At 33.7% G+C, this 128,540-nt stretch overlaps 9 protein-coding genes across 13 annotated transcripts; 5 read left to right on the forward strand and 4 right to left on the reverse strand.

Moving 5' to 3' along the window:
• Positions 1–4,601: 4,601 nt before the first annotated feature.
• On the forward strand, positions 4,602–10,609 carry LOC149490244 (venom serine carboxypeptidase-like). Its single transcript, XM_089701561.1, has 9 exons — positions 4,602–4,786; positions 6,582–6,837; positions 7,092–7,266; positions 7,415–7,527; positions 7,798–7,965; positions 8,314–8,481; positions 8,874–9,133; positions 9,777–9,905; positions 10,261–10,609. The coding sequence occupies exons 1-9, from the start codon at positions 4,752–4,754 to the stop codon at positions 10,454–10,456; spliced, it is 1,500 nt and encodes a 499-aa protein (XP_089557687.1). The 5' UTR covers positions 4,602–4,751; the 3' UTR covers positions 10,457–10,609.
• Positions 10,610–12,754: 2,145 nt separating this feature from the next.
• Positions 12,755–20,510, forward strand: TM9SF2 (transmembrane 9 superfamily protein member 2). Its single transcript, XM_089701985.1, has 9 exons — positions 12,755–13,070; positions 13,521–13,916; positions 15,058–15,213; positions 16,368–16,703; positions 16,905–16,997; positions 17,580–17,785; positions 18,495–18,654; positions 19,046–19,207; positions 20,131–20,510. The coding sequence occupies exons 1-9, from the start codon at positions 12,948–12,950 to the stop codon at positions 20,470–20,472; spliced, it is 1,974 nt and encodes a 657-aa protein (XP_089558111.1). The 5' UTR covers positions 12,755–12,947; the 3' UTR covers positions 20,473–20,510.
• A 2,633-nt stretch (positions 20,511–23,143) lies between these two features.
• On the reverse strand, positions 23,144–28,865 carry mus201 (rad2 superfamily protein mus201). 3 transcript variants are annotated; one of them, XM_089701956.1, is made up of 7 exons: positions 28,457–28,861; positions 28,193–28,368; positions 27,916–28,121; positions 27,614–27,809; positions 25,591–27,358; positions 25,228–25,514; positions 23,144–24,888 (listed from the first exon to the last, which is right to left on the reverse strand). In XM_089701956.1, the coding sequence occupies exons 1-7, from the start codon at positions 28,542–28,544 to the stop codon at positions 24,250–24,252; spliced, it is 3,360 nt and encodes a 1,119-aa protein (XP_089558082.1). In that variant the 5' UTR covers positions 28,545–28,861; the 3' UTR covers positions 23,144–24,249. The 3 variants fall into 3 exon arrangements, with proteins under 3 accessions (XP_089558082.1, XP_089558090.1, XP_089558098.1); XM_089701972.1 differs by lacking the exon at positions 23,144–24,888 and adding an exon at positions 24,905–25,159 and having other exon boundaries at positions 28,457–28,865; XM_089701964.1 differs by lacking the exons at positions 27,916–28,121; positions 28,457–28,861 and having other exon boundaries at positions 28,193–28,319.
• Positions 28,866–28,886: 21 nt separating this feature from the next.
• On the forward strand, positions 28,887–36,689 carry Su(H) (recombining binding protein suppressor of hairless). Its single transcript, XM_089701998.1, has 4 exons — positions 28,887–30,352; positions 30,654–30,898; positions 33,423–33,648; positions 34,072–36,689. The coding sequence occupies exons 1-4, from the start codon at positions 29,501–29,503 to the stop codon at positions 34,249–34,251; spliced, it is 1,503 nt and encodes a 500-aa protein (XP_089558124.1). The 5' UTR covers positions 28,887–29,500; the 3' UTR covers positions 34,252–36,689.
• Positions 36,690–44,462: 7,773 nt separating this feature from the next.
• On the reverse strand, positions 44,463–79,975 carry ck (unconventional myosin-VIIa ck). The gene is made up of 14 exons (XM_089702009.1): positions 79,610–79,975; positions 63,867–63,915; positions 59,265–59,525; positions 58,756–59,034; positions 58,035–58,319; positions 56,357–57,952; positions 55,836–56,063; positions 52,436–52,675; positions 52,016–52,180; positions 51,590–51,874; positions 49,032–51,500; positions 48,068–48,267; positions 46,613–46,880; positions 44,463–45,959 (listed from the first exon to the last, which is right to left on the reverse strand). The coding sequence occupies exons 2-14, from the start codon at positions 63,882–63,884 to the stop codon at positions 45,753–45,755; spliced, it is 6,501 nt and encodes a 2,166-aa protein (XP_089558135.1). The 5' UTR covers positions 63,885–63,915; positions 79,610–79,975; the 3' UTR covers positions 44,463–45,752.
• A 9,248-nt stretch (positions 79,976–89,223) lies between these two features.
• On the forward strand, positions 89,224–92,931 carry LOC149490249 (chitin-binding domain protein cbd-1-like). Its single transcript, XM_089702013.1, has 3 exons — positions 89,224–89,325; positions 89,485–90,790; positions 90,938–92,931. The coding sequence occupies exons 1-3, from the start codon at positions 89,256–89,258 to the stop codon at positions 91,233–91,235; spliced, it is 1,674 nt and encodes a 557-aa protein (XP_089558139.1). The 5' UTR covers positions 89,224–89,255; the 3' UTR covers positions 91,236–92,931.
• On the reverse strand, positions 91,540–100,951 carry Wdfy2 (WD repeat and FYVE domain containing 2). 2 transcript variants are annotated; one of them, XM_089702029.1, is made up of 10 exons: positions 100,706–100,951; positions 100,218–100,398; positions 99,191–99,357; positions 98,806–98,919; positions 98,529–98,654; positions 98,151–98,211; positions 97,915–98,050; positions 97,143–97,284; positions 95,956–96,064; positions 91,540–94,049 (listed from the first exon to the last, which is right to left on the reverse strand). In XM_089702029.1, the coding sequence occupies exons 1-10, from the start codon at positions 100,864–100,866 to the stop codon at positions 93,990–93,992; spliced, it is 1,257 nt and encodes a 418-aa protein (XP_089558155.1). In that variant the 5' UTR covers positions 100,867–100,951; the 3' UTR covers positions 91,540–93,989. The 2 variants fall into 2 exon arrangements, with proteins under 2 accessions (XP_089558155.1, XP_089558149.1); XM_089702023.1 differs by lacking the exon at positions 98,151–98,211 and having other exon boundaries at positions 97,915–98,111; positions 100,706–100,949.
• Positions 100,952–102,382: 1,431 nt separating this feature from the next.
• On the forward strand, positions 102,383–111,780 carry Got2 (glutamate oxaloacetate transaminase 2). The gene is made up of 9 exons (XM_089702156.1): positions 102,383–102,551; positions 102,756–102,912; positions 103,073–103,216; positions 104,561–104,767; positions 106,187–106,282; positions 106,857–107,007; positions 109,531–109,705; positions 110,247–110,397; positions 111,494–111,780. Exons 1-9 carry the CDS (start codon positions 102,460–102,462, stop codon positions 111,614–111,616), a joined length of 1,296 nt encoding a protein of 431 aa, XP_089558282.1. The 5' UTR covers positions 102,383–102,459; the 3' UTR covers positions 111,617–111,780.
• Positions 111,781–116,276: 4,496 nt separating this feature from the next.
• LOC149490252 (uncharacterized) lies at positions 116,277–123,898 on the reverse strand. Of its 2 annotated transcripts, none has more exons than XM_089702046.1 (6): positions 123,715–123,898; positions 123,401–123,575; positions 119,581–119,875; positions 119,340–119,508; positions 117,367–119,250; positions 116,277–117,000 (listed from the first exon to the last, which is right to left on the reverse strand). In XM_089702046.1, exons 1-6 carry the CDS (start codon positions 123,773–123,775, stop codon positions 116,837–116,839), a joined length of 2,748 nt encoding a protein of 915 aa, XP_089558172.1. In that variant the 5' UTR covers positions 123,776–123,898; the 3' UTR covers positions 116,277–116,836. The 2 variants fall into 2 exon arrangements, with proteins under 2 accessions (XP_089558172.1, XP_089558164.1); XM_089702038.1 differs by having other exon boundaries at positions 116,277–117,300.
• Positions 123,899–128,540: the final 4,642 nt, after the last annotated feature.

Genomic DNA, 128,540 nt, shown 5'->3' on the forward strand with positions numbered 1-128,540 from the left:
CCCATATTTTTGTCCTATGCGGACTTGTAGTCTATTATAATAAAATTGAAAAAATTGAAAAATACAATCAAAAAGTGAGGTTAATTTTAAATAACTTAGAAAAATAAATACCATAATTACACCTAAGTATTAGAAAAAGATATGTAATTACTTACTTTTTTTTTAAATTCACTGGAATTAGAATAATTAAAATAAACACTTTGATTGTGCTGATCACTTTAATATAATATTATCACGTCACCATAGAGCGTTGGAAATAAATACGAGTGCAATAGAAAACGGTCAAGTAAAGTGGTAGGACGTACGTTAAAAGTTAAAACGATACGATATCCCTACTCCGCTGGAGAAAGTATACGTCGAATCACGCGTGGTAGGGATAAGAAAAAAAATGTCACGAGTACGGCGTAACGCAAAAATGTAACGCGCGCGGCGTAACGCAAAAAATGTAACGCGCGCGGCGTAACGCAAAAAATGTAACGCGCGCGGCGTAACGCAAAAAATGTCTCACAAAATTTTTGTCCACCCCCGATAAAGAAGTTTCACTTCAAAAATAAGCTTTCCATACAAAATGCATAACTCTATACATTTTTTTCGACCTAAGTTTCTTAGTGAAAGTTGTTCAGTTTAACTAATAAAACGGATAAACAAATTTTGTATTTAATAAAAAAATGTAATGTTTGTGTTAAAAAATTATAAAATAGAAAAATACGCAAATGAAAACAAAACATATTTATTTCTGACTAGCTTCCGCCCGCGACTCCGTCCGCGCGGATGTCAGTCTTCGTGTCTTCTACAGATTTATTATATTATGTATAATATATAGATTTATATTGATAAACCTAATAAATCTTTTGCTAGCATTCTGATGCTTTATCGGTTGCACTGGATTTATCTCTTTTTTTTCAATCGCTTGAATGATATAGGATGGGTCCTTGATGGGCATCGAATGCTGAAGTCTCGAATCAATCAATTCTGACAGTAGGCAATTTATATAAAATCCAATAATGGTCCATCATTTTATTTTGCCTAAACGTTACATACTTTTTTATATATTCTATTTTATATATTCTATTTTTAACGAATGATTCACTCCAGTCCAAACAGCAAATAAGCAGACTTCTGCTTCTGCAACGTTTAGTTGTCCCTGAATTTGGAAAAAATAGTCATGATTCTTATCTATGACAAAAGTGTTATTTTTTGCATTGTATTTCAAATATTAATTTTTTTTTAACCGCATCTTCCGCATTCATGTGTTTTGCCGGAATTAGACATTTAACTTCTACTAGTCCCATTTTCCCTTTTTGATATGGGAGTGTATAAAGTAAATTTTTTAGATATTTCTCGTTATACTTTTAAAAAGTTATTATTGTCATTTTGCTCATTAGGTAAAGTAATTTCGATATCAGTTTTAAGTTTTTTGATACCTGCAATAATAACGTCATAATCGTCTGCACATACTTATCGATTACACCCTGTATACAATCCACCATCCACATTCATAATGTTTTCCTGTCCTCCTCTCCTTTACGCTGTTCACCGATACATTTTAAATGAGTAAATCTGCTACCACTGAAGGATGTTTCATTGTGATCAGCAAATTTTCACCACTGTTGTCGATTATTTGTTTTTCATTTTTAATCAGCAATTGGGAATCATCAGTTTTGTTTTTTGCAGATTGGTGATGTACCCTAACAATACGTCGAAAAGGGAAAGCATCAACGAATTATCGTTTTCGTCCTCTTTTTTTATTCTTCGCGTCTCTGTTACTTCTGTTTGTTTAGTTCTCAACCCCACTGAATTTTGATGATGTGATGATAATCCATTCGTTTTAATATTGGTACTTAGAGTTGGTAGACTAAACTAGAAATGGTGGACTAAATTTGTCAGCGCGTCTGTAAGATCAGAATATAAAACCAACATCCTGTATTTAAGTTACAAAATTAATAATCAAACAACATGCCGCTACGTTGAAAATGACTAGAAGAAAAAATTAAAACACCTCGGATCAATTTTGGAGTAAACAAATCATTTTCCCCGTATGGGGATTTCCCCGGATGAACTTGGGGAGTTCAAGTTCTCAATACAAGTTTATATTATATTTCGTATTTCTCAAACGAAAAATAAACATTTTTGGAACTTCAAAAAAATTATATTATAAGAAAATTTATGAGCTTACTTTAGTTTTAAAGAAATATACATCCCTTTACTGACACCCCGTAAAATAAAGAAATTGTTGCCAATCACCTTTGCAATCTATTTGGTTTCATTAACTTTATGTTCGAAGATAATTTTTTTTCTAGTAGTTACACGCGTATTTTTTTCGTTTATTTTCCATATCGAAATCAAATGTTTAAAAATACGAATATTTGCACAAAACTAAGATAAAAATAATCAATTAATAAAAATATTAAATTTAATGAAGTAGAGCAACTTTCACTTCGGTATGAAGGAAAATCGAGCGTAGAGCACACGTCAGAACGCTCCGGCCCAAGGAGCGCGACTAAAGAAATTCGCTAGGATTTTTCCTTATTATTTTAAATATTTTTTTAATATTTAAAGAATAATCAAAATTCAAAAAAAAAATTTTTTAAAGGATTAATACTCATTGGTCTTCAACCAACTCGAATAAATTAATGGAAAAAATAACTTTTAGCAGTATTTATCAATCGATTTTGTAAGGCAAAAAATGGGAAATTTAATGAATTTATAACGCTCTAATTAAGAAAATCATAAGTTTTTCGGCAATTGTATTCAGCAGTTTTTAATAACGACTATATAAGGATAATAATGCGCTGATCAGATTGTGTAAATTGTAATCGGTTGCAACGTAGTGAGTGCACAAACTTAGCTCGAAATGATTTTGGGGGAAAGAGACTTATCTTGAAGGCCTGATTAAGGTAACATAAAGTAACTTTATAAATGTGAAAAAATTCACGCGCATTGCGTATATAACACTAATTGATAAACAAGAAAAAAGAATTCAGTTTATCATTTCATTAGCCGGGAAAAAATTGTCAAATAACTTGTTGAAAACGCAATTTTGCTAGACTGCAGCTATCACACAATTATTTCTTTCAGTAGTTTAAAGTTGTGATAAATGAATCATAGGATCAAAACCTAAAAAATTCACATTAATTTTCTGTAATTGCGTCTTCGGACGTCGAATCTTAATTAAACATGATAAGAACGCCGAATAAAAAAGGGACCCCATTGTAAGGTGTTTATGAACAAGGTTAGATCAATTATGTAATTCTGAAATTGTAACTGATACATCACATTTTTGATATTTTTTTATTGTCAGCCTGTTTGAATTATTAATCGGGTAAAATAAAATTTCTAATCAAAATTCCGGGGTTGATATTTTACTGTTAAATTAAATTGAAGTTATAAATACCCACCATGTTCGTACCATAAAAAATGTAATTAAATATACTTATATTCTCCGAATGTATCACATAAACCTTCCAATATGCATAACAATAAAGCACTAGCCCATTCTTACTACTCGTATAATTAAATAAAAAACACAACATCCTTGAAACTGATTTATATTCAATACGGAGCCTCGGACCCTTTTCACAGCCTATCTGAGATATCTTAAAAGACGCACCGATAACTCGGAACGTTAATTTAAATGTAAAACACACGGTCAGAAAAAACCGACGACCGTGGGAAATATTATCTAGGAGCTTTTGTACGGTCACTTCATTAGGTTGTAGGAGATGCGTATCACGTAGCAAATGTAACGCATATCGATGTTTGTTTTACTATCAACATCCTAAATATAGAGCAAATCACATTAAAAGCGTGCAAGAATCTATCGTAAGCGCGAATGTCGGGAGCCGGGAGCGTGGGAGCGCGTTCATGCTAAACAGGTCATTGGTACCCTATACCTGTTCGCGCATCACATACAGCGTGTTACACTTTTAACTCATTAGTATTTTTAATTAATAGTTGTCATGTATTAAATTTTTTCTTGTATATGTATGATTAAACTGAAGACTATAAAAAGCTGACACATCCTTATACTTATTCCATTTTGCGAATCATCGATTTTAATTTTAAGAATCTTTACACTTTTCACATTAACGGCATACAATTCATTAATTAAAACAAAATCAAACTCTAGTGCCTAGAAGTAGAGCATCTATAATAAGACAAGAGCATATAAGAGCATCATGCAGCCTAGACTCTAGACGTCTAGAGCATCTTGGTTTCAGTTATGTATAATTTGATGAAGGCTGTAAAAAAATTAACAGTTGGATAGGTAATTGATAATTTTAGATTAAATAATGATTCACCCCATTATATTTTTTTAATATGTTACTTTCTTGTTCTAAATATTTTGTAATACATCAAGCATTTTAATAGAATTTTCATTTAAATATGTGGTAAAAAATTAAGTTTTTAACAAGATGGTTTTAAAAAAATCCATAAAGCATCCGTAAATAAGGTAAATTAAATGTATCTTAAAAAATAAATAAAGCATTAAAAAACTTTATAAACAAAATTATATCTATAAAAAAAAATATCGGAGCACCCTGTACAAACGATCGAGATAAATCCAAGTTCAAGGCGCAAGTACAAACGAGAAACGGCGGGGTATACAAGATTCCTGCCGCTAGTACTACGGCCCATTCCGCGGTGGGCCAGGGACACTAGACCACGGACCCATCAGTGTGAACAGACCACGAGAGCGAGTCACAGATTAGTAAATACTAAAGTTACGGAGTGCCAATCGAAAGTTCAAAATGTTTACCATGTTCAAATGGCTCATCTTTCTCACGTGAGTATCGTGGTTTTGGTTACCATAGTGACGGATCACGGAGTTAAGTGCTTTTGGCGCGAAAATATTTTCAGATAGTTGAAAATCTTTTATTTTTGGATATTGCTATATCAAGTTATAAAGATAAACATCATAATAATGGAATTTTTGTATTATGTGTCTAATTATATTGTAAACAATCATATTTCTATAACTGAAATAGCAGGATAAAAATAGATTGAAATAAATTATATCGAAAATAAATACGTTACATACCTTGAGAGCCTAAGTTAATGTTGTTTACACTTTTCTATGAATGCTTTAATTAGAAAACCAGAAAAAAATTACAAAGGCCATAAATATTACTTATGATTTACGATTGAAATTTTTAGATTTTTCACGTACATTATGTGACTAAAATGTGTATCTAGAAGGTTGTATTTCAAAATTTAATAGAATTTAATTTATAACCATTTGAAGTTATTGTTCCCAGTCGGATTGAAAATGTTTAATAATTTGGCAAAAATATTAAATAAAATAAATAAATAAATATTTCGGGACAATTTTCACACACGGCACGATCTGATCCCATATAAGCTTTCGCTTGTGTTATGGAAGCCAGATGGCTGATAAACATACATATTATATAATTTTAAATATTGGATAATTAACACCCAGACTCAGAGCAAACATCTATGTTCATCACACAAATAATATTAAAACATTAATTAAGAATTTATCTTTTATAGAGCCTCTACATAAAGTCGTTTCGGAATTTATATTACATCTATGTAATTGTTATAGTTTTAAGGTATTACATAATTTAAACAATTTTTTTAACCCCTAATTAATCGAGTTTTAGAAAATATCCTAAAACTAGATAAATACGTTATATTGATTCAAAATGATGAAAATGATGATGTATTTGAAAATGATGATGTATTTTTGTTGTGTACGTACGCTAAAATTGAAATAAATAATACAAAATCTGCTATTTTATAATTTCAAAATTATCTTATAACACAATTTTATTGTTGTAATATAAACAAAGATTTTAGAATCATTTCTACTATCGGAGTATTTGTTTTTACCCTAACATTAACCGGTACATCTAGTTTGAGAGCGTGGGAATATCGTGGTATGGCGCCATCGAGAGCCTATCTTCATTCTAGGACAAAGCCTTTCGATCCTAGACGTTTCATCATATTAGGAAGTCTACGTTTAGTTATAGATATTATATTCCTTACTTTAAGAATCCATGAGCTTTATTATAAATTTTTGATGATATAGGTATTATTTTAAATTCAAATGTTTAAATTAAAGATAAATACGGTAAATTCATTAAAAAATTATCTTGGTCTAATCAGGGCTTGCTTTTCCCAAGTATGTTTTTTTACTATGCGTTCATATGTTTTTAATTTTCGAAAAACTCCTCGTATTTATAGGCTAGGTAGATATATTATTTAAAAACTTAGACGTCGGTTTTCTACATATTCTACTTCCACCATGTCAAATTTCTCATGTATGACCTATTTTAACCAATTTGCATGCAGCAAACTTTAAAAAGCATTCGTGTCTATAATATGAAAAAAAACAGCTATCGTAGCACAAAATAAAATAAACTACCTATTAGGTAAATGCCGTAGTAAATAAAAGCAATGTTGACATAAATTATATTCCGATAATTATTACCTAGGTACATCATGACTCATATGAGCATATTAAACAGGGCAAAAATTATCTACGATTTTCAACACACACACTTGAAATTAGATTTCTCTACTATGTAATCATTAGAATGATAATTTTTTTTCAGATACACACATACAATAATATGTTTAGATCCCTACTCGTTACCCGACTTGCCTCCCGGAGAAGCGCCAGAGCCCATACTGACTTTCATGGAAGAAACATATCGGTCTGGCCGGGGAAAAGCTACCCACGACGCAGGAGAACCCCTCCTCTTAACGCCAATGATTGAGGCAAATAAACTGGAAGAGGCAAGAAATGCCGCTCGGGTAGAGTCTGAATATATTTTACCTGATATGGAAAGCTACGCTGGATATTTAACTGTAAGTACTCACAATATTAATTATTATGTGAGATTTGATCCTGATTATTTATATTTATCCCGTAGTTTTTTTTATATTTCGTATTTTTATTAACGCAGATGTTTCAGGTAACTATAACTACTTATTTATTTTAGAACCTAAAAAATTACATAAAATTCTAAGCCTAACGCTAGCATGTTATTCTGTATTATCCATGCATCTTTTTTGTGCAAAACTTTAAAATTTGTTTTAACTTGATATGAATTTTATTTCAGGTAAATAAGGAATACAATGCAAACTTATTTTTCTGGTACTTCCCCGTAATGGGTCCCCCAGTTGAAGAGACGCCTTGGCTCATTTGGCTTCAAGGAGGGCCTGGAGCATCTTCCTTGTATGGACTATTCACGGAGATCGGACCTCTATCTGTCACTGATGATTTCCGTATAGAAGGTACAATGTTTTTAAATACAGCATGAAATATTAATATAAATAATTTATTTTCTTAGATAAAGTTAACAATCGCACGAACAGATGTAGACCTACAATTTCCTGAACTTTATAATGGTGTATTTCTAAAATTTTTATCGTCAATCTACAGAGGTAAAGTACTCCTGGGGCAAGAACCACTCTCTGCTATTTATCGATAATCCAGTCGGAACTGGTTTCAGTTTCACTGATGACGACAGGGGCTATGCTACAAATCAAACAACGGTAAATATTTTATCCATATTAATTATCTACATTTATAATTGTATAAGATTATGTTCGTATTTGATCTGAAACAGCTGAACTGAGTTTTAATGAACTTAGTATTTTATGTGCCCTAATTCGGTTGGTTGGTCCTGATTGGTATGCTATGTTTTACCGTGTGTAAAAACGTTGTTCTGGCAAAAACATTACATCGTAGGTATCCTGGGTAAAAATTAAAAAAATATACACAAACTCTTGACAATTTCTAAAATCTCTATTTATATTTTTTAGATCGGTGAAAATCTGTACACAGCTGTCCAACAGTTTTTGACGTTATTCCCGGAGCTTCGAAAGGCTCCTCTTACGATAACCGGGGAATCATACGCCGGTAAACACATTCCGTCACTTGCGATCCAAATTTTGTGGCATAGACAGGAGGATCCATCAATTAATTTACAGGTATTAAACAAAATTTATACTAGATAACTACATACTAACTATTTTGATATAAATTGTTTGATCCCAATATGACATAAAATACGACTGATGCAAAGTGATGTTAACTTTGCTAATTTTATTTTAAGTCGGGATCTCCAAAAAAAGCATCTTAAGTATGTAAAGAGTGTCAAACTAAAGGTTTATAGGAATATGTACATAATAATGCCCGTTAAATCCAGATGTATGTAGCTTGAAAAATAATAAAGAATTTTGAAATAAGCTTTATAAACATTAATCGCAATATTGTTTACCTATTCTCAAATATTCTAATTTCCTTATCTCTCTAGTAAATTAGTTATTCTCTTCCAGGGTCTTGCAATAGGAAATGGCTTTATCGACCCACTCACTCTGCAGAGATACAGTCATTTCGTCAGAGAGACAGGTCTAGTCGACGACAAAGTTGCAAACTTCATGAACCAAATAGAAACAGCCGTAACGCAATTTATAAACAACGGCGAAATGTTGAAGGCCTATGCGGTAAGTGATTAAATCCTTCATTTCCCACATCATAATTTGATTGATTCCTTTATTATTTTTGAAGTGAAACTTCTTTATCAGGGTTGGAAAAAAAATTAGTGTAAGTAACATTTTTTCGTTACGCGTGACATTTTTCCGTTACGCGCCATCTTTTTCTTATCCCTACCACGCGTGATTTGACGTATTTCTGTAAAGTTGCTTAGAGTAAATTATTTTTTGAAAAATAAGGTCATAAAAAAGTTTCACTTCGTGTGTACACTTGGACACACACACATTTTTTTCCCTGCATTAAGTAAATATATCCTTACTTGATCCTGTCACAAAACAAACAAAACACTGTTGATTGGTGAAAAGGGGGAATTAGTTATATTTGTTTTAATCAATTGTTTCAGTACTACAACTATTTACTGCAACTCTTCCTCTCGGAATCAAAGCTGAACAACCTATACAATTATCTTCAAGACTCGATCAGTTTAGATGGCTCATATTTGGAATATATAGAAAGAGATGACGTCAGACGTGCGTTACATGTTGGCAACACCAACTTCACTTCAATAGGTGTTGTGTATAGAAAACTGGTGCCAGATTTCATGGGCAGCGCGAAACCTTGGCTAGAAGAATTACTTGAAAACTACAAGGTCATGCTCTATAAGTAAGTATAAGTATGCTGTACGATAGATACACAAATTGATAAGCCGCATAATATAAGATTCCTTTATTTTTATTTAAAATTTGAGGGATCATAGGTGGCTGAGCGGTCAGGCGTAGCCTGCGTAGCCATATAGTATAGGGCGAAAAGATGCGAGTCTTTATCCTGCCTCATGATCGCTTTCATTTCTTTTTATTTTTCCGATATTTATTTGCATTTAATTATATAAAACTAAATATATATAATGATGTTGCTCTCTGATATGATGGTCTAATGGTAGTAGATATAACACGGTGATATAACCACCGATTTAAAAAATTGGTTGTTTGTAAAGTAGGTTTACGATCGAGATGTTTACGTGATAACGTCTTATTGGTGGCAGCGCTTGAGATGAGACGGGAGATCGGTCCGTCTCTCTCTCGTTATACCTGCGATCGCGCTCGTGAGGTTTTGGTGTGACACAAGTTTCTGAACATGTCACCCGACAAACGATTTTAAAAACGTTACTTATCACGTTAAAAAGAACACGTTCTTATTTTTTTTTTATTTAAATTATGACATATTCGGTTCTTATGTCATAATTTTTTAATAATATCTAATAATCTGTTTATTAGTCTCACTCACTTCAAAATAATCTATTTTCCAGCGGCCACTTGGACATCATTGTGGCTTACCATCCATCAGTAAACACGTACGATTCCTTAACATTCAGTGGTACTTCTGAGTTTCGTGTTACGCACCGAAGACCTTGGTTCCACGACGGACAACTAGCTGGGTAATCCGTAATTTGACATATTAATTATTATTAACACAGATTATACTACTATAAATTATATGTAGGTATTGAATTGAGTCATTACTCAATAAGGTGACTAATCGCTGCATCGGAATAGCCTTTTCACTTTTATAAATGCTTGTGTGCGTAAAATACGTTCAATCATCAATGCAAGCGTGATGCGTCATAATATTATCCTTTTTATGTAATTGGTGAAAATTAAATAGGTACGTGCTGCAGAACTGCACAGTCAATATCGATTTTCTATCACAGTTTTCTATAATCAATAGTGACAAAGTAAAATCTATAATAAAATCATAGTTTTTTTTTTCAAAGCATTTTTTTTAATTCACAGATATTATAAAATAGCGGGAAACCTCACTGAGGTGATGATTCGTGGAGCCGGTCACATGGTGCCGGCTGACAAGCCAGCGGCTGCACTCGGCCTTATATCAGCCTTTGCTCGCGGTATATCATTATACGAAGATACAGGCTCATTAGTGGATATAGAAAAAAACTCATCGAGAACTCATCAACTTCCACTCAACTAATGCAATCACTTAAAACTAATTTATTGCAAGTCGCCGTGATCCTGAAAATAATCAAAACATTCCTATTACATAGATTTGATTTAGGATTATGTAAATAAATAATTATTTTTAATTATATATTTATCATTTAAAAAATAAAATAATCTATAAAAATTGACTATTATTAATATAGGTACACCCTCACACCGTGCTCACACCCAACCACACCCCATAAGTTTTTTTTTTAATTTATACGTAGACTACCTACTTCTTTATTGGTCTGAGGTCTGAGTAAAATATGTCTAAAATTAAGTCATAATACCTACACGAATTCCATTAACAATTATCTACACACAATAAAACAATACAATGGAATATTTAAATGGTTTCCTATAACTAGACATAATACCAAAATATACATGACGAAATCGATACCTACATCTGGATGTATAGAAAATATCTACGTTTTCTGAGTCAGCCCGGGCACTCAAAATAAAAGGGAAATAAAATTTAGCCTATCTCATGTACTTCATTATTAAACGTAGATTTGTACTAGCTAAAAAATTAAAATCAGTCATACTTTTGGTCTTTGGAGTATATTCAATTAAAGAAAAAGAAAAATTATTTTCTCTGTAAAAGAATATTAAATGTAGTTACGTACCTATACGCTACGTGTACGCTATACAACTACTTTTTGGCCAGGAAGTTTACCGGGCGCCATACAAATTACTATTTCTAGATTATCCCGAATGAATTTAAGTAGTATTTTATTTTTATTTAATTTTTAAGTAGTAGGTACGACTATTCTATAAACTAGCAAGCCTAGTAATTACATGTAATATAAATTACTAGCGGTCCGCCCCGGCTTCGCTTGTGGTACATATTTAGGTACGTTTTCCGGGATAAAATATAGCCTATACGGATTCGGAAAAATCCCTCTAAGTAAAGGTAAAAGAAATTTTTTAAATCGGTCCAGTACTTTTTGAGCCTATTAAATACAAACATACAAAAATGCAAAGGTTTCCTCTTTAAAATATTAGTATGTAACTAGATTTCCGCCCGCGGCTTCGCCCGCACAGTCAAAGAAAAACCAGCATAGTTCCCGTTCCCGTGGGATTTCCGGGATTGCGTCATTTTCCCGGGATAAAAAGTAGCCTATGTCCTTTCTCGGGTATCAAAATATCTCCATACCATATTTCATGAAAATTGGTTCAGTAGTTTAGGCGTGATCACAGATCTAGCACAAGATAGATCTGTGGGCGTGATTGAGTAACAGACAGAGTTACTTTCGCATTTATAATATTAGCACAGACTAATAATAATATACTACGTATACAAATTAAGATACAAATATTAGTATTAGTATGGATTATAGGTAAACCAGAATCTGATGGCAATTAGGGAAATCAAAATTTAGAGTGTGCAACCCTAGGGAAAATGGACTGAACGATCTTGATACTGCTTATTTTTTATTTTGTCCTCAATATCATTAGTCACATTACATAAGTGGACAATACTATACTTAATAATGAGATATCCACTTAATATTATGCAGGTACATACTTACATGTATAATATACATATTAAGTACCTACTTTTATACAGATAATACATATTATTATACACACATACCTATATTTGTATATTCATTATCAGTATGCCATGTGAAAATATCGATATAATGATAATGTAAATCAAAACTAGACTGCTTATAATCATTTATAAAATAAAATAAAAATAAAATAAAACTATGTTTATTTTCGTAAGTATTAACAGATTCACACATTATAAAATTGACTTGGACAGCTTGGACTTGACGAATAGCCGTATTGGAAACTCCTGTAATAAGTTTTCATAAAATTATATTCTAATCAACAAACACTATTATAGTTACCTAAATATAATATTTTTTAATTTAAAGTATCAAAACGGGTAAGTCCAATTTACCAATAAAATCTTCAAAATTGAAAATTGTGATGTGTTTGACCCTTCTTCATCGAATGTTTTTCTATACACATTATAAACAATACCTCTTGCTTGTGATCGCAGCGGCTTTTTCGACATTTTTGAAGATTTTTTAGACAAAATCCTAAAAATTATTCATCAACTGCAAAAAAGACAAATAAATTGACAACCAATTTGATAGTTGTCAAATAAGTTGCCATATGAAAATCTTTTATTTCATAAATATAAATATGCCATCAGATTCTGGTAGACCTATACTAATTAGTATAGCTTATAATTGCTAGCAATGAAAATAATGACTTGAAAACATTTTTTATAGTCTATATTTTTTATCTGTTGTGTATGTTGATGACGTTTTCCATCATATTGCGACTGAGACAGGAGTTTTTGTAAATTGTATTGAAAAGCAAATACCCGGCTAGGACCCGGGAGTTTCTTTGTGTATGGTGTGATTCAATAACTATATATAGTATTAGTTTTAGTAAAAAAACGTATAGTCTTTTTTACTACTAACAATTTTAAAAGGATCACTAAATAGTGTTTCACCATGGCTATGCCCTATGTGCTATGCGTGTTAGTGTTTCTGATACCTATTCAAGGTTTTTATTTACCCGGTCTAGCTCCTGTGAACTATTGTAAAGCTGGCGAAGATAGTGGAAAATCTTGTAAGGTATGTTGACGACATTTTAGAATATTTTCTATCAGCCACATTTACAATTCTAAAACGTGTAACACGACATCCACCCTATTCTTAAACAAGCAGTTGAATAAACACTTAATTTGTATAGAAATTAACGCTAAAACCTATGATACACTTTACTCACATTATTAGTGGCAAAGGATTTTACCATATTGAAAGTAGCTGAGCAAAAAATTTTACATGAGTTGCAGCGAAGTGAAGAATAATGTACATCATGAAAAATGTATGAGCCGTTAAGGGAATTAATATCAAATAATGTATTTAGATTCAGAAATAATGTAGAATAGTTTTGCTCTACATTTTTCCTTGATAGGTGAATTAAGACTAAAAGAAATGTTTCTTTTTTTTTTATCAAAGTTTGGTATATTCCGCTACTTGGTATCTAATAATAATTTTTATATGTCATGTCCTGTTTTGCAGAATGAAATTCCTCTGTACGTAAATAGACTAAACACAGAAGAATCAGTTATTCCATTTGAATACCACCACTTTGATTTCTGTCTCTCCGATGAAACGCAATCGCCTGTGGAGAACCTTGGTCAAGTGGTGTTTGGAGAAAGGATTCGACCAAGTCCATATAAAATCAACTTTTTAGAAAATGTCTCCTGTAAGGCTGTGTGCACAAGGAGTTACAAAGGTTCTGATCCGGAATCGATTAAAAAGTTGAACCTTTTGAAAATGGGAATGGCCCTATATTACCAACACCATTGGATCATTGATAATATGCCTGTTACTTGGTGCTATCTGGTGAATGAAGGTGGGAAGTCTTATTGCAGTACTGGTTTCCCTATGGGCTGTCAAGTGCGCAGAAACTTTGTGAGTACTCCCATTTTGTTTAACTTTACTTTACATAAGACAAAGATGTTTTTTCATAGGCTATGAATGTAACTACTGTAATGTGTATAGTGCATACTTTTTGCAATGCAAAAATAAGCATATCAGATTTTTTGAAGCACTATCAAACTTTTATTGAACATACTGATATTAAAGTATATTTAAAATCTAACACAAATAAACACATACATAACAAGTGTATTGTGTAATAACTGATATTGTAGATTTTTTAATCATTAGTTCATAATTGATTGATTAGTAAATGGTAATAGGTAATTCTAATTAGATTTTTAACTATTTTCCTGTTTGAATTCTACATAATATGAGATACTATCAAATTCCATTAATGAAATTACTTATCACATTTTTTAAACAACATGAAATAATAAAACACTATGCTGATAACAAGATATTTATATAGATAGTACTTTGCTACTATCTATATACAAATAATTTCAATCAGAAGAGCTTTCTTTGACAAGTATGAAATTTTAATAAAAAATAATATAGAATTATATAAAACAATTTATTTTATGTCACACTATAAATTCATCATATTTAGGGCCGATTTTTCAATGCTTGGATAAAACTTATCTGTCCAATAAAGTATTATAAATTAAAATGTCACGTAAACTGTCAAATTAAAAGAAATTTGAAAAATCAGCCCTTAGTAGGTTAAGTTTAAGTAAGTTCTTTAATAGGTTTCTAAAAAATAAAACATTCCATAATATATCTATAATATAAAAATGAATCGCAAAATGTGTTGGTAAGCGCATAACTCGAGAACGGCTGAACCGATTTCGATAATTCTTTTTTTATTATATCCCTTGAAGTACGAGGATGGTTTTTATGTAGAGAAAACGTAAATATGTACCACGGGCGAAGCCGGGGCGGACCGCTAGTTTTTTATAATTGTTATTCACAATGTTTTACCAGTTGAATTTTTTCCCGTTATCTTTTGATTGAAATTATTTTGTGTAATTCTTCCAGTTTCTTTAATTTCAAATAAATGTAAGCTGAAATTGTAACTTAAAAAAAAAACATTTATAAGAACCATTTTTTATAAAAGTAGCTTAGAACATTTAACCAAAAATCTTCAAATATAAGTAAACTTCTATTCTAGGACACATGCACTCCAATAGTTAATACATCACCAAGCCAAGTTGGTGCCTACTTCCTGTTCAACCATGTGGACATCGAGATCACCTACCACAGTGGGGGGGAGGAAGAGTGGGGGGTCGGTTTTGGTGATAATGGCGGCAGGATTATATCTGTGAAGGTATTGAATTCTTATTATGAATATAAACTTTTTAAATTGTTGATTTATTGATGAAACTTAATTTAATGAAACTATTTCTGATGAAAAATTTATCTTAATACTATTATAAAGGCGAAAGTTTGTATGGATGTATGGATGTATGGATGTTTGTTACTCTTTCACGTAAAAACTACTGAACCGATTACAATGAAATTTAGCACACATATAGAGGGTAACTTGGATTAACACATAGGATAGGTTTTATCCCGGAAATCCCACGGGAACGGGAACTATGCGGGTTTTCCTTTGAAAACGCGGGCGAAGCCGCGGGCGGAAATCTAGTTTATATATAATTCCTAAGAGTTTCAAAAATATATCTCATATTCTATAGTAAAAGCAAAAGTTAATATGTGAAAAAACTAACACCAATCTCTCAAGTTTGTAAATATGATTTTCATATTTTTCGAATTTTTCTTTTCGTACCAGCTAGTTTTTGTTTCTCATTATTATTATTGAAACTTGTTTTAAATACCTCACTGATAAGAACCAACAAAAAATTGTGATGCAATGAATGTATACAAAATTTATAATGAGCCAAAATTGTCATTATCAGTTAATTACCTACCTAAAATGTTGGCAATATTTTAGGAAATTAACAATTTATTGAAGTACCTTAAGATCAATATTATTAGTCCAAAAATGTAGTTTCAACTTTCAAACTAATTGAAATTTATATATTTTGTTGTATTGTAAGAAAAAAAATGCATCATACAACAGCCGTTTTCAATACTATTTTTATTTTTCTTTATTTGGGATAAATAACATTTAATTACACATTAAACGAAACAACAGATGTATACAATAATATACGCAAATGTACAACCAACAACATTATCCACAAATAATGTATTTTATGCTTACATTCAATTCTCTTATTCTGCAAAAAGTGACCCACATCTTCTATTTTTACATAGAAACCTATTCTAATATACCTGTAAAACTAATCAAAATGGCTGTTATCTGTTATCTATAACACGGGAGTCATTACAATTTACATTAGTAAATTTGCCTAAAATATGTTCATGTTGTTTGTATTTACTAACATTCCTAAGCAGAAATCCAATGAACATATTTTTTAATTCAAAATACAAAAGTTATTTTTAAAATCTTTCTAGATAAAACCAGCGAGTATCAACCATCCAGACATACTCAAACCTGACTGTACAGTTCGAAATCCTTTGGAAGTTCCTAACTCGCTCACAGGAGACGAAAGCTTCAACATGGCATACACGTACAGTGTGACTTTTATCAAGAACAATACGATCAAATGGTCCTCACGATGGGATTACATTCTCGAATCGATGCCGCAGACGAACATCCAGTGGTTTTCTATATTGAATTCACTTGTGATAGTACTATTTTTGAGCGGTATGGTTGCGATGATTTTGCTGCGAACATTGCATAAGGATATTGCGAGATACAACCAAATGGAATGTGGCGAAGATGCGCAGGTAAAGTTCTCTGATCACGTATTTACGTTGTTTTTGAATTTCGCAGATAAACACTGTACACTAGGTATATTGAAAATTATTATTAACAAATTGTAATTTTGCCTTCAAACTTGTCCCAAAATATTTCTACATGCTATGTATTTTATTTTTATTTGTAATTAAGTAAAACTTTTTTATCATTGGTTTTTTTTTCCAAATCAGGAGGAATTCGGTTGGAAACTCGTCCACGGTGATGTGTTCAGACCTCCGCGTCGTGGTATGTTGCTTGCTGTGTTCCTTGGATCCGGCTCTCAGGTATATAACCTTTATTGATTTCCAGAATCCCAATTATGATTATTTTTATCAAGCCACTTTCTCCGGATGTGCATGGGTTGATCCGGCATAAAAAGTTACCAAGATGTCTTATAACAGTAATATTTCCAGGGTAAGAAAGGGAGTGCGCTAGACGATCTGTATAGCGCTGTCGTTGTTCCACAGTGGAAATACTGCTTTCAGACATCATGGTACAATAGTACTATATAAAAAATATTATAGAAAGTTTGAAACTATCTATACATAAAATTTTATTTATTTTATTTTTATAATATATAAAATAAATACATAATATAATCATCCATACTATAATATTATAAATGCGAAAGTAACTCTGTCTGTCTATCTGTTACTCAATCACGCCTTAACTACTGAACCAATTTGCATGAAATTTGGTATAGAGATATTTTGATACCCGAGGAAGGACATAGGCTACTTTTTACCCCGGGACATAAGATAGGTTTTATCCCGGAAATGCCACGGGAACGGTTTTTCTTTGAAAACGCGGGTGAAGCCGCGGGTGGAAAGCTAGTATATAATATTTTAATTTCCTTATTATTCCAGGTATTCGGTATGACTCTAGTGACGCTAGCGTTCGCTTGCCTCGGGTTCCTATCACCCGCGAACCGTGGAGCTCTCATGACATGTGCGTTAGTTGTGTGGGTACTGCTCGGTGCAGCTGCTGGTTATGTCAGCGCGAGGATATATAAGAGCTTTGGTGGGAGACGCTGGAAGAGCAATATTCTGCTTACGTCTATGGTGTGTCCTGGGTGAGTTTTGTTAAGTGAAAAATCTGTATAAATCACTACATAAGTATAAAACAAAGTCGCTTTCTCTGTGCCTATGTCTGTATGTATGCTTAAATCTTTAAAACTACGCAAGGGATTATGATGCGGTTTTTTTTTAATAGATAGTGCGATTCAAGAGGAAGGTTTAAGTATATAATTTATTATGTTTTAGACAAAGTGGGTGAAGCCGCGGGCGGAAAGCTAGTATAATATAATAATACTAACTGGACCTCTGCCTTGCATACAGAAATACTGGTACTCATTTTTCCAGCTTTAAATTTTCCAGATTGTTGATCAAACTATTAATTGAATATGTTTCCAAGGTTTTTGAAAACAAAATTTACTTCAGCTTTTACTTACGTATTACCAAGGTAATGCAAAGTTTAACGGAATAGAAGAATTAGAAAATAGTTTTACATACAGGATCTACAAATGTCTTATACTTATTGTTTAAAGTAGACATAATGAGTTGCGTTTTTGAACAACTTCAGGTCAATCCATACTAATATTATAAATGCGAAAGTAACTCTGTCTGTTACTCAATCACGCTTAAACTACTGAACCAATTTGCATGGAATTTGGTATGGAGATATTTTGATACCCGAGAAAGGACATAGGCTACCTTTTATTGCGAAATATGTACCACGGGTGAAGCCGGGGCGGACCACTAGTAATATATATTTTTTTCCAGGGTGGTATTCTCGATATTCTTCATCCTGAATCTGGTGCTGTGGGGCAAGGGCTCCTCAGCCGCGATCCCGTTCTCGACCCTCGTGGCTCTGTTGGCTCTGTGGTTCGGCGTGTCTGTGCCGCTCACGTTTATTGGTGCTTACTTTGGATTCAGGAAACGGGTAAGTCATGTTTATGTGATACTAGTATTTCGCTCTGGCTTCACACGGTTTCTTGTAAGTTTAAAATTGATTAAATTATAAAATTATCGAAACATATCCTGACTTTTGTAATTTATTTAGATAGACTTTATAATGTAATATTGAGATGTAATTTAAATTAAATAAAACAAGATTTTTGATAGGCAAACATGTATTTGATTAAATATTGCTATTAATTAAAATATCCCATACAACAATCAATAACTAAATTAATCTCCCAAAAGGACTTAAGACAATATGATATAATATATGTATACTTACAACTAAAGTTTTTTTAAAAAACTTAAAACAACCATTGAAATCACATTTTTTAACCTTATTCTTCTCATTTTCTATAATTTTTAATTTGCAGATTCTCGACCACCCCGTGCGAACAAACCAAATACCGCGACAAATCCCAGAGCAGTCGCTATACACGCAACCAATTCCTGGCATCATTATGGGCGGAGTCCTGCCGTTTGGATGTATCTTCATACAGCTGTTCTTTATCCTCAACTCTTTGTGGTCTAGTCAGGTATGTTTATTATTGTAGTTGGGGATAGTGTAAATTTGCTTATGATAAATAAATAGTGCGTGTATAATAACACTAAATTGCATATAATCCATAGTGCGTCTATAATTGTAAGTACGAAAGTCAGTTAATAGGATATTGAGGAACAGGACGGGAAAACCTGCGTTCTGGAAATATTATAAATGTACGAAAGCATAATATCGATATGTAAGTAGTGGCACGCAACTTTAGGCGCTGACTCCACGAGCGAGAGAATCGCGGCGATATTATCGTCGTGCCACGCATTTCTATACACTCTCTATGGAACCGTCTCCACACGGCGATATTATCGCCGCGATGCGACGAGTGGCAATGAGCGTGCGAAACGTCATTACATCGTCGCTAGCCCGCCGCGACTAGCAACGGGCCCGCCGCGCGCTCGCGACGATCGCGCAGCGGGCGCGCTATCAAACGCAGCGGCATTTCAGCGTTGCCTCTGGTCTTCTCGTAGTTCTCTTCAAGGAAACGTGGCGATACCGTTACGAGTCGCCGTGGAAACGCTGCGATTCCGTTACGACTCGCGACGATACGCGGCGGAATTATCGCTCGTTCGTGGAGATTATCCGACGATATAAGGGCGGACTCGTCGCGATTCTCTCGCTCGTGGAGTCAGCGCCTTTTTTGCGCTGGGAAAAATGTGGAGGGGATTACGCATGGGTACTTTCGCGCTCGCAATACAATAATTACTTTAAGTCTGTAGTTACTGACTGTTAACTTTTAATTAAATAACATTATTTTTATGTAATGCCACATACCTTATTATTCACTTCATTGTTATAGATATTTGCCGCTATTTATAATTACGTCGATCACGTTATCAATTACATTTTTAAAGTTGGGAATATTAGAGTGTGAACAAGTCATTATTGGATTGACAACTTTTACAGATGTACTACATGTTCGGTTTCCTGTTCCTCGTGTTCGTGATCCTCGTAATCACTTGCTCGGAGACGACCATCCTGCTCTGCTATTTCCACCTGTGCGCGGAGGACTACCACTGGTGGTGGCGAGCCTTCCTCAGCTCGGGCTCCACCGCTGGCTACCTCTTTATCTACTGCTGCCACTACTTTGTCACCAAACTGAATATAGAAGATGCCGTATCCACTTTTCTATACTTCGGATACACTTTCATCATGGTCTTCCTGTTCTTCCTCCTCACCGGCACCATCGGCTTCATGGCCTGCTTCTGGTTCGTCAGGAAGATATACAGTGTAGTTAAGGTCGACTAGATTAAGTGTGCAAATAAATGTGAGCTTTATTCGTTTGACAGTATGGTTTTTATTCGCGTGAGTCGTTTGGCCCACAGAACATATAAAAGAGGTTAGAAAGGCATTGTAGGCGGGGCAGACGCGCCAAGGATATGAGCACTGCTCACATCATCATCATGCGTATGATTCGTTCCATTTTAAATCGCGTGATCGCGCGGCGCTATGATTGGCTAGATTTGAAAATGCAAATATGTGCGTAAGCGGACTTGCGTGGACTTGGCCACACCCACAGGCGACACCGGTTCTTATGGGAACGGCGAATTATTGCCATTCTAACCTCTTTTATATGTTCTGTGGTTTGGCCCAAGACTTACATGTGATTGTGTGCGCACACGGATGAACAAGTGTTGGTTTAAAACTACGCATAATCGTTCATGTTTTAGTGTGCGTCTCTCGTTTTCTAGGACACTAAGCTGCTGATTATTGTAAATCCATATGGAAAGTATTGTATATCAAAGGAGTTGGTCAATTTTATTATCTCTGTGATTATGAAGAATAGAAACCGAAAACTTGAAAAAATTCGTGTAAATTTGTTTCAGTATTTTTTAAATCATAATTTAGTATTTTACATACATTATGTCAAAAATATATGACGTATATGTATTAAATTCGTCTCACACAACGACACACGTCGAAACAACAATTTTTAAAGGAAATTGATGCTGTAATCAGCTGCAAGTGAAGAAAACATTATACCTTCTGACATCTTTACACATACCTGTAAGTAACAGATACAGGTAATATTGTATAGAAATGGATTACCCGCAATAAAAACGAGTTACATCACCACCTTTTGTATGTGAATGTTCGAAATTACGCATTATATAGTATTTATATGTATAACTAATGATTAAATTATTATAATTGTCCATGGGAATGCGACGCTCTGGCGCGCTAGTCTTAAAAAACTTCGTTAGTCGTACATTTTATTATACTTAGGCCCAGTTTCATCAAGCTCTGTTAGTTAGTTTAACACGCTGTTAACTCTTTTAACGGGACATCAATGTAAGGGAGTGTCCCACCATGACCTAATCGAGGATTAGTTTCCTTAACACGGCATTATATTTAACCCGTGGCATAGAGGCTCTTTAAATTTTTAACAAGCGATTAGAAAAAATGATTTGAAGTTTTCTTGCTGTCAAGATGGACTCTGCATACTATTTTATTTTTGTAAATGAAGATGTGTTGGATGATTTGTATAATTTGGATTATATAGTGCGACCGCGACGGCCCAAAATTTATAAAGACGTCGTCATTGTTTCGAAGAATTCATATGATGTTGATTTTAGTACAAGATTTCGTTTATCAAAACAATCGGTTTTGGAAGTATTGCAATTAATTGAAGATAAACTCGAATAACCGTCGGATCTGTAAGTAAAACTATCTCGTGAGGTAATATTTATATTTATGTGCATAAAAGGTTCCTTCCTACATACTGTATTATTTTCAATTAAACCATAATAATCCTGTGAGTCATGTCAAATCTAGTATTGAATACCAATATAGGTACTTAAAATGTAAACTTCACCACTACTCAGGTAAGGCTCAGGCCTCCTTATGATTATGAAATGTACTTATCTTAATTTTAAATTCTGTTTTAGGAATCTATCAGTTTCACCTACAGACCAACTGCTTATTGTAGTGCAGTGCAGTGATGGCTCAGTGGTGAAAAACATTGTGAGGAAACCGACATATCATAAGATAGCGTGGTGGATAATGACCTGATCCCTTACCGTGTTTAAGTTTAAGTTAGCATTACCAATCCCATGTCCCAGCAGTGATAAAGTATATGGGCTGACGATGATGATGATCCTAATTTAATTTAAATGTGACATTGTTATAGAAATATGTAATTTTTCATGTTACCTAAATAAATAAAACTTGTGTTTTTATAAAACATTTTTATTGTACCCTTAGATTGTACCTATCAACATCATTCAATAAATAGGTTATAACAACTAGATACTAGGTTATTACAAACAAGAATTTACTATTAATTTACTTTAAATGTATCTTGCTGCTTTGTCTTTATTTTTCTTGTTTTAATTGCTCTTCTAGTATGAGATCTCTCGCACTTTCCTTCGGACTCCGAATTTTTTTTCGTAATTTCAACCAGATCCAGTTTACCTTCGACCAAGTGAAATTGAACCGCGATTTTTCTTCAACATTATTGTATTTATTCAACTCAAAATAAAATTAAAATAACACAAGAAAAATCACAACAAAACAATCTCCAAATAACATCAAACATTTGTAACCATGGTAACGACCAAATCGTTTGACATATAAACCAGCAAACGTAAAAGTTTCTACATGATTATTAAATTGTATACTGTGTTAGAACATTTCAATTTAGTCGAATTACCAAACATGACAGTTATTATACAACTAGAACAAATATCCCCAACGCGCGAAACTATGGCATTATCAACTATGACATTTTGTTTCGGGCGGTTTAAAATACGAATGAATGATTCGTGAGTCGCTCAGTTAATGGTTGATTTGATAATCGGCTGTTAGATTTCCTTCTTGGGACCTGTAGAGTTGACAACGATGTTAAAATACATGTTTAATTTGAAGCTCGATTAATAAATGTCTGATTTAGAAAATATTGGTGAAATTGGGTCTTAGATCGCCATTGTAAATAAAGTGAATGGGTAGAAAACAATGAATTCGTTAAAATTGAGAATTATTTTAATTTGCACAATTACATATTTTATTTATAAAGTTCTACTAGTTTATAGGTAGTACTTAATTGGGAAACATCGATTCGAAATTTCAAGATTTAGCGTTAATCGGTATTTGATTTTATTATGATTTTTTATTTTTATTATAATTATATAGGATACATTAATGATTAACGACCTGACAAGTGTAATGCATTTAGTTCATTAATTAATATAGTACATTACTTATTCTTGTTATAATTCGTTTATAATATAATTAAATAATTATTAATATGTTTGTTATCTTCGATTTTTCTTTGTTAAATTACTGAGATCCAAAACATATTAAAAAAAAATCGGGGTGGAGGGCCTGTTTATACCCCATTGTTAAGTCTAAGGTAACAAACATAATTATTAGTCAGGTCTCATATTAGATAATTATCAATTATATTTTAAAAATAGCACGGCGAATATCTTGAAACGTTACCTCTGGCATTAGTCTAATCACACGTCTTGTAGGCAAAAAAGCTCCAAATTGTTTGGAGTTTCAGCATGTAGTATAAAGCAATTGTGCACCTATAGATGTTTTTTTTCATGTAAGCAAAAGGGCACTTTCATTGATTGAGGTAAATATCAATGTTCCTATGATTTATGACTAGAAAGTTCTGATTGACCGTGTACATTCTGAGTAGAATTAATATATGTATGTAGAAACGCAATACATATAAAATACGTGTAAAGATTTAACTTTTTAGTATTAAAATCTTGATGTTCGATTGGCTATAGGAAATTCGCCAAGCTATTTATTACATTAATCATTAACTATTTATAGCATTGATTTTTTTATTTATATCTTTAATTTACATTACTGTGTGTATAATTAAGATAATAGTTGGAAATGCTTCATATAATTGAAGAATATGTAAACAATAAATTGACTATTTTAAAATTGCGTTTTATTATTGCTTGTAATACAAGTATTAGTATAGTAAGTACTATTATTAATTAGTATAAATAGTGACGAAAAAACATGCATTCTAATTATTTTCCGAATTATTGTCTGTGTACCTGCCTAATCACTGTCGCTACTTTCGGAAAGCTCAGCTTGATCCTTAGGTAACATAGACTTCTTTTTGGTAAATTTCCGTTTTCGATCAATTTTAGTTTTTCTAAAAACTTCAATAGCTTTCAGTTTGTTTTCTAGCATACACTGTTTTACTTTTTCGCGCTGAGGGATGATTTCCTGGCACTTATCAGTCTTTGGAATAATAATATTAAAATCAGTCTTATTCTCGACAACCGTTGCCACTTTCACAACTTTGCTTATATTCTTTATTTCATCGTTTTTAACCAGCTTTCTTTTGCCCTTATTTTTGTTGGGTTGCTTGTTAGAATCTGGGGGTGGTAGCATTTCTTCATTTAGTGTATCTGAATTTGGATCTAGTTTTTGAATAGCAGCCTTTACTCTTTTGCTCACTTGTGCATCTATACAATCAAATTCTGTTTTGTGTTTAAAATAATCGTGAACAGTTTTTTGTGTCTTTCTCTCGAGTAATCTTTTTAAAACTGGGTTAATGATTTCATCTAGTTTATTTTGTGACCACCCAAATTTCTTTTTTGTGTAATCTCGTAATATAGTTATATCTATTTCGCCCCAGGTAAACTTCTCGTCGCTTTTCTCCACATTGGGTTCAAGATATGCTTGAACAACCTATAAATAAAATACTTTATAAACATGATTGACAGGTTGGCTTATTTGGTAGCAACCCTGCATTCTAAGCCAGAGGTCGTGGATTCGGTTCCCACCCATGGCAATAATTGTGTGATGAAGATCGATGTTTGCTCTGTTTCTGGGTGTTATTTTTTATTGAAAATTATAAATGTATGTTTATCAGCCGTTTGGTTTCCATAGCACAAGAATTTTGCTTGTGTTATGGAATGTTTAGTATGGGATCCAGATTGTGCCATGTGTTAAACATGTCCTGAAATATTTATTTATTATATTTATGTTCTTTTTCAAACATTTGATTAAATAAAATGAATTACTTACCCTCACACTAGGAAAGTCATCATTGAGAGTAACATTCTTTAATTTATTCTTAAGGTTTATATTATCAGTGCGTCTTCCAGCTCTCACCCATTGCTTGAATTCTTGGAGCCCAGTCACTAATTCTTGGTAACGAGCTTCCTTTATAGTTTCGTTTATAACTTTTTTCTTGTTAAATGGAAATGACGCAAGAATTTCGATAGCTGTAACAGGCCCTACACCTGTCACTCCTGTGGTATAATCACTGCCGACTAAAAGCGCAAATAGTATCAGCTGTTCCCTAGTAAGATCTGAAAATATAGTTTCACTAATATAGACTCAGTTTAAACATTTCGCAAGTAAAAAAACAACAAATATAAGACTTACTAAAAGACTTCTCTATTTTTTCACTTAAAAATTGAAGAACATGTTTCTTTTGATTAAAGAAGTTTTTGTATACTGTTTTTCCTCCGAATAACCATATGTCACTATCATCAGTTATGGTACCGTCAGTAAGTTTTGCTGCCTCTAGAAATGCACACTGTGCTTCTGCCTCCATGGGCGCAACAACATAAGGTATACCAAAAATCTGAAGTAGTTCCTGCGCTTCTTGCGTCATTTGTTCCGATATATTCCTTCCGATTCGATCGAGTCGTCCTTTTTCTTGCAATAACATTTCTTCTTCTTTATCTACTTCTGTCTCCATAGTTTGCAATTGTTCTTTCGATATAGGCTCTCTTATTGGTTTTTCTTTTGAAGTTTTTGGTTTTCCTTTTGAGGGTTCAACATTCAGTTTAGGTTCTATTGGAAGGTTTTCAGATTTTGATGAGGAACTAGTAGTTGCATTAATTTTAATATTATCTTCAGTTAATTCCTTATGTTCTTTATTTTCAATACATTCCTGTACTGCACTATCCTGAACTTGTATATTATTATGCACAATCTCACCAAGATCTTGTACAAAATCCTTTTTATCATCAAGGGTTTCCTTATTTTTGTTAATGTTATCCTTTGTATCCTCTGTTAGCAATTCCTTATGTGGTATTTTTGCTATTTCCTTTTTGTTCACTTTTTCACCCATAGATTGGGTTTTTACAATGTCTTCTATATTATTTAATTGACCTTTATCATTTTCAAAAACATCAGCAAATATATCATCCTCTATTTGTTCATTCATGTTTAATGTGAGCTGAACAACAGGTTTGGGAGGCTTAGTTTCAGTTTCAGAAACCTCTTCAAATTCATCATCACTTGACGAGGACAGTTTGGAATCAACATTTATGCTGTCATTTATACTTGGAAATTCTTCTGTTGTTGTATCTAAATTAATTATTTCATCATTAGTTGTTTCAACACAAACAACTGATGTATTAATTTCATTATTGGAAATATTTTTATCAGCTTCACATTTAGATTTTTTCGTGTTTATAATAATTAGAGAATCATTGTTTGCCACATTAGATTGGTTTGAAATATTATTGCCAAAATCTTCCTCATTTGTTAAATCTACTTTGTGTTCAATTATTGAGTTTTCTTGATTCAATTCGTGTATAATGTCGTCCACTTTTTTCTCACTTGTTTTATCCTTCTTTTTATTCTTTGTTGATACAATTTCATCAATTGCCTTATGTGTAAAATCGCTGTATTGCATAATATAAGCTTTAGCAGTTGAGACAGCTGGTGGCGCGAATTCATCATCTGATACATTAGAATGTTCTGAGTCCGTTAAAAATGATGTCCATGATTCATCAGCCTTAGAAGTGGAGGCACTTGTCGAAGTGCCAGGTTCATCCACACATTCTAAAGACATTTTAATGGCTTTTTGCAAGTCATCTTCCAACTCATCATTTTTTTCATTTTCTATGGTACTATTCTCATTGGGTGTTGTATCAGTATTTTGCAAATCCTTAAGTGCTTCTTGCTCTTTTAATTTCTTTGCTTCAGCTAAAGTTTGTTTGACATTATTTATTAGCAAAAATCGTGTTGTTTTATCGGATGCAATACGACGGGTCGGCAGTTCCTCAATTTTAGTATCAATACCTTCTTCATTAAGTAGTGCTTCTAAATCATTGAAAGACATTCCAACATCACCCATTTCTTTTTCAGTTTCTTCAATACACTCTTGAACCTTTCTTCTCTTTAATAACCTTTGCATCTAAAAGGGACATAGAGAAAATACTATTATAAAGGGGAAAGTTTGTATGTATGGATGTTTGTTACTATTTCACGCAAATACTACTGAACCAATTACAATTAAATTAAGCACACATATAGAGGGTAACTTGGATTAACACATAGGATAGGTTTTATCCCGGAAATCCCACGGGAACGGGTTTTTCTTTGAAATATAATAGTTCTATAATGTTCACTGTGTCTCATATAAAAGCTAAAACCATATAAAAGAACTCACTTGAAAATCTGAAAAATTATCGCTTTTCTTTGGTAATGTGTGTAATTTACCCCAGGAATTCATCTTTCTAGTTTCCTTCAATTCTATCAAAAGATCATATTTCTCTTTTACTGGCATATTTTTAAAGTTCTCTGATTCAAGGTCAACTGTGTGTAAATCAACCGTAGATGCACTTGAACTTTCATCTTCATCGGATCTGTTAATAATTATTATCATTGAGTTGAAATTATAAATGCAGGCAAAGCATATAAATTGTGCAAAGTTCTAAATCTACAATATAAGTCGATTAACAAAACACATACTCGGTATCAGTTTCCTCATCTCTTTGAGGCATTGCTGGCAATTTGAATAAATCATCATCATTTTGTGGTGCATTACTTTTCTTTGGTGATATTTGTTTGCCCAATAATGCTCCTATTGCAGTTTTTTTACCTATCAGGAGGGCTAGTTCTCGTTTTAAACGTTCTGATTCCGAGTTGTACTTTGACTTGTTAACTTGTCTTTTGGCCTAAAATTATTTTGTAATAATTATTTTGAAATGTAACAAGCTAAACTAAATAACCCTTAAATAGAACTTACAATTGTTTGTCGTTTTAAATTTGGGATCCCACCATCAAAAACAAATATAGGTTTTATTCTAAAATATAATAATTTACATAAACGCTGAAACAATCCCATAAGATGTGCATTTGGAAGTGGAGCTCCCTTTGCATCTTGATATCCTTTCACCATCTGATGTAACCATATTGAAATATCTGTTGATTAGTAAAAGAAAAAAAAATCATGAAATGTATCAAACTAAATATTGAGTCTGATGACTAATGTTTTGGATATTTTGCATACCGACGGCTAAAACTTTATTTTCTAGTGTTTCAACCGGTACAGGTTTGCCTGTAGGTTCTATAAGTCGCCACAGCCCAGTAACTCCCATTGCGTGTGATTATTGAAAAAGATTTTTTGTTTTAAACTAATGTATATTAGTGTACATAACAAAGGTCGTTTCCCACGAGATCTCCGGTCAATCGTCGATCTCTTCCTCACACACCGCAACCTTTTCGCTTCGTGAACTCAATGTATTTATAACGCACACAACAACAATACGAAATGATGTTGCTTGCTACTGGAGCATTCGTAAGTGTTCGGTTCACTACATACAATATCAAATGTTTTACTATGCCGCGACGCCCACTCTTTCCCACACTTTATTTTCTCACGCCCCATGCGTAACCCCACATCCTATGACCGCCTGTCTGTCAGTCGGCACGCCAAAGCCGACGAATCTCGTATCATTCAACTTTACTCGCGCGCGTGCAATTGACAACACGTTTGCTGTTTGCAGCACATCCCTCCGTGTCTATGCTATCGCTTGACAGTTCGCGTTACCAGCGTTGTCGTATAATTATACTTGAATAAACAGAACGTTTTGCAAACATTTTCTAAATTTTGTTGTTATCATCTAACGAGTTTACATTTTAATAATATTCACAGATGTTAAGAAAATTAATTACAACAACTAGTTCTATACAAAGTTATTCTGAAAATGTTTCATAGGAACAGGTGTTTTTGAAAGAAGTGTGTGTTATAGTTCCCATCGTAATTATTTATTTATAGTGTTGTGAATAGCAAAAAGTGTATCGATCGTGTGATCATTAAGACTCCCCCAACATAATAGAAAGTGGTATCGTTGTTGTAGAATTTAACAAAGGTTGAAAAATTGCATTTGAAGAGACGCTACCGGTCTGTCAGGATTATGTTTACGTTATGAGCTTTAGCTTCAGATCAGTGTTTTCGCGGAGATAGTAGGACGTAGCCTATGCTTTGCGGTCGTCTTTTTGGGTCCAGAACGTAATGAAGTGTAAATTGAGGTGAGAGTGAGCCGTGGCTAGTATGCCACACCAGTACGGCGCGGGCGCGGGTGGCATGGGCGGGGGCCCACCGTCGCCGCCACCGCAGCACGGCGCGCTGTACCCGCGCTATGCCGCCGCCGCAGGCCCCGGCGCCGGCGCCTACCGCCCCGAGGAGAGACGTCTCACGAGGGAGGCCATGGAGCGGTACCTCAGGGATCGCTCCGACATGGTGGTGGTCATCTTACACGCTAAGGTAGCACAAAAATCCTATGGCAACGAGAAGAGGTTTTTCTGCCCGCCCCCATGTATCTATCTTTTTGGAGATGGTTGGAGACTGAGACGTGAAAGAATGCTGCGTGAGGGTGAGACCGAACAAGCCTCACAATTGTGTGCATTCATTGGTATAGGCAATTCGGACCAGGATATGCAACAACTAGATCTTAATAATGGCAAACAATATTGTGCTGCCAAAACATTGTACATATCAGACTCAGATAAGAGAAAACATTTTATGTTATCAGTTAAGATGTTTTACGGCAACGGCCATGACATTGGTATTTTTAATAGTAAGAGAATAAAAGTAATATCTAAGCCTTCTAAGAAGAAACAGTCATTAAAGAATGCTGATTTATGTATAGCAAGTGGAACGAAAGTTGCATTATTTAATAGATTAAGATCACAGACTGTTTCTACGAGGTATCTTCATGTGGAGAATGGTAATTTCCATGCTTCATCAACTCAGTGGGGTGCTTTTACTATTCACCTCTTGGATGACAATGAGAGTGAGTCTGAGGAATTTGCAGTGAGAGATGGCTATGTCCATTACGGATCTACAGTGAAACTTGTTTGCTCAGTGACTGGCATGGCATTACCACGGCTTATTATAAGAAAGGTAAATCAGGTCATTCTACCTCTAATTAAGACTATTCATCTTTCTTTTAAACTATTACAGAAATCTGTTATTACTAAGCTATTTCTTAAATAATTAATTGATTGGGATTACAATATTTGTAATTAATTTTTCTTCTACAAATTATGTTAGTAGCAATAATGGCAATATTGTTAATATTCCATTTATCATAAATGTTAAATTATAAATGTATTAATAAACATTCTCTTCTCTCAATTCTTTCTATACTCACATTCTTATTTAAAAAAAACTTTTATCTATTTCTAAAACAATCATTTTCTAGGTGGATAAACAAATGGCACTATTAGAAGCTGACGACCCTGTCTCGCAGCTGCACAAATGCGCATTTTACATGAAGGACACAGAACGGATGTACCTCTGTCTATCGCAGGAGAGGATCATTCAGTTCCAAGCCACTCCTTGCCCGAAGGAACCTAATAAAGAAATGATCAATGACGGAGCTTGTTGGACTATTATATCAACGGATAAGGCTGAATATCAGTTCTATGAAGGAATGGGGCCAGTGAGGTCAGTGTCTAATTTATACCTATTAATATAGAATCAAATTGTACCAATAATGTGGTCATATATATACGCTTATATGGATAAGTTTGCTGATCTAAGTTAAACTTCCTACCTTGTTCATATCTATAACATATCAATATTGTGTGTAAGGGTACTCATAAAAGTGGATAAGTTTGCTAAACTATGTTAAACTTCCTAGTTTGTACATTTCTAAGAAAGAAAAATTATCAACTTCATAGCCTTGCTAGCTTATTAACTCAAATATAATCTTACTAGAGGTCCGCCCCGGCTTCGCCCGAGGTACATATTTCGCAATAAAAGGTAGCCTATGTCCTTTCTCGGGTATCAAAATATCTCCATACCAAATTTCATGCAAATTGGTTCAGTAGTTTAGGCGTGATTGAGTAACAGACAGACAGACAGAGTTACTTTCGCATTTATAATATTAGTATAGATTAGAACCATCTGCTTTGCATGATCACTCAGACATCTTAACAACAAGCTTTTATTGTATACTATGGGTATGCACAATAATAGATGAAAAATTAAGTAAGTACATATTGACTAAAAATTAAATTGTAATGGAAATTGGAAAATATTACAGATATTGTTATTTTATGTTTTTGGTATAATTTTTTTGTTAATATGATAAGTTCAGATTGCTCAAAGCAAAATCGCTTAGGTAACTAACTATATTCCTCTTAAAATTTCCCTTAAATATTAAATTTATTGAAAGAAATTACATTTTTAAAAACATTCAAATGTACAAAAGGATAGTTAGGCTATTTATGTACCTGTAAGCTAAAACGACTAATAAAGAAATTTGCAAGTAGATCCAGGTACATAGATCTAAAATGATAACTCCATAACAAAGGTATTTTCACGTCAATATGAGTCCATACAGCATCATTACTAACCCTGCGCGTCGCGTCGGTAAATAGTCGTAATGATACCTAGCAGTCAGGGGGAGGGGAGATCGCTACTCAATTGCGATGACTTGCTATCAAAAGTTAAACATTTCTTACTCGCACGTCAATATATCGCCCCTAAATTTGAACTCATTCAATGTGGTTCATATTTGGCTATTGTCCGCTATGAAACTCGTAGTCATTGACACCGTAGTTTAGTTGAATTGCTATATTATAAATTACTAGCAAACCCGGCGAACTCCGTTTCGCCACCAGATGGCTTCGTTTTATGTAACATTTCATTTTTTCCCGCTTTCTTTTTCTGTTGAAATTTTTCCCGAATTTTCTTTCCTATACGTAAACCTCACGGAGCCCGATACCAGCTTTCCAACGAATGCAAAACCGTGAAAATCGGTTCGTGCGTTCTGGAGTTATAGCGTCAGGAAAGAAAACCCGACTTATTTTTATAAAGTAGATTATTAAGATAATACCTATCAGATAATAAAACGGCAAAGAACATAACTAATTCGAACAAAAAAAAAATTATTAATTCCACTGCTTTAATAGCTAAAAAAATAAAAATATGAATAGGTGTAGGTGTAGGTATACTAAATTCATCTTTGCAATAAAACACCTATAGACCGCGGTTTCATCCGAGGACAAAGCCACGGAAAAAATATTTCTTGAATTATTTTGCCCTTTTATTAAATCACAAAAAATACCCCTTCGAAGTTGCGCGTGCGCTACTTTTTGGTCCTATGAAGTTTGAGGAATTACAATAAACACGTATACAAAATACTATAAAATATCATACTAGTAAACTAAACGGAAATTCTCATAAGAAAGGGCTAAATACTATATGACCAGTAACCACTTAATGACATGCTATTTGAGCCTCGAGAAGTTGTGTCAATCATTACGCCATCATAGTAAATTGGAGGTTTAAAGGTTCTCAATAACAGTTAGATCGTTAGCCGACACAAAGATAATGTTTCTGTCCTAAGTAGTAATGAGTACTGGATAAAACACAAATTATGTGTGTATTGTTAAAAATAATAATCCTAGGTATTTGTAGATTGATAGATAAAATTAATATAAGTACGAAGATAAGAAGGAAATAATTACTAAAATAGAAATTCAGAATATGAGAGACCTTGTTGAGTGCTTAAGCATAGGTGCTAGCTCTACAAAATATTACATTATAACTCTGGCACACTAGTGAGCTTCGTTATTTTTAATACTTATTTGTAAACAAATCAATAATAATTGTACTATGTGGTTTATTACCAACCTAAAAAGAATTTGCAACTTTCCGTCACATGACATTGATTAGCTACTTCGTGGCTTCTCCATTTCTTCCATGTGAATAGTTTCTTTTTATTGAATTTAGTTAAATAAATAAGTTATTTTAAATGCCTATTAATAAATACCTACTAATAATAAATAAGTTATTTTATAATCGCCTAAAGCTTACTAAGTTTGAAACTTTTCGTATTTATAAAATATCAGTACCTATTAGTTTAGATTAATCCATAATAGACGTCGCACATCACTTAAATCATGTCTCCCAAAAATTAAAAATAGCACATCATTCATGTAGTAAATCATTCCTGTCATAGGTCACCAGTAACGCCCGTGCCTCTAGTCCACTCTTTGAATCTGAACGGTGGTGGCGACGTGGCTATGTTAGAGCTTGCTGGGGACAACTTTACGCCATCTCTGCAAGTCTGGTTCGGGGACGTGGAAGCGGAGACCATGTACAGGTGCGCGGAGTCGATGCTCTGCGTGGTGCCGGATATATCGCAGTTTAGGGGACAGTGGCTGTGGGTCCGGCAGCCTACTCAGGTGAGTGACCAAAACTATATTTTTCTTTTATTAGCATTATAACTGGACCTATAATGGAAGTTTTTGGTAGTTACTGAATAGGGTGTGCAATTGCATGAATAAAACTCGATTATATGTGCAGGGACTTGAAATACAATATGTTTTCCATAGTGAGCCACTACAGTATTATTGTTTTCAATTAGAAATATCAATCTAGACGTTCTAGAGCTTTTACGTTAGATGCTCAAAATAATGCAAGGGTACAATGCAATGGAAAAAGAAAGATCAAGTCATGTAGAGAAATTACGAATTTTATTTTTCACGGGACTAGCCCAAGTTTTCTGGATTCATATTTTGGATGTTAGCTTTAAGAATTTGATAGCTTATTACATAGTCTAGATCAAACATGTCAACATGTCAGTATGAGAAATGTCCTCTCTCCAGGTGCCCGTATCCCTAGTGCGGAACGACGGTATTATATACGCAACGGGTCTAACATTCACGTACACCCCCGAGCCTGGCCCTCGGCCCATTTGCCCGCCGGTCGATGACGTCATGCGACCAGAACAATGGCATCACGATGCTCACAACAGCCACAGATTACCAGACAACAGCCTCCAATAGCCAACACACTGCAGGTTGGATAGTGACAACCTGCAGTGATCGCCTCTGTGACCTCCAAAGAATACGTACGTTCTAACGGACCGGTGAGTGATCTGCGCGCATTGACGGCGACAACTAGATTCACAATCGCCAATTGAAAAGTCGAAAATGTCCGAGCAGAGTTGGAAAATTCATTCAAATTAACACCTTATTTCTGAGTAGTAAGGTTCAAAGTCTGTGGTACACGTTCATTACAAAACTATGCCTAATAGACGAATAGGCAGATCTTTGCATCGGACAATTTTTGAATGTGATTGTGAGTTTAGTTGTTTATTCTTCGTCAATATCTACGTTAGGATATCCGATTTTTTAAGGATTTTTAAGGGTTCTGTTGAATGTATGTTTATTAATGATGCTCAATTTGTTTTATCATTTGTTGCGCATTGTTGATATTTTCGGATACGATTTCAATAACACTGATTATATTTATAAATAGCTGCTTGCCTCGAAAATATCACTTGTAAATCTCCTATTAGCTGTGACAATATTATTAGCGGCTCCTACGTCCGTGTAAGCGGCTCGATACATGTGAACATCTTGACATTCACGTGGTATCACAACTATTAATCTAAAATATTTGCTTTTAATTCGTTTATCTTTAATATCAAGAGATCGTTTAGATTTCGATTTGCATTTAAAGTAATAATTGTTTTCGGTCAACGCTTGCGTAGTCTCAACATTTTTTATTTATTTACATACACCATGGGAATGGTTTTAAACAATTGAATTGTGATATTTATATGTACACCACTATTAATTAAACGAATTTAATTTTAATATTATCTAGTGGTGTATTCGCAATAAACCGAGATAAGTGAACTGTTACAAATTTATATCGCCTTGTGTTTTTATCAGCCTGGGAAAATGCTTTAGTTTTGTTGTTCGTGTCCGTTTATATGTGGCTCAAAGAACAGATTTGGAACATTATTTGTACGTGTAATGTATTTTTGTTTTTCTAAATAGAGACACAATGCATATTTGGTCTTTACTTTTCCTCATATTTTAACTGATTTTATTCATGAAACAATACTTTTAAAAGATTTAAGAATCTTATCAATTTCAATTTTTGTAAATAAATAATAGTAGTATTAAATAATAAAGGTGAATGAATACTATACGTTAGAAATAATTATTTTAATACTGATGTCCACAAAAAATTTAAGCTTTATAAATTGTAATGTAAACGATGTAGTTGTGAACCTAATAACTAGGTTTGAGATTATAACACCAAAACGCTTCTAAAATAAGTTTCTTATAGTATCGAACCAATGTATTATATTAAGTAAGATTTAATTACATTTGTCAATTTCATTTAGAACTTTATATACGTATTTCGTACCAAGAACACTTTTGTAATCATTATTGTTTTAATCGATCAGGGTATCAATAGGATCAAACGCTATTATTATGTAATTGTTACCGCCTTGGTATACAAAAGTCAATTTTATTACAGTACCATTTATATGTTCAACAACTGAAAAAAGACCATACATTCCTATTTGTCAAATTTTCAGATACGCACACGGATTATTCAAATTTATTGTAATATAAAGTTAAGAACCAAAGTAGCATAAAATTATCTATTTGAATGTGATAATTTTCTTATCAATGACATTTAAAAACTACGAGTACTTTTAGAGCGAGTCCCAAACAAGTTTCTTGTAAGATTTTTAAAGTCAATAATTTTTACTGTTATGTATTAGTCTATGGGGCAATTGACACAAGATTAAACGAGTTATATTTATGTGAACGCAAATGTTGAGCTTCGCTCTACATAATTTGGTTTCACTTTTGAATGGTCAACGCTCATTGCATTACATTTTTATAGATTAGATTTCCCAAACATCAATATTTTGAACGGTATTTTAAAAAAACTATGTATATTATTTCCAAACTGATCTTTGTCTCTTTTCGTGATTACTATGAGAAGTCTGTATTATCTTTGGTTCTTGTACAGACGAACACATCTGTTAGGCGCGTAGTATCCATTGTATGTATGTATATTTCCGAGATACTAATGAACAATGTAGTTAATTAAGCTAGATGTAGTGCATAGTACATTATCTAGACGGATATATTTATTGTACTGATAAAATTTTTACAAAATTTGCTAATAATGATATTTATAATATAAGAGCGTGATTTTGAACATTCCAAGTGGAAAGTTTTATAAGAAGTACAAAATATATAAATATTTTTGTAGGAAAAGACGTTTAAATAATGTGATTACCTTTTATTTGTGACTAAAGTATGGAGAAATTGGTCTTAATTGGCGCACATGAATCCGTCGATGTATTGGTTTATCGATCTTTCTTTACCTTTTGGTATTTGAGTCATGATTCAGAAATATTACTGTCATTTTGAAACATGAATATTTTAATAAATCTGAATTTAAACAATTACGTTTTTTATTACATGCAAATCCCCACCATCATCATTTACATTTTATTATTTGCGTGTTATCATTAAATTTAATATACATTAAAAAAACACGTATCCACATATATTTTTAACAAAACTAACGTGATTAGAATATTCCCACGGTAAGTATTATCTTAAATATGATATTAATTTAATGTAAGTACGGTCAAGTGTAATTAGTCGATTATGAATCAGAGTTAATCAAGGAATCAGTGCTGTGGGAACGTCTTGGAAACGTCTTCACATGATAAAAACGTCTTCCCCACATAGCGTTCTGCACTGCTGGCTCTGACCTCTGATAATTATCACAAGTTTATAGCGACTCGCTATTGTCTGAGATTTTGAATTATAAACAGATTTACATTTTATGATGTTCCTCGAACGGCGCTAATGGTGAGAAGATGCAGTTATTAATTGATATTTAAAAAGGAAAAGCAACGTTGTGGTGATCATTGTTCAAGTAGAGAAATGCAACGGTTTGATAATTCGAACTATTAATGATCAAATTGTTCATAAATTTATGTTTAATGTAGTATAATTGAATGGTAATTGATTGGTTTGATTTATTACAATGCAGACTGATTACCATAAAAATTCATCAAAAATTGATGACATAGGTAGTTGAAATAGTTTGGTGCAATTCTTATTAGAAATTTAGATATCTGTAGATACGTTTTCAATATAACTTGATGCAATTGCTTTTCCATGCAATTTACAAAAAATAAATAAAAATTGTATCTGAAGTAACAATCAATACCTACACTCAATTTGAAAAATCTACACACAAAATATGTATCCCAAAGGGCTTCCTGATCTCATTATATTAACAATTTAAGTAGGTAATCTAAAATGTGAATGAAAATTTGATGCTGTTACGAGGTGAGTAGTGAGTACATGGTTCAATATATTTTTATAGTAATTGCAATTTCACTATTGGTTTGTTCGTTTTCCTTCTACCTATAATATATATTATTATCGTTTAATATCAAATCCTATAGAAGGTTTCTAACCAATTCCAAGTCTAACCAAGTCGAAAGTTGTTATTTTAAGTTTAAAAACTATTTTTAAATTGCTATGGTAAGCTTTAGTAAAAAAATAATATGCAGAGTTTATCAGGAGACCTTGTTTTTTTCGCAAAACCAGTAGATATTGGAACCTTTATCTTCATCTGAAGTCTAAAAACGTTATTATTAACATTATATATGTCGGAGAATTTAAATAACTCTCCATAATTAATTATAATTAGGTAGATATGTGAAATAATATTAAATAATGACTCAGTGCGCACACCTTGCGCGGTCGATGGTAGTACCGAGACTATATCATCGAGCTACTGACTCAAGGAATATAAACCATAGCATGGCCCGTAAGCCCATACATTTCATATCAATTCAATATCGACATTATGTTGTACACAATAGAGTACATTATAATAGGAAGGTATAGCCACATAACAACTACTCTGTTATGATTCTCTCACATATATAGTTATTTAAGTGAAGTCCAATGTCCCCTAGTCCCCACTCTCCACTAGGCAGCTGATGCATTATACATCTGTTTCACTGATCGATTTTCTTTAGGGGCAAATAGGTGATCAACCTTCTGTGTCCTACTAGACCGAGACATTTTTTTTCTTCGTCTCCACCGGGAATCGAACCCAGGACCCCTCGCTTGCTACGCTGACGTGTCAACCACTGTACCAAGGAGGCGGTCTATATTATAGTTATTTACTCATAACAAAATAAATTTCGAATAGCAGCATCATCATCTATATAGCAGCTCATCCTATCAACTTCCGAAATTTTAAAATTTAGGTTTGGAAACAGCGGTTATAATATTATGTAGCTACCTTCATTTACCTACCATGAAAGTAACACGGGCATATCTTTACCAAATATTGAATTTCATTTGGTGGTAGGTGCAGTGGTTCATCATCCGGACCAATGCGTCAAAGTTTGCGGGTTCGAAGCCTGCTATAAATGTATTGTAGAGGTTTTACTTTGTTTTGGACGATATTTTGTGTAAGAGTCAGGAAGGAGGTCAAGAAGACGATTTATGTTAAGCCATAGTTGTTAATTAAGTAAAAAATATAGTTACTGGACTTCTTGTATCCTTTTGGCTAAGGCGTTGAAGTCGATATTTCGATCTTAAAATTTTTCACGAGAAACCGCTGTAGGTACCTACTTATGTATGTAAACGGTATATAAAGCACTCCCATTACTACCAAGTGTCATCAAAATCTGTTTAGTAGTTTTGGCATGAAATAGTATTAGACATATGTATATATGTATATTCTTATATATCTATTCATCCTCACAAAAATTTTAATATTAATTATAAATTTATAATAATACACATATAGGTTAGATGTAACTACTTAGTTATAGGTATAGGATAAGATTGATACTATCATTCATGAAACACGCAAAAGCTGTAGGTAGGTATATCAGAAGAGCTGCAGTTACCGCGAGGTTAAAGCGAGGGAGCGCTCTAGGCGCCATTAGACAGGTCAGCTGTAGTAGATAAGGATTGCTCACTCGTTGCAATTTTATTTTTCTCCGCATCCCTAATTAAAAAAAGCAAAGGATTGAACACCACATAAAAAGATTGCTATCGAAAATTTAAATGGCTTATTGAGATTTATTAGGTAAAAATTAACGTCTATTACGCCTACAGCAGGTTTTTTTTCCTCTTAAAAACATCGCTAAGAATTATCTCTAAATAAGAATTTCCATAAAAAAAAATCTAATGCCTTAAACTTACCACAACCTGTTTCTTCTGGGGAATGGGGATTAACAGTTAATAATCCACATAAATCGACCTGCGCAACATTATAGCTAATAAGATCGCTGTAGATTCAGTAGTTGTAATAACCCATAATATAATATACAATAACCCTGCGACATATGTATCTAAATGATCATGTGGGAAACCAGGCATCATGCAATCAATGACGACTCTTGACGACACAGACGCCGCGATGACAACACAATCGCAGCTAAACATGCGATCTCTGTCTGGTAATATGAAATTAATTATTATGAATGAAAATGGGCTTTCCACATCCTGGTTCATTCATTGATAAGTAATTGATTGTTAAGAAATTCCTCAAAAAAACTCACAATGCTATTGTTTTACGTAAAATTTTCTAATTTATCCTGATATTAAGCTTTTAAAGAAGATCCAATTTAAATTAATAGAGGTGCCTACCTAATGTGCACTTAAAACAAAGCTCCTGTATTTCATACATAAGTTGTTAATTGTTCTTTTTATAAGCCTTTAATTAAGAAATATAATTTTAGAACAAAAGGTACCTCGCAAAAATAATGACTTCAAAGTTTCCCACGCAGTTGTAAATTTTGAATCAATAACTGTTGTCATATCTCGAAACTTCTGCACTTAGAAGTTTTTGTAAGTCTTTCAAACTGTTTTTATTATCAATTGTTTATTCTTAAGAATGATTCATAGAGTTATAAACCAACAAGCCGTATCAAAACATCTTTTAAATATGATAAAAATAATAAAATATGATCGTAAAATATTATCATGTTTTCTATTACCTATAGCTTGAAAATACCATGAAAAATACGTTCAAGTTTATAGCGTTGCGTGACATCATTAGTTTCTTGATTATGACGTCTCAATTGATGACCCTTATCGAGAATGTAATTATTTTATTAGGATCGTATTTTTCATCTTACATCATTAATTGTATCCTGGTTTTAAAAAGCTGTGTTTTTCTGATTATGATACATAATTTTGGAAAAGCCGGTCTTGTTTATTCACTGGCAAAGCCTAGACTTCTGAGAAGTCTAAACAAAACTTTTTTATTTTTAAATCTTATAGTAGGTAATCTTTAGATATAACTGATATAATTATTTATCTATCTTAATAGTTACTAGTTAGTCATAAGTCATTTATAATTTGTGTTTTCAATTTCACTAAAACTTATAAGATACCTGCTACTGCTGCTGCTATAGGTACGTGTCTTTAGTATCTCACTGTAAAATATAAAATTCTGAAAAAAACAACTTTTAATTAAAATTTAAAAGATTATTAGCCTTCCAATATTATCCAATAATACAACCATATAAATAAATACGTATAAAATTATCATATCACCATAAACGTAACATAGTTTTAACTTTTTAAGATAAAATATATGCTACCGCCTAGTTATCACCTCGCTCCTAGAATCTTCAACATATAATATTAGATAATAGATAGGTATTTAATAAAAAATATCATTGGACTGTAATATAAATCGCAGTTTAATACAATACGTCATAATATCGACCTTCAATAGTTTTGCAGGGTAAGGCAATGTTCTCTAAGGTGGGCTGAGCCAAGACTTCGCCACGCCTTCTTCACCGGTGCGCGCTCTTGTGAAGACGTCGTATGTAACACCAAGCCTGTGTTGAACTTTTTGATCAGTGGTCATTTACCCTCTTTAATTAAAGGTAACGATTATATCTTAGTGATACTGTGAGAAAGCGGTGTGCACACAATTGAATCATTGTCTATGCTTTTTTACATTATGCCAACTTGATATATGGTAGCAAGATATGCAGAGTGTGGGAAAATCTAAGCAGTGCTCGAGTTTTCCAACATGTCATCTTTGGTCGTGGGAACGGATAATTTTACCGCGTTATATTGCTTCTTGTGCGTTGCTTGTTGTACCAAATCATAATATGTAGTATTGATTTAGAATTCGATATTTTTGAGACTTGGTTGTTTCTAGACACTCGCGAATATCACACAATCACGCGGTTTCGATTGCAGTAAATTCACAATTCTTAGGTTCTTGTCTAATGTCTACCCTGGTCAATAACATAACATAACAGCATAACAATCTCTAACACAATAAAAACTATATAAATGCATGAAATAGCCTGCCCCCCTAGTCAAGTGGCTTTCTGGGGGGCTGGTTAGATCATTGCAGAATGGGCGACATAGGTACAACCTAGTCCTAAGTTTTCAGTTTGCTACGAATTTCTCACAGATAGATATATATGTTAACAAAAACAAGAAACAACAACATATGTTAACAAGTTAACAAGAATGTTTATACGAAACCTTTGCAACTTGGTTAGACTCCTTCAAGACTACTCTTGTGAAAAGTAGCTGTTATTGATACGAATCACATGACTATTATGTTTCAATTAATTGTACGTTTCTATCTACATAATGAGCACAGTAATTAAGAAAAAATGCTTATTTATAGTTAGCTGCCACAAGTTTTTTTTATTTATATTTATACCTATTTTACACGCAATATAAATAAACTAACTAGTTACTTAAATAATGTGTTTCTAGTGCCTACCAGACTAACCAAGGCAGGTACCTACTCTTGGTAGAAGACACCGAAAAGTCTTCAACAAAGATACCGGTATGAGCTTTATATTAAGCTAGTAAATACAGCTTTCCGGCCTCAGCTTCGCCCGATTTCCCAAAAATTAACTAGTACCTTGATCAAGAACAACATACCTACCACATATCTAGGTACTTAGAAAACGACGGCAACAACACCCGTTGCATCATGCATGATTTAAAGATCTACGTACGCATAGATACACCTATATAGAGACAGACAGACAACAGGAAGCGACTTTGTTGTTATTATTGTAGCTAGATTTGTATTCATGTAATGGATCCTGTTCATCTTCAATCATTTTTTTTTTATTTAATTATAGATTCTTAAAAGGAAAGACACGTGCTGATGCTGCACGATGCTATGTTGATGCTATTTTTCTAGTTTCGTCATAAACATTGTAACTAAATGATAAAAATATATAATTAATTCTTGTTAACTTTATCATCATCGGCCCCGGCGAGATAAAGCTTTCTAATGGAAAAATAATATCTATTAAAATCTATGGAATAAGTAGGTAGGTAGTTCTTAATTTTATTCGTTACATCTACTAATATTATAAATGCGAGAGTTCGTGAAGATGGATATGGATGAAACTTTACAGTAGGTTATAAAAGCTATAGGTAGGCAGTTATAGGCACATCTGAATAACACATGAGCTAAAATAGAAATACTTGATGTGCCATGGTGAAACCACGCGGCAGTAGTACAAAATAATATGTCCATGATTTTAGACTTCATTTTTAGTTACCTATTTATGTATGTTAGGTACCTATAACTCCGCTTTCATAAAAAAGTCAATGAATCTCTATCATAGCACAAAATCGCATCTATTACGTCAATCTCCTAATAAGTTGGATTAACAAATCTGAGGCACTGCTTCCGATAGCATAGATATATTGTAAGAACAAGTCACATTATTAATTTTATTACAATTGCCGGTGGATTTTCATATCCGGCTTAGCGGACGGGGAAGTGATTTTTCTGTCTAGATTATAGTTCTCAGAGATGATTAACTTGCCCGCTTTATATTTAAATGAGATGTCTTTGTTGTCTGGCTATTAATCAATAGGTATATAATCTGTATCTTTAATTGGCGAAGCTGGTAAAATGATATAGGAATTAATAAAGCATAGATTTAAGATGATTTGAGAGGATGATATCTATTATTTCAACTAATAAATAAATCTTTGGAACCAAAAACGAAGTGTTTGATTTTTTTTTTTCAATAACCATGAGCTTAGTGTAAGGTAGTGCCATTCCTGTAGCCCCTATGGAAGAAAGCCATTTATGCAGAAAACAGTATTATGATGCTATTCCATAGTAACTAGGTATTAATTTTATTTCACCTCACTTGGATATATAATTTATCTAGTTTATCCTCAGACCTCATTTAACATAAATCAATATAAATATAACCGCCATCAATCCATCCAAAAGATATACTTACATATATGTAGGTACACCGTCACTCGTCCGAACGAAACAGCAATTAGAACGTTCATTTTTAATAGCACAGTTAGTTGACATCGGGTGACCGGTCAGCCGAAATTGCACGTTAAGAAATCGGTCACAAAATTGCTCTAAACCGTCATATTCTTGATGTTAGATAAATGACTTCCTGCTGCTTGCTACAATAGAGCATCATTATTCTGCGCGAATCAGAATAGAGCTTCGGCCGTGGGAGTCTCTCACGATTTTATTGCGGATATATATTTTTTGTTTGTTCTAATTAACAGTTTTTGTACTGGCCCGCTTTTACCTTAATTGCTCGGATGTAATGTGCATTTGAAATTATTATTATTTTAACAACTACACTTTTTATTCAGACAGACATGAGACATGTTAAAAGTAATTACTCTTATATCAGGAATAAAATGCGAAAAACTATATCTTATAAACCAGTTGCCTAATTTATTAACGTAAGTGTCAATTTAATGACTATCATTGATTGCACTACAAATTAAGATACGACTTGAATTATTTATTACTTACTTTTTCTTTGATGCAAAAGTTTTACTTATCTGTATAAAATTACGTCCGGTCTTATTTTATCTTACCGCTATCAGTACTATTAACTATTTTGTGCCGCTACATCCTTTACAACATATACCAAACATAAATCCTTACAGAACATAATCCATATCCTTTCTCTTATACATACACGTGTATAATGTATATAACTTTATATTATGTCATCGACTACGTAGGTACTTAGTAAAGACGAGAAAGATCGACATGAGATAAATATACTTACATTAAATTTTGAACAAAAACCTATGAGTGTCTTGATTATTGAGAATATATAAATAATGATACTTTACAAGTTTTTTTCTCAATAGATGGTGTAATATAGAAGGGTATAAAAGAAAACACATAGTTGTGACTCGTGTTAACAACCATTCACAGAGGCGACTTTATTAAAGCGAAATTATAACAAACATTGTGTACAGTCCGAACTCATGGCATTATAAAACAGCTTATATAACATTATCAGTAAATACACAATTCGATTAACATACGCACTTATAAATATAATGAAATAACACATTGTAAAATTTGTAAAAGACTATCAATGTGGAAAGTATTTATTTAATAATATTGTCTATTGCATACAATACGAGTAATAAAAACTGTAACAGTTATTCGAGATACAAGAAAGAAAACATTACTCTATGGTAGGATATAAAAACATTTATGTAACATTTTTGGTAGTAGGTATATAAATCGTATATACCTACTTGTAACAACAGTTTCCGTGGAGTTTGAACATTTACACATCAAAATTTGAGAGATTCTAAATCTCAATGAATTACATAGTCTATGAAGACTTCAAGAATGTTTTTAAAATTAAATTGATTATTCCTTTGTATAATATTCGATTTACATTTATTAAATTATCGAAAATATCAATATTTTTTACAAATATTGTTTCCGTTTAAATATTAGGTTCCTTGGACCCTAATTAATTGAATAAACCTTAACCATTATAATTTAAGAATAAATATTTTTAATTTAAACAGATCTTCACTTATCTTTACTAAACAAAAAAATAATTATGTACTGCGTCAGAATAGCTACACTCTATTTCAACGCAATTTCAAAAAATAATGTAGTATTACGTCTTTAATTTGATAATTTAATTTTTATAAGTATGCTATTTAGCAAAAGTATTGTACTTAATAAGTTGTTCATCATCGTAAATAATATATTCGTATCGTTTTTGTTGTATTAATATAATTAAAATCTAATGTTTCTTGGACGGACTTTTGAATACAAATAATTTAAGTATTGATTAGGATCGCATAAGCGGATTAATTACATATAACCGGTATGTAATGTATGCAAGCTAATTGTTAAGCACCTATCGCATCTTGCTTTATCGCCACCGTAAGCGACATGTAATATACATGTCCAATGTTCGATAACATTTTTGTGAGGACAATATAGACATCAGATATGTAACATCGTGTATAACACACTAAGTTGATTGGCGTTTTTAATTAAAAAATACATAGGTATAGAAAAATAAAATATGTTTTTTTAGATAGGGCAACAATTTTATCTTTTATAAAATCTAAGAAAAGTAAGAACAAATTTTACGGAAAATAGCAAAAATAATAAAATAAATTATTTTATACACCAATGTTACACACCTAACCCACATCATCTATTTCACACGCATAGACCGCTGTTTATTCATGTTAGTCAGCATGAGGGAAATGTATGACGTCAGCAGGTCGTCCATCTTGTATCCGAGTGAGGTCTCACAGAGGAGCTTGGAGCCGCGCACGAGGTTGCCGATCGTCATGTGGAAGTACGTATTGCCGGAGGACCAGTTCGATATCCTGGTGAACGGGTGGGTCACTAGGATATCCTGGAAAGGGATAAATTGCTTCAGAATTTGTAAATAATCTTTACTTCTAAGGTAAAGAATGTTAATAGTTTTCAGAAAAGCAAATTAAATTGGCAGACACGTCGACACTTGATACATTTCAATTAGATTAGGTTTGGGATAGGGATATTCATTACAAGATAGATTAGGAATGGATGGGGATGAAACAGCATTTTGAATGAATACTAGATTTCCGCCTGCGGCTTCGCCCGCGTTTTCAAAGGAAAAACCGCATAGTTCCCATTCCCGTGGGATTTCTGGGATAAAACCTATCCTATGTTTTAATCCAAGTTACCCTCTATATGTGTGCTAACTTTCATTGTTATCGGTTCAGTAGTTTATGCGTGAAAACCATACATACATACATAATTACAAACCTTTCCTCTTTATAATATTAGTATGGATAAATGGTAGAAAAAGGTAGAGAGCCCTTCGTTTCATAACTTTTTAAACATGGGAAGATTTCAGGGAATAAGTTAGTCTATTTGTTATATAAAATGATCTATCATCGATGCTATTTTAGAATTTATTATAAAACGCTCATAATTTTCACGCCAATTGAAAATAATTTAAGAATGATAATTGGCAAAAATTACTAAATTATATGCAATACTGAGATAATTAAGTTTCCATACCTTCGACTGCGGATGTATTAAGCTGACACCGTGCTTATTGATGGCGATCAACAATAGCTCTGGGTAATTTGGCTCAGTCGTCTGCTTCACCTCAAAGAAAGCTGATCCGAATGTTGGCCACCGGTAGATGACCTTCAGGAATGTTATTTTTGCATCTTCAGGGGTCATTCCTGCGTCTTGGTTGTACGACGCGACTATAGCACGCTTCCAGTCGGCGGAACTTTGCAGTTTGATTAGATCGGCTGGCACCAATTCGCGTAACATTTGCCTGAAAGATGAAGCATATAAATAATTTGTGCTGATAAGCTAAAAGAGATAGGAGCTTGTTTTTTACCATCCATATAATTGTTTTTTTTTTCTATAGAAATTAGACTTCAACGATTAGCCCATAACGGCATAAAAGTTAAAACTAGTTGTCATGAAAACGTAACGTTCACGCTCCAGAATGACATTAGATGGTCAGGTAATGGCCCGATTGGTGTAAGCGAGCGAGCGAGGCGAAATCTGTTCTATGCGTGAGATTGAAAGAGAAAATTAAACGCGTATAATCTTTTATCCTCCTCCCACCCGAAGCGGTGGTACCGCGCAGCAGCTGCCGGTGCAAGTGTCACTCACGGTATAGCCTGCAGCTCCTGCTTGTGCAAGTGCCACTCACGGTATAGCCTGCAGCTCCTGCTTGTGCAAGTGCCACTCACGGTATAGCCTGCAGCCCCTGCTTGTGCAAGTGCCACTCACGGTATAGCCTGCAGCTCCTGCTTGTGCAAGTGCCACTCACGGTATAGCCTGCAGCTCCTGCTTGTGCAAGTGCCACTCACGGTATAGCCTGCAGCTCCTGCTTGTGCAAGTGCCACTCACGGTATAGCCTGCAGCTCCTGCTTGTGCAAGTGCCACTCACGGTATAGCCTGCAGCTCCTGCTTGTGCAAGTGCCACTCACGGTATAGCCTGCAGCTCCTGCTTGTGCAAGTGCCACTCACGGTATAGCCTGCAGCTCCTGCTTGTGCAAGTGCCACTCACGGTATAGCCTGCAGCTCCTGCTTGTGCAAGTGCCACTCACGGTATAGCCTGCAGCTCCTGCTTGTGCAAGTGCCACTCACGGTATAGCCTGCAGCTCCTGCTTGTGCAAGTGTCACTCACGGTATAGCCTGCAGCTCCTGCTTGTGCAAGTGCCACTCACGGTATAGCCTGCAGCTCCTGCTTGTGCAAGTGCCACTCACGGTATAGCCTGCAGCTCCTGCTTGTGCAAGTGCCACTCACGGTATAGCCTGCAGCTCCTGCTTGTGCAAGTGCCACTCACGGTATAGCCTGCAGCCCCTGCTTGTGCAAGTGCCACTCACGGTATAGCCTGCAGCTCCTGCTTGTGCAAGTGCCACTCACGGTATAGCCTGCAGCTCCTGCTTGTGCAAGTGCCACTCACGGTATAGCCTGCAGCTCCTGCTTGTGCAAGTGCCACTCACGGTATAGCCTGCAGCTCCTGCTTGTTGTCCCCGAAGCGCGCGCGGTAGGCGAGCGCGGCGAGTCGAGCGGCCTCCTCCCGCCCGCAGCGGTGGTACCCGCGGAGCAGCTTGGGGAGCTCCTGGTGGAAGTGGAAGATCACGTCCGCGGCTCGGTCCTTGCCTGGTACGGTGTTCGTCCAGAGCTTCTTCATGAAGAACACCTACAGAAATTATGATAGTTTTCAATTTATTTTAGCCAGCTTCTCGCTTTAACTTAACTCCGATATTAAAATTATTAAAAGTTTTGTTTCATTACTGACGACAGGACTATGAATAAATTTATCGATATTATCGACAAACTGTCCAGACTACAGACACTGGATCTATTGACAAATGGCAGAAACGCTAAAGAATAGAAACCACTATCGATATTAATAAAGTATTAGCTTATGGCTTGGTCGCACTAAAAAAATTCCCATATGGCCGAAAATCGGTAAAATTGTTCAAAGCATAATTAAAAATAAAATATTTCCCGTCATTTGGAAAAAAAATATTTACTTAAATAAAGTTTTATTATAATATCACTTTAGACTAAAAAAATTTTAGAACATAAAATTATGTATAATTTAAGTTAAAGTTTTAGGGGTCAATAAATTTTTGTCTAGGAGTCACCTTTTGTGAGATATAACGATACAAAAACAGTTGTAGGTTGGGCAGTTACACCTGCATATCTAGATTATTTTTTAATTGTAATATTTCTTACTGTTCTACTGTATCTTATCCCAAATAAAGAAAAAATTAAAATGAAACAGTACGCTAAATCTGTGACATGAATTAATCTTATCCATGGTTTTGTTATTAGTGATTAGTGATGTTAATGATTAGTTATTATAAGGCATCTCAAAGCTTTAAATGCAGAATATAATAATTATGCTCTATTATTAATTAGTATTGTTTTATAAATATATATTATACAAAAAAATACCTGATAAGTAAATTGAGGCGTAATTCCATCACGCGTCGGTCTGGCCTTCTTGATCCAATCCGTCAAGTGACGCACAAAATCAAAGAAGAAGTCACCTTCTGGGACGGATATGACTTTATCTGCTATTTTAACGAATAAACTAAAGCCTTCACTAGATCTGAGATTCAATCTTTGCGCTATATTTTGACAGAAATCTTTGGCTCTTGTAGATGAGTCTACTTCGAACGCTTCGTCGGTATCGTCAGGGAAGTATACTTTATGGAATATTTGAGTAGTTTTATGCTGTATAGCTTCTACTTCCACCTGATGTGGAGGATATTTCCTTTGGCCGTTTCGTAAAGTTTTCTGAAGTCTCTGAAGTGAATCTTGAGCAATAGGATATCTTCTAGTTCTAAGGAATAACGTTAATTCTCTAAGAAGACCTTGACTACATGCAAACAATCCGGTCGCCAACCACATTAGCTCCCATCCTCTTTCTTCAGACATCCTGTTTCTGTTATCCGTCAACTGTTTCATAACTTGGCAGTAAATTTCGTCTCGCAATATTTCATGCTTGAGTGGACCATCAAATATATGGTCTGTGTACTCATTTCCAATCCTCGGACGTTTTGAAGGCAAATCACCCATATATTTAAGAATGGCAGTGAAAGCAAAACATGCTTCTTCGGCTAACTCCTCTTTGGCTTGTAATTTTTTGAGCAAAGGTTGTTTTATAGGTTCCCTAGAATGTCGCCATAATTCTTCTGCACCACCTCTTTTAGCCGATGAGAGCGTAAGTGTTTTAGACGTCGTTCGTTTTGGTGGTAATCTGAAATGGTCTAGTGCATATTCTAACAATGTATGTGGTTTGTCCCTAGCATCTGTCCCGTTAAATGTACTCGTCGGAGCTTTGCGACCATGTTGTGCTCCTTCTTGACAAAACAGAGATAGTATATCTGGTGGCGGTTTTGTTAAAGCTGGAAGAACATAAACCGTTTCAGCCGGGAAGTCACCCCTTTCCATTGTTCTTTCACAACGTCCTATACACCAACCGTTGTTTAAAACAGATTCGCCGGTACTATCCTCTTCTAATATTATAAGATCACCCTTTTGGAAAGTTAAGAAACTAGACCCTTCCCCAGGTGCTTTATAATCTTGTAAAGCAATAACGAACTTAGATCTTTTCTTCAAACCTTCCAAGAAATAAACAACTAAATCTCTTATATCTTCAGCATTAGGACTTTGGAATGTGAATTCTTCACCACGCACTGTTGATAAACTGAAAGTTTGTGTAAACACTTTGTTAGTCTTTTGGCTCGAAACTGTTGTTATTTCGGGGAAGGATAACTCAAGAAGCACTTGTTCCTGATCATCGACGACATACACACCAGTCCAGTTCACTGCTATGATGACGTCGTTTTTAGGTAGATTGGGACCAGAATTTCTGTATGCCTCATAAAATCTAGAGAATAATAAAGGCCATTTGAACTTAGCGTAACTCACTACATCTTCTTTAACTCTATAAGCAGGAACTTTTTCTTTTACATAATAACTTTTTTTGTACGCTTGCACCACGAGAGCACTCCACCTGTCGACGGCTTTTTCGACACCGGTTAAACAATAGTCAGGTATATAATTTGGCAACAATGTAAATAGACGTTCGTTGTTCATATCTTGACCATACTCTATATAATATTGTTGAGCAGCTATCATCGCCAAATCTTCTTCTTTATCACATCTGTATTCTCCGAATTTCACACCTCTCACTACTTGTTGGTATATAAGGTTTGTCGCAACTTGGTCCTCAGTAGGGTCATGCCAAGGAGCAAATATTTCCTTGCGGAAGAAAAGTCTCCACGGGGCATTTCTTTCTTGTGCGCCTTGCTCTTTCGCGTATTGTTCACATTGAGATATAGCGTCCATTACGTGATCACCACCACTACCGAGTGAACTAACCTTATCAAATAACGCAATGTACAATGAAAAACCGAATTGATCGCGTAAACCAATTTTATCTGACAGCTGGTTACATAATTCTCTAGCTGTTGTTGCGGAATCAGCTAATAAAGTTTTAGTATTTCCATCCATAAATGTTATTGGCAACATGATTGGTTTTTTCGACTTTGTAGCCTGTAATTCCAACCACGATGGAGGTTGGTTCCTTGTTCCATTATTGAACGTTCTCTTAAGACGATCTTCACAGTAAGGTGCGTAGCCAGGAGGTCCTTCTCTAATAAATGCTCTCAGATAATTGACAAATTTTTCACTAGGAGCAAAGCAGCCAACACATAACGAAAGTAAAATCCATCCACGAGCATGCGAAGACTTTGATGGATTATTGGTTAACTGTTTACAAATTTGGCAGTAAATTTCATCTCTTAATTCCGCTCGAAGAATGCCGTGACCGATAATGAAATGCAGTTTTTCTAGATTTGAAGTTGGTCGCGATTCCAACCATGATTGATAACTGTCCGCTGTATATTCTTCATCCTGAAATAGAACAATTATTATGAATTGTTACGGAAAAAAAGTAATATATAATGTACTTAATTATTTGTTATATAAACTATATTAGTTACCTGAAGTTTTCTTCGAACATCCTCACCAAGTTTGTTCTTTCGTTTCAACGTTAAGGAAACGAGTTTATGTCTGATTGACCTTGGCTTTTGTTTGTTTAAATATGCATCGGGGTCAACGCCCATCATTTGCGCTTCCTGGAATTCTTTCGACCTTATGAAATTTCTTCCTAGAGTAGCCGTAACCTTTGACATGACAGAGGTATTGTCTCTATCCATGGTATGATATCTTGGTTCGGGAAGGTCTCCAGTAAACCTCAATATCGTAATCCATAACGCTTGCGCTGCCTGCAAAGCGATAATCAATATCAGATTAGACACAATACTTCAAAAATCCATTAACGTTAATCTCTCTTTAAATGCTTATCAAAACAAATAATCATGTCAATCAAAAAACAATTACTTGTGTAAATACAATAAGATACTCACCAATTGATCGCCTTGCGTATGTAAAGGTAACAAGGGGTGTTTTAACGGTTTCCGTGAATATTGGTGCGTGACATTGCCCTGGAAATATGTAGCTGCGAACTTTTGGAACTTAAATTCTGATAGATCCTCCTCATCTTCTGATGTTGTTTGGACTGGAGTCACCATCTGTGAATAAGTAAATAGGTAAAATCAAAAATGGTAAATCGGTTAATATAAAAAAGATTCACGATGTTATTAAGTAAATAAATTCTAAGAACTTATAACGTTAACTTAAAAATATGAACGATAATAATTCGCAATGTTTCATTCTGTATATTAGAAATTTCTGAAAAATTAGGCAACCAAAATATATTAACCAATGTAAATGGGCTTATATATGCAATAACAATGTCAACAAATTGCTCTCATTTATTTAATTACCTCTTGTTGATCTGCCCGTTGCTGTGGCAAGTCACTGAACGCACAAGTATCCTTAGGAGCTGGTGCTTCGCTACTTGAGTCTGGGAGGAAGTCGAACATGGCTTCCACGAGCTTGCTGTCATCCACTGGCTCGTCTTGCTTCCGAGCTGCTTCTTGCAGTAACGTCCTCTTTGCTTCTAACTGACGTTTCTCTTCTAAAGCCAATTCTGCCTCCCGCCGTTCGAGCTCGTACATACGCTCCTGAAAATATTTAGTCACAATTAATATTCTGTCTTCAACGAAGTGTTAATACACAAACTAATTAACAGATCGTTCCTGTAATTGTTCGCGCATTTTTATTAACTTCACAGTCGTAAATCAACTCACTTCTTCGTAGAATGTTATAATTCATAAAGGTAATAAATTGCAGTACAAACACGGTATATTTGTGAAAGCGATGTTATCTATGCTAATAATCATACTTGCCCACTTGTCTGCGATCCATAAACGGCTTAAATGAGTTTGTGCAACATATTGTAGATCGGTTGCTACATTGCTAATATGCCACATTTTTGCTTATAGCAGAAAATTTGATAGACGAGTGTTCGGCGTGCAAGCGAGCTATTAATTGTAGGTTTATTATTACGCTGCATTTCAACTGGTTAGTTATCCAACCGGGGCCAGGTCGTGGAATTGTATAATGATCTATATGGTCGATTGAACGTAGTCACATCTTACGTAAATAGGACTTCCACATTGATAATAAAAATAAAGATATGGCAGAGATATGAAACCAGTAAGCTGTATGTGCTTAAAATGTTAAGCCGTTACGCAACTAACAGTATATCTAACTATATAACTAAGTTACTTCACATTGGAGTATGATTATGAAAAGATTAATAATTTTTAAGCTATTGCATAGCTTCTATCGCGGGCCTTGAGCGCGGGGACCGAATCCAGAAATTGCGTAACGAAAAAACCTCACGCTCCCCACTCCGAAGGGCACGGAGGTGTGGCTTGCAGGCATAGCATGCAATAGCTTTACCGCGGCAGTCCCCGAATGCCACACGTCTTTTTTAATTTTTTATTAATTAAAAGAACCTATGAAAAAGACTTTTGTTAGTATTATTTAAAAACATACCTGTCTCCAAATTAATTTTCTAATATTTAAGAAAATATTATAAGGCATGAGGCGGTATTGTTTTTCCGATATTTTATACATTTTCTAACTGCTTTCATATTTTTTCATATGTTCTCTACGAAGCACTAAGTTCCTAACAATTGACAGAGCATTTTATTTTTCGTGGCATTATTTTATCAATTTCTTTATCTATATTTAATTAATTTGCAATTTTAACGATAAAATTTATTATCTTAAAGATCTAACTATTTTGACTGAATATTGCTATCTGTATGTTAGTTTTTCGTTAACGGTCACGAGCCTATAATATTTTCATTATCAGGAATTTGATGTTGAAGATATGATAGCAGTAAAAAAGTAACAACAAATTCACCTTTTTTAAACTCATAAATTGTAAAATTTAGTTATAGGTCAGTTAGTACGCATAAATCTTCATAATAATAATCAGATGGAGATAGGGAATAATCAAGTAGACTGTAGACGGGTCAAGAGATCGCCATTCTACGCGAGAGACGAGGACCGAGGCCGAGGACGATGGCCATAATCCATATTACCAAATCGTCAAACTACAGTTGAATTTTTCAATGGACATCAATGCATTGAGTACATTGTAATTATGAAAATAATGTACTCACCTTTATTTATTTAAATAATTTGCATGAATAAAAGCTAAGTGGTTATTTAAAACTCCCCATACGTATCGATAACGATATGAAAGCACAAATAATCTTCATCTCCATGAAAAACACGTATTCTACAAAGGCCTGAATAATTTTAAAAGAAACCAAATATTTTACAAATCAGCACTAGCGGTGGATTTAGTTAGACGAGGAAACTATACTTCCATGTGACTATTATAAACGCATTGTTTTTCTAGAAGCAAAGACGAAGTGCGATTAAGGTGATTAAGATATACAACTTAATTGTTGGTCTAGCTATTGTATGCAATGTAACATAAATGCAGTTATCTTTGCTATTATGCTTGAGATATAGTTAAATGCATAATATGACCTTCTCCTGGCATTATTTAAAGCATCGACTTATGCTATAAGTATACTGATTTGGCTTGAAAGGTACAATATTTTAAAAAGTAATCGACCGCCTCTAAATATTGGAGATTTTGGAAAATAAAATAACAATTTCTTTCAAGTTGTGCTAAAAGTGGTACCTAACTTAAATAAGGCGTAAAGAAGCTATCTAGGATCTGCAGTCGAAGTCAGGGTAGTAAATAGTTTTACTGATCAGTGTCAATATTATTATTGTGAAAAATGGTCTAAACAACAGAATATTTTTGTGTGAAATATTTTTGTGTGTTTATTTTAAGTGAAACTTCTTTATCGGGGTTGGAAAAAAATTTTGTGTAACATTTTTTTCGTTACGCGTGTCATTTTTCCGTTACTCACCATCTTTTTCTTATCCCTACCACACGCGATTCGACGTATTTCTGTAAAGTTGCATATAGTTTTTTATTTTTTAAAAAATAAGGTCATAAAGAAGTTTCACTTCTTACGTGTGTACACTAGTACACGCACACATTTTTATAAGTTTGTAACAGAGAGTTTAGATTATGGAATAGGCCAAAAGGCTTTTATGAAAAAATCTGGAAATGAATATGAGATTGAAATTTGTAAGGCAAAATGTGGAAATTAGTGCAGCCGCGGGTGGAAAAGTTTAACAATAATTTCTTATTGTATAATAGATCCTTTCAGAGATTAACTTAGCCCGTTTAAAGTAAGCATGCGCCGGTAGCACCGCATCGCGATCAGCCGCCGCACGTGCGACTGTATCTGCACTATCCGACCGACTCACTCTATAGTTCTGCTCCGCGATCTCCTTGGCCCGCGTGTTGCCCTGGTGCTGCAGGCGCTGCTCCTCCTGGCGGCGCAGGCGCAGCGCCTCGGTGTGCGCGAGCGCGTCCTGCCGCATGCGCCGGTGCGACTGTATCTGCACTATCCGACCGACTCACTCTATAGTTCTGCTCCGCGATCTCCTTGGCCCGCGTGTTGCCCTGGTGCTGCAGGCGCTGCTCCTCCTGGCGGCGCAGGCGCAGCGCCTCGGTGTGCGCGAGCGCGTCCTGCCGCATGCGCCGGTGCGACTGTATCTGCACTATCCGACCGACTCACTCTATAGTTCTGCTCCGCGATCTCCTTGGCCCGCGTGTTGCCCTGGTGCTGCAGGCGCTGCTCCTCCTGGCGGCGCAGGCGCAGCGCCTCGGTGTGCGCGAGCGCGTCCTGCCGCATGCGCCGGTGCGACTGTATCTGCACTATCCGACCGACTCACTCTATAGTTCTGCTCCGCGATCTCCTTGGCCCGCGTGTTGCCCTGGTGCTGCAGGCGCTGCTCCTCCTGGCGGCGCAGGCGCAGCGCCTCGGTGTGCGCGAGCGCGTCCTGCCGCATGCGCCGGTAGCGCCGCATGGCGATCAGCCGCCGCACGTGCGACTGGATCTTCACTATGGCCCACATCTTGTGCCCGTACGAGCGCCGGACCAAGTAGCCACGCGCAGCCGCCTAGAATGTTATTTTGTATGTGAGGAATTGGTGTTTAAAGCGAGCTATATCAGAAATTTAAATGAGGAATTGACGTTCAATAGAGACGCAGAATACGTGCTGTTTTTTCCTCATCGATAAAATTGCAAAATACAAGCATGAAAAAGTCATAATAAAATTATTTTGTAAATAGTAAATGAAATATTATTAATGTTTTCAGTCCTTAAAATGATTGATGGATAATTTGAATCTTATAAAGTTTATCGACTCTTCCCGTATTGACAATAACAAAAACTGCAAACATTTCTACTAACCTGCAATGACACAATATGTCCTCGCAAATGTCTAAACCGATGCGCCAGGACTCTCGCTCGGATCAAAGCTTGCAGTCTCGCATATCCAACCTTCATTTTATTGTACCTAATTCTCTGCAATTTTCCGCGCCAATGTCGCTGAATTAATATAGCAGCTGCCCGCATTTTTAAGAACCGTCGCCTGTACACCCAACCTCGTATAGATCTTTGCAATATCAATATCTTTCTAGTTAGAACTCTGTCACGTTCTTGTTCCAGGAATAAGTCGTGAGCATCCTTAAGAAATACTTTGGTATGACCTAGCTGATAGTCTGATTTTCCTAACACGGTGGCACAAATTTTTGCTGTAGCATTCCTACAGTCAGTTTTATGGGCAGGTGGAACACCAGAAATGAGGAAACGATAACGTTCCACGAATTCTTTAAAACTGTGTCGTATCGGATATCCAGCTCTCCTAATTCTTATGGTTTCCATCATGCCAGAATATCGAAGCTGACGGCAACATAATCCTCGATCAAACATCATAGGCTTTTTGAATTCATTTGGCTTGATACATCGGATGAAGAAAGGTTGGCACGTTCCAAGCGTCCTCATTAACAGGTCTAATGATTTTTTGAACTGAGTTGATAGCGTTGGAGTTCGCTTTCTTGTTTCTGATCCCATAACTATATCATCTTGGAAAATTTGTTGAAGGAATTTGTTTGTAGATATATGAATTAACTGCAGCAGATCAGCACTGAAAGTGTCTCGATTTTTCTCTAAGAATCCTCGTGTATCGTAAAATACAATACCAGCGAAATGATTTAATCCAAAACTAGTGTTAATATCTGACTTTGGTTTGAGGTAGTTTCTGTGAAGACCATGAGTTTTGTGCAATTTAGCCAACATTGTTTGGTCCGTACCCTTGGGGAATTTCGATTCTTCATCAATTAACGCCATTATATTTAACTGCTTTAAAGCAATCAAGTCTAATGCATCTTGATTGTCAACGAATTCTATATGTTGCCAGTTAATTCCCTCGTGATTGTATTCTTCCTGTTCAAGTTTAAATATATGCCTAACGAAGAATTGTTGCAGATTTTCATTAGCGAAGTTTATACAAAACTGTTCAAAACTATTGTGGTCAAAGTTTTCGAACCCAAAAATATCCAAGACACCGATAGCAGTACGCATTGTGGCCTTTGGTTTGTATATAGCAGCGTTTATTTTCTTTACAATAGTAACGAATAGTCTGCCATATATACCTTTTACAAATGCATCTCTGATATCTACCGATTGGTTTTTACTAAGCGTTGATACAACAGTTTCGCCATGAGCAAACAACGTTTTCCTAGTTAAGGCATTTATTAATGATGGTACTGGAACTCCTAATAGATTGCCAACTCGTCTGACATTTGATTGTTCTATAATTTCTGTAGCATCCAAATTATCGACTACTGTCGCTTCATATTTTATGTTGCCACAGTGTAAAACAGCTGCTAATAGTTTTAATATTTCCCAAATCTCAGCTTCAGTGAATAGCAACACTTTCATAGCTGATCGAATGTCAGCAAATTCGGCGGCATCATCTCTTCCTTCACAACTGAAGTTACCGCCCTGAAACAATCATTAAATTTTGTTTTTAAATAGAATTAAGTCACAGACTAATCAATACAGATACTTAAATATGAATACTTACAGCAGACAGATATCTATATTCGGATGCATCTCCTAATTCCAATTTTTTCTTTTCTTCTTTAGATAAACCAGCTAGAAGACAGTAAAATACGTGATAATTCCTCTCCTCCGGACCTTGGAAGACTATTCTCGACTTTTCTAACAAATATTGTTCTATTTTGGCACCTTCGATAACACCGTTGCTATTAAAATGGATATCTATGTATTTACCGAAGCGTGAGGAATTGTCGTTTCTTACAGTTTTGGCATTACCAAAGGCTTCAAGGATGGGATTTGCTTCTAAAATCTGAAATGAAAATGTGTGTTTACATTAATATATTTTGTGAATATACCTTGGTAAGACTCGGTAAGACAGATACGTATATGTAGGGATGTAGCAACGGGCTAAGATAATACGGGCTAATATAAGATTTTTATTATTAAATAATATTGACCTTTAACATGCTTCTTCGCCTTTAAAGAAATAATAAGGTAATAAGATTAATTAATGGACTTAACCATAATCTACTTAGTTCCTACACAGAATGAGCATCAAATACTTGCTGTTCAATCCAAGAATGTTCTTGCAAGCAAAAATGCAAGATACTGCAATATTAGCTTCGAGGATTCAGTCTTTCGCTGATTTCGCTGATGACAATAAATTGATCCTGCCCATAGATAGCGGCACATGTTTGTCCTTGACTGAAATTCTACTTAAGCCCAAATAAAATAAAAAAAGTAACCTGTTGTTCAATCCAAGAGTGTTTCCCACTGATCGCTGCAAGGTACTGCAATATAAGCTTCGTGGATTCAGTCTTCCCAGCACCCGATTCGCCACTAATAACGATACATTGGTCCTGCCCATAGCGGCGCATGTGTGCGTACGCATTGTCACCAATTGCGAATATGTGTGGGGGTAGCTCGCCGATCTTCCGCTCCTTGTAGAGCTTTATCTGGTCTGCGGTGTATATGGGCAGGATTTGGTACGGATTCACCGCTACTAGGATGGAGCCTGTGTATGTCTGGAAGTGAAGGGTGCGTAGTGTTATTTAATGAAATTTCTATTGATTGTATTTTAAGTAGAAAAACTTAGATTTTCTGAAGTGCTCAATTTCCCTATAGTCAGAAATATTTATTTTTTATGATAGACCGACTTTTCTAAAGATATCAAGTTAGATGGAAGAAGAGGAGTGATATCAGATTTTTCAGCAATTTCAAATTAATTTCCCAATACTAAATAAAAAATACTTACATAAATAAGGTTATCATTGTATCGTATAAGCAGGTTCCGCAATATGCCAGCTTCATGCAGATCGCCCAACGATATCATGTCCTCCACGCCATGCACGGAGGTCGCATGCATGGCCTTGATACGGCGCTCCGGCGGCAGCCATTGCTCCTGCCCGTCGTCATCCCGGACCCGGATCCGCCGGCCCTCCGCAGCGAGCACCCTCGCGCCGATGGCTACATCGAACTCTCGACCGGACACTGGCTCGATCCATATGTAATCTCCCTGGAAGGAACATTCCAGACGTAAAGTTGCTGTATGAACAGTGACCATGATTTTGGAAAGTTGCTGTATTTGAACAGTGACCACGATTTTTGAGTATATAGTAAACAGTCTTTACACATAAAATAGCTACTTCTAAAAAAGTGACCACGATTTTGGATAAACTAGGAAGGTTTCTTAAAAGGCTTTGTGTTGTGATTTCATTTCGATACTATCATAAAATATTTGGAATGAGATTGATAGCTTCAGAAAAGCCTAAATGGTGAAAATGAATATTTAAGCCATTCACTCTACATTTACCTAAGTGGAAGCATAAAAAGATTGTAATTTATGGATACCATTAGTTGAAATTTAAGCAGATCCCACATTCAGTATATTTTAAACATTATAAAGCTAATATGGTAACTAGAACACTAGATTTAAATTGTCATTTTCGATTAAATTTCACATCCGACCTTGGCGTGTTCGCGTTTTTCACTTTCCTATTTTATATTAATTATTCATGCATATTCTGAATATCAATAAACCTTGAACACATTAAAAAAATATATCTGTATATCTATCTGAACAGCAAAAATATTCAAAAAGGTTACAAATAATAATAATTATTTAACAAAATACATCCGAATTCTTTAAGGGCGCACACGCACTCGCCTCCAAATAAATTCAATGAATTCTTGTGCGCGTGCGACCGGTAAGTGAAGACAATAGCTTGTATACTTATTTGAAGAAAGTGAGGCTTATATTTGTTATGCTTGGGACTTGAAGCTTTGAGTGTCTAGACTCATTTATGCTGCTTGTGAAAGTATCGATTCATTGTTAGCAAATAAATTGTTGTTTATTTAGTGATTTAATCTTAAATATCTTAAGATCATCTTTAAATCTTAAGCGGTGTTGTCGAGAAATAATTAGTATATGTATAAAAATAAATTGAATTTTTTGTTCTAAGTAAAAGTGGAAGGTAAACAAATTAAAACAGACACTTTTGAAGTAAAGTAATTAAATGTTTAAAAGATCACACAATCAATAAAGAAAGAAACAGTAAACTTTTGTAATAATACCAAAGAATTGATATGCAAAGAAAATAACATGTAAAACTGTTTAAATTTGAAAAGGTTTTCAACCCACCTCGAAAGTAACAAAATCCATCATAATTCACAAATATACATTTTTATTTAAAACTACGAACACAACCGGTGCACAATCTTTGGTAAGAGCAATTGATAAGTTTATCACTTGACCGCAACGTCTCGGGTCGATCGATGATTTACTAATACTCATAATTATCTGTTAAATGTGAATTGCTTATTTTTTTGAAAAATTGAACGAAAACATTAGTAGTAGATATATGTAGTTATCTCTTTTATTAATATGTGTCCGGTCCTTAAATTTTATCCTATGGTACCTACCTACAGGTCAGATATATTTCTAATCTCCTATTTGATTTCCAGATCGAAATTAGTAAAAATGAATTGACTACTTTATTCAAACATACATAAAGTACAAATAAAATAAAGAATATGCATTTTGTATGTAAATTAGCTGATAGTATATCACAACAAACACTCCCAAATGTAAAGCAGACACATCAATTTTCGAGTATATAAGAGAGAATAAATAGCCTTATATTATTGCATGAAAGCTCTTTTTTATTTAGAGTTCTATATCGGTATAAATGTTATAAAAGAAGAACTTGACTTAAAAATAAGATTAATTCAATAATGACTCGATTAAGTCAATTAGTTGAGCAATCAAGGTAAGAAGATAACGTATATGGATATTAAGGTTGTTTCAGGTCGGCGGCAGCAGTCAATCCAGACAGGTTGACATATTGACTGCTGCCGTCAACAGGTTGACATATTGACTGCTGCCGTCGACGCGCCGACGACTGCCATCGACATGTGGCGACGGCTGAAGTAGCCTCTGCCGTTCATAACTTGCCGTTCGTCTGTTAGAACTCTTATTTTTATTTAATTTCCATGTATTTATTTATTTATTTATTTAACATAATATTAATTCTTATGATCTAATTTACATTGATGCAATCATAAACTCATTCAAGTATTATGAGTGTGTATATAGTATATTATTATTTAATTACAGTATACAAATTGTTAACTATAGGTATACCGGTTAAAGAAATTATATGCAATAACCACTTTCTAAACTTGTCTTCTATTTTTTCTAGTTTAGAAAGTCTTTTTATCAATTTTCAAAATACCTGCATTTTCATAATAAAATAGATAACTTCGAACATAACATTACAATCGTTGAGCATAACATTGACTCGCTGCTGCTAATAAAATATAGTTTCAGTTTTAGGGTCATAATAGCATAGCAGCTACTTATTTAGCCAACGTACATGACAGTATATTTGTATATTATACTGATAATAATTGAATTTAATATAAGAAATATTAGAATTTAGAAAAATAATCCCTAACGGATTTTCACAAAAATCTCTAAACTCGAAGTCGCAGGTGGGCGAGTAAATATGTATAAAATATTAAAAAATATGCATCAAGGTCAAAGAAAATTAAATGTAAATCTTGTTGAATAACTACATCGTAGAGCTTTAATCCAAAACAAAATAATATTTAAGAGCAAACATTGAATGTTCATCGTCACACGCAATAACGCCTACCACATAAGTGATAGCATAGAATAGCGAAAAACAATAAAGCCAAATGACTATAAATCATATGCGCACATGTATGTGAAAGGTGAACGACCCGGCAGGTGCTAGTTTTGAAGAAATGGTCGGAATGTGTTGCCAAACGCACAGATCGGAACCCGCTATATTCCGCTGTAATTCACGATTGCGGCTGCTAAGAGCGCGTTTATGAGTAAAGATGATAGCATATTTGATAATACTTATTAATCCTCTTAAATGTAAGTACATAATATATCTCAATAGTTTCTCTATGTAGCGGAATAATGCTATTTATACAATTATTTACTAATAGTTCATAATATTTTTTTTTATTCCAAAGAATTTAAACGTTTCCAAAGTAATCACTTATACTGTTAAGTAACTAAATCTCACTAAACTACATTTACTTTATACCTTTTATAATATTAACATACAAGACCGCAACACTGTTATTCATTACAATTTCTTCCCTTCAAGAAACGGTACAAAAAGATCAACCATTTTATCCAAGCATTTCGAAAACAACACTCATACCCAAGAAGAAAGTACTTCAGTCACGTACTCGTGCATAATATAACCAAATCGTGCTATATACCGCATACTAAGAAATAATTCGCACGCGCGTTTCATAGCCTAATCCTGTCCGTCGGCTTGCAACGCCGCGGCCGCTACGTTTGAAAGACCCAATTTAGAAGTGGCACGTTTTCACTCGCTTCCAAATGTGTACAAATATTTAATGTGTATTTCGGTAATTGGTACACATTTTTTGATGCTGATTATAAATGGAGAGTGAAGGTTGCTAAAGATAAATTACAGGTACAATTTTGTTTTGTGTCTGCTGGTTATTTTGTGTTCCATAAATATTGTATCACTAATTTATGAATTGCTAAAAACTAGCTGATAGCCTACTGCTTAAATTGTTGGAACGAAAGCATTAGATATTATTACGAACTAAATGTCTTCTTTATATAGAAAAATTTAAGATAAGCCTGTTCCTAATTTGCAATTATTATGCAAGAGTTTACAAAGCATTCGGATATTTTTCTAGATCCTCTTACCTCTACAATCTACATTATAGGATCTATATCCTAGCATCGCAGAATAATGAGTAAACAAAATACACACACACACACAGACCCGTAGTTAAAATACATCATCGAGTCAAGTTCTGCAAGCGTAAGTATCCTTATGCACTTATAATTGCACTCAGTTCGATTCATTGTGAGGCTCACTAATTCAAGGCAAGTCACTTTGTATCGAACCTTGAACTTTGCACTTGAAATATTGTGTTTTGCGTGGGATAGTTTTTTTACTTTCATTATTCGAAAGGAAAATATTTTATGAATGAATGAAAATTTCTTTATTGTACATATAGGAATATTAATTGTATTGATTGGATATTATTAATAATTTATATAATAGACTCTATTACTTATATAATTATAAATTATTATATTTAATTATTTATTATTTTATAGAGTATTAACGATTCGTTCTAGGTTTGAGTATATCATACATGATACCAAAATCAAGACTTATTTTTAATCTCTGTCATCTCTACAATATTCAGTTTTTACATAATAGAGCGTTTATATTATGTGAGTTAATTACAATTTACACACCGTTTTGCAACTTATTATTGTAAATGTACTAAGTATGTACTTTATTTTGAAAAGCTAGAAGTTACTTACTCTGGTAACGATCACCATGATGTCGCCGACATGTGGTCACCGTTTCGACCTGAAACAAAATACAACAGAATTCAATACAAAATGTGAGAAAATCTACTTAATTATAACAAAATTCTAAAACAATGATTTTATTTTCTACTCAAATTATTGTTTAAGAATACTACCGAATTTAAGTTCTTCTTATTAGGCGCATTTAATACTTATTTAATGCATTCCCTCATTATCAATAGATTGGACGGAAATAATAATTCAACTTATACATTGATAAACTAGGTCAAACCACCTACGCGTTAAATTCATCTGATCATTAAATCCACACCCAAAGTTATCATCAATAAAAACCAAATAAAAACATTTGATGAACAGAAAGACGCGGCAAATGATCTCCGGATATAATACAAAGCATTTGTCAAAGTCAATTACATCGCGCCACGCATACCAGCGGGCCATTATACAGCGATCATTTATCATTACAACCATTATTTGCAATTATTAATTAATCTAACACGGCGAGAGAGACTTGAATGTGCTTGATTCATTCTCGTTTTGCACACTTTTTGCTACAAAGATGACGGGAGCATTTCTTTGCAAATATTTGCTATCAGATAAGTTAGCGTCTGGTTTATAAAATTGTCGTGTCATTGGATTGAAATTCTTGAGCAAATCCGTATTTTTATATTCGGTTACATAGTAAGTATTTGATAATCTGTAGTATAGAAATTCTTATCATTTACGCACACTTCCTTTCTTCTTTTTACTGTAAGAGGGTTGTCGTCATTTGCATTCCTATTACACAACATTACAATCATAACATGCCTATCTTCTCTGTAGAAAGTACTATTCGAACCGGTGGTACGTAATTGCTATAAAGCTATAGAAGTCACGTCGAAATACCTTAGAAATATCTATTAATTAAGTTTTAGTTTGATATTATACTTTAAGGGGTTTCAAAAATTCCCGGTTTCATAATATTAATTAACAAAGTTGCGTTAGAACCAGCTAATAAGCTCCATATTAGTTATCGGATGCTGACCATATGCTGACGCAGTTTTCGCCATCTCCTAGTTATTTGGTCGATTAATTTATAAAATACGACCAATATTATGTAATTTAAAAAGTTTATATTTTAATAAAACACATTAAATAATAATTTCAATACGTTTTTGATATCTTCGTCCATTTAAGTCATTATTCACAACAACATTACATCATAACTTCTAAAGGCTCGATGGCGTAATATGTTTTTACTATAAGAGATCGCCTTCCTGCACGTTAAGTCGCAGCTAATAATATGCAGACGTGTTTAGATTAATATTCTTTATTACCGATATAAAAAATTTCATACGAGTAAATTATACTTCAAGGTAGACTGTTGCTAAAATATTCAAGGTTTATTGTAGATAGTAACGGAGATTGCAATTATTTATTATAAGAATTATTAAAATGAATGTTTTTTCGATAAATATCATTACAAAACTTAGTACTAGTTGACAGCCACGGTAACTTTTTAGCGGCTCTTGAACATTTTATTTTGTGTAGGTATCAAGCACCTACCTACCAACGCTAGAAAAGATTCTACGCAAATATTGTCACACATGGATATAAGGTAATCGTATCTTATCACATAAATAATAAGACATTATAGTATAGGCATCATAAAGCAACACCATAAAGAAAAATATAACCTAAAATAATGAATTCCACTTATTTAAAAACCATTCATTTCAGCTCACATACAAATACAATTCATATTTAAGATTTATTCATACACTTTAATAAAAACAAATGAACACAACTTTTGTTTCGTTGTTCAAAGCAGGCGTGCAAACGGCGCGTACGCAGGTGTAAGTAGCGCGATTGTGTTTCTGTTGAATTGTTCGTAAACATTGCGAATTTCCTTTGCTTTTAACTCCAAACAATGCTGCATGAAGACGGCTATTTGCGGAACAATGAAGGATTGATGTACCTATTAACATGTGTGTAAGTTATTCACAGATTATCTGTAGAAGATATTCCATAATGAATATACTTGTGTTATTACTTATTATATTATATACATTTATCTGTGAATAATAAAATGTAACGATTTATCGAGATAAACTATTAATAATTCAACAATATAATGGCGTTATAATGATGTTAATATCTTTTCTCACGACAAACACTATTTTTCTCCTTTACAATACAAACAAATTTAAGATTAGATCGAGAGCATTGCATTTGAAACTTACCCATCGACACTATATCTAAGACCATCTCCATCGTCTAAGAAGCCATAATCCGCCCCAATACAAATAGCAATTAGAATACAGTTCGTGCTATAATGCCAGTAACGCTCATAGATTGACAGAACGGCATCATTACAGCGGAACTAAACACCGGAAAGGCTTTGAATGGCCGTCCATCTCGAGGGGCGTTCACGTTTCATTTGACCCCAGTAACGGCCACTAGACATAATACCGATGGGAATATGAGTTTCACTTTTACGTTTTTGAATAGTTTAACTATGATGTATGGCAATAGTAGCGTGGTATTTATCACACTAAGGGCCGATTTTTCAATGCCCAGATAAACAGCTAGATAGACTTTATTCTTCAGTTAACAAAATATTCAATTTTTCAATAGACGAATAGGACTTATCTTTCGAATAACTACGTTATTTGAGGAATAAATCTATTTGCCGCTCCAACGGCCAGATAGCGCGCTATTCGACGGTTAGGCGTTTGAGTTGACAACTGACGCGTCAAATTTGGGATATTTTCGTATGTCATAACATAGAGCGTAGAATTATTAACAATTAAACCTCTTTCTATATAATTATTATCAATTAAAATCATATTTAAATTGATGTTTTTGATAGTACTGATGACCATGCCATTGAAAATTTGCCGAACGCTGCCTTTAGGTATGTCGTTTCCATCGTAAAATATATAAATTGAAACACAAATTTAACCAAACTCTTTACTCGAATCAAAACAACAATCAACAATCATAGAAGACGAGCAATAAAAGACAAACTTAAAATGCACTTCTGACGTGAGTCATAATGACGGTTGTTGACAAATTGCAAGAGTTGACTCTATCCCGCTCTAACCTGACTAATTTAATATGTTTGTTTCGCTACTCCGAGAGCAGAGCTGCCAATATGGAAATATTTGGTCAGATAGTTATTCATCAAATAAATCACGATTGTTAATTAAAAACAATTCTTCTTCATATTTATTTGACTATGAAGACGTAATAAAAATTATCGTTGTAATAATTCTATTGCTATTCTATCAATTTCTAGCTTTTGGTTCGGTAAAAGATTGGCTGACCTGTAGTAAGTAAGTTACAACAGGTAGGTTTCTGCTATAATATTAATTGTAGTCAGTGATGACCATGGCCCACCTGCTTCTTTGCATGCTCCTTCATCGAAATCAACAAAGGCAGTAAGTACCTAACTACAATCCGAACCTGCTGATAATATTTGGTTCTTTGTTGGGCACATGTTAGGCAAAAATAGGATCAGGTAAACAAACTTGAAATACAACTATACTGTACGAACCTTTACACTTATTTTAGGTCTCCTCTCCCCCTATTCCTAAGCGATTTTCATAAAAAATTGAGAGGACAAATCGCGTAGAGTACCTAAAAATCATGATCACATATGTACGGTAAAATGCCAACACATTCCGTTGACACCAGTCGGTAGCAGACCGGTATTACCATAGGTATTAGGTACTCAAACAGCGACGAGGCGGAACGGACGAGCCTGCTCCATATTTGTCAACTTGACTCGCGCCGCTATGTAACGGCGACGGGCCAACGAATTACCAGATCTGACTTACAAAATAATTAAGATGTAGTTCTTAGAATTAGAATTTAAAAGTCACTACTGTGTTATATATGTCTTCAACTTTACAGGAGCTCTATGATAAGTCATCAACCTAGTCATTCTTCATTAGGATAATCTGCATCTGTGGTAACTGAATAGACGCTTGTTCTATTAATCATATCCACACATTTTTTTTTAAATAGAGGGCTCTTGGCTATATAAAAGAATTTACGCCATAACTATAAGTTTTTTTTTATTTATCTCACATTTTGAGAAAACTAAAATTTCGTATAAAATATAAGAGAAAATAAGAAAAATGTTCATATATCATTAAAGTGATCAAAAAATTATAACTAGATGTTTACGAAGTGTAACAAGTTTTAGCACTGACAGCAAGATAACGGCATTGTAAAGTGAGATAACTTATTAGTGAAGAAATTAAAATTGTACGGTAAGATCCGGTTTAGCACTTAGATTATATGTCAAAATTTGCAGTTAGATAATGGGATTGAAGTAAATATGATTTCACCATCATATTTGTATATCCTGATTAATTTGTTTATTTGAGCGCGCTAATCTCAGGAACCACTGGTCCGATTTGAAAAATTCTTTCGGTGTTAGATTCCCATTTATCGAGGAAGGCATATATATATCATCTCGCTAAGACCAACAGAAGCGGAGCACTGCGGGTAAAAGCGCGGGGCACAGCTAGTTCCCAATTATAGTCCAATATATGCCAATATGTTTAACCTTATTATAGGAAAATTATGTAATGTTTAAATATGTTACATTCTCATAACATTGACCTAATTAATTTCTTATAAGTATTCAGTAAGCCCGGCATGTGAGTTACGACATGGATTAAGATTTACACCTTCCAATATAAATACATAAACTGGACAAGCGCTAGAAATACCGGAGATGTTCATAGTCTTGACATATTATGCAATGATATTATTTTTTATGAAGTTTTACACAAGATATAAAGCAATCGATAAATGATCATTCAGATAGATACAATTTGTTCTTTATTACCTTAGATTTTAGATTTCCTCTAGCTTAATGTACCGATTAGAATGTTCGATAACAGATTGAGTGTGATCACTCCAACGATGAAGAGAGACCCGGTTTTTGTCGTCCAAAAATGTTCTTTTCATATGAATGTATTTCAGTCAGAGACATATCCATCTTAGTAACATCGAGCTAATATGGTAGAACAAGGAGTAAACCTTACACTAGCATTTACGTAGGTATTAACAACTATATTTTCTACTACATATATAAAAATAAGTCGGGTTTTCCTTCCTGACGCTATAACTCCAGAACGCACGAACCGATTTCCACGGTTTTGCTTTCGTTGGAAAGGTCTCGGGCTCCGTGAGGTTTATAGCAAAGAAAAGGTGTCTCTGGTGGCAAAACGGAGTTCGCCCGGTTTGCTAGTGCATAATAAAATAATGTCCAATATATTGTGAAGTAAAAGTTGTCAATACTTTCGTAAGAGGATATTTACATATATGTAGAAAAACTCTCCAAAATCTTCTCTACCGAGTGTTGATTGTATATGTGATTCAATTATTTATATTAAAAATAGTCAAATAGGCATATTTAAGAATTATAGAAGGATAATATTTTAGAATATATGTATTTTTCATATAAAACCTTATTGTAATTTCATCAAGCGATTAATAGAAACTTAAAGTTATCTTCAATCATGAAAAAAAAAACAAAAAAGATTCTACGGTTATTTGTTCCGGACCCCGATTATCGATAAGCGTTCTCGTGAGATAAAATAACAAATTTATCTAAATAGATCTGAGTTCAATTTTGTTTTACAATTTTTTTGTGTAAGTTTGTCAGATAACAGCGTATTACTTATCGATTCAAAAAAACTCGTTATTATATATGTACCTATATCATATCTACCTAAGAATAAAAAAAAAATTGAATAAATTATATGTATACATATTTTTATATCGTTTAATATTCAGGTAAATATAAACCTATACATACTTAATTTCACAAACAATATAACATAATTTCCAACGGATGATTTCTTAATAATAGTTTACAATAATTACATATAGTTACAACAGAAACGGCTCATCCCTTCTATGATCTAAGTGTTTCTTGCAAATCTCCTTCCCCTAACTTCAGTGAGACATTTTAATAAATTCACCAAAAAAACACCATTACCAACATTATCCACTTTTCCTCCATTTCCCAGCTCCCAAATTTAACCAATGCAGAAGCAGTCTATTGACCTACATGAAACAAGCAGCTATTTAACAATACAAATATTTTTGTAAGCATTGTTTACGAGTGCGGGCACGAGCCATGACCTGTGGTTCGTGGGTGAATAGACACATTACTATTGTTGGTAATTCAATTATTTATTTTTAAAACTCCCAAAATTATGTAGGTAATGCAATACCATATTGATACAATTTTGGAAAATTTGATGACGCTCTATCGACCGGGTCCGGGATAATACTCTTATAATTTAAGGCGAAGCTTTATCTCTCGGTAATGTAGGTACATGATACATATGGCATTTATTCTTGTTGGTTTAAATGCCTAATAGCTTCATTTTTTGTGGGCTTTATTAATTTTCCATTACGCTACAGTGTTGTTTTTATCCTAAACATAGATTCCTTCGAAAAGTTTCCAAGTTTTAAAAATTATAATAAAATAAGTACATGGTTTCATAAATGTTATTACCCATAATAAAGAATAATGTTACAATTGCCATTGTAAACGGAATAACATAACGAAATAATTGTTATCTGATATTATTTCAAGAACGTGTGAAAATGTGCGTTCATTACAAATGAAAATGAAATATGAGTAATATTTTCATAACTAGATATTTCCCTTTGCTTCGGTACACACTACAAAGATAAAATCATGTCAAAAATTTTACAACATACCAACGCATCTCATCAACGAGGTTTTTACTCTACTTTAGGTACTATTTTCTAGGGAAAAATAAACGAGGAAATAACTATGTTAATGTTTATCAAAGAAACACTTTTACAAATCTTTTAGCAACATATTAATCAGTTTTTTGAAGTTGTTACACTAAAAAAACAAAATTAGGTATGATAGAGGCCATGATGAAGGTGTTCTACGAATTGCAATAAAACTCATTGATTTATTTGCAACTCGATGGAATATTTTGTAACAATGCGTCATTCAAATAATATTTTGCTGTGAAAAGCCTTACTACGAATGCCTGTTTAGTGATTTTTGTTATTTTTAGCATATGATGTAACTTTAAACTTACAAAGTACATAATCAAATGCAAAATCATAACCATGCTATATTATTTGGAAAGCATATTGTATCCTAATAACCACATATTGCTTCATGCTAATCAAAGGTTTATTTATATTTAACAAATAATTAAACTTCTTTATAAATTCATTATAATGTACATATTGTAATAATGATGAAACTCAGTACAAATTCATCATGCTATGTTTCCTGTAACTACACATTAGCGTAATCCATTATATCAAATACGCTAATCAAGTTGTAATAATAAATCTTCAACCAATATTTGCCTCATTTCCTCATATAATTTCAATATACAACATAGTTGCTGATAGCGTTTGCATCATATTATTTTATGAAGCCATACTACTGAAGCGAGACGTACTTGTTAATCGATAGAAACCGTACTTATTAAGTATCTAGAACACCCTTTATAGGAACTAGAACTGTGTAAATTACATTTATTTACTTGGGGATTGATATTACGTACATGTTATATAGGTATGTAAGTACATAGTATGTAGGTAATATAATGTATCAACGGCGCAACATGGAAGTAAAAACTGAAAAGTATCACAATAATTACTGGTATGGCTCATTTCTTTGCCAAAGTTCAATCAAATTCGTTCCGCCATTTAAACATTATCAGCATAAACATACAAACTTGTTTTAGAACTTTCACATTTCCAAATAATTAAGAACATGAATAGGCGTAGAATCATTAAATCCTATGAACTCAAACTCAAAATTATTGAACACGAAAGAAGGTTTACATTTATTTGATGTAAAAATATGTCGTGAAAACAGAATTAACAGTTTATTAAATGCGTCACTTATGATAAACGCTTACAAAAGACAACGTGAAAAGTGCAACAAAGTTGCACATTTTTATGATAAACTCATCACAGAAAAATAGTCTATATATCAAAGATAATTTGAGCTAGAATCGTGTACTTGACGGATACTAACTACATACATAAAAATGTATCGTTTCGTCATACGATGTTGACACAGCTAATTGTCGCCGTAACGTTTGCTTGCAACTGAGCGAGTGAGGTGTGAACATATAATATGATATTGTCATTACATACACTGGTGACAGTTGATTAAATATTTCACATCGATCCTAGTCTTAAAGACTGTTTTATGATCTTTTCTTGTGTGTGTTTTTGCCTTGATCTTTTCCGCTATATTTGTAAAAATACTGAAACTGAATTATTTAACTTATAATATGTGGTAGGACCTTATACACAGAAAATGTAACTCATTTCCAAATATACCACAACCTGAAATACCACAACCTGAAATCTAAGTTCTACATATTGCTCTTCCAATTAATACTAAAACAAATTTAAGTTACCTATTCAGTTAGGTAGACAGTACGGAAGAAAGTGAACCGAGCAGTTAACAAATATAGCGTCGAGACTACATATTCAGAGGGAGTAAACAAAACTTTCTTTGTCAGTCTACGCGTTTCGATCGCATGTCACATGCGTTACGAAATACTTTCATTACGAAAGTAAACTTGTTTTAAATGACATGTTCAACTGTTATTATTTTATATACAGTTAAATAATACCTACATCGTACTAAAGTGTAAAAAAGCTCACAAAATTGTGACTACAAGTGATTTTGCCACGATATTGCATCATGAAGTAAGATAAGATGTACGAAAAAATATTATAAAAATAAACATTTTGTAAATCATACTAATATGTTAGTCACAATAATGTAACACTCAATGCATCATATACAAATACACATAGCTAAAATATCGTCACGTCTCTATATTTTATCAAACCGTGCGTAAGAAAATCGGTTACCTATCTTAATCTCGAATTTTAATATTCCGAATATCATAATCCAGAAAACGTTTGGACATTTTTTCATAACCCCGAATTTTAAAATTTCGAAGTTTTGTTTTCCATATAATCGCAACTCCGAATTTCATTTGCCCATTTCTTTATTTGTACGACGTTTTACAATCCAGACGAATGAATTCCAGACATACGAAATCTAAATGCACAAAATCCAGATGACCGTAATCCATATGCACGAAAGCCAGATTTTTAAAACACAAATTTTTGAAATACAGTTAATTGATATCCAGACAAACAATGTCCAGATTTTTGAAATTCCAATAAACGATATCCAGCAAAACGTAATCCTTCCAGGGGGACGCAGCACGAACCTAACCTAACCTTCTGAATAGATTTTAACACTTTAACCTTTCTGTAATGGGCAAGTAAAACAATAGCGAGTCGGTTCTGGCACTCGCCGGCCGCTGCCGCGGCACGCTTGCTTCGCTCGCTCGGCTCGTGCATGGGGGGTCACAGTTCAAACCTAACCTAACCTACTGAGTCGAATTTGATACCTAAACCTTTCTGTAATGGGCTAGTAAAACAATAGCGAGTCGGTTCTGGCACTCGCCGGCCGCTGCCGCGGCACGCTCGCTTCGCTCGCTCGGCTCGTGCATGGGGGGTCACAGTTCAAACCTAACCTAACCTACTGAGTCGAATTTGATACTTAAACCTTTCTGTAATAGGCAAGTAAAACAATAGCGAGTCAGTTCTAGCGTGGGGGTCGTAGTTCAAACCTAACCTACTGAGTCGACTTTGACACTAAAACCGGTCTGTAATGGACAAGTAAAACAATAAATTTACTTACTGACAATGTTTATTTTCAGTCGATAGTAATAGTATAATCACGATTGTATGGAAATCAAATAAAAAGATTATGAAAATCTGGCAATAGTTTATCTGTTATACGATTATATGGGAACCAAATAAAAAGATTATGAAAATTTGGCAATAGTTTATTTGGAAAATGGTACGATGGGAAACAAAAAAAAGTATTCTGAAAATCTGGTATATTGAGATCTGGATTATGAGAATACGGGAAACAAAAAAATACTTTTTAAAAATCTGGTTTTGGTGCATCTGGAAATTGATTCATCTGGGAAATTAAAAAAGGAATTTTAAAAATTTGTCAAACATTACATCTGTCTTTTAAAAGTTCTAACAACCGTTTTCGGGGTTTTAAGATTCGGGTAATAGAAATTCGAGTTTTTAATAGGTTACCAAGAAAATCAGCTCGAATTTCCGTGCTTACATTACATTTTTTAGACATAAATATTCCGATAATGTATAGATAGCAACGTGCGTCGAATCGATTCGTCCGTTTTGACCTCACGCGCGACGACGCACGATCGCAGTGAAAGTCGTGTCGTCGATCGAATCCATTTCATATTCCCATTGCAATGCATGCTTCATTATGTATGTATTGTTAGACATTGATGAGTGTATGCAAATATGCAAGTTAGCACGTACTTTGAGTCTGAAAATATTTCTTTCTGCTTTTAATATGATTGACACGTTGTTAATAGCTATATATATAAAGTATATATGGATTACTTAAATTATTTACTGTCGTTTAAAAAACACAAAAATATATCTACATATAAATGGTAAAATTAGTAATATAATTTGTATATTCGTTTTAAAAATTTAATAATTTTAGTGAACTATAGTCGTTGAAGTCTTTTATATCGGATAGATTAAATCATAGAGTCCGTCAGTAAGTAATAATTTATATTTTTGACGAAATACATTAGTATTAATAAGAACAATTAAAGTTCAATTAACAAATATTAATAAAACATAAAAATCTTATTAATAAAGCCTAGATTTATGCATTTCTACGTACAATACGTCCACGAAGACGTATAGTATATTTCTTGTTAAAATCTTTTCCATACAGTTAAAAGTTAAAGTTAATAGTTACACCATTAAATGCTTAGATTTGTCCAGTCCAGAGCAGTAATTAATATTAATTAATACTTTCACTTGCTCCAGTTTTCGGACCTAAGAGGAAACGAATGCAGTCAAACTTATTAATTTGGTAACGGTTGTGCGAAATGTGTATCAGTAATACCCACATACCATAATGTTTCGAATGGAAGGCCATATTGTTTTTCACTTATTTCTCTATGAATCTTATTTATAATTAGCTTCCGCACACGACTTTGTACGTGCATCCCCGTTTTTCCCCGTTCCCACAAGAATTTCGGGAAATCCTTTCTTAGCGGATGCCTACGTCCTAACATCTACCTGATTGCCAAATTTCAGCCCGATACGTCCAGTGGTCTGGGCTGTGCGTTAATAGATCACTATATCAGTCACCTTTGAGTTTTATATATAAAGATAGATTTAAATGTATTTCTTTTATATGAATAAAGATTTTGTGTAGTCTCAAAATAATAAGTATAACAAAAGGACGTTGATGTTGACATCAATGTAATTTTTTTGGCAAAGCAAGTTAAGGGTTATGAAATTCTTCTTATAAAGTTACATAGTCAATCGATTGCTGGAATATTTACGCAATATTTATCAATGACGTAACTTTAAAACTAATTCAATTTTAATGAGATAATAACTAGCTCATTATATCCTCTAATCGGATTATGTTTTTATCCATATCATGCAAACAATTTAACACACAAAACTCAAGAGGCTGTATAGTTTTCCTTCCGTTTCAAGATTAAGTACCCATATCCTATATAGGCCCTGTATATGTGAGTGTTTAATGTAACATTTTTTAATATTTCTCGTTTTATTTTTAAAAAGTTATTATTGCCATTTTACTCATTAGGTGCCTTCGATATCAATTTAAAGTTTTTTGATATCTGCAATAGTTACGGAATAATCGAACACACACTTAACGATTACACCCTGTATAGGTGATAGTGTATAGACATTGGACACATTATGTGGATACATAGGTAATGATGCAGAGTGCCAAACCGGTATTTCGACTATTCAAAATCAACAGATTCCATAAGAGGATAAGGAATTGAAAGCGGTTCTAGAATTCTAGACTAATTATATACTTATTTAAAGAATTCAATATGTGTAAGATATAACTTTGTATATGGTTAAATGTTAACGAACTGTTGAAGATATCAAAAATTTATAATATTTTCGCATTGAGTTATACATATGGAGACGACACCTCCTACATCACTTATGTTCCGCTCAACATACGCCATATGGCGTAACTGCACGCTCATTTTTTATTTGTTTTAAAGTGAAACGCATCAAATATGCCTTCGTGTGTGTTACAATATTGCACAAATAATACAAATAATACGGAAAAGTGCAAAGGAATAACTTTCATCGGTAAGTACCTAACTAGATAATAATTTTTAAAACTTAGTTAGAGCAAAAAAATGGCGCACAGATTTTGTTCGTGGTGTCTGCTCCATACGTAGTACTATTATCTCAATGTATTTTCGTCTGTTCTTGAGTATAACGCAATATATTTATGGGAAGAAGAATTCAAGAAAAAATGATTCAATAGAATGTTTATACCTTCATTCATATTCGTTACTTTTAAAAGTGAAGCAAAGCTAACGTGTGGGTCTTAAATATCACATATTATTATACACATATTTGCAATATCTCATTGTTTCTTACGTCAATATTACTCGATTCGCTCAATAGTGCTAGTAACTTTCTATGGGAATTGTGAAAAGCAATTTGTATTGTTTATTCCTTACACGAGAAGGCCGTGTGTACATTACCTATAATCGTAAGACTGGTTTCTTATAATAGGCTATTTGACAAGGTTTTGAAAACTGTCTCAAATTATTAAGATACGTTTATAGAGCACACAAAACACATGTTTCTTAATTTTTTGTAGTTATTCATTGAGAAAATGGAAAATAAAAACATGATATTCAAATACGCCGCCAAAACACAATTTTGAAGAATATGGCGTCTCGCGACCATGGTGACGTCACAGCGGCGTAAACATCAACTTGCTCCTAGTACTTATTGTTCGTTTTTGTTTTAATTATAGTATAATTAAGTTAATCTGTTTAAAAACCAGAAAATGAGTTCTTATAGGTGGTGTGTAGTTCCTGGATGCAGAAATACAACTATTAAAACCCCTGACAAACTATTTATATGTGCTCCAAAAGATATAAAAATGCGTAGAAAGTGGTTGCAGTTAGCTCGCAGGAATCCAAGTGATATTAGATAATATATCAATTAAAACAGTTATATTTTTTTGTGAAGACCACTTCGATGTAAGTATGGTGTTGAATACCTAGTAGGCAGTTTATTTTATTTGCAATACATAGTATAAATCGTCTCATTACTTACCTGCTTGAGGTAAGATAATGATATATATAAATTGATGATGACGTGTTTGTATTGATATTGAAAATAATCAATACAAACACGTCAATCCTATAAACTGGATGGCTGAAATGAAAAACAAAGGACTTAATCTAAAAAATGTATAATTCATAATTATTGTGCTATTGTGATTCATGTTTGTAGGTACAATTAACTAAAAAGGTAATGAATGACGATTGAAATATTAACTTACGTAGCTGTTTTCACATTTCTCAATTGAGGAGCGTAAAAATCTTGGTTGTTTTTAAAGAACATGCCAACCAATATAGCGTCCACTTTAGGTGGATTTCTACTGTTTGCTTTTTCGAAATTCGGTTCCATGACAAACAAAAATAACACATAAAGAACAAAACTGATTACAGACACCTTGAATCACAAGAAATAAGTTATACAAGAAACAAAACCAAAAGCGAAATTCAGCAACGACGTGAGTAAACGTTGGGATCACTTGTTATTTACGCCGCTGTGACGTCATGGCAGATGCAGCCAATCATGGATGTTTTCGGTCACGTGGTAATTTTAAAAAATATGATGTTTTTTCTCGACGATTTATAAATAAATAAGTTATTATTTATATAATCTATTAATTTAAATCGCTTCATAAACCTTATATATATATGGATTGCACAAAAAAGTAATTTATTTTTTATACTGTCAAATAGCCTATTGATGCCTTGTTTTGTTTTGTGTATCGCCTCTATACAAGGATTATGATGTTCTTAAGTTACTGCGACAAGGTACTTTGTAATCGATTGGCTTCGCGGTTAGTTTCGTATTACAGTATCATTTCAAACAAACTATGAGAACTAAATTTTCCCACATATTTTTTTGGTCAATAAAACATATACAGGGTGTCCCACTATAAGTATACTAAGCGCGAAGGGACTTGTAGTTTTGCATACACTGATCACGAAAAAAATACTTAAACAACAAAATTACGCCAAAAATTCTTTGCTCAATTTTTCCTTTCAAAATTCATGTTTTCTTCTCTAGCTTCGCGCAGCCGGCATATAACGCTTCGCTAATGTGAGCATTTTGTCTATAAAAAAATAATCTTAAATGATAGCTCACGTGCGGGTGGCAAAGTTGGGCGGGTTGCTTTTTAGGGGTGTACACATAGAGTTTTAAGAATTCATCTATTTGAAAAAAAAAACTGCGTCTGGAATTTTATTTTTATTTTTTACGTACTCAGCGTATGCAAAACTATAACCTCCTTTGAGCTTAATATACCAACAGTGGGACACCCTGTATAGTAAAATGGTCCTCCTGACTGATTTTGGCCACAGCAGCAAATCTCGATTGAGACTAGCCAAAAATTCTTCTTATCTTCATACTAGACAAAAATGTCTTCTTTTCACCCAATAGAAGGTCTTTGACAATGTCCACTAAATTGACAGGACTTAAAGACCAATCAACCCCTTCTTGTTGATAGACAGTTCTCTGGAGAAAATAGTCCACAGGACTGACGCCTTTCTGTGCTCTCCGATACACGGGAGTGTTCCAAGAGTGTTTATTGTTCATGTTTAGTGTGAGAGTTGTTATATATGTAGGTATAAAGTGTGTTATGGTTATAAAACACGTTGATTAAGATGGAGGCTATAAAGATAAGTTGTAGACAACATACTTTTTCCTACAACTCTAGTGTAACCCTCACAAAAGATCATAAAAGTATTCAAATAATGCATTAACAGACACATGTGTGATGTGAACATTTATTTTGTTTTATATATAGTTAAGTTTGGGTTATAGAGTGTATGTGAAAAAAAGTTTGTTACTTATCGTTTAATTTAATATAGTTTTCCCTAGTTTTCCAAATTTCCTTACAAGTTGCGTACATTTCGAGTTGTATCTCACAGTGTTAGCCCAGCCAACTTTGGGTGCAATTCAATATTAGTTGACTGTTTCTAGTTTTAAATTTTGTGTTATATTATAAACATACGATAGATTAGCTGTTAAAGCGATAGCTTTTTAGTGACATAACATGTTGAATAGTGTTTAAAGTGTTACAATACGGAAACGTGCTTATTAACGATGCACTTAACATTCCTTCCCAAGAATGTTATTATGCGATGAAATGCGATTATGAAACAAATGTGGGTACTATACTACTGGTGGAATTCTTTATTAAAATTCTAATAAGATTCTTAGCCGGATAAAGCACCGAGATTAGACAATTTCTTCAATCCTCGCTTAGCAACGGTAAATTTCGTATCGCCCGCACAATATAACACGTCAAATCACACATTTCTATGGAAACTGTTGACTAAGCGGTACAACATGTAAAGGTGTTAAAATCTCTGAGTAAACAACGCTACGTGGATTGCATTCCGACGCTAAGAATAAACTAGAATTATATCTTTGTAAGGGATTAAAACCAGATTATGTACACACGATAGTTTCAGTCACCTGACTGACTGTAAACAGAGGCAGGTCATAGTCAACTAAATATTTACCGTTATGATCTGCTTCTCGATCAGGCGCCAGCACTGGAGCTCGTCATATCACACACACTTAGTATAGACACTTGTGATCACACACACAGGTTCACAGGTCACAAAACTTCGGGCATTTCGCGATAATAGCACGTAAGGGCCGCGACAGTTCGCACGGGACCACGAAATGCGACAGACCGTAAATGTTAACCTACCTGTATGGCTTGCGTGTCGACTGTCGGTCCACCGGACCGGGGCGACTGTTTTACCGACGCCCACCTGTATAATCCCTCACACAACCTCACACAATTTTAAACTTAATTAAACACCGCTTATTTATATTTCATTCTATAAATGTTTATTAAAAAGAAATAAGAAACAGTAAAATTTATGCTCAGACCGTATAGCTTAGACAGTTTTCATGTACAACTTGACGCAAAAGCCTTAATCTGCTTTACCGACAAAGTTAACGCCATCTAGGGAAAAAATCATTTATTACAACGTGCAAGCGCATTTAACCTGGCCGATACGATTTATTTATTTATTTATTTAAATTCTTTATTTAACACACACAACGATACGATATTATTATTTGGTGATTAGTATGGAACTATTCTGTCCAATGTTTTATTTATATAATTGATGTAGTCTCAAACATAAAAGTAAATTTGAAAAAGTATATATATGTACTTACCAAATTTTTTGTTGGTTCACATATACCTAATATAAATGTGATGTTAAATAAATACGAAATATGTGCACAATAAAAATTGTCTTCCATGTATGTAACAGAGTACTGAGATTGTGTACACGCAAAAAATGGTTTGTAAAAAAATCTATTGAGTATACTTTTTAACAATTTAAATTAGTAACAACTTGAATGAAAATATGGCAACAGATGAGTGCAAATCAAAACCGATATCGTATCGGAAATTATAAATATGTCGCATCAGTTATAAAGATTTAAGTAATTAAAGACAATATATTCAGATTACCATTTTATTTTAATAACGTTTAACGTGAGTTCAGAATTCGGAAACGAAATTTTAAACAATGCATAATGACAAAAACAAATGACAGATCAATGATCTATATCACAGATTCGAACCTTCAAAGCCTTTAAGGCTGCGAACAAAGTGTACAAGAGGTACTCTCTCGCGCCGTTAGAGGGCACTTATTTCAATATGGCATATTATTATACGTAACTCAATATTTAAAACGATAAATCGTTTACTTAAATAGTCATTGTCTATAAGGCAATAATTGACATGCCACGTGGTCAATCAGTATTAACATAAGGTATATGTGACGTGCGGAATTGTCCCACTCGCTTATTTGTACACATCCGTGTTAAAGATTGATTAGCATTGACAATGTTTGCAAATTATATACTTGGAGATGATATATTAACCGTATGATACATACTGATGATATGTATTTTACTCTAGCTATTGCATTCCATGTACCTATGCCTGATTCTGGATCCTAATTATTGTGCAATTTGATATACCAACCTAGTTTTACTGAAGTAAATTCAAAATAAGTTTAACTGTGTCTACATAAATATTTCTTTATTTCGCGAAATGCGAGAAGACAGTTTTGAGTCGCTTTCGCCCGATAGTCGTATGTTTTGTCATAGTCAGTAGATGTACTTTATATACAAAAATATATCATGCCATTAACTTGCTGTTTTAAATATTTAACTTTAAAATATGCTTCCAACAAACAACAGCTATAATAGAGAACCTCTGTTGCGAAAAGTTTCATAAACAAGATAAAAAGTAAAACAACTAAAACCCAACTACGACAAAAAACGACGCTGAAAAAGTATAAAACAAAAGTTAAATTGATGAACTAATAAAGAAGCTATGAACGAAAAGATGTGAATTATATGCAATCAGCCCATGAATACAGGTAAAGTCACAAGCAAATGCTAGTAATATATATATATATATATATATATTCAAAATGTGCAAGTAAAAAGCTTTCAAATGATACCAAACACGGCATATTTATCTTAACTTTATATTTTTACTCTGTATGTTTTGTCCGCTAGAGGGCGCCACATTAGATTTTGTGAAACCCCATATAGCCTATAACCAGCGGACAATTAAGACGCTTCTAATGATATGTCATTTGTCGAATTCTGATAAGTAGTTTAGAAGTTACGAGGGAACAGATGAACATACATACATACATACATACATATATACATACATACATACATACATACATACATACATACATACATACATAGCCTGTCAAAATCATAACCCTCCTTTTGCTTTGCCGTAGTCGGGTAAAAAATATTTTTTGTACAAAATGCCTTAACCTCTATCTACCATATAACGCAATCTCACTGAAGATCAATAATAGCAATAAAATAAATATTAATAGAATATTAAAATCTAACTTAGCATGTTAAATATTGACAAATTTATGTTACACACCAAGCTAAAAAAAACCAAATCATTAGTTCGAAACAGGATACGACGAATTTATCTAAGAACGTTTTATTTAAAAATCTTTTCATATGTAAATAGTGTTTGTATTGCGAAGTTATTACCATACATTTAGTAATCGTTTATGGCTAAGGTCGAATGCAATTTAATTCGTGTAGGTACATATAGATACTAATAGGGGTTCGTCGCTCAAGAGAATAGTAATTACATGATAATAATTACAAAGTCCATACAAATAATGCCATGCGAAGTATGAAAGTTCATATGTTTGAAATAAAAACTTAAGTACATAGCGCTCTAGCACAGCTTTAGTCTGAAAATAGCTCCTTACCTATCTGATAAAAAGAAAACAACGTACATCTTTTTATCTCAAGCTGCTTTCCTTGTAAAACTGGAAAAGCAAGACGAGTCAAATATTTTTGTTCCCTCGAACGATTAGTCATGAAACATATGGTCCTTATGCAGATTAATGCAATAAATATTAATGTATGAAGTTGTTACTTGAGGACAAACAGGGTTGAGGTTATGTAACAGTGTCAAGATCTTAACACGATACTCCTATTGTTGTTATTGAAACATATCTATATACTAATATTATGAAGCTGAAGAGTTTGTTTGTTTGTTTGAACGCGCTAATCTCAGGAATAACTGGTCCGATTTGAAAAATTCTTTCGGTGTTATATAGCCCATTTATCGAGGAGGGCTATAGGCAATATCATCACGCTAAGACCAACAGGAGCGGAGCCACGCGGGTGAAACCGCGGAGCGCAGATAGTTATTTATATTTATAAATAGCTGAAGAAATAAATGTATTCAACCGCAAGATATCAATCAACCAGATATATTTTTCAACGCTGTATCTAACCACATGATAAAATCTACAGCGAATATTTAAAAGAGTTTTTTGTTCAGAAAACATTCCCTATTATAGTGATACAATTATTATGTTATATTGCCAAGAATAATATTGAATGTGACATCCGCTTTTGGTAGGTAAATCCAGCTAAGGTGTTGCAACTTGTAAGTAAGCAGATACTGAAAACAATATTTTATACAGGTACAAGTTCAAGTCATCCCTCTACGGACACACAGTAATTGATCTAAACGTGCCTATTCGATGCGTATATAAAAGGAAAATAGTTAGTTAATTATCCAGTTTATAATATTTTAGATCTGATTATAAACAAATTTGAATGCGTCATATAATAAAGCTCTGTTGATAATAATATCTTCGTAATTATGCATACTTCGCCGCACATCCGCATGGGCTAAGATATATTATTTTATAATAAAATCTTTATGTGCACCTGCCCCCCTAGACAAGTGGCTTTCTATTAGCGTAAAGTTCAATAGAATAGATTATGAATGTATGAGATTGACGTAATCAATCGTCGTCGTCGTCGTAATCAAACGTCAATCTCATACATTCCTATTCTATTCTATTGAACTTTACGCTAATAGAAAGCCACTTGTCTAGGGGGGCTGTTCAAATATTATTAACCTGTTGTAAAACTATGTTGTGTAATTTTATTATATACAGTCATGTAAAACTTACAATGTTAGCCTGATACCTTAATTAAAGTTTGTATGCCTGCATATAAATGAATAAATAAAAATATAACCCCACATACTCTCTCGTGGGTGGATGTATGTGTTCAAACCCCCAAAGGTAGCGAACGCAACTGTAAGAAGAAATATACAAATGATGGGCAATTCGTTTTGAAAACTGCCAGTTGAACTTCCAATATAACCAAATACAATTTCTCAAATCTTACAGTTAGGTTTAATATTTTAAACTATGAGAATACGTCGTTAATTATTCGTTAATACGTGTAGATATATTGTACTTTATATTAAAGTTCAGCTCTATAATCTAACGGTAAGTTATCTCGTGATACAGGACAATAGAATACGGATGTGAACTTTCTTGTTTAGCTGATTATCTAACAAGGTAATATCAATGGCAATGAACCAAGAAACAGTAGAAATACCACGACAATGAATCGCCATGCACGTTCCACTATTACAAAGCTATTTAAGCGCTTGAAGAATTAACTCAGTTAAAAACTATATGCCAACAGCGCTTGCACATCGCTTTATGGTAGTAGAGTTCCGCTTAGCACGCATCTCACATTCTCGTATCCAAATATGTAGCCAGGATCTAATATTATCATTAAATATCAAGAAACATAGACATTTTAGATAAATGTTATTTTAAGTCTATTGCCTGGTTAACGTCCCGGATACTTAATACATACTTATACATAAGAATATATCAAATTATATTAAAAATATGCATGCTCCATCAAAATATTGTATTGCAATATGTGTACATATAAACGAGAATAATTTTAAATCGGTGAATTATAAAGTTTAATTAAGCTATAAACATTGTAAACGATTGCATAATCATATGAACGATAATGTATGTACATAATTGTGTTTTAAATATATAGCTACATGTACAAATGTAAAAACATAATAATAACTACATATACATATGTATATTAAGTCTGTAGGGCATTTTGTAAGTAGCTATTTAGCAATCTGTGACTTTGTGGCGAGAAGTCAAGGACTTGTTATCCAAATTTTTGGAAAGAGGTCCCATCCTCACCTTTGGATTGCCTTTACTCGTGTAGGTATTTGAAATAACATTTAAAAGTGATGCGACACCGGCATGTCTGTCAATTGTTCAGGCATATTACACCTACTCAGTAATCAGGCGCCTACCTACCGAATTTGTAAAGCATTATCTTCAAGTATTTTGGATTTTAGCAAAATTTGCAAATGCAATTAGTTTCTCTTACTCAACCGATGTATGCTTATATACCTTCCCTACTATCCAGTTATTTAAAACCCAATACAATACACTACAATATTCCTGCTTCTATCGCGAGTAGCCTATTGCTCTACATAGCTTCTAGTTAAACCATGATAGATGAATAATACATGTCATGTAATATATTGTGTGATTAAATCATTGATTTTTAACCAACAAAATATTTTAGGTTTCAGGTTTTCATTTCAATTACAATTATGTAATACACAACATCGATAATAATTTAAAATAAAAACGACGATAAAAATTCAAATTTTATTTTACGATTGAATATTGAAATAATTAAAGCTCAGATTTTTATCAGATTTCATCCAATATAACATCGAATATAAGCTAATAAAATCGCATCAATAGTGGTTCTGAATAAATTGAATCTTGTTTCTTGTCACACTATAAATATTTAGTAGACAGCGCGACGCTAGCCTGCGAACTTTGCCAACATCCGCTTGCGGTCATCTTGTCGAAAAACACCTAACTTATTTAACATTTTAACCTTTTAATAAGTGTGTTTTATTATAAAAAGTTTAAAAAATAATTTCGAATTGTATTCGTGATATCAAGTTAGACAATTTAATAGGTATTATTTTGATTCCACCTTTTTTCTATCGTTTATAGCAAATAGTTTGAAAAGATGTCTCTATAGAGATAACATTCTAAATTAGCATTAATAAAAAATATATCAAATCATAAATCTATAGTTTATGATAAAACAGAAATTTCGAATTCCTTTCTTCGACAAATGTCCTTGAGGCATCATTTAACCCGGATGAGAAAAATTATCGAAGCGCGGAACCGCGTCCATCAATATTTATGAGTTAGGAATGCGCATAAAAACAATACATCCGCGATAATTCGGCTGATCTAGTATACCGATTATATCTTCGATCTGATACGATATATTTTCCATGTCAAACAACTCTTCAAGTGTCCCGTGACCAATCAACAGTTCAAATGAAGCGGATATTGAACCGTATGAGGAAAATTGAAATAATTGAGGTGATACAACCTTATACATCAATTATTCAGCATGAGTTAGATGAAACTTTAACTATCCAAGATATAATGAAAGAGTCAATAAAATAACTGGACAAGCTTTCAGTAATCTGATCCCGTAATAAGGTAGGAACTTTTCTTTAGACTAGTTTAGTAGGCCTGCTTGTCTCGGCTCGATCTGGGCAAAGAAAAAATATTTCACTCGTGAACAGTGTAGCTTTCTGTTAGTGGAATACTTTTCATGGTCGAATTAGAAGAGGGCCCCTACAAACGCACAAAGTAAGAAACTATACCTCTTTAAAATATAAGAATAGAAAGAAGAAGTAAAGTTATATCTTCGGTGTCATCAAACTTTAATGTAGGTGCACAATCATTCGCCAACAAAAAGCTAATGATCAATAAACCCTTGACTTTCATACGACCTACCCGACAATGCAAACGGTACGGTTCTTGTAATGGAGAGCTAAATACCAATAAAAACATGATCATATTGTTATGATCAGCATGATATACGTGAGTTGAACGACCTTGTGCCAGTGATTAGACGTGATCTGGTCACCGTGTGTTGCTGAGCCATGTCCAACTACATTCATGTTCATGTCAGGGCTAATTGACACCTCCTTGCGAAATCGTAATGAGGAAGTGAATGGCCGAAATTAGACTTTCTTTAAATTCGTCTCTTGAATTCAATATGATATACCATTGTGTTCGCCGTTCTTTTGCGTTTTTGCAGGCAGGGTAACATTAATTTTATATGGATAGGTACTACAGTCTACAGTATTCTTTCAAAACCTACATTTAGAATTAACTTCTCCTTTGTAGCAGAACTTTAGTGCAGAAAAAAGAAAATGACAATACTTGTAAAAAAATACATTGAAATATAGTAACAAAACACGCCATTATATTTAAATTAAATTCGCTTTATACTATAAAAATTAATTATTTGTTCCAATTATTGAATAATTCATTGAACGTTTATGCCAATTGTTGCCCATTATCCTCGTTTGATTTATTGACTGCATTGTGTGAATATAGACCATGATTGATTTGATTTGATTTAAATATTATTACATTTATTACTTTATGTCAACGTAGTTTGAAATAAACAACCACACTGGTGACTAGTATAAAACGTATGTGACGAAGAACAAACGCGTAAAACAGAGGTATATTAATTATGGACAGACTAAATATAGTCATAATTTGATAGCACAAATTTATGTGAACTATACGATCTCGTGGACACAGGAGTTAGTTTTAACAATTTTTTCATAACTTGCATATATGTATTTTTGTAAAAAGTGGAAATATATATATATATATATATATTTCCACTTTTTACAAAAATACATATGTTAAATACTCTATCATACGTATCTCGCATATACCTAAGTACCTATCCTTTAATGGGTAATTGTTCAGCAGTAAAGAATGAAGCATGTAAAGTAGTAGGTACCTAACTATCTGCACGTTCGACATAATAATATATTTAATGTACTTCTGTATTCGGCTTATTGTTAGATAATAATATGCAATACACGTGTTGATATAATATTCGATAGGAAAATGATAAAATTCGTGTTCGCCTAATTTAAAATCGTTAGTAAATTAAATATTTATAAAGGCGCAAATTATTACCCATTCCGAATTTCTACATATGGAATTCCCAACAAAATTATCGTTGATCGATTATGTTTATTTTAGTCTGTAATTGGCTTTTTAGAGCGTTCCATGTGAGAAGATGACTCTCGCACGAGTTCCGCCAACATTTATTTGCTGAATGTTGGCTAAATTGCTGCGGTTAAATGACGCGATTATTTTTTCTTCTTATTATTATTTTCCACAGCGTAATGGGAATGGAATTGACGAACTGTGTAATTTTCTTTACTAGCTAGGTTTTTGCAGTGACTAATAAACGTTATTTTTCTATTATTTTTGGTAATAAGACAACCGGATAAACCTTTGATAACTTTACATTTTTATGAACATATACATACATATATGTTTCGTAACTTTTAGTTATGTATTTTTTATATTTACTACAATTCATTTGAATAATTTTAAACATACCATAATATTATATTTAAAATTAGATGTTAACTACTTATTAAAATGTTGACCTAGGCCGCGTACTACCAGGATGTTGTTGAAGTTTATCAATTGATAAATTTAATAAATAACAATCGTTCAAACTTTACTGTTGTCTTTAACATTTGGAAACATTTAAAATTTAAATGCAACTCAATTTCAACATGACTTGGTTGCGGAACTAGCGTTAGGCTTTTAGCAGTATAGAGTATACCTACAATAAAATCGTTTATTGAAGCCCCCTGTAGAGATCTGCCAGTTCAGTGGACTTTTTGACTCGTCATTTTGACGGATAACATTCTTTGCATAATTTAAACGTTCGAGGGTGTCGATTACAAATCTGGAATTTACGAAAATTAACAAGATTTTGCCATTTGAAATTTTTAATAATAATTACGTGAGAATTTTCAACATTCCACTGATCTCTGGTATCAGATTACACGCCAATAACCTAGCCATGTATAATTTCATAATAATTTTTATTGTAGGAATTTAAGGAATGATGTTTTAATAAGCAAATGTTTAACACATTTAGTCTTTATATGTGATAACTTTATTAACTTTATACGCCTAGTACGATTTATTTAATATTCTTTGAAGAAATAAATAATGTCTCATGAAAGGAATGCATAAATGTTGCACTAAAGTGGAAGTGCAGAAATGGAAGTGTTCAAATTTTAAAGTAACTAAGCAGGTACATATAACTAACTTTTTATTCACCTGAACAAAACATGCAAAGATATAATATGAAGAAAATTATTAGTCATTATACTAAAGAATCCCATGGAAGCACTAATAGAGACAAATTCTCGGAGATTCTGCTTTAATACCGAGTATATGACGTTTCGATATTATCTTTTCCATTTATTTTTTGCACCATTTTCCCACGACTACGATTACGGAACAGTCGAGTCAGCGATTAGGTATATCGATAACTCAAGTATGTACTTAGAATGGTAGGTAATACTGAAATATCATAAAACGGAAGTCTCAGCAAATCCTTTCACTCGGTAGCGGTTCCACATTAGTTACATAATACGAAGATAAAAGTTCACGGTCACACGAAACTCGCAACAAGGAGCCTCGAAAGCTCCACAGAGCGAGGCGTGTCTAGATTCCTAACTCGTAGGTTGCATCCGGGCCGCAGGGATCAGGTTACGGCGCAGGCTCGAGTGCGAATGTCAAGGAACCCTATATGCGGATCGCGAGGGTTTGCGTCACGCCGCGTGCCACTGCGGGCTGCGGCTGCTGCCGGCGGCCGGCGCTCCGATCAGTCGCAGCCGAAATGTCTGCGCGAGCGCCTGCCCGCTGCCGCACCAGCCTCGCTGTGCTTTTGCTCCTCGCAGCTTACACACGTAAGTGATTCAGCGATACCAGTTATGCGCATTTTCGAGGTTCATTATAATATTATGAAAGATAGCGATCAATATTACATCACATTTGTATTTACATATCTATACTATATGTTTGGAAATAAATACTTAGATGAATTTCATTTTTATTTTCATTTACAGATGAGGAAAAAATTTCATGCGTTAAAGATGGGCTGTACGCCGACTACGATTCAGATTGTGAAAAATATGTGCGGTGTTTAAATGGAAAAGTGAAAGGACGATACACTTGTGCCCCGGGAAGAGTGTTCAGTGAAGTTGCAGGTGCGTGTATAATGAGCCCGAGTCGCACTTGTGTACAACGCATTTGCGCACCCGGAGATACGTTCGCGTATACGACACCGACGACTGCATGTCGCCATTACTATCGATGTGAAAATGGCACAGTCACAGATCACACCTGCCCCTCTGGGTCTTGGTTCGATACAGATCGCCAGGCGTGCTCGCGAGGCGCAGGTACATGCTATGAACCCGTCTGTGCCGGTTTACCTAACGGCAAATATCCTGATTCGTCTAATGACTGTCGACGGATATTGCATTGTCGTGGATCGGAAGTGAGGTCAGTGGAATCTTGTCAAGGGTTTTGCACCAATGATTGTCCAGCCCCACGATCGACAGCAATACCCATACCGGTCGGAGATGCTGACTTTTGTTCTGATGAAGCATGCGCTTCGCTATGTCAGAGCGCAGCTGACGGTGCTTACGCTGATCGATCGACAGGCTGTCGCGAGTACTTTGTATGTAAAGCGCATGGAGTTATAGGACGCGGGGTCTGTGAACCCGGCTTCTTATTTTCGGGATCCGGTTGTGAGCCCGCAGAATTGACCTACTGTCCACCGCCAGCGAGAAGCCCCTGCTTCAACCGTCAGGATGGGCGATATAGAGATTGGAAAAGCTGTTTATCTTATTACGATTGTCGTCGAGGAAGAGTAATCTCTCGAGGGATGTGTGATCAAGGAAAGGTTTTTGATGGCGCGAAATGTGTATCACAGAACAGCTTTTATTGCAAAGGGCCCGAGGTGTCTAAACTTTGTCAAGGTATGCCAAGTGGAACTTATCAACACCTAGAGTCCAACTGCAGCCAATATTATCATTGTGAAGGATCCCTACAGACTTTATTTGCGTGTCCGTTTGGTGAAGTGTATGACGGTGTAAAATGTGTGCCTTCTTCGCAACATCTATGTCCTAATTTAGAAAGAGATTCTTGCTATGGCCGCTCTGATGGGCGCTACAGGGCGAAAGATGCTAGTTGTCGCGCATTTTATGCGTGCATAAACGGAGAAAAAGCAATGTACGCATGCCCAACGGGACATGTTTTCGATGGAGAATCCTGTATACCAGAACGTCTTGACCTATGTCCATCTAAAGACTATTCATGTTCGGGACTCAGTGATGGATATCATGCAGAAATCGATTCTAATTGCCACAGGTAATTTTTGTTTACAAAAATTCATACCAATTAATTCAATTAAATCCAAAATTTCTCTACAATAAATAACTGTATTTTAATATTGAACTCTACATTTTTTACTCATATATTTTTTTATTATTTAACCATTTTTTCTCTCAATTTCAGATACTTTTTCTGTGAAGGAGGGGATCGTCTTGCAACATTATCCTGTCTTGGAGGAAAAATATTCGATGGTCACGCGTGTGTAGAACCAACGCGTCACGAATGTGGAGGGCCGAGGAGAGAGAACCTAGAGCACGGGAAACCATGCGAACACAACGGTTTCTTTATCGTCGCCGGCACCGAATGCAAGAATTACTACTTCTGTTTAGGAGGCCAAAGGACATACCTCACTTGCCCTATAGGCCAAGTATTCAACGGACAGATTTGCGTCCCAAACGAACAGTACGTGTGCCCTGATTGAACCAAACGGTAAATATTGGTCAATTTTATCATGGCTAAGCCAATCGAGCTAAGGGAAGGAGTCCACGGTGTACCTGATTAAAAGACTGTGAATACAAAGACCACTTTATCACAGTATAGAATTATTCATAACTTATCTTTTAGCAGTATGTTTCAATCTACCTCGATGTATGCAATGATAGGCGCTTTTTACTCATTATTTTATTGGCATAAAAACTTTAAGCATCCTATATAGATATAACTATTTCTAATAATTACAATATAAAGTAAAGTTACAAACGCATAAGCTCAAATAAAAAAAAATCTTTTGATAACATAAACGTAATTTATTTATTTAGAAATATATCTTTAATACAAACCTTAATCAACAAAAACTTACATAACGTACTTAAGAATTAGTATAGTATAATATACTACTTTTAAATTATAAATATTTTTAATAAGTAGCACAATGATAAAATATTTTTAAATACAATGTTACCAAACTACAAATAGACTAGTCTCGCTAAGACCACTTTCCCGTTATACATAATTTTGGCGATAGTTTTTTATAAAAGCAAGTTTCTCTATTTAAAATGTATTTATTTATAATTAACTCCAATGTTATAACTAATACAGTATCTTACGCTTGAAAAACACATTACTCATTAGCAGGTCTCATACTGTGTTGTTGGCATACATAATATGGGCATGCTAATTTTTACGCAACGCACATCTAATTCAAGAATGATCCCGACCATGAGTTTTGTGATTACCAAGCGAATTGTAGCATTTGAAACCATTTAAATAGAGGACTTTCCTTGAAATTTTACATATTCAAAAAGCACTAATACAACTACTTAAATTAAAACAAGTTGCCTGAAAAAATAGCAACCGTTGACTCAAGTTGATTTATTTGTTCTAACAGTTTGCAGTAATATCAAACCCTTCCGTGTGTACATACAATATACAGCAATAGATTGAAACCATTACACCAATTTTTATACCAGTGAACAATAATTGGTCCACGCCGGAAGTGAATAAAATATTAATTGAACTTATAAAAACTTCAATAGTGCCGCGTACCGTTCGACTTGACGTAGCAATTACTATGATTAACTACTGCTTAATTAAATGCCATGTTATATTTATTAATAAGTTGTAATATAGATCTTGTTAGAATATAGACCAGTTATGTAACGCAGTGTTGCCAAATGATTTGTTACTATTTCGTCATTTTTAGCAATTATAGATTAAAAAATATAGGCTTCAGGCTTTTTTTTGTTTATATTTCTGGGGCTTTTTTGAAGGCTGTTTCATTTAATTACGTTTTCATACCATATGATAGTTGATATTATTGTAATCGACCCAAAAATTTTTTGTCAAAAGCTGTCTACAAAATTATAATTTTTGAATTGTCTATTCATGAGGATACACACTAATATTTATAATAAATGTATAGGCATTCATTAAATGCTTTATACAGGGCCTAAAAGTTGTATATTTCATCTAAAATTTAGTTCTAGAACATTACGTAGTTGAAGTTATTTATTGTAACAATTGAACAAAGTGACAATTTGCCCCCAAAAGAAAATAACTACGGAACAGGTATTTTTAACGCATCAATAGAAAATATTTAGAGAAAAGTATTTATTTTTAAGGTTATACAATTTAATTTCAGAGAATCTAGTAAAATTCAATTATATTTTTAAATTTGTTTTAATTTATTCTTTAACCCTGTTTCCTTTTGACAGAAACTGTATTTTTTATTAAGTAACCATCAATTTTCAAGCATTTAAGAGATCTTTACGTGTAAATCAAAATATATGCTAACAATAAAAAATAAAAATACTTCTTTAGGAAATTTCATGAAGTGAAACATTCAAAATTAAAATATGACATTATATTAAAAATAATATATTATCCACTATTTCAAATATTGTCTTTACCACAGCGAGATGCACATAAATGATAATAGTTAAAAACCATTTTCCGACCATCCATGTGAAAACTATTATTATACGAATTTAAATAAAATCTCGTGAAAACAAATCTATAAAAATAAATGTGATAAGCTTTATAAATATTAATAATGTTGCGTGTAATTTTACAAAGTATAGACAAATGTGCTATACAAAAAATCTATAACTAACAAATGGTATTTTAAGTATTAAAATGAAATACATTTATAACATAGAAAATATTTTTTTTAACATTTAATACGTCTACGAGATACACACGACTACACTCAAGATCTTTTCATAATTTATTATCCTGAAAGATTCAGTCTTACATTATAATAATATAGCCATAAACGTAAAATTACATTAAAACATTCGTTGGACCATGTACATTTTACATCAATACAATCAAATAATATAAATAGCGACTATTTAAGAATGCAAAATAATAAAAAAATCTATCTTTTATGTCCGCTACAGTTTGCTTTAATACAATGACTAATCTCCGAAGATAAACGCATCCTTTAAAAACTATAAGATGGTCATTATTACCTATTCGACCTTGAAAGCGACCTTTCTGTATTTGGTTACTGCGTAGGCACGAAATTACAAAAATAAATTTACTATGTATAGTAAACGTTAATTTAGAGGATTATACATCTCACGCTTAAAAGAAAAATAGTTTTCGTTTGAAATTCGAACATGCCGTAGTTGCACAGATAATGCGCGTCGATTAGATCGGCCGCCACAGACTATACATACAACCTGGTGTGACAAGCGAGTCTCGATCGTGTGGACGAAGCACATCATAGAGGTTATTGGTCGCTGGTGCCCGGCTTCGGGGCCGGCGCTAGCAGTACGCTGATGTCCCATACCTGAGCAAAATATTATCAAAAATCATCAAAAAATAATGCACCAGCGAGTTATGTAATAAGTAATAAAAAACATATATACTAAGACTGATCAATGACTTTGTTTACATAGTTCAATATCAATTACGGGGCAAAAAGTATCAAGTACGTCTGTTTTTGTACTTGTAACAAATATCCAAATATTAAAAACGTAGATCTAAATATACAAACCTTATTTATGACTATTTTCAAAAATTCTTTTTTAATATCTTGAATGTATGTTTTTCATAAATGTGTCTCACTTAAGTATTTTTTTTCTTTTCAAAGATCTTGCTATCTAGTACATTGACTTCACTCTATTATTAAAATTACTATAGAAAGGACTTTCCGAGAAACTGTTGCAACTAAAACGGGTACAAAAAACGTAATTTTGCGACAATCACGCAAAATATAAGATCCGGTTATTTTACCTTGCAGTTATAATATGATAAATCAATCAGTCCACATTGGTATTTGTGGGCCGTCGTAAAAATAGCCTGCATCACTGCAAGCATGACATTAATGATGATAAATTAATTTATACAGCATAAACAAACATACGTTTCATGTTATATTTATGTTGTTGAATTGATCGTCCCACAGGAGATTATCGTAAATTTGAGAAATTTTCCTATTTCCTGAAAAATATTTAGCGATGTTTTCACAAGATAATTTAATGCCCCAAAAGGCTTTATTATTTGTATTGATTTTTATCTAACTAACAACCTGCAATAATGTAGTAAACAGATTGCAACGCACGGTCACTTGAAAAAAGTAGACAAGAAAAGGGTAACATATTTTTAGAGGGTTTATTGGTTATATATTTTAGTATCCGTACTATCGAATGGGTCCGCCGTATTTAGTTAAATTTCATTTAAAAAGTTCATATTACCCAGAATCATCAATGTTTTGAGATTATTTAAAACAATTTATAAGAAACATAATTTGCAACTTTCTTTCTTTAAAACATAAAGAAATACTCGAAACTTTAGATAAAACCTCTTCAATACTGAATTGCAACATTTAAAAAACCCAATACATCATGATTCACAATTTATTTCATAATAAATCAAAACCCGCTGGACATTCGGTATAATCGGATATAACCTTATCACAACTATTTCACATAGTCATAAATTACATGGAATCGACAAGGACATCTCGCCAGAAGCGTGAATTAATATTATCCAATATTAATATCTAGAAGAAAAACAAAAGGTGACGTAGGTAATCTTGATCACTTTTAGGTCATATTTACTTAGCGACTGTGACTCATGTGTGAATTTAAATCACATATTGTTTGAATTTGCAAGGTCATAAGATTTTATTAGGAAATTACCACACCTTGAAAATACTTTTGTATTTCTGCTAATTTCTATAATAATTGTATTTGTCATAATATTACATTTAAGTAATAAAAAGACTTGAATATGTAGGCGATACGTTTCAATAGAATTACATATTTTTTCCTGTTTTTTCAATTCGATTTAACTGCGTATTTTCGTAGTAAAGTAATTAAATACAGTGTTTTTGTAATCCTGTTCCAGTTTAAAAAAAATTAAAAATAAAAATATCATCAAAGTTTTTAATCAATCAACATTTAAATGACGAAATTAAAATACTTTGCTTAACTGTCGACCTTGATTCCATACAATCAATTATCAAGAGAAAAAAATTGCGTACATTCAGGCAATATATGCATCACCTTTTTCAATTATTTTTAGTTACTCAATCGAAAGAACTGATTTCAAAAATGTAACAGCATAAAAAATGGCGTTCTTATAAAAAAAAATAAAGATCGGATATCATAATAAAATTAAAGTCAAAAGATAAATTTGAATCCGAAATTAAGCAAAATCATATAAACCTCAAAAATAAAAAGTAAATTTACCTTAATAACTCTATCCTTGCCAGCGGTACACATTCTGCCCGTAGCCTCGTCTACGTATAGGGACGCCACTGCGTGTTTCATATCGTGAAATGATGCGAGTGATTCTCGTCTGAAATAGGAACGAGACACAATTTATATGTATATAAATTCTAACTCAGTATTTTTATTAAATAAAGTGTCATTTGGCCAATAAAAAATTCTTTTCAAAACTTTATTATGAAACTAATAGAGTATAACGTAAAGATTTTTGTCCACTAGCTCGTATCACACCATGACGGTAATAGAAACGTGAAACGTGTTATCCGTATGACGTTCATATACAACACTAGCTGTGCTTCGCGGTTTCACACGCATTGCTCCGCTCCTGTTGGTCTTATCATGATGATATAATATAGCCTATTGCCTTCCTCGATAAATGGTCTACCTAACACCGAAAGAATTTTTCAAATCGGACCAGTAGTTCCTGAGATTAGCGAGTTCAAACAAATTCTTCAGCTTTATAATATTAGTATAGATTCATTAAAATTGGAGGAATTAATTCAATAACTAGCAACAATACCAGTTCATTCCAAAATAACTAAAACCGCTACATTTTCAAATGGTGTACTTGTAAAAGAAGAATCAGATTAAAACGCGTCTTCTATGGACATAGTGAGCTGCTTGCGTGCAGCGGTCTGGCAACGTCGCACGCCGTGCGGTGTAAGTGTTAGTACTAATGAAATTTCTACTGTCGCACCCTTCTTACACCTCATCTATTATAACTCAGATTCATTATTTTCTGCACAGATTCGGGCCAGTGCTAATTAATATATATAAATTTGCCACTAGTTATATCGTCTTATATTAACGCCTTATGCTTTCTTATAACTAACTTGGTATGATATGAGATAGTAGACAAAAACCGAAATACAAAAATCCACAGCATTTTTCCCTTTTTCTAAAAACTAAAAAGTAATACTAAAAAGTTACTCATAATTAAAAATGTTGTGTGGTTTTATGAAACCACGGTAAAAGTGAAACAGGCACAAAATGAAACTTAGGCACAAAATTATCGTATTTGTACGATAATGACTCCGAACACTGCTTTATACCTACTCGGCAGCCGACCGTCACGCGACATGCGCTACACAGACCAAAAAGTTTGAGACGATGTAATAAAAGTTTCACTTTAATAAATCTGTACTCACGGCTCATGACGCAGCGTGTCATAGCAGGCGGAACACACGCGCTGCGGGAACTCGAAGCCCATGACGGGCAGCGGCAGGCGGTGCGGCGAGCACGCGCCGCACACCGCCGCGCCGCACCAGCGGCAGTGGTGCTGCCGGAGACCTGCACGCAAGTTTTATATTCCAATATGAAACAGTATGTCTTCCCCTTAACCCATTGAGCCCCGAACGGCCCGATCGGTCCACGACACAATAGATTTTCTATTGTGTCTGTGATTCCGGGGCCTGAGTTATTAAATTGATAAACTCAAACTCAAACATCTATTTGTTCAGTTAGACTTCTTTTAGAAGCACTTGGGAGTCGTCATATTTTTAACATTTACCACAGGTAGGTTGATAGAAATAGATTGAAATATACACATTCAGCAATATCAAGGAGGTCGCAGCAGCAGCAGCTAATTATAAGATGATTGTGGGAAAATTTGTAGTGGAAAAATTCTGCAGAAAAAAATTTAACCCAAACACTCCTTTTTATTATCATCATCAGTCTTTTATATGGCCAGTGGTTTACGTCCTGATTGTAGTGTCCCAGGACACTACAATCAGGACGTAAACCACGATTGCCGAATGCGGGTTGGCAGATGTCACATGTCGCTCAACTTTTGATTATTTGACATGCCAGTTTCCTCCCCACTCTTGAGCACTTTTATTAATTTTATGCAGGCTACCCGCTGTACTTGATCCTCCACTTATATCAACAAATTTTGGGTGTATTTTTTCTTATAAAACTCACCCAGCTGTTTCTTCTCCATCATGGCGCGCACGTTCCATATGAACGGCGCACGGCACAACTGGCACGTGTCCGACTCGCGCCACGCGGGCGTCTCCTTGCGCGGCACGCCCATCTCCCACACGCCGAGCGCGCCGTCCTCACCGCTCGATATGAGCCGCTGGCACCCGCCCACGTACCAGAGCCCGGTCACTTTGTTGCTAAAAAAAAAGAACATTCGAAATTTGAAATTTGGGCACATCACCGCTCGATATGAGCCGCTGGCACCCGCCCACGTACCAGAGACCGGTCACTTTGTTGCTAAAAAAAAAAACATTCGAAATTTGAAATTGAACACAGATTTTGAAAGATGTTTTGATTTTTAATACATGACTGTGATGCGAAAGTGATGTGTATTAAAAATCGGATAAATTGCCATCAATAAAAAAAGGAATCGACTACAAATCTATAACAGAACACTAAAAACAAGATATAAAATAAAATAGTGATGATGCGTCACTTAAAGTTAAAAAAAATCAACTGCTCTAACTTTATCAAATTATAAAAAATCTAGTCAAATAGTAAATGTTTTTTATTGTAATGTGTTGTCGTATTTTGTCAGTATAAGCTATCCATACCTATGTCCTTGAAGTTCATAAGCCGTGCCCTTCTGTCCACCTATATCCCACACAATTATTGTCTGGTCAAAGGAACCACTAAATAGTAACTGAGGTATTGCGGCCCAATTCAACACTCTTACAGAACTGAAATTTATAAATAAAAAAATTATTTGAATTTAGAATATCGATTACAATTAGAATATCAAATGTAAATCAATAAACAATTTTACTTTATTAACTGCAAGACACATTAAAATTGTTTAAAAAAAATTGTTTTGTTAATTAAGATTCTTACCCAGTATGTCCCTTCAATGTAGTGACGAGTGTAGCTCCATTATTGTCTAATTTCAACATTGTTATTTGACCACTGTAGTCTCCGACAAATGCATATTTTGATTGAGAATCAAATCTGTATTATTTGTTTAGGAAATTTCACATTGATAAAGCAAAAGTCACAATATATCAACATAATATCTTTCAACAAAAACCTGAATTATAACTTAGAACAAACATAATATGTACTTGATACTTGATACCTGAATGTGCATAAAGTCTACAATTTATCATAGAAATTAAAATCTGAGGAAATAGAACATGAAACAGTTTCATAAATCTTACAATATTTTCTACAATATAACAAATTGTATGAACAACATCGAAAATCCATTTAAAAAGGATACTGCAAAGCTGTACACCACGCCTCAAAGGAGTAACCACCAATCCTGCGGCCAGTTTCACTACAGTGGTATGAGAACATTTTGTCTCGACTCACAGACAGAACCCATTCGCAACTTAACGAGAAGACAACTGCTGTTACTCTGGCTGTGTGTGCTAAGTATTCTCGACTCTGTTGAAAAAAGTTATGAATAGATAAGAGTGAAACTTCTAGTTTGGTGAAATAGTTAAATGTGTGAATATTAACCCATTGAGCCCCGAACGGCCCGATCGGTCCACGACACAATAGATTTTCTATTGTGTCTGTGATTCCGGGGCCTGAGTTATTAACTGAGATGTATTAGGTTTATTTTCTGTGGTAGCTATCAATATAATTCATAGGACAGAAAATTTATTGCTGTTTTTTAGGTTTTTTTTACTTAGTACAGAAAAAGATTATTTGTAAATATCAAATTAACATATTAATTAGCCCACTTTCTCTTGTTTAAATTAAAACTTATCTATGTATGCCAAACAAAATGTTAAAATGGCACAACATACATTTGTTTTACATTATTATAGCTATATATTAAAACAATTCAAATATCCTATCTATGATATTATGCCTTTGTACAAAAATGTAAATTTTGGTGCAAAAATCAAGGATCCATAAGCAATCAACAACATTAACACATCAATTAACAATATAACACACCATTAAACATATGTACACTACAATGTAAACTTCTTAGTGTAAAAAAGTAAAGTAAACAATATTTCATATAAAATTTAATTGGAGATCTTGCCAATAAAGCCTCATACTTGAAATATACAAGACAAGAGATATAATATATTATTTATCCTGTGGTTTCTGTGGTAAATATCAATTTATAGTAATAAAATTATTAGAGGTTCGGATTACTTCAACTTGGAAAATAATGATTTATTCTTAGCCTCCCTATAAATTTCATTAATTTTCTTTGGGATTTTAGTAGATGTACTTAATAAACAACACATTATTAGATGTACTAAACTTAAATATTGCCAACTTACAGGATTTATCCTATTACAATCTGGAGCCAGAGTAAACTCTGATATTGTCCCATTTTCTTGACCAATAAACAGCTGCCTCGTCTCTGGAGTGTAGAACATTGAGGTGCATCCAGAGGGCATGTATTGACAGATACTAGGCCAATACTGCCCCGAATCCCTCTTCAGCCATACTCGTACAGTTCTATAGAAATATTGTAGATTATGTTTAGTATAGATGTGATAAACAAAATATAAATTTCTAAAAACAGTTCTTATATGTCATACATATTATGAAAAATTGATCGTCTAAAATTATTGAATATCGGTCCTCCTTTAAAAACAACCCCGAAGAACTTTGAAATACTCTCTCTCTGTAGGGCGTTTAACCAGTTTTTCCAATGACAGTCGTTAGCTTTTTATCGAGTTAATCGGAATATTAATTTGATGATGACGACTTAACATTGATAAAGTACGCAATATTGTTTGTAAAAACGCTGAAAAACACTTACTTATCGTCGCAAACGCTAATTACTCCATCCTCCCCAGGTATCACAACTGCAGCATTAACGTCGTCGGTACAACCTTCCAATTTACTCAGAAGTGCTGGTTTTTTGGTTGTAGAAAATCTATCATTGGGTGTTCTAGGAGCAGGCTTAATTTCTGCAGCCATATTTTTAATTTTCTTGCAAATAAACACTTGTCGTCACTTCTCTACGATTACGAAAAGAAAAACGTCATAATAATTTTGACATTTCGGCATAAAGTGACTAAACCGAAAATCGTTCTGAAATATAATTTATTATTGTGTAACACTCATTGTTACTGAAAATTTCAATACGATATTTAAAAATAATGGAAGCTGAATATTTGAAATATAAGTATATAAATTAAAAGGACGTTTTAAATTTAATAAAAAATAAATATCAATTATTTTTAAAGTGAAACTTTTATTACATCGTCTCAAACTTTTTGGTCTGTGTAGCGCATGTCGCGTGTATCGCGGCTGCCGAGTAGGTATACCTACTCGGCACGCGACATGCGCTACACAAAGCAGTGTTCGGAACCGTTCGAACAGTTTCACTTTTACCGTGGTTTCATAAAACCACACAACATTTTTATTTTTTAGTTAAACGTAAAATGGAACGTTATATTTTGTTTTAATTAAAATTAATGTTAGGAAGTGTACACAGAAACACTCGTTATCGATACTATAATTATAATTGAACATTAAGTTTAAATTTGATGAAATTAAGAACTTTCACTTCGTATTTAATAATTAAAAATTTCAATACATATTTATTAATAACCTAATAATCAAGCGACATTTTATAATTGTAAAAAAACTTAGACCATATGATCTAAGTAAAAAAAGCTGATATTATTTTTTGTAATAATTGCAAATCATATTGTTATCTTTTTATTTAAAAAATTTCGATACGATACGTTCCATGTATCAGGTATACAGTTTACTTGCATTTTTACCATGTTACGTGCAGTATCAGATTTAAATGTGAATAAATTAAGTCGTTTGTATATTTTAAAATAACAATAAGAAAGAATCTTTACTTTGGCATGACCTCCCAACGACATTGCTAATTGCTTCAATGACGTTTGTTTTTGCCTCTGCAATTTTCAAGTTGTTTTGTAATATTGCCAGCTCTATAAGATTTCCGAATTTAAGGAAAAAATATGTTGATAAGTTTTAATTGCACCTATCAATAATTATTGATAGTTACTTTTATACTTACCTCTAATATTGAAATTATTATATTGTCACCGATGTTTAAATCTTTGGGTCAAACTAACGGCTATGCAATATGCATTTATTCAACAATAAACATATTTAGCCGTTTGTCCCAAATGAAAAGATTATAATGTACAATGTAACTACTGCCTTCAACATTTTTTTATTGATCGAGTCGTTTTTTTGAGTTAAATATCGTAACAAATGAGTATTTTAATCATTATATTGTATCTTAGTACTTACAGTGTAGTTATTTTTATAACGTTTTTTTTAGTTTTACACACATATTACAAATATTTTGAATCTAAATGCCATTTCGATATTTAATATAACTTTTGTTTTAAAATAAAAAAATGAATCCAGCTCCTGGTAAAAAATTATGGAAAAACATTGTGGAGAGTGCGGTATCCCCAACATATGATATCCGCAAATCTATCAATTTTATCTACTTAATTGGTACTTGCTAATTTCGCATATTGGAAACAAATCAGTCGTTCTCCAGTGTCGAACAGTATTACAATGGCACAAGTTGTGAGGAAATTAACTGTGCACGTGCTAAAAAATAATAATGTTGATTCGATAATTGGAAATACCGCTGTGCGGGCAAACAGGTAGAGTACCGGGCACCGGCTTTTTGGTTATTTATGTAACACCATATTGACACGTATTAGTGTGTAATATTTGTTTATTTACTGTAACAAACAATATGGAAATATTTAAGGCTTCGAGGAAACTTAAAATACTATTATATACTACTGGTTATGACTTGCTATATTATTTAATTTAAATTTTATTTATTTCATTGATTTAATCAGCACATGGTGGAGCAATGTGGAGATGGGCCCACCAGACGTTATTCTGGGCATAACTGAGGCATTCAAAAGGGACACAAATCCCAAAAAAGTGAATCTTGGTGTTGGTGCTTACCGTGACGATAATGGAAACCCCTTCGTTTTACCGTCAGTCAGAAAGGTATCATTTTGATTTTTGTTTACAATTTCTCTTGTCTTAATAAATTCCAAAATTACTAAAAAGTTAAAATCTTAAAAAATTGTAACTACTCTTCTTAAGTATTTTTATGTAAGTTGAGTTGTGTTGTTTAATAATTCTTAAGAGTTTCTTTTATGGCTAGGCTGAAGAAATCCTCTTCAAGAAATCTTTAAATCACGAGTATGCACCCATCGGAGGTGAAACCAGCTACACTGATGCTGTGGCTAAGCTTGCCTTTGGTGAAAACAGCCCAGTTCTTCAAAACAAGTCTAATGTTACTGTTCAAGTAAGTATTCCTTTCGTTATCATTAAACATTGTTTTTTTAATAATATCAACTCTTTTTTATTATATTCTCATCATATTTTTTTTATTGCCAGTTATTATTTTAAAGATATATTAATGCAACATAATCTAAGTTTATCTTTGTAACTATAATTCTATTAAAATATCCAAAAAGCATAATATCCTAGTTCTCACGTCTTACCCCTAAAGAGGCCTTGAAACAGTTATCTTTCTAGGTCAGTGTTACAAATTAACAATTTCTATTATACCTTCATTCTATAAATAAAACTAAATATTGACTAAATATTGAACTGTCTATTTTTGACGTGTAAACATATGCTTGGTAACAAAGTTCTTGACATTGACTCCAAAACTAAATACAGTGTGTCAAGGCAGGAATTAGGATGGTGTGGGCTCATGGAATACTGCCAAAATTGATAAACAGTTGCCGTAGGAATGTTATTTTTGTGCAGATTAAAATATATGGAGAACTTTGCACATTGGAGCTTGTAAATATTGTGTATTTACAAGGTCTTATGTATTGAGGTAGAAATCTATTACAGAAAATGATTAAGATTATACATATAACCTTTTTTTTAAAGTTGACCTGTTTGATTCTGAGATAACATACACATATGAGGAAAAACCCATATGTATGGTATTATTTGAAGATATATTGATTTGTTACTCACATTCCTGCTCTCAGAATGTGATCAAAAAAAATATCAAAAGGTAAAATTTGCGTTCAAAAAGTAAATTGAAATTAATATCTATTCATTTTTAAAGTGTAATAATATTTTTATAATTCTTATAAGATACACACAGGAGTCTAGTCATTATTTATACATTATTACGAATTCGCAAGATAAGCGGGCTATAAAATGATATAATATTTATCTATATCGGTTCTTGTGGAGCAAAATATTCCTTTGATAAATAATATTGTTTATTGTAAACTACTAGTTTTAGAATTAGAATTCACCGACACATAAACATGGTCTAAATTTGTGCTACGGTATGCTAGAACTGGTTCTAATTTTCATAAATGTAAAGCGTAATAGTCTCATTTTAAAGTCAATTTTACTGTAATCATCAAACTCATTCCGGCAACTAATATATAATATACCTAGCTTACAACAATTTTTCAAGCCAAAACTTTTCTCTGCTTTCCTACATATGTTCGCGCTGTGCAACAAAGCACAGTATTTTATATTACTAATCTAATGTAACATATTATACTTTTAACCTTAATTTTTATATTTTTTTTATAATTTTTTGATTTCAAGGACATCTCCCTGTACAAAATTCTCAAAATAAACAAATGAAAAAGGTTATTTTTCTCTCCAGACACTGTCTGGCACTGGAGCCCTACGACTGGGTTTCGAATTCATCACCAAACACTACGCGAAGACCAAGGAACTATGGATGCCGGCACCCACCTGGGGAAACCACCCACAAATCTGCAACACACTCAACATTACACACAAGAAGTACCGCTACTATGACCCCAAAACAAACGGTTTCGATCTTAAGGGAGCTATTGAAGATATCTCTGTAAGTATTTTATGTTGGTTTCTATTCTATTACTATTATTTATTAATTTACGATGCCTTTTAACCTACTTTCAAAGTCATAGATATATGTTGTACATGCTCTAAAATATTACCCTACAAGTGAAGGCGAGCGAGTGAGATGTACATATATCTATATGATTACATACAGACATGTCTGTATGTGACTTATTAGTTATTATTTTTCTAGTACTAGTAGTTGATATCATTTCCAATCATTTATAGCGAATACACTACCTATTATAAGTATTACATAAAGTACCATTGCAAATTGCAATGTTTATACTTGGTAACTTGACAGATTAGTCCTAATCGCTTAATTTACAATATAATTAAAGTATTTGTTAAGTTAGGTTCTGATCTTATCCATTCAGAACTAAAACAACTTATAGACCATATTTGTGATAACGATCACGCAGTGCCGGCATGATTGATAACGCATTACGTACATTAACCAGTTTTAGCGGGAGGTCATTGCGTAATACAATGTCAGGGCTATAATAGATAGCTGTTATGGTGTTATAGAAATTGTTATCTTTATTTCGGTGCTTTTATGTTGTTAAGGGGTTTCAGCACGTACGCCTAGTTACGTAGATAATTTACGTTTAAGTGTTTTTAGAAGCTTATTTATATTATGAAAAAAAGACGTTATTTATTTTTAAATAACATCTAACACGTGTAAAAAAACACAAGAAACAATAAAATATAATATTATCTAAGACGATATCTATATTTAATCCAGCGGCAACGGCGCGGCGCTTGGGATTATCTACAAAGTTACATTATCTTTAAGATTGTAAATATGTGTATGTTGATCAGCTGTTATTAGGATGTCAATCTAAAATCAATATTAAGAACACAGATTAAGAATTATTTTAAGAAGAATATTTAAATAATAGATCACGAAGCAGGATTCGAACCCGCATCTTTCGTCTAGCCGGGGAGAATCCCGCCGCGGCCGGTTAGAATCCCGCCCGATGATCGATTTCGATACTATAAAACTAAATCTCATACTTTTTTTTGTCTTTTTAATGAAAAATATCATGTGCACATATGCAGATACCTACCTAATTCACAAATTAATGGCATGGGTGCCCTAGTTTACTATTACGAGTATGAATCTGTTACATATAGTAACACGTTAATACCGGCTTTGCGTCACGTATTAGCCATTTACTCATACATGGACTAACAACTGTACAAGCTTGTAATGGGGAACATTCAATTGCTATTTGCTATGCTATTTGATGTTATGCTATATGCAATTCCAACCATGTGAAAGTAGAGTCTAAATTCCTTTTCTACAGAGTTCATTTTCACTTCACATGTAACATTTTGGTATATTTTCAGTCAGCATTGCTAAATTAAATAATAATTTTTATTACAATTTTGTCGTTTACAGAAAATTCCGGAAGGCTCCATAATCCTGCTCCACGCTTGCGCTCACAACCCCACTGGTGTCGACCCTAGGCCTGAAGAATGGCAACAATTGTCTCAGGTAAATGCTATGAATTTCTATTCTTATCCTTAATATAGAAGTGACTAAATTTGCAAGGAATGAGTTATGGTAGACCAATGGCTGACATTCTTTATAAAAAATTATTTAAGAAATGTTATTTAGTGTATTATTTACATATTTTAAATTATAATTTTTTAAATTCTTTATTCACCAATGCTACTTAATTAGCTCTGCGACTCAAACAGACTCTTGGCTTTCGACACTGTGTGTTCGAGTTTACGCTATTTTCCTTTATAGATAAAAATGAATTGTTTTCTATTTAATCGGTTCCTTTAATAAATGTCTTATTCTACACATGTTTGTGAAGTCCCATGTCGTGTGTAGTGGGGTAAGGGGCAGATGCATTATACATCTGTTTCACTGATCGATTTTCTTTAGGGACAAGTAGGTAAGATAGCCTTCTGTGTCCTACCAGACCGAGACATTTTTTTTTCTTCGTCTCCACCGGGAATCGAACCCAGGACCCCTCGGTGTTACGCTCACGCGTCAACCACTGTACCAAGGAGGTGGCTTATTCTACACATAATAATGTTATAATTAACCTATTCCCCAGGTTGTAAAAGACAGAAAGCTGTACCCGTTCTTCGACATGGCGTACCAGGGCTTTGCGACGGGCGATGTCGACAACGACGCGTTCGCGGTGCGCTTGTTCGTTAAGGAGGGACACCAGATTGCGCTTGCGCAGAGCTTCGCTAAGAATATGGGTGATTGGACATTTTTTTAATACTAGCTTCCGCCCACGACTTTGTACGTGCATCCCCATTTTTCTCCGTTCCCGCAAGAATTTCGGGAAATCCTTTCTTAGCGGATGCCTACGTCCTAACATCTACCTGCATGCCAAATTTCAGCCCGATACGTCCAGTGGTTTGGGCTGTGTGTTGATAGATCCCTATATCAGTCACCTTTGAGAATTGAGTTTTATATATATATAGATTATAGTTTAGATTTTATAAAGAAACACACAATTCATTCACACCTGACGATGATGTAACGAAACTGGTCGTAGTATATTTATATATAATTGTATAATAAAAACCAAAACAAAAGCAAATAAAAGTGGAACTAGTGAATTGTGTGTTTCTTTAAAAAAATCTAAACTATAAAATACAGTGCCAATGTGCCATCAAGAGGTAACAGTACAAAGTATAAATTATATTAAAAAAAAATGTTAAGTGAAACTTCTTTAGGCGCGTTGAGAGTAAAATTTCAAGGTCACGTCATTGCAATACCGTCACGTCGTGGAGATGTTTGGTATCTTTGAATCTTACCAAAGAAGTTTCACTTCTGACACGTGTGCTCGGCACACACGCTTTTTTTTAATTTATATCTCTTTTATTATTTGTATAACTCAATCATGTTTACTTCAATTACGTGAATAAAAAATAGATAGGCCTTCACAAAAAAAAAAAAACAGGAAATTATTTTTTTTTTGTGTGACGAAAATATTCAAACACATTAGTCATATAGATAAAAAATAGTGAAATGTTTTTTTGAGGAAAATTTTAACATAATATGTACTATTGGCGATAAATTGAAATTGATAAGAATAGAGAAAATAAAATATAATGTAAGTATTATAGTTAATTAAAAACTACATTATTATAAAATTTTATAAATAGCTAATAATAAAATATGTAATGGGCAGTGTTGTATAGAGGCAATCACATACACGGTTAAGTTACTACGTCATTGTAGTTGTTTATTCATAATCGGCAAACATCGACGATCATATTATGTTGGGCCACTGCTCTCGATTGTGAAGAGGTCCCATATTATCAAGTGCAAGTGCACCTGCTATAAAAAGCGTTATAGAAATATTTTTAATGAAAATTCAGAAATTTTTTACTCTAAACTAAAATCTTTGTTTTGGTATCATGTTAAAACACACGTTGCGAAATAATTTCAAAGCAAGTTGTTTATTTATCACACCCCACAAATTTCTTGACGTAATAAAATGTCACATGATAACACTCATGATCATAATTATTGTAGAAAAATATGTATCCAAAATAACTAAATAATAACAAAATTTGATAAGAACCGGTTTCCTTACGGTTCACACTTTCGACCTTTTTATCATGTTATGTATTTATTATGTTGGTCATCGGAATATTTTAGGCACTAGTTTAACAATTATTTAAGCAATTGTTCCATCTATCTCTTTATATCTAGTAAGATATATCGTCTACTAGATTTCCGCCCGCGGCTTCGCTCGCATTTTCAAAGAAAAACCCGCATAGTTCCCGTTCCCTTGGAACCTATCCTATGTGTTAATCCAAGTTACCCTCTATATTTGTGCTAAATTTCATTGTAATCGGTTCAGTAGTATTTGCGTGAAGGAGTAACAAACACACATACATCCTCACAAACTTTCGCATTTATAATATTAGTAGGATAGTAGGATGTTATAGATGTAAGGTTATTGCCATCTGAGAATGGATAATATGGGATAAGTTTTATCGCGGAGGCCGGAACTTGCATTGGAATGGAAATTATGCGGGTTTTTTCGATTCGTATTTAAAACAGACTCGCCTTTTAAAATGGTTATGTTCAAAATGTACTTCATAAGATATTTTTCCATCCATATTTAATATTATAAATGCAAAAGTAACTCTGTCTGTCTGTCTCTAACTTAATCACGCCTTAACTACTGAACCAATTTGCATGAAATTTGGTATAGAGATATTTTGATACCCGAGAAAGGACATAGGATAGGTTTTATTCTGGAAATCCCACGGGAACGGGAACTATGCGGGTTTTTCTTTGACTGCGCGGGCGATGCCCCGGGTGGAAAGCTAGTTCTAAATAAGTAAAGTTTAACTAAATGTACAGGTTTGTACGGCGAGCGTGCGGGCGGCTACGTTTTACCCCGGGACATAGGATAGGTTTTATTCCGGAATTCCCACGGGAACGGGAACTATGCGAGATTTTTTCTGACTACGCGGGCGAAGCCGCTTGCGGAAAGCTAGATTCGTAATTAAAACAGACCTTTTAAAATGGTTATCCCCAAAATGATAAAGTGAAACTTTTATTACATCGTCTCAAACTTTTTGGTCTGTGTAGCGCATGTCGCGTGACGGTCGAACCGTACGATAATTATCGTACAAATACGATAATTTTGTGTCTAAGTTTCACTTTTACCGTGGTTTCATAAAACCACACAACATTTTTCTTGATAAAATATTTTTGTCATTCTAAATAAGTAAATAAGTAAACTAAATGTACAGGTTTGTACGGCGAGCGTGCGGGCGCGCTCACATTCCTGTGCGGCGACGAGGGCACCGCCGCGAAGGTGATGTCGCAGGTGAAGATCATGATCCGCGTCATGTACTCCAACCCGCCGCTGTACGGGGCGAGGTTGGTGCAGGAGATATTCAACACGCCCGATTTGAAGCAGCAGTGGTGAGTTTATTTACTAGAGAAATTAAAAAAAAAAGCGAAGGAAATAAAAGTGTTTGTGTACCTGTTTTTTTTGGTCTGTAACTACTTCAGAATTGTTATAATATCTATTTACTATTCACAATCTTGTTAAATCTCTCACTCGAAAGCTAATATTATTAAAAATAACTTCTTATTGATGTGTTGACATAGACTAGACTCAATCGCCTATTAAAAAGGTCGTCAAAAAAGGCTGAAGCAACACTGTAAAATGACACTTTATTTCGTGGCAGTAACGTTCAACGCTCATTACAAAACTCTGCCGAACAGTAAACAGACGCGTAAGCAGAGTTTTGTTTCCGACAATTTTTGTGCTTGTTAGTTTATATTACGTACGTATTTCTCGTAAGTAAAGTTACAATGTAAAAAGTTTAATTCTTTTCTCATCGTCACATATATTTTAATTGAAACCTACCAACTTTTAGTCTTGTAATTTAAAAAAATAAGAATAAACTAACTTAACTTTCTGATAATTTACCATAACTAAAGAACTATGTACCCACAGGTTGAAGGACGTAAAACTGATGGCGGACCGCATCATCTCGATGCGCACCAAGTTGCGCGCCGGCATCGAGGGCGCGGGCAACAAGCTGCCGTGGAAACACATCACCGACCAGATCGGCATGTTCTGCTACACCGGCCTTACACCTGAACAGGTGCGTTTTCAATACTGTGCACCAAAATAATGGAAAAAAAGACGGTTTGCACTCCGGGAGTGCCGGCAGAAGTGAAAACTTGATTATTAACGTTCAGCATGTTTGATATTTTGGAATGGTATCCGTCTTACGCTTTTTCGATCAGGTCACGTGTCCTGACGCGAGTTTAAGATTTTATATCCATTACAGAAAAAGTGCTCAACGCCGCTAAAGAAGTTTTCACTTCAAAAATTGGTTGTCTGTAAAGTCGGTTTACTGACGATAGTTGAACGTGACAACGTCCGATTGTGCTTCTTTGTCGCTCGTTCCGCGCTCTCGCTTGCACTTCAAGCCTTACATGGAACGCCTCAGAGCGAGGTAACGCCGCATGAGTCATGTTTTTTCGTGCGTGCAGCCGGCTATCGAATTATAAGACGTTGTCACGTCAAAAATTGTCTAAAATAATAACTGTAGATTTAAAAAAGGCACAGTTTTGTGTTTCAAATGGGCTATTTTGGTTGTGACAGGGAAATAGTAAAAGATAAAATTATTTATAGACTGGTTGGTGTGATCACAAAGATCTTGTCATTGATATCTGCTGTATTTAGGATAGCCAATGTGTACACTTATTAAGATTTTCAATATCTATCCAATATGAAGCTCTGCTATAGCTGGTATCAAAGTAAGCTTTGATTGTTCTTGAATGTAGATAAAATTAAACATCATAATAAAATTTGCTTCTTACTGTTGATATTATTTTTCGAACATTACGCATTTGTTTACAATTAACAGTATGTACAAAAGAAATTGCATGTCACAACTTTACAACATGATTGGCCTATTTTTTCATATAAAAGAAATTGGTTGTCTGTAAAGTCGGTTTACTGACGATAGTTGAACGTGACAACGTCTTAAAGCCGATTGTGCTTCTTTGTCGCTCGTTCCGCGCTCTCGCTTGCACTTCAAGCCTTACATGGAACGCCTCAGAGCGAGGCGCATGAGTCATGTTTTTTCGTGCGTGCAGACAGCTCTATGGAAGTATAAGACGTTCTCACGTCAAAAACTAATTTCATCTTAAAAATTTTAATAATTTTTAAATTTAAAATAATAATTGCAGGTGGACCGTCTCACCAAAGAGTTCCACATCTACCTGACCAAGGACGGTCGCATTTCTGTCGCCGGTATTTCCTCCAAGAACGTGGACTACGTCGCCGAAGCCATGCACAAGGTCACCTCTTAGATATAAGCATAGGCACTGCCATAAGCATTAAATGTTTGTTCTCACTGTACCAGATGAATGCAGTATTTATGCTTCACTAGCCTTTTACTTCATAGAAATCACCCAATCGAGATTTATATACTATTTACTTTATTTGTTAGCGTTAATAAAAGTATAACTTTTTATGACGTATTTTATTCAACCCACCAGCCCCGAATCAAACACACCAAATTATTAAACTGTTTATTTTTAAAATAAGTAGATAAAATAAACTCGATGCCAAAAACACAAAATTGTATTAACATGTTTGCAGTGATTCTAGAACGAAACTAATTCTATGCGATATATATACAGCCGACAAACAAATGAAAATCCTTATTCTATTTTAAAAACTTGATGCAGGTCAATCGTTAACATTGCATTGAACGAAATAAATGTACAATTTTTACAACAACGCCTATGGGGTTGCGGCCTAAATATATTTTGGAACACATTTTATCCACGACTCGATCGCATCGTGGTAACAATCTTAAGCATATTCACCTGCATCCATACAAAATGTAAAACTATAACATTTCGCTAGACTATACTACTTGTAGAACGTACATACACATACAAAATGTGTTTAATAAAATTACTTTTAGTAATAATATAATACAAATATACTAACTCATTTTATTATTATTGATATATCAATAAAAACAATAATATAATATTTACAATTTGTTTTTTCTATATCTAATAATGGCACTATATATATTAATGCACATTTTTCGTTTCATTATAAAATATGTACCATATTACCGAACATGCTGTGTTACGACTTTGATAATAATTTTGGTTCATTCAAGAGTTTTAAAAGAATCGTTCCAATGATTGATGCTCATCAAAACAATTAACCTAACAGCGATGGTTGATGTGCTACTATGCATTTGTGCGTACAACTTGTTTTGATTGATAAACTTTCATAGTAATTCAAAACTACAACATGATTGTCCCAAACAAAAAATACAATCCAATTATATTCTAGATTTATAGTATCATCATCCTATATTCGATTCCACTACAAAAGGATTGAGGACAGAATAAGGTAGTTCAAGTTAACAGAGGTGATGTATTTCTGTTGCCGCTAAAGCAACACATAAATGGTTGGCGGACATAAATGGGATTGGGGACTTTTTTTCAGACGCTCTTCAGCTTATTTGTACTTAGTTACTTTGAGTTTTTTTTAGTGTCGTGATTTCGCGCCTAACCGATTTAATCTATTATCGATTATAAATAGTGTTGTGAATAATGTACAGGTAAATAATTTTCATTTTTGCGCGTATATAACTCTCAACTCAAAGATTTACATCTGAGGCTTTAATAACAAAGCCGATAACTGCTCGGCCGATTGAATATATAATACAATCAATCAAAGAAAGGTGGAAAAGTTTACCAATAACTTTTATTACACTTTAGCACATCAACAGCCGCGAAACTAAAACATTAATAAAATATGTACATTTCTCATTTGTTATTAACAAAAAACAGTAATACAATTCCGTACCCCTATGTATTATTTTATTCACCACTTAATTCGAATATTGATAATTGAACATTGGCAACAGATAAAATTATTAAACAGTGTTTATTTTTTACAATACTGTAAATTTTAACGAAAATGGTGCTAAGAATGAACGAAATTCATTTAAAAATTGGCGTTAGTGCACAAATGACGTTACGCTAAAATTGAAGAAAAACCTATCATTCGTGTTTGTCTTTGAATAAAAATTCAATGAGACTAAATATATTTTCCTATTGGAACATTGCTTCCCACATCTTCGTTGGACCAAAGTCACTACATTTAACGTTTCAATAAAACCTTGCTCATTTACCATTGCGATGTTTATAAACTAATATTACTTTACTCTCTCCAAGCTGCCAGAAGTTTATTTAGGTTAGTGTAAATCTATCCTACTAATATTATAAATGCGAAAGTTTGTGAGGATGTGTGTGTGTTTGTTACTCTTTCACGCAAATACTACTGAACCGATTACAATGAAATTTAGCACACATATAGAGGGTAACTTGGATTAACACATAGGATAGGTTTTATCCCGGAAATCCCACGGGAACGGGAACTATGCGAGTTTTTCTTTGGAAATGCGGCCGAAGCCGCGGGCGGAAATCTAGACAAAAATAAAATCTTAATTGTGTAACTACTACTAAAACCACTTATTGGACATTTAATGTTTTGTATGTAGGCATAAATGTGTAAAAACAGTTTTTTGTTAGCAAGGAATAAAATTGTATAAGAATAAAGATTGATCCATCAGTCCCCGGAATCACAGACACAATAGAAAATCTATTGTGTCGTGGCCCGATCGGGGCGCTCGGTGGTCAATGGGTTAAATAAAAAAAATATTAACAAATAGTCTAGCGGCCTGGACAGAGTCAAGTATAAAATTAAACTAAAACAAATAATATTGCTATAACAGATTGATTAGCCTAAAATAATTATGCACCATTGAACATACAACCCGCTCTATGAGAACTTGAATCCACTGTAACTACACTATTTCCTGGTACTTTTGAGATAAGAGATTTGCTAATGTCAATTTGAATGCATTATTTGCGTTGAAAGCTAATTGTTTTGAAATCACACTGTATTTTAAGTTCAAAGCTTATGAGATTTACACAATAATATCTTATCAATGTGAGTGTTCATTTTTTACAAGAACTGTAAATAAAACTAAAAGTATTTTAATTTGTGCGTATGCGTAATATACAATGCTATGATATAATGATTGTAAATCAAAACATGTCCATAGAACACAGATCGTTACTTAATGTATTTTACATGAAACTAACAAATAACATTATTATTTTATAGACAACTATTGTAGGAACACGATAAGAAAACTATCGTGTAATTTTAATATATGGATGCTATTTTAAATAGAATTGTTATGAACAAAAGTTAAAATGTGCTATAATAGACATCTATTTTGTATGAAAATAATAATTCTAAATGATCCTTTTCCATATTCATTACATTACAATTATTATAATGTTAATCCTACGAAATATAATATTATGGATTTAGAAATACTGACATCGCTTCAAAAATGCAATAAAAATATGGGTACCTAATTGTATAAATGTCATGTAGGTATTTTTTTTTAATTTCAGTTAAAAGAAAAGAGGAAAATTATTACTTTGTGTTTTGGTCGAAAATAATTGAATTTATGAATGACTAACTTGATGAAGGCAATTTACAAATTTGAATTACTCCAGCTAAGATGTAACTTTGCGCCAACAAACATTGGTCTCATTTGAAATCTATGCACAATGGTTATATTTCATAACATTTTATTCCTGATAAAATAAAAATATATTATTCTACTTACAGAGAATTGATATAATGATTGCTAAAGTTTGATTTTATATTGAAACGAAGTTATAATGATTACAATAGTAATTTTGATATTTTAAAATTTGCGTCATTAAAGAGTGCGTTTTTACTGACACATTTCGTAGTGAATATTCTAAGTTATAATCATTGAGGTATTATTACTACGTATAGAGGACACCACGAACAAAATCTGTGCGACAAGCGCGGCGGCGCGGGGCGGCATTATACATACACTTTGTAGATAATCTGCCTCTTGTTACTTAAGTAAATTAAAATCAATCAATGTAACAAATAAATATTGTTTATCTTATTAAAAATATGAATACAATCAATTAAAACCAATAAATGTAACAAAAAAAAAATGGTTTGAGACGATTGACTCTAACTCGTGTTACAAATAGTGTAGTAGCAATGTCCTCTTTAGTACGTAGTACATAGTAACTCAATGGTTATAATACATTATATTGTACTTATTTATATCCCAAAGACAACATTCCAGGCATAAAAACATGAATTATCTTACAATGACAATAATATAATAAATATTTCCAAATTCTATCCAAATAAATAGACCTATTATTAATTTATATAAATAACTAATTTATTGCTTGAGCATTTCCTTCCACTTATTAGTAATATATATTTTTTTATTATGCCATTGGTTTAATTATTTTACTCATATAAAAATGGATATGTTAATTTTAAAAGTTTTTATAAACACCAAGTAAAAGATATTCAAGTTTTGTTGCCAAGCAAATTAAATACAGAATAATGCTTCGTAAAATAAAATAACTAACATTATAGTTGCCCTAATACATATTGTATAATAATCTATATTTTGTTATGAAAAAGTACATTTATTGTAATAAATATTTAATAGATTTATATAACAATGTATCTACATAATATTATGAATATATTATTTGGTTTTGTATTCTATTTAGTAAATATATTATTAATTTTATTGCTTTAAGTACAGGAAAAGAAGGCAAGATACGCTAAAAAGTGTGAATTTATGGGCTATTCAAGGGTAATCATGCATGTTATAATTGATTATTGACGAATTGTTATAGTTTTGGTTTTGAATCTAGGGTAATAAAGTTTTATGTTACTACATTTCAACCCTGTGGTATACAGGCAAGGAAGTTCTTGGGTTTTATTACATAATAACAAATATATATTAATATATTATGTTCATTTTCTTGTAAATAGCTGAAGCAAGTTGCACCAAGTAAAACGTATCAATAATTAACAATTAGTGAATTGTTAAATAGAAGTATCAAGACTGATTTTTAATTGAAGATCTTTTTTAATCATATTATTTGATCTTGATTTATTTCATGTTTGAACATAATGAATTAATACATTTGAAATTTAACTTAGTACTTAGTAAAATTATTCCTGATTATTTAAAATACCGTCAGTGTTTTCCATATTATAAACAGGTGCAAGAAGATTTAAAGATTTTAGAAAGACTATCGTAAAAGACACGCAACTATTCAATTGTTACTTTTCTTAAGGCAATTTAGCGAGCACACGTTACTTGTTTTGGCGATAACGTACAAGATCACTGAAACTTTACACCAATCCTTGTAAACATTTCGAGTAAAACAATACAAAAAGAATAAACGATATATAATGTACATACAAGTATATAAAAATATGAAGTTCCATTTCATACAAATATTAGTCAGGTCATGTCGTTCAATTTAGCCTCTTCACATACAAAGACGCAACGCACGCGAGTGTCAATATATTTTCACAGAAAACAAGAGAGTTCACCACGGACAGTAATAATATATACACGGCATATCACAAGCACAACCTCGCACAGCGCCGTCCGCTCACTGGTCGTTACTGGCTAGAGGCAATCGTTCACTTACAGTTTGCGAGTCGGTGGAGTCCTGCGAGTCTTCGCCGAGCAAGCGGCTGAGCTGCTCGTCCAGCATGCTGCGGCGCGGCGCCCGCTTCGAGTCAAACTCGTCGTCGCCCGCCATCAGGCTCTCATCTAAATACGAAAACGATTCTAGGTTTATCTCCGACGTCGTTATTGCCGTACTATACACGTCTATCCGCTTTTGCCGGGACTGCGCTTCCGCCACCTTTTGCGTGAGCTTCGCTTTCGCCTTGGACAGCGCGTCCGACTCGGACTTGTCCGCTTTGCCGCAACCCTCGCCGTCGTCCGCCTTTTTGGATTTGAGCGCGAACGAGGAGTCGTTGCTGGACGAGCCCTCGTCCTGCAACTGGCTGAGCAACGTTCTCGTCGCTAGCGAGAGACCCGACCCGCTATATATTTCACTGCTCATCCCTAAAAATGGCATCAATGTTAAACTAGGATCTCTCGGTAAGTTAAGTAGCTAGGAACGCAACTTACCTCGCTGTGTCTCTTGTTGTATGCTGTCTTGAGACGAGTGCTCGCTCTTGTTCTTCCCGTTGTCGCCCATGTATTCGCTTTCGCTTTCACTGGACATGCCGAGATCTAGATGTAAAGAGTTCAGTTTATCGTCGTCCTTCTCTTTTCTCGATGTCACCGTTTCGAGCTCCATTTCCCAATCGGTGACGCTTGAAGAATCTTTTGCGACTTCGGTATCTCGACTAAATGTGGACTTCGGTTCTTCACTTTTTCCAATCATGTTGAGAGAACTTTCTTCCATAGGAACTATATCACCCATACTCGTAGACGAGTCTAGACTCGCCGTGGTGCAACTCTCTGCGGCGATTTGATTTTCAAATAATACAGGCGTATCTTGAGTAATCGTTTGATTGACACCTTGTTTACTCTCTTCATGAGAACGCGTAGTATTAGTTACGCGACCATCTAGTATTTCAGACATGGTAGTGGTTCTACCTGACTGTTCATTGTTAAGTTCTAAAACGATTACATTGCCTGACTTAGACGACTCTCCTTGTTCGGATTTAGCCTGTAGAAGTTTATTTACATTTTTTCCCATAATAATTTTTGACATATCATTCCCGTTTTTGGTAAAAGTCAATGCTTTTCCGATTGTGGCGCCTTTCGGAACAACAATGACATTTCCTTTCGTATTGACAGGTCGAACAATGGGATTCGTCATTTTCTGTGTCGTCACTGGCGTTGATCCCTTCACTGGGACGATATCTGCTAAGTTTGCAGTTTTAATAGGCTCAACACCTACTATTTTTGTGCTTGAAGGTAAAGGAACGGCTGGCTTCGGTGTTGCAATGCCTGGATTTAATTTAGCAACGGGCGTGTTTGGCTGCGAGCTTACAGACACTAGCTTCATTGCAGTGGGTATTCCTTTAAAATGGAACATTGGTACTTGACCCTCTTTGCTTTGTTTCGCCGGTAAAACAACCATTTTTTGTCCAGATTTCGGATTTAGAACAAATGTTTTTGCTGATACTTTCAAATCGGTCGCTGGAATCCCTTTGGGAGTCAAAGGCTCCGATGTCGGGGGTGATAAGTTATTTGCACTTATTGGTGTTAGGTTTTTCATTGATGTACTAGATGAAGAGGTTATAACAAATTTTGGATGTGATATTCTGTTGTCAATAGGTTTTGATACCACAACCATCTTTTCTGACATGGATTTAACTGGAGTTGTGGACGATCGCCCCTTTGGTATCGAACCGATAACTTTTGTTGTGACAAGTTTTCGTGTATTCAACGCCTTTTGAGTAGAACTTGGCGCAACGACGACTTGTCGATTAGAGAGAATCTTTATGTTATCATTAGGCTTTTGTACAATTTTAAAGTCTTGCATTTGTACTTTTTTGTCTGCTTCAGCTCTATTTTTAATTAATAGTTGGCATTGTTTGCCCGCAGCGGACTGTTTAGGTATTGGGGTACTTTGAGCTTGTAATGACGAATGATCGTCAGGGTGTGCGTTTTCTGATACGCCTAATTCATGAGGTACAGTCGCCGGCTGACTTAGCAAATGCATTGTAGGCGATTCGCTCACCATACCAGGTGATGATCTTACTTTTGTTTTCATTTCCTCAATATAATCAGATTTGTTTTTATTTCCCAATACGGACTGAGCATAGGAAGCCTGGAATGAGTTAGGCGGCCCTGAGTATTCTAGCTGCATTGAAACTGGGTTATATTGTTTATTAGGCGACATTTGTAATTCTTGAGATTTTTTATGAGACTTGGGCATTCTTTGTTTATGCGCTCTATGTCTGTGTTGTGAGCGTTGTGCTTGTGTTTGACTTGATTTAGTCGAAGAAAGTTTGCTAACTTGATTATATGAATGCTTGGATTGACTTGAGGACTTGCCTGTAAAAACAAAAGTTTAAGTTAGTAATTATAAATTATGCTACATAGTATAAATAATTAATAATTATTGCATTATATTATATACTTACTGATAGTTGGTTGTGAATATTTCGAGTATACTTGTGATATATTGAGATGTTTCTGATTTACATTCACAGGTATATTTCTCATGTTCTTTACTGGTGGCGGCACATCTTCATTTGATACGCTACTTTCGGGAATTTTTCTTTTACGACATATTAATTCAGTTTCCCAGATCTAGAAAAAGTGGAGGGTTATTAGAACTAAAGTACTTAGCAGAAGAATTACGACAATAAAGTGATCACCAACTTTGGCTGAGTGGTCTTCCATGGCAACTGGAGGGTATATCTCCTCCATGCTTTCATTGCACTGCAGCGCCGCGTCAGCTGATTCCGAATCACGAATCTCTTCTTCATTAGACTTTGGCGCAACAAGTTCTTCAGCGTCAATTTTCATTTGTAATTCTTTGTTTTCTGCCACTGTGGCTTCTTGCACTTTATCCGCAATCTCGGTGTACATAGTCTGCGCGATGCCACGCGGCATTAAGGGAATTTTTCTGCGACCTTCGATGATCCATCCTAGACCTGTGTTTGGGCCAGATAGTCTGCAATATTCCAAATAAACTTTAAGAAAATAGATACTAATGTGTGAACTTACCCATAAGTAAAATTGTTGTAAATTTTGACTCATATAATATCTAGATTCTGGATTATTTATTTATTACGAAGTATTCGGTTGAAAAGTTAAATTTTACAATACATAATTTTTTTATATTACCTGACTATGACTATCATATATTTAACACAAATCTTTGTCACTATTTATTTAATTTAAGTTATGAAATGTAATTTTAGGCCTATTCATCAAATCATACAATAAAATGAAATATAAAGCTACATTGCATTATTGTAATAACTGCAACAGTGCAATAATAGTATTTATTTCTAACAAATCCATACTATATTATTAATATTATAAATGCAAAAGTAACTCTGTCTGTCTGTCTGTCTGTTACTCAATCACGCCTTAACTACTGAACCAATTTGCATGAAATTTGGTATAGAGATATATTGATACTCAAGAAAGGACATAGGATAGGTTTTATCCCGGAAATCCTACGGGAACGGGTTTTTCTTTGAAAACGCGGGCGAAGCCGCGGGCGGAAAGCTAGTAAATAATAATGCAAAAATTATATTCAGAGTTGTTAATATTTATTTACAAACAACTTTGAATATTGTTTATGATGAGAAATTGACTATACATAAGTACACTTATTTTTCCCAACTTGAAATGTTAATACCCAAAAATATGCATAGGTTCAAGGACGTCCATAATTGATAACCCAACAAGATTATTGTTAGATTTAAATTTTGGTAAGCATTTTCATTTTTACCTAAGTGATATATGTATATTTTTTAAAAAGATTAATTGCTACGCAATATGCACGATTTATAGACCCCAAAACTATGTTATTTTTTTTACGTTTATCTGTTTGTGTGTATATGTATACTCTTGTAAACACCACTTGGAAAATTTTAATAAAAACAGTTCTTTGCTAATTATATATAAATAGTCATCAAAAATGATACAATTTGTTATAAAATCCACAAAGTACCTAGCAGTCGACGCAAGCTAAGCCGTGGGCGCAAAGCTAGTATTGGCTGATTCTAAGTCTGTTAAAATATTAAGTTTTATCATTTTTCAAAAATGCATACGAATAATGTTAATAAGAGTCTTAGTGGATGAGTCGCGATTAGCAACACATTCAGAAGTACATTTTTATTTATATATACAGGGTTGAACTGTGTATCACACAGATTTTAATTTATTCGATTCTAAGGCACTAGCAAGCAAATCTTCAGAAATCTTTGATTGCAGTTTGCGTTTCTATCAAAAATAAAGGTAAGTTTTCTTTGAGTTTTTTTTAAAGAGTATTTTTAAGTACAGTAGAATCCGTTTATTATAACTCCGCTTATATTGACCAACCGGTTATTATGACGTAATTGCACTACGAAGTTTGGTTTTCATATAAAATTCTTTATAACAAAGTCGGATATATTGACTTCCCTTACAGTGACATGCCGCTTATTATGACCCATTTTTAATAAATTATGTCTGGTTATAATGACCGGCATGATTCTTTACACCTTCGATAATGTTCGTTGATTCTCGACGACGTTCGGCACGTGGCTCGTTTTTGTTTTCAATCTCAGTGAGTATTACCTACCGCAGAAGAGGCATTAAAAGCTGCAGAATTATTATCTCGATTTGTTCACAGCAATATTGAAAATGATAATTTGACCATAGCTTTGTCTTCTTTACACAATAGTATTAGAGACTGTTTTTACAATAAAGTGAAAAAAAAAGCAGACAAAAATTACAATGTACTTACAGTAAAAAATACACTTGTATGTGTTATTATAATAATCTGCTGATTACGTGCAATTTTGATTTTGATTTAATATGTATGTATACATATGCAAGTATACTATGTTTCTGTATTAAAATACTTAAATACATACATATTTACATAAAAAAGATTTTTCATTTCACATAACGCTTTGTATGACGTCCGCTTATTATGACGTGTTTGTCGATTCCCTTCGATGTCATTATAAACAGATTCCACTGTATAAGAAATTTTCTATCTATAGTATGAACACTACTTTCTCTTCAAGTTTCATTATAAAATTCCACCCTGTGTATTATACATAATACCCTAATAGGTATTATACATACATACATATACAATACTTATATATTCCAAAAAGGTTTTACACATTGTATTATGAATTGTCACAGCATCTGCAACCTGGAAGCATTTGCCTTTACCTAGTTTTCATATTATCATATAAATTATAAATATGTAGAATTAACATACTATGTATAATTTATATTTTATATAAATTGTATTGCATACCTATATACAGTGTGTCCGGACTTGACATACCTATATTTGAAGGGGCTATTCTCCAGGTATGTTTATCGACAATTCAACCCCTCCACAGTCCCCTACCTCACCCCCCTCAAAATGGTTTTCAAATTTTTTAAAGTATGTTTCATCACTCTTATCAATTAAATTTGTTTAGTGGTCCCTAGAATAACTTGTTATTGTTCAAATAAAACCAAATTTAGTATTTTGTGACACTCACTTTCGAAGTTATTACAATTTTCATAAATTCACTATCCGAATTGATAGGTTTGCCATTTTGAGGGGGGTGAGGTAGGGGACTGTAGAGGGGTTGAATTGTCGATAAAAATACCTGGAGAATAGCCCCTTCAAATATCGGTATGTCATGTCCGGACACACTGTATATTTGTAGAATGATATATGTATTAGAAAATATTTAAAAAAGTGTTTTGACGTTTATTCTATATCGGGAATAGCTTCAAGAAGAGCTTATAAAATTTAATCCATTAAATAGTTCAGTTAGAAATTTAAGATTAAAAACTTTAAAATTATGATTTATTAAATTATAAAACTTTTCTACACAAACCAATATTTGTATCATGAAAAATGTTGAGTATCTTCTTTTTTCTCTTATTTTTATATAAGTAAATGAAAGCATTTACTTACTCATCAATTGTACTTTATATGAATTAAATCGTTTGAATTGAATAAAGAAAGTTCTTGAAATTAAGTTTCATTCACAAAATATATTTAAAAATTGCATAACTACATTTCAATATATTTTTTTTGTGACAATAGATATTATATCCTTTTTTCACTCTTTAAAAACTGAAATTAAAGAATGTCATTTTGATAGGTTATCCATCTGTCAATGCTTGTCATTATATTATATTAATACAAAATATATTTTATGAAATTAATTTATTATTATTACCTCTATTTCCCAATAATACATTGTAAAACATACCCATATTACTACAGGTACCAACTTCTATATGGCCATGGAGAGAAATGACATAAAATATAAAAATAATATAATTAAAACTTTTCAATTCTTTTTTCTGATCAGAAATGTAATGAATTTGAGGAAATTTGTACTAAAATTAGCTTTGCAACATAAGCATTACTAAAGTGTGATCAGCCATCTTTAACTGTACAGGGTACATCATTGAAAATAAATCATAAGTTTTATAGATAATATGCTAAATCTTAACTTACTGTTCAGCAATAGTAGCTAACAGCTCATCATTGGACACGCGCCGCGCCTCAGCACTGTGACGATCGTGGCTTATATGCAAAACGGCGCGCAGTTCCTCCAACAACTTTTTTCTGTTGTCTTCTAATGCCCCCTGTGCTCTAAACACATTTACCATATTCGAGTAGGCCTCCAATTCTATAAACAAGGATATAAGCACTCATTTGCACAGAAAAAGTAAATAATATTATAGGATTCAATTGTTAAAATGCTTGTGTTGGACACAAGAAAACCATAGGAGGGAAAACGAATGCCATTTATAAAACTAAATATATACCGAGTCTTCTAAGCGTCCGGCGGCATTCATCGCGGGTCAGGTCTAAGAGCATGGGCCACATGTTTATTCCTTGGAATAAAACACTTTTAAATCACTTCTTGATTATATGATTTTGACCATATTTCATTAGAATATCTTACTGGCAAATATCCATACTGTTTACTTCAAACGACAATTCGTTCATTTTGACATTTCAGATGCGATTAACGGATGGCTTGAGTATTGTCTATGGTTAAGGGTTTACAATACTTTTCTAAAATTTGAAATAATTTATACTAAATTGTATTATTTGATGGAATATTGTTACTTGAGAATGTTACATTAAAATAATTTTAAAAGTTTATTAATGTTTCTTCAAATTTTAGATACACATTACATTGATAAATGATTTATAATATGTTTTAAATTCCGATATTGAACCTTATATTAAAAACATTTACTTTAGTTTGTATGTTATTTTTTTCCGTATATTTTTAAAATTCCTTATTCATTTTAATAAATAAGTGTTAACTTAATATTAAAACTTAATTGTTCCTATTTTAGGCGAAGTTTTTTTAGTGCACCACACTGTTTACTATAACCATAGACGAAGTTTTGCGTTTCTATGCATTTACGGAGACTGTTTTAAAATTAAGACTAATGTCATTATGACGTTTTCATTCAATAATATTGTAAATTGTAATAAAATCAGAATATTATTAAAATTTTAGACATTGTACGAGTAATTTTATTACAACAAGGATATTGTCTGGTGCAAGTCTGGTGTATTTGATTATTCACAGTAAAACACGCTGATCATTCATCATACTTTAAGCGGATAACCAAATAAAAAAAAAAGGACTTGTGGCACTCGGGGACTGCCGTGGTAAAGCTATTGCATAGCATGCCTTCAAGCCACACCTCCGAGCCCACAGTCAGAGCCCGTCCGAGTGGGGAGCGTGAGGTTTTTTCGTTACGGAATTTCTCGATTCGGTCCCCGCGCTTAAGAGCTATTACGCACTGTCGACCAGTCGCTGGCGACTCGGTCTCTCGGCGACCAAAACAGAGAAACTAGGGGCAGGAAACCAAGCCGAGCGACATTATTCTAAGTACATTCGTACTTAGAATACATATACATTACTTTACATTCGTGCTGAATCCGGTCCCTACAAGAGTCGCTACGACAGTTGCTTGCAGTGCGAACGCTCCCATTTGAAGCCGTGCTTCTATTGGTCGCCGGCGACCGCCAGTCGCCTGTGCGTCGCCACAACGCGGCGAGTCGCCGAGTCGCCGGGACGACTGACGACTAAGTGCGCAAGCCCCTATTAAGTCACATAACTATAGTAAGTCACAGTCGCCGGCGACTGGTCGACAGTGCGTAATAGCTTTAAGGCCTGCGATAGAAGCTATGCAATAGCTTAAAAAACTAAAAATCACATTGGAGGTAATTATTAAATATTAAGGTGTTAACGCTTTATGGTTGGCACATTTGTGACTAGCGTAAAAAAAAATTCGCGTTTTTCTGATGAAATACATCCGTAAACAGCACAATATCTAACCATTTTCTACGAAAAACGATAATCACAAATCCAAAATAATAAAATAATAAGTCAATTTGATTAAGACGATACACAAAAAAAAAATCCACTGCTTGGCGGGCGGAGTCTAATAGCTCGCTATCGCGAACGCGGGTGTGCGCGAAGTCATTCTTGCAAACTCGCCGCGCTGCCGCTGGCCGACTCGGGACAAACATGTATGGAGTCGTCATACAGTTATAATATTGTTATACATTAATTTAATTGTTGATTTATTGGTTTTATTTTCTTGCTTATAAACAAATAATCTTCTTTTTAACAACTACTTAGACATTATTAATAATTATTATTATTTCGTAATGTTTACTTTATTACAAAATAATACAGGTTATAAATAATCTTTAAAATAACAAAAAATATTGTTACTCTGAAAAAATGAAATGGTACTCAATAACGCGGACTACTGAATTGATTTAGATAGAATTTGATGCTGACGTAGATATTACATCATGCCCAGAAATGAAAGGTACTATTTCTGAAAGAAGTTATAAACCCTAATTCTTCTCAGTCAAAGTCAAGAGTGGAAGATATCACTAAGGGCGCTTGTGCACTACAAGGAATTTTACTGTCCGGCATTCCGATTTTTTACGGTCCGGTGTGGCATGAAAAAACCGATGAATTGCTTGTGCACCTGTCCGTCTTTACTCGGATCAGTGCGGTACACAGTTCAAGGAAGTATGGCGGTATAATGCTATCATAAATGATTGTTTTCGCATTTTACAAGAAATGAGTAAAACTATAGAAGGTGAAATATTATATTACTTCGTTATAATAAAAAGTAAAGTTCCGTAAGAGATTTAAAATGCGTGTTTCACTTATTTATTTTAATCGGTGACGAGGAGCTAATCTATTCCCACTTGAACTTTAACTTACCAACACTTACTTAGATAATAATTATAGGTCAATGCTTGGTCAATGTATATAAAATAACAATACCGACTTCTCAAATCTCATTGCCAGCTAAAAGAAAGTAAAACAAGAGCTTGCTTTCAATTGGCATATGCAATAAAAAGAGTAAAATCCAAGCAAGTGGGCACTCGAAAACAATTATACCTACAGCGACTCGTAAACTCAAAAAACCATCCGGAATAGGGAAAAGTAAAATGTCGGACAGTAAAATTACGTATAGTGCACAAGCTAGTATTTAGATTAATTGCGTGCCATACCGGACCGTAAAAAATCGGAATGCCGGACCGTAAAATTCCTTGTAGTGGACAAACGCCCTAATACAGTAAAACTGATGCGAAACTTTGGATGTTAATTTGTATATTTTTTTGTTAGTTGTTACTTAATCACGTCAAGACTACATTACCAATTTTGATAAAATATAGCTAATTGCCTGGATTTACACATAGGATACTTTTTATCCGAACTGAACACTTCTGTGGGAAAAAACAGGATTCACGATATTATATTTATAACCTAATTCCACGCGGGCAAAGCCGCGGTCGGAATGATATTTTTTTAAATAAAAAAATTGTTTAAAAAAAAACACAAAATATATTGACGCATGTATTTATTTTTTGCACTCTATTATAATTGTAATTATTCATTACAAATAATCAAAATAAAATAGCCAGAACAAAGTTAGGCCCTGGTAGGGTAGGTAGGCAGTTACAGCAATGTGAGACGAACACTGGCTTATTTATACCAATAATAATGTATTATAAACATTAAATTAAGTTTACAACAAAAATACATAATATTAGCTAATGTGAAAACGAATCAACCAATCATCCCACAACAATGAAATGTGCACACAAATATTCATCCAAATCGGTTCATGTGATTAGGAGGAGTGACTGCAGCGCCATCTTCCGGGCCCAATTGTGTTTCCAGATCACCCAGGAACTCAATTTAATATACTTATACAAAATTATTCGAAATGAAAACTCACATTACTATGTAAATATGAATATAAACCTGTTTTAGTACTAAGCAATTTCCCGCACAGGTGTAGTAAGTATAAATGAAATAAATATCAACATCAAATTCTTTATACAACATACTTATCTACCACCTACTAAGAAATGTAATTCTTGAAATTTTTTCGTATTTTTTTTAAATATAATACTACTCCAATGAGCTCCTGTTCCATATTACGTCCACCATACTTCCACTAAGTTCACCATGATTTTTTATTTCTTTGCACTTTGTTGCTTTTTGCTAAAAATGGAATCATGCGATAAAACCAGTAAAGCGTTGATAACATCCATTTTTGACTGAATAAAGGTACTTACGAAGGATTGGGTTCACATTGTGAACAATCAGTGGGTTTATTTTCCTTCTGGATTCCGGATTTCTGAAAAGATTATCTATGCTATAAATGAAAAAATCTTACACATTCGTTATGTACTTAAAACAGGGGTACATATCAAACATCGTCTATAATACAATTATCATCAAATTTAAAATAAAACCAACTTACTTCATTAATTTGTTCCAATTGTAAGCATTCTTTTTCCTCCAACCTTTATGTTTCTTCTTCTTATTTTCTTTATTGTCCCCATTTGTCTTATCGTGTTGTCACCCTTTGTTACGATTGCGCGAGCGACACAAGTTCCCCGTGTGACGGCCGTAGCGGGAATGACTCGTGCAGCGATCGGGGTAGGAAGGTACAGGGCGGCTCTCGCTATATTGGCTGGTCGCGCGCTAATTTCAAGTATTTCTTGTTTATTTCAAAACCATCGCATATTTCAAAATTCTAAATCGGTAGACGTATAGGTTGTATATTTTATAGTTAATATCCAAAAAGTCGTAACTTTACGTTTGTTATTTTGAAGATGCCAGAGATTAAAAAAAATAACAATGAGAAATTTGTATTTTTTTTCTATCGAGAAAATATCATGGAATCATGTTTCTAAAACAGTAGACGTATTGTGTTACTATTGAACTTTCTTGTCAAGAATTTTCATCACGACAACTTTAATAATATAAAAATTACGAAGGTTTAAAAAGGGCCGTAAATGTTAGAAAAATTAATTCATCACCTTAATGTTGTCAATCTTCGTTGCGTATCGTCCTTGCAGAAAAATATGGCCCATTTTAACCACGATCGCGCAGGGTGAGGTATTTTAATTTTGGCGGGAGGCGGAGAGTGTCCGTTCTGTAGCGTTTAGCTACTATTATGTATTCTGTGGTATTTAACCATAATTTGATCAAATTATAGTCGAGCCAATTAAAATAGGCAACATTTGACGTCTATCAATTTTATCTTCGAAGAGAGGTACCTAACCTGCTTAGAAACATCGA

The sequence above is a fragment of the Colias philodice genome, chromosome 2 (assembly GCF_061535455.1).
Source record: "Colias philodice isolate Cphi_HAF_F1 chromosome 2, ilColPhil1 Martin Lab GWU primary, whole genome shotgun sequence".
NCBI lineage: Eukaryota > Metazoa > Arthropoda > Insecta > Lepidoptera > Pieridae > Colias > Colias philodice.

Coding starts and splice junctions, on each gene's coding strand:
- TM9SF2 (XM_089701985.1), top strand. CDS start 12,948: ATGGCTATGCCCTATGTGCTATGCGTGTTAGTGTTTCTGATACCTATT. Junction 13,917..15,057: donor GTCAAGTGCGCAGAAACTTT/GTGAGTACTCCC, acceptor CTTCTATTCTAG/GACACATGCACTCCAATAGT. Junction 15,214..16,367: donor GCAGGATTATATCTGTGAAG/GTATTGAATTCT, acceptor AAATCTTTCTAG/ATAAAACCAGCGAGTATCAA.
- LOC149490249 (XM_089702013.1), top strand. CDS start 89,256: ATGTCTGCGCGAGCGCCTGCCCGCTGCCGCACCAGCCTCGCTGTGCTT. Junction 89,326..89,484: donor GCTCCTCGCAGCTTACACAC/GTAAGTGATTCA, acceptor TTTCATTTACAG/ATGAGGAAAAAATTTCATGC. Junction 90,791..90,937: donor ATCGATTCTAATTGCCACAG/GTAATTTTTGTT, acceptor TCTCAATTTCAG/ATACTTTTTCTGTGAAGGAG.
- ck (XM_089702009.1), bottom strand. Junction 51,875..52,015: donor ATACGCAAGGCGATCAATTG/GTGAGTATCTTA, acceptor ATCGCTTTGCAG/GCAGCGCAAGCGTTATGGAT. Junction 48,268..49,031: donor CGCCTCAATTTACTTATCAG/GTATTTTTTTGT, acceptor TAATTTCTGTAG/GTGTTCTTCATGAAGAAGCT.
- mus201 (XM_089701956.1), bottom strand. CDS start 28,544: ATGGGAGTTACTGGGCTGTGGCGACTTATAGAACCTACAGGCAAACCT. Junction 28,122..28,192: donor ATTTAAAACGACAAACAATT/GTAAGTTCTATT, acceptor AAATAATTTTAG/GCCAAAAGACAAGTTAACAA. Junction 24,889..25,227: donor ATGACTTTCCTAGTGTGAGG/GTAAGTAATTCA, acceptor TTTTATTTATAG/GTTGTTCAAGCATATCTTGA.
- LOC149490244 (XM_089701561.1), top strand. CDS start 4,752: ATGTTTACCATGTTCAAATGGCTCATCTTTCTCAC. Junction 6,838..7,091: donor GCTACGCTGGATATTTAACT/GTAAGTACTCAC, acceptor ATTTTATTTCAG/GTAAATAAGGAATACAATGC. Junction 7,966..8,313: donor ATCCATCAATTAATTTACAG/GTATTAAACAAA, acceptor ATTCTCTTCCAG/GGTCTTGCAATAGGAAATGG.
- LOC149490252 (XM_089702038.1), bottom strand. CDS start 123,775: ATGTGGCCCATGCTCTTAGACCTGACCCGCGATGAATGCCGCCGGACG. Junction 119,509..119,580: donor TGGAAGACCACTCAGCCAAA/GTTGGTGATCAC, acceptor CACTTTTTCTAG/ATCTGGGAAACTGAATTAAT. Junction 117,301..117,366: donor ACAACAAGAGACACAGCGAG/GTAAGTTGCGTT, acceptor TGCCATTTTTAG/GGATGAGCAGTGAAATATAT.
- Got2 (XM_089702156.1), top strand. CDS start 102,460: ATGGCACAAGTTGTGAGGAAATTAACTGTGCACGTGCTAAAAAATAAT. Junction 102,552..102,755: donor ACCGCTGTGCGGGCAAACAG/GTAGAGTACCGG, acceptor TGATTTAATCAG/CACATGGTGGAGCAATGTGG. Junction 109,706..110,246: donor CCCGATTTGAAGCAGCAGTG/GTGAGTTTATTT, acceptor ATGTACCCACAG/GTTGAAGGACGTAAAACTGA.
- Wdfy2 (XM_089702029.1), bottom strand. CDS start 100,866: ATGGCTGCAGAAATTAAGCCTGCTCCTAGAACACCCAATGATAGATTT. Junction 100,399..100,705: donor ATTAGCGTTTGCGACGATAA/GTAAGTGTTTTT, acceptor ATATTTCTATAG/AACTGTACGAGTATGGCTGA. Junction 96,065..97,142: donor GACACGCTGCGTCATGAGCC/GTGAGTACAGAT, acceptor TTCCTATTTCAG/ACGAGAATCACTCGCATCAT.